This window comes from Mus caroli, unplaced genomic scaffold, assembly GCF_978045245.1.
Source record: "Mus caroli unplaced genomic scaffold, Mus_caroli_1 scaffold_6, whole genome shotgun sequence".
NCBI lineage: Eukaryota > Metazoa > Chordata > Mammalia > Rodentia > Muridae > Mus > Mus caroli.
This window is the reverse complement of record NW_028227261.1, coordinates 34,559,853-34,686,289: the sequence shown is the minus strand read 5'-3', so window position 1 is coordinate 34,686,289 and position 126,437 is coordinate 34,559,853. Positions and strand designations below refer to the sequence as shown.

At 46.7% G+C, this 126,437-nt stretch overlaps 3 protein-coding genes and 1 pseudogene across 4 annotated transcripts; 3 read left to right on the top strand and 1 right to left on the bottom strand.

The window, feature by feature from the left end:
- The first annotated feature begins 45,770 nt into the window (after nt 1-45,770).
- On the top strand, nt 45,771-64,673 carry LOC110292195 (bone morphogenetic protein 8B). Its single transcript, XM_021159343.2, has 7 exons — nt 45,771-46,095; nt 54,947-55,136; nt 55,542-55,690; nt 61,842-62,036; nt 62,475-62,554; nt 62,904-63,014; nt 64,346-64,673. The coding sequence occupies exons 1-7, from the start codon at nt 45,771-45,773 to the stop codon at nt 64,493-64,495; spliced, it is 1,200 nt and encodes a 399-aa protein (XP_021015002.2). The 3' UTR covers nt 64,496-64,673.
- LOC110292194 (succinyl-CoA:3-ketoacid coenzyme A transferase 2A, mitochondrial) lies at nt 56,646-58,439 on the top strand. Its single transcript, XM_021159342.2, has one exon. The coding sequence runs from the start codon at nt 56,686-56,688 to the stop codon at nt 58,246-58,248; it is 1,563 nt and encodes a 520-aa protein (XP_021015001.2). The 5' UTR covers nt 56,646-56,685; the 3' UTR covers nt 58,249-58,439.
- A 2,584-nt stretch (nt 64,674-67,257) lies between the features above and the next one.
- Ppie (peptidylprolyl isomerase E) lies at nt 67,258-81,686 on the bottom strand. Of its 2 annotated transcripts, XM_021159344.2 has the most exons (10): nt 81,635-81,686; nt 80,601-80,699; nt 79,395-79,438; nt 78,771-78,797; nt 77,478-77,559; nt 76,962-77,062; nt 73,222-73,345; nt 70,426-70,611; nt 67,772-67,914; nt 67,258-67,581 (listed from the first exon to the last, which is right to left on the bottom strand). In XM_021159344.2, the coding sequence occupies exons 1-10, from the start codon at nt 81,663-81,665 to the stop codon at nt 67,513-67,515; spliced, it is 906 nt and encodes a 301-aa protein (XP_021015003.1). In that variant the 5' UTR covers nt 81,666-81,686; the 3' UTR covers nt 67,258-67,512. The 2 variants fall into 2 exon arrangements, with proteins under 2 accessions (XP_021015003.1, XP_085695125.1); XM_085838999.1 differs by lacking the exons at nt 78,771-78,797; nt 79,395-79,438; nt 80,601-80,699; nt 81,635-81,686 and adding an exon at nt 78,412-78,680.
- On the top strand, nt 74,738-76,255 carry LOC110292196 (heterogeneous nuclear ribonucleoprotein A3 pseudogene; annotated as a pseudogene).
- Nucleotides 81,687-126,437: the final 44,751 nt, after the last annotated feature.

Here is a 126,437-nt window from a genome sequence, read left to right as displayed (position 1 = left end):
CTCCCCTCTCCCCTCTTCCCTCTTCCCTCTCCTCTTTCCTCTCTCCCTTCTCCTCCCTCCTCCCCTCCTTTCTTTCCTACTTGTCAAATTACAGGTTTCATGAGCTGATCTCTGAAATAACTCAAAAAGTTGAGCGTATAGCCGGGCGTGGTGGCGCATACCTTTAATCCCAGCACTCAGGAGGCAGAGGCAGGTGGATTTCTGAGTTCGAGGCCAGCCTGGTCTACAGAGTGAGTTCCAGGACAGCCAGGGCTATACAGAGAAACCCTGTCTTGAAAAACCAAAAAAAAAAAAAAAAAAAAAAGAATTGAGCGTGAGACATTTGTGGCTGGTAGAAGAATAAAGTCATTGCAGGGGTGTGAAGTTCTTCATCAACCGTCAAGGTGCTGAAGGGAGTGTGAGGTGGGGGTGGGGACATGGTCACTGAGCCATCGTTTGACCACCCTAGGAGCTCCACTGTCTGTCATTGTAACTGAGCACACTCATGAATGAAATCTATCTGCTCTATGGAGAAAACCTGCTAACATGTTGACATATGTAATGGTATCAGTTCTCAGTACCAATCAGGGCAGATTCTCTAGAACCCAACTGAACACTTTAAGGTCCAAAATGATACCATCTTACCTCCTGTGTTTGACTGTCAGGGTCTTCGGTTGCTTGCTCAAATAGGTCTGTTTTCTTCCCTGTCTCAGCTTATGGCTCTGGCTGAATTTCACTTGAAGCCATGTCCCCTACTCTTTGCCTAGTAAGCACCTACACACACTTCAAGGCTAAGATCTTGTCCTCAGAGAACTTTCTTTGGGATGTGGAGATGGCTCAGCAGTTAAGAGCTGTCTTGCAGACAGCCCAGGTTCAATTCCCAGCAGCCACACCAGGCAGCTCAGAATTGCCTATAAAATCCAATATATTCTATACAGAGGGATCCCACACCCCTGGTTTCTGAGAGCACATGTGCTCATGTGTATACACACACACACACACACACACACACACACAAAAATAAAAGTAAAATAGTTTCAGAGCAAAGCTCCCATGGCTCTTGGCATGATCTTCCCTCGCCGTGTGGTGGCTAGCAGCTTACGCATCACATGGAGACCAACATGGCACTGGCTGCCAGGCACCACCCTGAGTATCTTTACACAAACTAACTCATCTTCACAACTGCCCTAAGGAGCCAAGGAGGCGCTGCTAGTATTAGTATTAGCTCTGCTTGACAGTTGAGGGAAGCAGTCAAGGGCAGGCTGGGATCCGAAGTCAGGTGAGTGGCTCCAGTCTGTTCCGTGTCCCTGTTCTACTGTGACACATTCCACCTGTAGCTGTCTTGCTCCCACTGGACTGGAAATTCTGTCAGGATGTGAATCCTTATCTGGACCAGTAGTGGACAGTTAGCAGATAGCCAGGCTGGATCCTGCAAGGCATGCCTCACTAGTCATAGCTACCCTTCGTTGAGCACTCACTGTGCCTGGTGTTGTAGGCTAAACACATGTGCACTTCATAATGTTCCTTTGGACAGACCAGCCATTGTGTTGTCCCCACTATACAAAGGAATGAGCATGCAGAGAATGCTGGCAGAGCACTAGCTGGGTACTCGAAAGAGCTCTAGGGGTGAGGCACCTACAGAAGTGCTGCTGGAGGCTCTCTGCAATTGTGTGACTTCAGGCTGGACTCCACCAAGCATCTGAGCTCTGCCGTCAACTCATCATGTTCACCCTGCTTCATCTTCCCAAGGACTAGGATTGTCAGTGTCTGCCAACACAGCTAGGTTTTGTTGTTGTTGTTGTTGTTTTTTAATCCTTTTTGCTTTAAGCCAGTCTTTACATTTTTTCTAACTTCATTGAGTATTATTGGCCAAACTATATATTTAAGGTGTATAACAATGTTTGATATATATTATGAAATGCTTAATCCATTTAGTTAATATACTGGGTAGTTTTGTGTGTCAACTTGAAACAGACTGGAGTTATCACAGAGAAAGGAGCTTCAGTTGGGGAAATGCCTCCATGAGATCCAGCTGTAAGGCAATTTCTCAATTAGTGATCAAGTGGGGAGGGCCCCTTGTGGGTGGGTGGTGCCATCCCTGGGCTGGTGGTCTTGGGTTCTATAAGAAAGCAGCTGAGCAAGCCAGGGGAAGCAAGCCAGTAAAGAACATCCCTCCATGGCCCCTGCATCAGCTCCTGCTTCCTGACCTGCTTGAGTTCCAGTCCTGACTTCCTTTGGTGATGAACAGCAGTGTGGGAAGTGTAAGCTGAATAAACCCTTTCCTCCCCAACTTGCTTCTTGGTCATGATGTTTGTGCAGGAATAGAAACCTCGACTAAGACAGTTAACGTCCAGTAATATTTGTTGAACTAGGATTTGAAGCCAGAGTGGGCTGACTCCAAACTCAGGTCCTAACTACTTCACTGTACTTCTGTTCCTGTAGGTTTTGTTTTTGTTTTTTTTTTTTTAATGTAAAAATCATTTGCACTGTCTTTACTTCTAAGAAGGAACCAAGAGAAGAAAAGACAAAAATTCCTAGATCACTATGTTAAAGACTCATGATTACAAATTAATTACGCCCCAATTCAAGTTCAGGTACAGAGGTGAGTTTATCACCGAGCCACTATAATGTCTTGTGTTGTACATTCTTTAATTCCAATGATCAAGGTCCTCAGGCAAGAGGAATGCCACAAGTTTGAGGCCAGCTTGGGTCCCAGGGAATGAGACTCATGTCAAGACTCTCCCTGCTACAATAAATTCAAGGCCAGGAAAGCACAACTTTCCTCAGACACAACTATGCTCAGATACAAGTTGTGCTCCTCAGCTCCTGGCTATGGAGACGCCCTCATCCGACCGCCCAGCCCTTTTCTGCAAACAGGCTTCTTCTACTGGGTGGAAGCAGGTTTGCTAGCAACAAACCTATGCCTCACCGCTGAACAGTTCTGGGCACTGAGAGTCCTCACACCTGTTTGTTAGGGTTCCTGGTGTCCCGACAATAAGGAGTGTTGGCATGGATGTGGAGAAATGGAAGCTTGTACGCTGTTGGTGGGGGTGTGAAATGGTACAGCTGCTGTGCAAGAAATCAAAACCAGAGGGGCTAGAGAGATGGTTCAGTGGTCAAAGCCCTCGCTGTACTCACAAAGGTCCCCAGTCCCTTTCCCAGCGCCCACATCTCATAACTGTCCGTAATTTCAACTCCAGAAGCCCACTCTTTTCTGGCCTCCATAGTCACCAGGCATGCATGTGTATAAGTAGACATTTATCCACATGAACACAAATAAATCTCTTTTTAGAAATTAAAAACAATTGTGGACTGGGGAGATGTCCCATTGGGTAAAGGCATGTATGTACAAGCATAAGGACCAGAGTTCAAATCCCCCAGTACCCATGTAAAACTGGCATCGCTCCATGTGCCTGTGACTCAGTGTTGGGGGGCAGAGATAAATGGGTTTTAGGAGCTAGCTTAACCAAAACAACAATCTGTCAGTTGAGTGAGAGAGCTTAATTCAATAAGGTGGAGAGCAATAGAGGAAGACACCCTCCCCCAGCTCTGGTAGATGGGTAGGTGTACACTTAGGCATATACACCACCCAAGAGTCCCTTGGGTTGGGAGATGGATAAAAAAGCATGGAGTATATGTATGGTGGAATATTTAGCCTACAGAGGAAGTATTGACATGTGCTGCATAATAAGTGAAGTTTGATCACATGCTGCTACTGGAAATAAGACAAATGGAGACAGTTCTGCTTTAGGTATCTGGACGTAGAAACAGGAAGTACCCTGATGGCTGCCAGGGCCCAAGGGGAGGGGCAAATAGGAATTGTTGAATTGCATAGGATTCGGGCTTTGCAGGACCAAAAAGTGCTAGATGTCGGTTGCACAAAAACCAACCTGCTTAGTGGCTTGAATCATCCTTACAAATAGTTGAGATTGATAACTGTCAAGATCCTCCCCCATCCCAGACTTTTAGAGATTTTTATTTTATGTATATAAATGTTTTGTCTGAATGCACGCACATGAGCCACATTTGTGCAGTGGTTAAGAAAGCTAGGAGAAAGCTGGGCGTGGTGGCGCATGCCTTTAATCCCAGCACTTGGGAGGCAGAGGCAGGCCGAGGCCAGCCTGGTCTACAGAGTGAGTTCCAGGACAGCCAGGGCTACAGAGAAACCCTGTCTCCAAAAACAAAAAGCAAACAAACAAAAAAAGAAAGCCAGGAGAAGGCACAGGATTCCCTGGGACTGCAGTTACAGACTGTTGTGAGCCACCATGGGGCTGCTGAGAATCAAACCCGGGTCCTCTGGAAGAATAGTCAGTGCTCTTAACCTCTGGGCCATCTCTCCAGCCCCCAGTACAAATAAATCTTAGAAAGGAGCCAGGTGTGATGGTATGTATTTATAATCCTATCACTCGGAAACCTGAGGTTCCAGGAAAGCCTGGGCTACTTAAAATATATCGGGGGTGGGGGTGGGGTGGGGGGAGAGGGCTTTGAGGGAAGAGGGCCCAGGCTGGGATGGATTTGTAAAAAGATGAGGCAGTTCCGTTCCTGTGGAGACAAGATGAATATAATGGATTTTCAGATGCTCCTAGAAAGTGTGTGGGCTTGGAAGAGCGAGGAGGGTGCTAGATACAATGGTGTACCTCCGTTGAGTTCCTGCCTGCAGTGAGCATGTTATCTGGGAGTACGGGACCCGGGAGCATGTGACGTCTTGTCTAGCATCAGTACTGGACCTAAGCTGATTCAAACTCCATGTAGGCGGCTCTGCCATGTCTCCATCAGATATCTGTAATAATCACTCCCTATACATGTATGGTTTAGCCGTGTTTCCACAGAGCAACCTACCTCACAAGCCCTTCCCCCAAAAACCCTTTGTATGAATGAAGAATCGGAGTCAGCATTTAAATGACTTAACAGGCCCAGCGTTATTTCACTTGTGAAGAACTAAAGGCCACTTTGAACAAATTTATGTATAAAGGAGGATTTATTGACTCGTGGAATCCAAGGACGAGTCAGGCATCTAAGTCCCCCCACCTCCCCAAGGGCAGCCGATGCAGCTGGGCTTTAGAACAACTGCCACCAAGGACTCAGACACTGCCAGTTCTGTCTCTGCTCTGCACCCGTTTGCCTGCTGCACTTTCCTCCATGCAAACCAGTGTTGCCCAAATGGCCACGAAGCTCCCACGCTTCGCACCCACTGCAGAGACATGGTTCTGAGTCCCAAGACCATCCCTGGTTAAAACTGAGAGGTGTGCGTTGTTATTCCCACTGGGATCAAATGGGATAGCCTGTCAGTGGAGAATGAATTGCCTCCCTCTCAAGGTATTTGATGAGAATGGGGCTGGGGAAAGTTTTCTGAATGTGGTAGAGATGGGATGTGTTGCCACAGCAGTGACACAGAATGAGGCCCAGGTATTCCGGATGCTGGATTTGGTAACATATGTTAGCTCAGGCTTGTCTGCTGTGGCTTGCTCCATCTCTGCAAGGCCCCCAGGGATGGGTACGTCGTCGCGAATGAAGCTGGGGTCAGACTTTGTGTCACCAAAGATGGGATAATGAAGACTTTTGAAGCCCATGTCTTCTGCCTGTGCATCAGTGTTTAATCCAAGGGAGCTGAGGGACATAAACTTCCATATGAATGTTATTTGTAGATTCAGAAATGTCTGTTCTAGTTTGGCTTGGTGGTAACAAGGCCATGATCTCATCTACTTGGGAGATTGTGGCAGGAGAAGATCAGGTCAACCATGACTACAGAATGAATTCAAGGCCAGCTTGGGCAACTTAGTGAGAACCTATTTCAAAGTTTAAAAACAAACAAATGAAAAGACACTGAGTGTTTAGCTCAGTGGTAGAGAACTTGCCTAAAGAGGTCCTGGGTTGGTTCGGTCATCCGTCCCAGTGAAAACTAAAATGTCTGTTCTACTTGACTGTATGAGGTGAAGTTGGGTGAAGTAGATTACCTTTGGCACACAAGCACCAGCCCACTCTCTTAAGTTTTTACAACCAGAATTATTCTCTTCTCTCCCTTCTCCTCCCACCTCTCCCTTTTCCTCTCCCTTCTGTCTTTTCCTTTCTTACTTGTTGGTGCCTCCCCCTGCACCCCCATTGTCCTAGCAGCTGATTTCCTGGTCTCAGGCATTCTCCTGCCTCAGGGTCTCCCATGTAGCCAGGATCAACCGTTCCTGGTTGCAAGCAAAAGTGTACTTCAGAACTGCATTCTCTGAGGTGGGGCAGTCAGGCTGCTGTGTGGCGTTAATCCCAGCACAGAATAGGCCGCATAGCAAGAGAAAGAAGAGAAAACCCCACACAAAACCAGAAACTGTTCTCCTTCAAGGCATTCATGGCTTGCAGTATTTCCATGTCAGTGTGTCAAAGGAGCCTGAGAATATAGTTCAGTTCTTTTCAGACATGTCGTCGTTGTTGTTTTAACACATTTTAAAATTTAAAACGTTTTACACTTACTTTTTGGGTTTGGTTGTTGTTGTTGTCTTTTTCTTGAAACAGTCTTACTGTGTGGTCCTGGCTGTCTTATAACTCACTGTGTAAACCAGGCTGCTCCTGAACTCACAGAGATCCCCCTGCCTCTGCCTCCCAAGTGTTGGGATTGAAGTCATACACACTCATGCCCAGCACATTTGTTTGTTTGTTTGGGCAGGGAGAGTATGTGCTGACACGCATGTGAAGGTCAGAGGATAGCTTTCTGGAGTAGGCTCTCTCCTACCACACAGGTTCTGGGAATCGAACTTGGGTCATCAGGGTTGGTGGCAAGCTCCTCTACCCACTGAACCATCTTGCTGGCCCCAAATGTAGACTTCTTTTGTCTGTAGATCCCCCTATTTCTCTTCCTTTAATAAAACTACAGATGAATTCCATTGTTCTATGTAGAACTTAGGTCTTGGTCCCTGGCTCCCTCTGCCTCAGTCACCTCCCCTGTGGGACACATTTTGAGATTGATTCCCTGGGTCCCTCTGCCTCAGTCACCTCCCCTGTGGGACACATTTTGAGATTCCCTGGTTGATGAGATGGTTCACCCACAGCAGAATCATATGAGTGCAGAGTGAAGTCTGGGGCCCTGGCCTGCTGGCTCAGGGTGTGTGTGTGTTCACGTACTGTATGGTGTCACTTCTCTGGATCTTTTGAATAAACCTCCAACAAAGGTGGTTGTATTTTTCTTCTATAGCATCTTAATTTGTACTGAACTAGCATGAAAATGAGTAGAGGATTCTGGGAGTCTGACCTAAAAAACAGATAAAAAGCTTTTTAATTAGGAATGTGTTATGTATTCAGCCGACTTAATGAGTGCTTGCTGTTCACCATTCTAGGTGCTAGACATCCAAAAACAAGACCATTCCTGTCTTCAAAGAGTTCCAGCCGTCTGTGCTATTTGGGGGCTGGGGGGAGTATCAGTGATAAATGCTAAAGAGAGGCTATCAGGAAACACTTGTGGCTTAACCTGACCTGTGTAGAGGAGTCTGGGAAGAGTTTCCCTAAGAAATGGCATCTAAGACATACTGGAAGCAAGCCAGGTAGAAAAATACCTGCAAGAACCAGTCATAGAGTGTACTCTAGCCATCTGTCAGACGGTTACAACTGCCAGGTGGGTTTATGGGAGAAATCACTTGAAGCTCTGTGAACAATGAATTGGCAGAGGTTCACCAGAGGCAAAAGATAGGTAGGTAGTTCAGGTACTTAGCAGGTCATTAGCCGAGTGACTCACAGGGGCAAGGTCTTGAGTTCAATTCCCAGCACAAAAGAAAGAAAGGAAAAAGAAAAAGAATCTTTAAAAGCAAGGAAGGAACTGGAAATTCAGGTTGAGCCCAAGTCTCATTCTGATCTGCAGATATGTCTGTCTGTGAGTCAGCAGGATTGACTGTATCTGAAGCTGTAGAAGGTGAGATCACTAGAACAGGGGGCATAGAGAGGGGAGGGACCGTCCGAGAGAACAACATCTCAAAGAGCTCTGGGAGGGGGGTAGTCGGCAAGGAAGAGGCTGGAGAGAGACCAAGGGTAATAAGGATCTTAGTGACAAGGACAGCAGCAGCAGGAACCTTGGGTAGAGAAGGGCTAAGTTGAGAGGGCTAGAAAACAGGAGCCACATTTCGGTGACTTGAAGAGAGAAAGGAGATGAGGTGGCAGTCTTTGAAGTCCTGAGGGAAGAGGAAAGGCTTGGGGTCAGAGGAAGTTTTTCCTTTGTTTCTGAGACTTCCCCAAGATTAAGTGCAAGCTGGAAGGAGCTATTGGTGACAGCTCTCAGATGTGGTTTCCTCCTTTTGTGAGAGATGTAAAGGCCCGAGCTACTGTTTGAGACTGCTGTAGGTGAAAGCGAACCCATCAACTCATCCCCCTTTCTTCCTGGCACTGTCTGGTTTTAAGACTGAAATCTGGGAAAACCCTCAGAGAGGGCAAAGCAAGATGGCCGCTCACCCTCGCTGTGGACCAGATAGGAACTCTTTAGAGTTGCAAAATGAGTGACTTCCCTGAAGGTGTTAAGAAGCTACTCCCCTCAGAAAAACCCTGCCACAGAAGAAGAGGGTAGACGACACCTGACTGATTTCCAGTAGGGTTCAAAAGATGCTATGCTATTAACTTAGGAGCAACCACCAACAAATGGAGATATATCAGAGATAAAGAAGGATTAGAAGGCAATTAGGGAGGTGGTTACAAAAAAAAAAAAAAAAAAGGAAAGATTCGCATGAAAGCAGTGACCAGCCGGACAAACAGATGAATGCAAAGATCAGAGCAGACAGACTCGGTAAATAGCATGGACTCATGTGATCTTCTCCCACACATAAAACTGACGCAAGACCTACAAAGAGTTAGGAGGGGATAATGATGGGAAATGCAGTTTAAGAAACCATAAATGGGGCTGGAGAAATGGCTCAGTGGTTAAGAGCACTGACTGCTCTTCCAGAGGTCCTGAGTTCAACTCCCAGCACCTGCATGATGGCTCACAACCATCTCTAATGGGATCTGATGCCCTCTTCTGGTGTGTCTGAAGACAGCTACAGTGTACTCATACAAATAAAATGAATAATTCTTAAAAACAAAAATGAAAGAGAGAGAGAGAAAGCATTCAGGGATGGACTTTGACTAATAACGGAGATGATACACACATCTGGAGTGCCTGCTCACGGTGAGAACATGGTCAGCTGTGACAGCATCACCACAGGGTAAGGACTGTGTCCTCCCAGTCTTGCATATGGTGAGAAGGAAGCACAGAGAAGCTGTCCGTGCATGGATTTGCACGGGTAGGAGGTGGGAAGCCTTGCTCTGAGGTGCTGGGTTGTGTCGCTCACTTTAAGATCAAATTATTCAGGCAGGCATAGGAGTGTTTTGTGCTGTCTCCCAGCTGCCAGATTCAGTTCTGCTGCTGGGCAAACACCAAAGGGCAAGACATAGTAGGTCCCCACTTAGACAGTGCTTTCTTCTTATGGAGAGAAGGAGGGAGACTATACAGGTCTACAATCAGGAGAGTGTCAGTAAGTCCTGGGAGGCAAAACTGGAGAAGCCGGGAAGACAGTGGGCTGCCAGGGTGCGTTGCTGTTTTTACCTCAGAAGGCGCAGTCAGGGAAGACCCTGTGAGAAAGCGCCATTGCCTTAATCAGGGTGGACAAAGGATCAGCCACACAGTAGCACAGAGCAGAGGGAACTGTAGGCATGGCAGTGTCCCGGTGGGAACGATCTTGGTGCATGGTCAAGTAATAGAAAGATGAGAGTAAGGGCTGGAGAGCTGGCTCATCAGTTAAAATACTGGCTGCTCTTCTGGAGGAACGGGTTCAATTCCCAGCACTCACATGGCAGTTCACCACTGTCTGTAACTCCAGCTCCAAGGGATCTGAAACCTTCGCACAGACATGGGCAAAATGTCAATGTACATAAATGAAATAAAGTATAATATAAAGATTAACAAAGGAAGGAAGGAAGGAAGGAAGGAAGGAAGGAAGGAAGGAAGGAAGGAAGGAAAGAAGGAGAGTGCACAGTGACCAGTGTGGATGCTGGCATTTGTAAAAGGTAGACTCAGGGTCTCTGGGTAGATTCAGGAAAACCCTTGTAGGCTGCAGAAAACAGTTTGTATTTTAGTTCAGTCACAATAGAAGGAGCACAAGAATCTTTTTGTTTGTTTGTTTGCCTAGTGGAAGAATAGTATCTGACTCACAGGTTACGGATGAGTCTGAGCCAGGTCTAATGGCCTTTGTCTGGATTCCCTGCACTTGGGAGGCTAAGGAGGAGGGCAGAGAGTTTGAACAAGATGACACCCTACCTCAACAAACAAACCAATTTAATTGTGTGGTGGCATGTGTGTTTGGAGAGCAGAGGCAGGTGAGTCTCTATGAGTTGGAGGCTAGCTTAGTCTAGGTCTATATAGCAGGTTTCAGACCAGTCAGGGCTACATAGTGAGTCTCAAAAAGCAAGCAAGCAAGCAAAAAGGGAAACCGAGGAAGGAGAGGGGAGGAAAGAAGAGAGGAGGGGAGGAGAGAAGAAGGGAGGAGAGGAAAAGGGAGGAGAGGTAGAGAGAGAGGAGGGGGAAGGAAGGAAAGAGTAAAGGGGAGGGGAGGAGAGGGGAGGGAAAGGAGGAGAAGGCAGTTGAAAGGATACTTTAGCTGGGACCAAGGCCTGGAGCACAGAAGATTGGGTGGGTTAATATTAATTTGTCTCTCATAGTTCACACGTATAAGCTCAGAACTCGAGAGGCTGAGGCACCTGAGTCCCAGGTCAACTTGGGTCACAGAGTGAAAAACTGGTAGAAAGAAAGAACAAGAGAGAGAGAGAGACAGAGATAGAGACAGAGAGAGAGAGAGAGAGAGAGAGAGAGAGAGAGAGAGAGAGAGAGAGAGAGAGAGAGAGAGAGGAGAGAGAGAGAGAGAGAGAGAGAGAGAGAGAGAGAGAGAGAGAGAGGGGAGAGAGAGAGAGAGAGAGAGAGAGAGAGAACTATTTCTGTGCTATGGGGCTCCCTCTCCCCAGTTTATCGTGTCACACTGACACTGGGCAACCTACACAGAGATGACAGATTTTCCTGCAGAAAAAAGAGATTAGAGTTACTGAACTCCCTTGGAACAATAAGTGCTCCCCTTCTCCTCCTCCCCCTCAGCTCCTCAGACCAGTGGAGGACCAACAGGTTCAGCCACTTTCACAGCTCCCAGGAAGGCGATTGCAGCTTAGTCCAGGTCGGGTCACCTCAACACAGAAGAGAACAGCCGTGTTTGGGCATACACACAAAATAAATATTTGTTGTGTGAACGGGTGCCTTGCAAAACAGAGAAGAGTGGTCCACAGAGAAGGAGGAAGGAGCAGCTGTGCGAGCAGGGCCGGGCAAGGAGGAGAGATAAAGAGCTTCCTGTTGGCGGTCTTCTGGGTCCCTCAGCTCCCGAGGCCTAGCGCCACCCTCAGGTTCCCCAGATAGCTCTGTTCTCTAGAAAACACCCCATGTTCCTGTGAATATTTTTATATGCACCCCCCACTACTCTTGTGTGTGTGTGTGTGTGTGTGAGAGAGAGAGAGAGAGAGAGAGAGAGAGAGAGAGAGAGAGAGAGAAGCACCCTTGCTTTCCACAGCCATGCCAACTTGGCATATCTTTGTTTCTAGATTTGCAGGTCTTTAACAGTTTCTTAAAGGTAACTGAGTCTTCTGGCCTGCCTGCCTGCCTTCCCTCCCTCCCTCCTCTTCCTTCTCTTTCTCCTTCTCCTTCTCTCTCCTTCTCCTTCTTCTCTCTCTCTCTCTCTCTCTCTCTCTCTTCTTCCTTCCTTTCTTTGAGGTAGTATATCACTATGCAGTCCTGGCTGTCCAGGAACTCACTATATAGATCAGGCTGCCCTGGACTCACAGAAGTCCACCTGCCTCTACCTCCTGAGTTGCTGAGATTACAACATGCTAACATCACACCTGGCTACATTCATTTCGTCACTCCTTGAGACCATTGTTTTCCTGATGTGAATTTACATTCCTGTGTTGCTTTTATCTTAAGTCCTTTCTCCTCTTTTCTTCCTTCTTTCTTTCTTTTTCTTTTTTTGTTTTTGTTTTGTTTTGTTTTGTTTTTCGAAACAGTGTTTCTCTGTATAGCCCTGGCTGTCCTAGAACTCACTCTGTAGACCAGGCTGGCCTCGAACTCAGAAATCTGCCTGCCTCTGCCTCCCAAGTGCTGGGAATAAAGGCATGAGCCACCACTGCCCAACTCTTCCTTTTCTTTCTTTCTTTCTCTCTCTCTCTCTCTTCCTTCCTTCCTTTCTTTTTTTTTTGGCTTTATTTACACTGTTGGTTTTTGTGTATGAATTGAGTGTTTTATATGTATGTATGTATGTATGTATGTATAACGCATGTATACCCGGTGCCTGATGAGGTCAGAAGAGGGCATGGCTCCCCTGGGACTGGAGTTATAGTCAGTTGTGAGCCTCTATGTGGGTGTTGGGAATCAAACCCAGGTCCTCTGTAAGTGTTCTTAACTCTCCAGCCCCCCTTTCTCCCAACGCTGCTTACTTCTAAGATTGTTCATGGTCAAGTTGCTTTGGCCATAGACATCCAAACTCTTTCCAGGTGGAATCCAGTCTCACATTTGCATGCTTAATTCAGCTTTTTGGATTGTTAGCATATATCTGTTTTGTTGCTGTTTTACATAAACAATTGACACATTTTTTTTCCTAAGGTGATGTTTTGGTTTTGGCATTTTCTGGGATTAAAAAAAAATATTTGTTTTGGTTGTTTTGTTTCTTAGACAGTGTCCCAGGTAGCTCAGGCTCACCTTAACCTCGGTAGGTAGCTGAGGATGACTGGAAGTCCTGGTCCTCTGACTCCACTTCCCAAGTGCTGGGTTTCACATATATGTGTCACAGCACTGAGCTGACATGGATTCCCTATGTTCTCTTTCGTTCTTGTGTTTGACAGAAGACAAAGTACAAAAGAACTCCTTCGTCAAACGTCCTTTGACAGGCATGGTAGCTCCCACTAGTAGTCCCTCTGCTCTGGAGGCTGAGGCAGGAGTTCTGCAGTTGAGTTTTCAGCTGGTGTAGGTTACATTGTGAGTCCACACACCAAAGTAAGTAATTAAATAAACACCCATTCATTGAGTTATCCTGATGGTTAATAAAAATCTTAGAGATCCCCTTCCCTTTCCTTGTCCACCCAGTCAAAGTTGTCTCTGGGTTCCTCTCCTTTTAGTCAGGGGGTCCTTCCTGTGTGTGTGTGGGGGGGGGGGTGGACTGTGATAGGAAACCTGGTGTCTTAGTTAGGGTTTTACTGCTGTGAACAGACACCATGACCAAGGCAAGTCTTATAAAAAAAAACAAACAAACAACATTTAATTGGGGCTAGCTTACAGGTTCAGAGGTTCAGTCTATTATCATCAAGGTGGGAGCATGGCAGTATCCAGACAGGCATGGTGCAGGAGGAGCTGGGAGTTCTATGTCTTCATCCAAAGGCTGCTAGTGGAAGACTGACTTCCAGGCAACTAAAGTGAGGATCTTATACCCACACCCACAGTGACACACCTATTCCAACAAGGCCATATCTTCAGATGGTGCCACTCCCTGGTCCAAGGATATACAAACCATCACATTCCACTCCCTGGCCCCCATAAACTTGTTCAAAAACATGAGTCTATGGGGGCCATACTTAAACATAGCATAATGCAAAATGCATTTAGTCCAACTTTCAAAATCCTTATCCAAAGTTCAAGGTCTCTTCTGAAATTCATTCAACTTCATTAACTGTAATCCCCAAAGCAAGGCAGGAACCCAGCTGGGCAAACTCCAAACTCTGCATCTCCATGGCTGATGTCAAAGCGGTCTTCAGATCTCCACTCCTTTTTCATCTTTGTTGACTGCAACAAACTGCTTTCTCCTGGACTGGTTCCACTCCCTGTTAGCAGCTTTCCTCAGCATGTATCCCATGGCTCTGGCATCTTTAACATCTTTGAGTCTCCAAGGCAATTTCAATGTTACAGCTTCTTGTTTCAGTGTCTGGGATTCTACTTGATCTTTTGGACTCCTCCTAAGGGCTGGCATCACTTTTCCAGCTCTGCCCTCTGTAGCACTCTAAGCTCAGGTTGATCCACTCCACTACAGCTGCTGTTCTTGGTGATCATCCCATGGTACTGACATCTCCAATACACTGGGGTGTTCCACTCCAACTAGGCTTCACCAATAGCCTCTCATAGGCTCTCTTCAGGGTGCCAAGCCTCAAATCCCTTGCATGATCCCTTCAGTCCTGGGCCATCAACTACAGCTGAGGCTTCACCTTCTCCAATGGCCTTCCCTGGCCTCTCACAGTGCTAAGCCTCAGCTTCTCTCCATGATCCCTTCATTCCTTCACAAGCAGTACCACCTGAGTGACTCTTACACATTACCAAGTCCAGCCGCAGCATGAGGTACAACCTTGGGTATCTCTGGAACACAGCTTCTTTGTGCTCCCAAAAAACAATTTCCAGAATATTTCACCTCAGTGATGCTGGTCTTTTCTTAATCACTGCTAATTCCTTAGCTTCAGCTAACCAGCATCAATTTTCCCAGTAGTTCCTTCCATTCTTAACTCTAGAGCCAGAGCCAAATGGCTGAAGCTGCCAAGTTCTGCTGCTTACAGGAACTAGAACATGATCCCCTTGTACTATTACATTATCATTAGCTTTATGTTTTCTAAATCCTTCACTGCCTAAGCTTGGCTATCCTGGTTCTTGCTCTGTAGATTGACCTTGAATGCAGAGATCAGCATGCATGTCTCATCGGATTAAAGGTGTGTACCACCATGCCTGGTTCTAAATTCAGCTGGATAGGGTCTTGCTCCAAAGTCCCACTCCCTTAATCTGTTATTTCTTAGAACTCAGGATTTTGCTCCATTTCACTTCCTGGTATGCCTTTAATATTGGAACCATATATTTTATATTTTGCCTTTCTAAGCTTGCTATGCTTGTTCAAACTTCTCTTTGTGAGACTTAACCAGAGAACCAAGTCTCTGCTGGGCTTTTTTGAAACTTCCTTTGTCAATGCAATTAATGCAATTAATCCAACTCTCTTCACCTTAGCCTCAGGCACTTTTCAGACAAGGGTAAAAAGTAGCCACATTCTTCACCAAAATACCACAAAAACAGTCTTTATGCCACATACTGAAATTCTTCTCCTTTGAAATCTCTTGGGCCAGGTCAACACAGATCAAATTACTCCCAGCAACAAAGTCTTCCATATTCCTACTAGGATGACCCATTAAGCCCCATTTAAAACATTCCACTGAGTTCCACTTTCAAAGTCCAAAAACCCACATTCTTTCAAATAAAAGCATGGTCAGGCCTATCACAGCAATACCCCACTCCCAGTTCCAACTTCTGTCTTAGTTAGGGTTTTACTGCTGTGAACAGACACCATGACCAAGGCAAGTCTTATAAAACAACAACAACATTTAATTGGGGCTGGCTTACAGGTTCAGAGGTTCAGTCCATTATCATCAAAGTGGGAGCATGGCAGTATCCAGGCAGGCATGGCGCAGGAGGAGCTGAGAGTTCTATGTCTTCATCCAAAGGCTGCTAGTGGAAGACTGACTTCCAGGCAACTAGGGTGAGGATCTTATGCCCACACCCACAGTGACACACCTATTCCAACCAGGTCACACCTATTCCAACAAGGCCACATCTTCAGATGGTGCCACTCCCTGGTCCAAGGATATACAAACCATCACACCTGGTAAGGTTGCTAGGGAGTGAAACCCTGGGGACCTTGAAGGGATGGTAGGAGCTTCTCCTGCTTCTGGCACCAGGTCCCTGTCACATAGTCATAGTCCCCCATAGAGAGAATTGTGGCCATCAGTCACGTAGGGGCAGCACCCCCAGGCCTCTCCACATGTAGATGAGACATCCCTAATATCTCAGACCAAGCCAATAGGAAGCACCTGCTGTCAGATCCTACCCCACTCCAAAACTGTATATAAGATCCTATCCAGAAGGAATAAAGGTGTGTGAGAATTACTCCATCATTTGAGAGAGCACCTGTCACATAAGAACAGTAACACTGCCCAGGAAGAGAACGCTTTCCGGAAGCTTTCATCACTGGAAGCTCGCCCGCACTCTGCTGGCTTGCTCACCAGCTCTCCGCTTGACTCCGCTCAGCACAGCCAGGGCAGCAGCACCAGAGCACCAGTGGAGGCATCGGAGGCAATTCGCCATCCTTGTTCATGCCATTTCCCCTTCGCTTGAACTCTCCCACCCAGCTGAGCCAGACATCTCCACAGATAGCTTCCAGTACACAGACCAGCACCTTCCTAAGCTATGTTCTCTGCTTTCAGGCCTTACCCTCCATCCGTTTGCCTGACTGAGCAGGCTCTTCTTTATTATAAATGATAAATGACCTTTACCCCCATGCACTTGTGTCCAGGGTTGCAAAACCCCCACCCCCACCCCACCCCCACCCCACCTTGGAGCTGTTCACAGGAGTGTTTGGAGTGTAACAGCCTCAAACGCTGAACACCAGCAGTATCCCAAAGTGGACCAAGGGCCAGGTGATCCTCAGGAGCCAATAATGCTAACCCAGAACGGCTCATCAGAGCTTGTCTGCTTCGACCTCTGGCCTCTGGGTACCCTGAAGGCCCTTGAGGGTCAGAGACTACTGGAGACACAGGAGGTGACAGTCAGTGAGAGGGCAGGTGTAAGGGGGTGGAACAGGGACTTAGGCGCTCTGCTGCCAGGTTTAGGAGAGACTGGTTCCTGTGGCACAGACCTGGAACTAAAAAGAAAACCTTGTCTAGGTTCTGGGCTCTCCTGGATGGTCCATGGGTTTCCAACGTTGCTAAGCCTAAGACTGACCACACGGTGGTCCTCTCTGCCCATGGATTCTCTCCAACTCATTCTTCCTAGTCCTTGTTTGTTTGTTTGTTTGTTTGTTTGTTTGTTTTTAAAGATTTATTTATTATTATACATAAGTACACTGTAGCTGACTTCAGACACACCAGAAGAGGGCGTCAAATCTCATTATGGGTGGTTGTGAGTTGCTGGGATTTGAACTCAGGACCTTCTGAAGAGCAGTTAGTGCTCTTACCCGCTGAGCCATCTCGCCAGCCCCCAGTCCTTATTTGTTACAATGTATTGTTTATGTACTTATTAATGTGTGTGTGTTTTGCCTGTGTGTACATCTATAGAAATGCTACTGTAGAGGTCAGAGATCAACCTGCGGTAATCGTTCTCTCTTATCACCATGTGGATCCCAGGGATCAAACTCAGTGTCAGACTTAGCATCAAGCACCTTTGCATACTGAGCCATATCACAGGCCCCTCTGTCCTGATTCTAATGGTCTCATTCCCTGTCCCATCAGCCAAACCAAGAGCTTGGCCATCATTCTTAACTCCTCCAGTGACTCCAGCCTTTTATAACTAACTACAAGGCCACGAGAAGCCTGTTGGTATGTTGGCATCTTGAAATCCAGCCCAGGCAGAGCTCTGTGAGTTTAAGGCCAGCCCTGTCTACATAGAGAGTCCCAGGAGTACATAAGTGAGATACCCTGTGCCACAAGAGCTTCACCATCTCTATCACTTTCCTGTTGCTGAGGTTACTACTGCCTGCCAGCTTGATACACATAGATTTTTACTGTATATTCACAGCGACTATAAACCCAAAAATGAGTTAGGAGACTAAGACTTCAGGAGCTTGTTCTTTTTAGAGGCCTCAGGGTAGAATCTGTCCTTTGTCCTTTCTGACCCCTGGAGCCACCTACTCTGTATCTGCACTGCTTCTGCCCTGGAGCCACCTACTCTGTATCTGCACTGCTGCTCCTGCTTCTGGAGCCACCTACTCTGTATCTGCACTGCTGCTCCTGCTCCTGGAGCCACCTACTCTGTATCTGCACTGCTCCTGCTTCTGGAGCCACCTACTCTGTATCTGCACTGCTTCTGCTCCTGGAGCCACCTACTCTGTATCTGCACTGCTTCTGCTACTGGAGCCACCTACTCTGTATCTGCACTGCTCCTGCTCCTGGAGCCACCTACTCTGCATCTGCACTGCTTCTGCTTCTGGAGCCACCTACTCTGTATCTGCACTGCTTCTGCTACTGGAGCCACCTACTCTGTATCTGCACTGCTTCTGCTCCTGGAGCCACCTACTCTGTATCTGCACTGCTTCTGCTCCTGGAGCCACCTACTCTGTATCTGCACTGCTCCTGCTACTGGAGCCACCTACTCTGTATCTGCACTGCTTCTGCTCCTGGAGCCACCTACTCTGCATCTGCACTGCTTCTGCTTCTGGAGCCACCTACTCTGTATCTGCACTGCTTCTGCTACTGGAGCCACCTACTCTGTATCTGCACTGCTTCTGCTCCTGGAGCCACCTACTCTGTATCTGCACTGCTTCTGCTCCTGGAGCCACCTACTCTGTATCTGCACTGCTTCTGCTCCTGGAGCCACCTACTCTGTATCTGCACTGCTCCTGCTACTGGAGCCACCTACTCTGTATCTGCACTGCTTCTGCTCCTGGAGCCACCTACTCTGTATCTGCACTGCTTCTGCTTCTGGAGCCACCTACTCTGTATCTGCACCGCTCCTGCTCCTGGAGCCACCTACTCTGTATCTGCACTGCTGCTCCTGCTCCTGGAGCCACCTACTCTGTATCTGCACTGCTTCTGCTCCTGGAGCCACCTACTCTGTATCTGCACTGCTTCTGCTTCTGGAGCCACCTACTCTGTATCTGCACCGCTCCTGCTACTGGAGCCACCTACTCTGTATCTGCACTGCTCCTGCTCCTGGAGCCACCTACTCTGCATCTGCACTGCTTCTGCTTCTGGAGCCACCTACTCTGTATCTGCACTGCTTCTGCTACTGGAGCCACCTACTCTGTATCTGCACTGCTTCTGCTCCTGGAGCCACATACTCTGTATCTGCACTGCTTCTGCTTCTGGAGCCACCTACTCTGTATCTGCACCACTCCTGCTCCTGGAGCCACCTACTCTGTATCTGCACTGCTGCTCCTGCTCCTGGAGCCACCTACTCTGTATCTGCACTGCTTCTGCTCCTGGAGCCACCTACTCTGTATCTGCACTGCTGCTCCTGCTCCTGGAGCCACCTACTCTGTATCTGCACTGTTCCTGCTTCTGGAGCCACCTACTCTGTATCTGCACTGCTTCTGCTTCTGGAGCCACCTACTCTGTATCTGCACTGCTGCTCCTGCTCCTGGAGCCACCTACTCTGTATCTGCACTGCTTCTGCTTCTGGAGCCACCTACTCTGTATCTGCACTGCTGCTTCTGCTTCTGGAGCCACCTACTCTGTATCTGCACTGCTGCTCCTGCTCCTGGAGCCACCTACTCTGTATCTGCACTGCTTCTGCTTCTGGAGCCACCTACTCTGTATCTGCACTGCTTCTGCTCCTGGAGCCACCTACTCTGTATCTGCACTGCTGCTCCTGCTCCTGGAGCCACCTACTCTGTATCTGCACTGCTTCTGCTTCTGGAGCCACTTACTCTGTATCTGCACTGCTGCTCCTGCTTCTTCTGGCACACAGCTTCCTCCTCCCTGGCCCTCGCCACCCTGGAACCTCATGATTGTCTCTGGCCCACTCAGAAAACCCAAAAGTCATTCCATCTCAGGGTCCTTAATGTAGTCACACTTGTAGATCTCTTCTGCTGCAGAAAAGACACTCACAGGTTCTGAGGATTAGGATGTGAGAGCATCTTTGGAGGCTCCTTTCACACCATCCTACCCAAGTAACCTCCTGGACCCCTTCTGGTCCACTGTCCCTGAGCTTCAGGCTGGGGCACCTGCTAGTCTATTCTGATTGGTCTCTGCCTCTTGTCTTGCCCCTCCTACCCATTTCCATTCTGCATCTTCTTTGTGTGGGGGGAGGTGGGGATGTGGGGTGTGGTGAGTGGAGGGAGGTGGGGGTGTGGGGGGAAGTAGGGGTGGGTTTATGCAGTATGGGATGGGGGGAGGTAGGTGGAGGTGGGGGTATGGGGAAAGTTAGAGGGGTGGGATGGGGTATGGTGTGGTGACAGGTGTTGTGGGGATGGGATAGGGTTGGTGTGGGGTGGAGTATGGGAGAGGTGGGGTGAGATGGGGGTGAGAGGGTTGGAGGTTGGGGTGGGGTGGGAGAGGTGGGGATGGGGGTGTAGAGGGGGCAGGAGAGTGCTAGGCATGGAAGCCAAAGTTTCACATGTGTTAGGTAAGCATCCTGCCAGAAGCCTCAGCCTTAGTTACATCTTTTGTCTTCCTATTGATGGTGAGTTTTTTCCAACCCTCCTTCTGCTGACAGTCCTCTCTCTGAGCTCAATCTTCTGCTCACTCCCTTAGTTGAAGCTCTCACTAGCTGACAGTCAGGCACACATGAATCACAGGCCTTCTGGAACCACACTCCTCGGGCTGGGGTCTCAGCACTACCCCTTGCCAGACCAGTAACTGAACCTCTTAGGTTCAGTTACTGGTTCTTAGTTCTTAGGCCAGTAACTGAACCTCTCTGTGCCTTTACTTTCTCATCCTGTTAGAGATGTAGCCCCCAAAGGTTGTGACAGTTAAATTGCTCTTGGGAGAGCACTTAAGCAGTGCTTCCTGCTTTGTTCCATGCTCCTTCGCCCTCCTGATGCCTCCTGGGATGCTTTCTCCAAACCCGTGTTTCCCTGGAAATGTTTGCCCATGTCTTCCAGGACTCATGCACGCACGGCTGCCTCTGCACAGACCTCCCTTTGACCCTCCCATCGCAGGCAGGTGAACTGGCTGGCTGTTTCCTGTTCTACAGCATTTGAACTCTGGGAAGTCTGTCACCCCTAACCAGAGGCCCTTGGACATTGCATTTGCAAGCATTTGACTATGCGTGTAGGAGGAAAACATCTTGAAATACTAATATTTGTGCCTTTTCTTTTCCACACTTCCTCATATGTAACCCTCCATCTCCTAGTCAGCCACAGGCATTCACATTGCCTTTGCAAGTCCATACTGGGGAACTGGGAATTTAGTTCAGCGAGAAAGGGCTTGTATGGCATGCCCAAGGCTCTATGTCTAATCTGCAACACAGAAATAAAATGGAGTGTGTGTGTGGTGGTTTTCTTTTTAGATTTATGTGTATGAGTGTCTTGTATGCATGTATGTCACCATGCACATGCCGGATTCCCACAGGGTTCAGAAGAGGGCATTGGATCCCCTGGAACTGAAGTTACAGATGGTTGTGAGCCATAATGTGGGTGCTGGGAACCAAACTCCAGTCCTCACAAAATCCACAGCTGCTCTTAACTGCTGAGCCATCTCTCCAGATCCTACCTCAAGGGAGTTCTACAGCAAAAAAGCAAAAAGAAATATATAAAAAAAGCAGCTTGCTGGTGGTGGTGCACGCCTTTAATCCCAGCACTCAGGAGGCAGAGATAGGTGGTTCTCTGTGAGTTTCAAGGCCAAGCCTGGTCTACAGAGCAAGTTCCAGGACAGGCAGAGCTACCCAGAGAAACCCTGTTTTGAAACAACAGCAACTGTGTGTGTGTGTGTGTGTGTGTGTGTGTGTGTGTGTATGAAAGAAATTATGTTTTCAACTTCCAAACTAGGCTTCAATACAGACATCCGGACAATCAGTTGTAACAGCCAAGGGCAAGGTTGTATGAAAAAGAGAGGTTTTCAGTACCCAAAGTGATAGCCTGGAAGGAAGTCGAGTTCATGAGCTGGTGGACTAAAGAGACCATTGGGAGGTGTCGGGTTTATCCTACTCTCAGGGAGGCTAGGACAGGGTAGCTCAGGCTGGGAACAGGAAGAGGAGTTGGCTCTGGAAGAGATTGGCTGAGCTGAGATGGAAACAGATGTGAACAGGTGTAACATCAACATTCAGAGGATGTTCCTGGGAGATGGCTCAGTAGTTAAAAGCACTGGCTCCTCTTCCAGAGGACCGAAGTTCAATTCTAAACACCCGCATGGCCATTCTTATAGGGTTTGCCTTAGACCTGAGATAATTTCTCCTCCTCCTCCTCTGTTAACTCCAGTTCCAAGAACTCTGATATTTTCACACAGACACACACGCAGGCAGAACTTCAAAGCACATAAAATAAAAATAAACAAATCATTGAAGAAAAAAAAAAGGATGTCCCCAGGGGCTAGGGAAATGGCTCAGTTAGTAAACTCTTTGCCAGTGCCAACATGAGGATCTGTGTTCAATTCCCAGCACCTACAGGCATGGTGGAACACACCCAAACCATGGTGGAACTCAGGACCTTTGGAAGAGCAGTCAGTGCTGCAGAGTAAAAACGGGCAAAACCTTCAAGCTTGTTCACCTGCCAGCCTAGCCTAATGGGGGAATTCTAGGTTGACAAGAGAGGTTGTCTCAGCAACAAGGTAGATAGCCCTGAGGGACTCAACACTAAGGTTGACCCCTGGCCGCCACATACACATGCACATGCATCTGTACACACACACATGCACACACACACATGCACATGCACAGCACACGCACACGACACAGGAGTCATCAGCTGTATCCTCCTAGCAGTCCTGTTGTCCCTTTTGCAGGAACCCCAGCGCTGCTGTTCTCTCTTTGCTGCCAACGTCTTTCTCCAGCCTGCTGCCCTGTTTTGTCCCCACATCAGCCAGCAAAGTTGTGTCATCACACACAGCCTGGAGATGCCCACTTTTCCCAACAGTGCTGGAACTTTGAAGGTCTGGTTAGACCAAGGGCAGGTTCTTAACACTGTCAGTCTTAAGAACAAAGACCCAAACTTGGAAGGAACTGAGCAGTGAGGCCAATCCAAGAGAAGAAAGAGTTGGGTTTCTGAGAGGATGAGAAGCCTGCAGTCGGGGTCCTCTCTGTCCTCCTCATACCAGATAGATAGTAGGAATGAAGGAATGAATAAAAGGAGCTGCGTTGGGCTATGCATTCTCAGCCTTTGGAGGGAGACGGTGACATCAACCATCCAAGCCAAATGCTGGAATTACCATGATGGTGCCAGGGCATGGCACGGGTCTCTTGACAACCACCCCAGATTGCCACAGCAGTAAATCCCTTCAGGATGCCTGCCCATCCAGTGCTGCTTCCCAGGGTTCTTGGCCATAGTTGGTGGGTTCTTGATACATAACTCAAACTGTTCAACAGTTTTCCCTCCCATTGTTAGGTATTCAGAGGGGCCAGTTTGTATTAGCTCCATTTCTGTGTTACTGTAACACAATACCTGAGGTTGAATAACTTCTAAAGAAAAGAGGCTTGCTTAATTAAATTCCTGGAGCCTCGGGAATATGGTGGCAGCTTCTGCTTAGTTCTGGTGGAGGCTCTCTTCCTCTTCCTCTTCTTCCTCTTCTTCCTCCTCTTCTTCCTCTTCTTCTTCCTCCTCTTCTTCTTCTGCTTATTCCTCCTCTTCTTCCTCCTCTTCTTCCTCTTCTTCTTCCTCCTCTTCTTCTTCTGCTTAGTTCTGATGGAGGCTCTCTTCCTCTTCTTCTTCTTCTTCTTCTTCTTCTTCTTCTTCTTCTTCTTCTTCTTCTTCTTCCTCTTCCTCTTCCTCTTCCTCTTCCTCTTCCTCTTCCTCTTCCTCTTCCTCTTCTTCTTCTTCTTCTTCTTCTTCTTCTTCAGACACACCAGAAGACAGCATCAGAAGCCCATTACAGATGGCTGTGAGCCACCATGTGGTTGCTGGGATTTGAACTCAGGACCTTTGGAAGAGCAGTCAGTGCTCTTAACCACTGAGCCATCTCACCAGCCTCTTTTTTTTTTTTTTTTTTTTTTTAAGATTTAGCTCCCACCTCTTGAAGGTTCTGTTTCTGCAGCAAACCTGACCTGAGTACCCAGAGCTGTGTTGGGCTATGTGTTCAGAGACACAGAGGATCTGCCAAGAGCCACGAGAACACGGTGGCAGTTCAGGGAAATGCCATCAGGAGATATCGAGAGACAGAGAGACAGAAGAGTGTCCCAACTAGGCTCAATGACTGAAAAGACCCTGGCTCTTCAGCTATTGATTTCGTTCAGAAGGGAAAGGTACTTGCCACCAAGCTTGATGGCCTGTTTGATGCCAGAACCTCTAATGGTGGAGAGGACTGACTCCCTCAAGTTGTCCACAGACTTCCACATCTACAACACTAGAGTCACAGCCAGAGCCTCCACAGCTCTTCATGTCCCAAGACTTGGTTCTGAGAGAGGTCTGGGCAAACCCATCCAATCCTCCTGATAACCTAAGTTACAAACAAGACACAAATGAAGCACAAGAGGTTAAGTCATTTGTCCCTGTCTGGCAGGTAATACATGGTGGGGCTGAGGTTCCATTTTATTGAACAAGAGTACACACAACAGACACACACTCTTAAAAAATTATATATATACATATTCCCTTAGGAGAATTCTGTTTTAAATGCCAAAACCTTAGTCAGTCTTTTTGTTTAGACTTGGAGTCCCTGCCAGAGTTGTGGGCTGGGTGAGCTTGGAGCCAGCCTACTCTGTCTTCCTTACACACCCTGCCTCTCACTTTGCCGGGTCTGGCAGGGGAAGCGCGGGAAACTGCTACTGAGCCAGGTACAGGGCTTGGCGGCAAAACTGCCTGTGGGGCGGGAGGCCAGAGCCGCACCCTGGCACCTGGCAGGCAGCCGAGCTCCACCGTTGAGAAAAGACTTGCTACAAAGGAGGCCTCCCGCCAAGCTGGCCGCCTTCTTCTCCCTGCCCACCCTCAGCTGAGGAACCTGACCTCAGGGCAGGCTAGGTCAGGTCCTTACCCGGCCTAGGGAGGCTGTCAATCGTCCTTGAGGTCATACCCAGCCTGGGGTGCTTCCCTGACTGCCCAAGGTAGGTATCTGGGTACTTAAGAGGCAATGTTACCACAGATGCAGAGGACTCTGGGGGTTCTGAGCTTCCCATTTCTGTCCCCTCCTTCAGGATATCCAGGCTTCATAGTGTCACCAACCTTGTGACAAGTCGTTGTCCGAAGTGCAGACTAGACAGATCTGGGTCTATGATAAAAACACAAATTCAGGTTCAACAAAAAGCGGGTGTTTGGGAGAGGAAACCTGGACCAAGGGGGCGTGGTTGATTGTAAAGTCAGCATGGGTTCTGAGGCTGGGATAGCTAGCTTAGTTGTGGTCCAGCACCTGGAGGTCCACAAAGGGGAGCGAGAGCCACTTGTGTAGGACCAGATTCTGCCTCTCCTTTAGCAAGGGCTCAAGGCCTGTGTCTAGACAACAGACCATCTCAATGGGGCTCTTTCATTCAGATAGGGCTTGTCTCAGCCCAGGCTAGGCTGACATCAAGCCTCACTTCAGTCCAGTGCATAGGGGCTGCTGAGGCCATAGCTGCAGCTACCTACAGGAACTCAGGAGGAGCAAGTACATCCTCAGGTGGGTACAGCCCACTCCAGGACCCTCAGCTCTGCCAAGGAGGGCAAGGGGCGGAGCTGAACTTCAAGGCCCATTCAATCCTCATCTTTGGGACCTTGTTGCAGATCTATCTTGCACTACCTCGTACAGGGTCAGTGTCTATAAAGAATGCTAAAACATGAACGTAGGCTCCTGACCTCTGGTCAAACCCTGCCCTCTGACCCCGATATTCCCAAAGCAGGACAAAAGGAGGCCAATGCAGAAGTGACCTCTGACCTTACCAGCTCAGATCAACTTCCCTCAGAGAGATTTAAGAGTGCTAAGCTTCTCCCACCCCATGCTAATACCAATGGGCAGGAGCCTTTTCCCAGCAGACCCAGCTAAGCCTGCAGTAGGCTCTGACTGAGGGGTAATCCTAAGGCTCCCCCCAAGGCAGGATATGTTCTGGAGCATGCCTTGACCAGTATTGTGGGACTTTTGTATGGAAGATAAACCCTGATCAGGCAGGAGTGACACAAGCCATAATCCCAGGAATGCCCTTCGGGGTCACTGCTCTGGGCCCTATCTGGGGATTCTGGTAGCCTTTTCCCTGGCCTGCCTCAGTTTCTGCTTGTTCTACTCACCCGTCATTTACATCAGAAGTTCCAGCTGTGGCACTAATCAGGGCCATCATAGGGCCAGGCACAGAGGCCAGTCTGCACAGACGCCCAGCGAGGTGTGTAGCCCAGGGCTGCCCATTCCCAGCTTCAGCGATGCAGCTGTGAACGACGTGACAGACACCTGCCTGAGTGATGGCACTGTGTGGCGCTTCTGATGATAGCAGCAGCACTGTAGCAGCCACATCCTGTGAGGTCCATGCCTGGTGCTTCAGTCCTCGTCATTGTGACTCAGAACGGGCCCTGTCCCGGGTTCTCAGAGACTTGATTATAATGAGCCTCACTCAGGTAATGGCCGCCCTGCCCTTTCTGACTACTGGGCAGTATGGACTGTGGGGCGCCTCCATGTCTGTGGAGAGACAGAATGGGCTCAGAATCCTTGAGCCCTGTGACTTGAAGTCCTTCCTTGAAGTGCTGAGCCCAGGCAGGGGATGAAGCTGCTGCCCCTGTGAGGGCGCTGGCCCCATTTCTGCCTGTGATTGGTCCGGTAGCCTGGGCCAGTGACTGTTCCTCTCTGGGCCTCAGTTTATCCTGTGGCAAAATGAAAAAACAGTAGGTCAAACCATTTGATCGGCAAACCCTCTGGCCACAAAGAAAGGCTCGGGGAAGTTCAAGAACACCCAGGCCTGTCTGAATTTCTGGCCTCTTTCTGCCCCCTGGCGGCCACAAGTAGACTAGCACCCAGGGGAGAGGGCAGCCGAACACTTGACAGTGGGGCTTGGGGCTTAGAGATCACTCAGTGTGATCTCTAAGGCTGCCTCCCCTCTGTTAAACGATAATATTTGTTTTTTGTTTTTTTTTTTTTTTTGTTTTGTTTTTTTCCGAGATAGGGTTTCTCTGTGTAGCTCTACCTGTCCTGGAACTCACTCTGTAGACAGGCTGGCCTCGAACTCAGAAATCCACCTGCCTCTGCCTCCCAAGTGCTGGGATTAAAGGCGTGCGCCACCACCGCCCGGCTGATAATTTTGTTTTTGTTTTTAACTTTTTATTGGAAACGATAGTTCTAAGACTACCAACGTCATCAGAATGTGCTGAGGAGTAAATTTTAGAGAACCTGTGAAACATGCTGAATCATAACTTGGAAAGCACCCATGGTCCCCGTTATCAGCACCTCTGCTTCTCCTCGATCCCCAGACCTGAGAACTCCTCTTGATGGCTCTCCTCGCACAACCTTTCTGCTAAGGTCAGCATTTATGTTCTTTCCTCTGAGTTTCACCACCTTCTCCCCAGCCCCACCCCTACCCCTACGCCTCTAGCACCTACCTCCAGTTCCATCCACAACCTACTTCCCAACACATCCCCTATTTCAAGATATCTAAGGCCACTCCCCTCCATCCTGCCCTCCGGGCTCTGACTTCCACATCTGCCTTTCTGAACCTTGAATTCGTGTGTGTGTGTGTGTGTGTGTGTGTGTGTGTGTGTATGAATATGTGTAAGAGAGTGTATGTGTGTGTGTGTGTGAATATGTGTGAATGTGTATGTATGTGTGTGTGAGTGTATATGTGTGTGAATGTATGTGTGGGTATGTGTGTGTGAATATGTGTATGAATGTGTGTGTATGTGTGTGTGAGTGTGTGTGTATGCATGTGTGAATATATATGTGTGTGTTGGTAGGAATGCATGCTTATCTGGGAGAGGTTGGAAGCCAGAGGTCAAGGGCAATAGGGGCAATGGTGTTGCTGGTGTCAGATCTGTGTGTGTCTGGCTTTTCCCCAGGGCCACCAGCCTTAGTCTACTGTCCCAGCCCTGGGATTACAAGCACACACCACAACACATCTTGTTTGACCTTGTTTTAAGATTTTACATTTTATTTATATATTTATTTAGGTTTTTGAGACAGGGTTTCTCTAAATAGCCTTAGCTTGTAGAGGGTACAGGGTCTTACAGGGAGCATGAGAGAAAGCAGGCGAAACTGATGCCTGTTCCCCAGGAAGGTGAGAGCGTGTGCTTCGCAACCTGGTGATCTTCTGCTGTTCTGTGGTGCCAGCCTTCACTGAATCCCGACCTTACCTGAGCACTGTTTCTCAGTCAATAGAACCTATGCTTATGAGAAAGTTCCCCTGCACTTTGCTTATTACAAACCTTCCTCCCTAGACCCTTATCTTAAACACCGTTTCTCAGGCAATAGAACCCATGCTTGTGGAAGAGGTAATAGGTCCTTTACAAAAGAGATGTACTTTGCAAAGGAATTTCAATGTAGCCGTGTCTTAAGCTTTTGTTGTGAAAACACATGAGAAAAAATTGTCAGTTTTACTGTGTTTAAATATCTAAAAAATAAGTCCCTCCAGGTCAGACTCTAGAAGTTTCAACCAGCCTGGCTAGGTCATGCTGAACAGAGTTTCTTTGCAGGGGCCTGCACGTTGACTGTCCTGGAACTCACTATGTAGACCACGGTGGCCTTGAACTCATAGAGATCCTCCTGACTCTGCCTCCCAAGTTGATCGTCATGCCTGGTGATTATACAGTTCTTTCCTTTTGCTAATGTGACGTATTGTGGGTTTTTTAAAACTCAGTTTCTATGTATTGATTGTTGCATGCGAACATGTATGTGACAGAGCATGCATGTGGAGGTCAGAGGACAGCCTTGTGGAGTCTTATCTCTTTCTCCACTTTTTGCTTGTTTGTTCTGTTTTTCAAGACAGGGTTTCTCTGTGTAGCCCTGGCTGTCCTGGAACTTGTTCTGTAGACCAGGCTGGCCTCGAACTCAGAGACCCACCTGCCTCTGCTTCCTAGGATGAAAGGTGAACCACAGCCCAGCACCTCCTCTTCCACCTTTAAGCGGGCTCTGGAGATTAAGCTCCAGTCCTGTAAGGCAGATGTACTGCCTGAGTCATCTTTCCAGCCAAGCTTAGTTGTGTGTTGGCTTTGGCTTTGGCTTTGGCTTTGGCTTTGGTTTTGGCTTTGGCTTTGGTTTTGGTTTTGGTTTTGGTTTTGGTTTTGGTTTTGGTTTTGGTTTTGAGATGTGGGGGAGAACATGTCTTACTCTGTTGTTTCAGTTTCTTGAGTGCTGGGTTCACAGGGGTGAGCCATTACTCACAGATAATTTACTGTGTTTGTTGATTTGCTTTTGTTGAATCCCTGTGTATGTGGTATTGGATTTTATTTGAGAAAATGTGTTAATCAGAGATATTGTTTTATAGTTGATGTTGTCATCATTGGTTTTTTTTTTTTTTTGGTTTTCTGTTTTGTTTTGTTTTGTTTTTAAAATTTATTTGACAAGCAGTGATGGCACATGCCTTTAATTCTAGCACAGGCAAAGGCAGGGGCAGGGGGAAGGGGGGCGGGGGGCAGAGGGCAGAGGGCAGAGGCAGGTGGATCTCTGTGAGTTTAAGGCCAACCTGGTCTACAGAGCAAGTTCCCAGACAGTCAAAGCTATACAGAGAAACCCTGTTTTGAAAAACCAAAATCAACCAACCAAACAAAAAACCATCTATTTTCGTGTATGTGTGTGTCACACATGTAGAGTTCAGAGGTCAACCTGCTGCTGTGTGTCCTCTCCACTGTGTAGCTCCAGGGATTGAACTCAGCTTGTCAGCTTTGGCAGTAACACCATTACTATCTGAGCCATCTCCCTGGGCTCCTTCTCTGGTCTTGATATCAAGATAATGCAGGACACGCAGTATGAGACTGGAGGCTGGGTGGCATGGCCCAGCTTTCGGGAGGCAGAGGCAGAGTGACCTCTTTGAGTTCAAGGCCAGTCAGGACTATATGATAAGTCCTTGTCTGAACAACAGCAAGAAAGAATGAGTTTGAAGGGTCTCCTCTTTCTCAACTCTTTGGAGTCATTTGAGAAGAATTGGCATCTTTAAAGATTTGATAAAATTCAGCAGTGACTCTACAGATTTAGGTTTTCAGTTTTTATTCTCATTACTTGTTACTGATCTTTTTGTTTTTTTTTATAAAGATACCGAAGTGTACCTCTTCTTTTTTTTTTTAGATTTATTTATTTATTTATTTATTTATTTATTTATTTATTTATTTATTTATTTATTATATGTAAGTACACTATAGCTGTCTTCAGACACTCCAGAAGAGGGAGTCAGATCTCGTTGAAAGAGCAGTCGGGTGCTCTTATCCACTGAGCCATCTCACCAGCCCCCTTGTTCCTGATCTTTTTGGGTTGTCTGTTTCTTTGTGGTTTGATTGTATGTGCTCAGAAATCTGCGCATTTGTTCCCACACAGTCATTCATAATAACTCTCAATGGTCTTTGAATCTCCTGTTTTGTTTTTCAAGATTTATTATGTATACATGCTGCCACAATGTATGCCTGCAGGCCACAAGAGGGCACCAGATCTCATTGTAGAGGGTTGTAAGCTATCATGTGGTTGCTGGGAATTGAACTCAGGACCTCTGGAAAAGCAGTCAGTACTCTTAACCACTGAGACATCTCTTCAGCCCTTGGTTTTCTTTTCAAACCAATTACGCATTTCTTTTTTTAGTCTCTTTTCTGCTCTGCTCTTCCTTACAAGTTTTGGTGTTTTTGTTTGTTTGCTTGTTTGTTTTTCTCTTTCTGTTACATTCCTTGAATTGTAACATTGTTTCTATGTGATTGCTGTTGTTGCAGATACATCACTGTAAACTTCCTTGTCACTACTGCCTTTGCTGTATCCAGAAGGTCCTTATACACAGTGTCTTTATTGACTTCCCTTTCTTTACGTAAAACCTTTTTCTTTTTAAAGACAGAGTCTCTCTCTCTCTCTCTCTCTCTCTCTCTCTCCATATATATGTATATATATATACACACACACGTATATACATACACACATATATGTGTGCATGTGTGTGTGTGTGTGTGTGTGTATGTGTGTGTGTGTGTGTATTCATTCATGGCTGTCCTGGAACTGTAGACTATCCTGTTCTGTAAAGCAGGCTGACCTAAAACTCACAGAGATCTTCTTGCTCTGCCTCCTGAGTGCTGAGATTAAAGCCAGTTACCACCATGCCCAGCTTAAAACCATTATTTTAAAAAATATTTATTTTACACATATGTGTGCTCTATTTTGCATGTACATCTGCATACCAGAAACAGGGCATCAGATTCCATTACAGATGGTTGTGAGCCACCATGGGGTTACTGGGAATTGAACTCAGGACCTCTGGAAGAGTATACACTGCTCTTAATCACTGAGCCATCTTCCCAGCCTGCCCCTTTTATTTAAATTACCCTTGAAGACTTTCTTAAATATTCCCTTTGATTTTTTCATTGATTTGTTTTTACTTAATTGTGTAGTTTGTATGTTAAATTGCCTGGTTACTGAAGGGGAATGGCATTGTTGATTTCTAGTTTTGTTACTGTGGCTAGAAAAGATATCCGCTGCACTTTTTCTATTTTTGAGTTAGTGGACATTTAACTCTGAGGTCTCCCATGTGGAACATCCTGGAGGGAGTTCTCAGTGGGGATGAGGTGTGGGATGCAGCAGTGGGATGAGGCAAGTATCAGAGCACCACTTAGTTTCCCCCTAGCCAGTGGCAGTGGCATGATCCATCATGTCACCCACTTCCTGGTAAATCCTGAGCTCATCTTCCCATTCTCCCACAGGGTCTTCCTATCAAAAGTCAACCTTCCTAATGCTTGTGACCCTTTAATACTGTCCCTCATGTTGTGGTGATCCTCAAGCATAAAATTATTTTAATTGCTGCTTCATAACTGTCATGCATAGTTAAGCAAATATCTGTGTTTTCCAATGGTCTTAGGTGACCCCCGTGAAACAGTCATTTGACCTGTGAGTTGAGAGCCATTGCTCTAGATGAACCTAGCTAGCCATCTCCTTTATGATGACTCCCACTTGAAAAGCACTTTTAAAAAGATTTATTTAGGTATACATCATTCCACCTGCATGTATGCCTGCAGGCCAGAAGGCATTGAATCTCATTATAGATGGTTGTGAGCCACCATGTGGTTGCTGGAATTGAACTCAGGACCTCTGGAAGAGCAGCCAGTGCTCTTAACCACTGAGCCATCTCTCCAGCCCCTGAAAGATGTTTTTAAAAATTGCTGGATAGGCTTGACTATAGCTCAATAGTAGAGTGCTTGCCTAACACATGAGAGTCCTTGAGTTCAATTCCCAGTACCCACACAGTGGCTCATACTGTCTGCAACTCCAATTCCAGGAGATCTGTCACCTTCGTCTCGTCTCTGAGCACCAGGCATGCACATGGTACATATACATACATGCAGGCAAACACTAATACATAGCAAATAAATCTAAATAATAAAGTAGCTTTAAAAACAAATTGAAAGGGCTAAGCATGGTGGCAAATGCTTTTTGTCCCAGCACTCAGGAGGCAAAGGCAGGCAGATCTCTGAGTTCGAGGCCAACTAGAGCTACAAAGTGAGACCTTGTCTGAAAAGACAAAAACAAATGAGAAGCTTTGCAGTATAGATTGGGACAGGTTGTGGAGAACTAAGGTGAATTCCGAAGTCTCAGATGGGGATGTGGGTGTTTCAAAGCTCTGTTCCCTCCTGTCCTGACTGGCCCAGGAACAGGTCGACAGGTTGGCCAGGAGGCCAAGTCACAGCCACAGCTTCTAAAGACAGTTTCAGGACCCGAGGTGGTGACCCAGGGAACTCGAATCCCCTTCTTCAGCCCCACGCTGAAGTCTTGTGATTTGATCACAGGCACAAAAGAAAAGAATCCAAAAGCAAGGGACCAATTCCCAAGCTCCCAGGATGCTAAGAATCACTGTGGGGGATGCCTTCTGAGAGATCCATGAGTGGCTCACTGAGCTACCCAGTCCCTTTGAGACTATTAAACAGATCACTTCCAGCAGTTTTGAGTGGTGAGTGTCACTATTGCAGATGCTCAAGTCAGCTGTCTTAATGAATTGACTTATTCTGTTGTTTAAAAAAAAAATCCCAGAAAGAGTATAGAAATGGTACTGCCACTGTGGAGGCAATTACACAATGTCTGCCAACATTTCTAATGCACTCATTCTTTTTTTTTTGGATTTTCGTGGTGTTGAGCAGAGGCTACTCTGAGGGCAAGCCTCTTTATGGATGAAAAGCGTCCATGTTTTCGGCTGCATGAATGAGGTTTCCGAGAGACAGAAGGAAAGCCTGACCTGCCAGCTCTGTGCAGCCTCTGTGGGGTTATTCTTTTTTTCTGTGGTTTCCTCTCTCTCTCTCTCTCTCTCTCTCTCTCACACACACACACACACACACACACACACACACAAACACACACACACCTCCAGCTATGTGCTTTGCTTCCAGGTATACTACAGACTTGGGGGACCACTGTGTGTTATACAGCCTGTCATTGAGTATACAGCCATATTCCCCTTTTATTGTTTTACGGATGTGTGAGTTCCTAACAAGTGATACAGTTGTAGGTGTTAGTGCCTTTGCCCAATTTTCCTAATGACTCTCAAGTCACACCATGTTTCTGAACGTTGTCAAATTATTTGGACAATGCAGCTGTCGCTAGGTAAGTCAAACTGTTATCTGAGTCATTATTAGACATTAAACCCTTCTAATGCCTTCACCATTAAAGTAATCATTCCTGGGTGACATGTATTCTTAACACATAGATAACTGTTTCTTAAAAGCACACTGTAAGCCAGGCATGGTGGCGCACACCTTTAATCCCAGCACTTGGGAGGCAGAGGCAGGTGGATTTCTGAGTTCAAGGCTAGCCTGGTCTACAAAGTGAGTTCCAGGATTCCAGGACAGCCAGGGCTATACAGAGAAACCCTGTCTCGAAAAACAAAAAAAAGCACACTGTATATAATTTTGAAACTTTTTAAAGATATTGCTGAACTAATAACAATGACATTAAAGGTTTCTGTTTGTTTGTTTGTTTTAGGTTTGTTTTGAGACAAGAGAATATGGTGTAGCCAGGCTGGCCAAAGACGAGCTTGAATTCCAGATCCTTTTGCCTCTACTTCCTAAGCACTGAGATTTCAAGTACTCCTGGTTTGGGTTTTTATTTTATTTTTTTCCCCTGAGACAGGGTTTCTCTGTGTAGCCATGGGTATCCCAGAACTCACTCTGTAAACCACACTGGCCTAGAACTCAAAGATCTGCCTGTCTCTGCCTCCCGAGTGCTGGGATAAAGATGTGCATCACCACTGCTCAGCATCTTTTACATTTTTTGACTCTATGCTATTGGCAAATGTAAGTTTGGAATTATTTTATCTCTCTTGCAGATTGAACTTTGACATAAAATATTTCTCTTGGTCTCCAATATTGATTGGTTTTGTCTTGAAATTTTCTAGGGCTGCAGAGACAGCTTAGTGGTTAAGAACACTGATTGCTCTTGCAAAGGACCCAAGTTCAAGTCCCAGCACCTGTAATAGTGGTTCACAACCAACTGTAATTTCCATTCCAGAGGATACAACACTTTCTGACCTCTGAGGGGATCAGGCACCCGGAGCACATACATACATGCAGATGAAGCATTTGTACATAAAGTAAATACATCTAAAAAGATAGTTATAGCAGCTTTCTTCAGTTTGTATATTCTTCATCCATTTATTGCAGAAAGCTATGAAGTAGCGCAAAGACTACACATCTTCTCTCAGATCAATCATTTGCCGTATTATTCCATCTGATTTATCTATATTATAGACATTCCATTCCATTAATACCTATGTAGAATAAAGCCAACATTCAGCCCAACCCTCCAAAAGTAGATAGAACCAGGAAGGCCGCGTTGGTACCGTTGGTACTACTAATTAACCAGGAAGCTCGCCAGTTTTCATCACCATAGTCAGCTGATCTCATCACTGTGGGCCTGTGGCAAGGGAAAACCTCAGAGCCGAGCAGGAGACAGGAGCATCAGGGGCAAGACACACCTTCTGGAGACTAGCCCCGTTGACCTATTAATAGTCCCTTTAACCTGGCCCCACCCCCATTCAGCAATGAACTGACCAATGGGTGGATCCATTGATGAGGCTAGCATGCTCATGATCCAATCACCTCTCAGTAGCGTTCATCCCGAGCGGAGGATCAAGCCTTTAACACAAGAGCCGTTTCCCTTGTTGTTTTGGACATTTTTAGTTTTCAGCCATTTTGTCTGGATTGCACAGTTGTCTTTGTGACTTCTACCTTCTCACAGAGTCTCATCTCTGGTGGGAAAGTCTATCTAAGCGTTGGGTGGTCTTGCGCTTCCTTGCTGATCATGATAAACATCAAGGCTTACCACTCTCCTCCGCCCCCCACCCCTGACCCCCGTGCCAAATTAATCATATGGGCAAATGAGGAGATTGGGTTACCCAGTGTGTGACTGCTGCACAATGACACATCCCCAGGGAAGAAGTGGCTTGTTTGCTACACGCTGAAGGGATGATGGGCCTTTGCCTGTGAGTTCAGCAAAGGTGCGCCCCCCTGCCTGTACAGCCTGCATATGGGTCGACCATGTCTCCCACAGGTCTTGAAGGTGGGGAAAAGTGATGGAATGTCTTTCCACTAGGAATGAGGGCTCCCATCGGGGTCACTTACAGTTCTCTGGAATAGTTGATAATTACACTGCCCTCTGGATCATGTGTCCCTTGCTCCCTTTATCCTGGATAAAAATCGATGCTCTGCTGAGTGTGGTGGTAGGTACATGCCCGTAATCCTAGCACTCTGGAGGATGAAGGAGGGGGAGTACCATGAGTATGACGTCAGTCCTGGTTGCATAGTAAGAGCCTGTTTCAAAAAAAATCAGCAAGCAAGCAAAGACATAAAACAGGCAGGCAGTCCTACCGGAAGTGTACCTAAACCTGCGCTCCATACAGCAGTAACTACTGTTCACACCGTGCTCCAGTCCAGAGGGAGTACTGAGAAATCCGCCCTTTCCTTTAGTAATCAGCAGGTTAGTCCGCATTCCTGCAAGGTGGTGACAGATAAGAGCCTGGCTTTTCAGACCTGAAATCCCAGCCCCCTCCCCCCGTCTCCATCCAACCTCCCCACCCCCTACCCCCACCTCTCCACCCCCACCCACATACCCACATACCCCCACATTCCCACAGCCTCCCACCCATCCACCCCACCCGACACTGAGGCAGGGGGATTTCAAGTTCGAAGCTAATAAGACCCTGTCTTAAAGAACAGCACCAGGCAAAACAACAAGACACCAGACAAAACAAGCAAGAACACCAGGAACTTTCTCTCTGCATTCCTGGTCAAGGGGATGAACATAGACGGCTCCTGTTACGTTAGATTGACTGGAGAGTAGGCGCTGAGGTAGACGGCTGATAGACGGCTGATGGTAGACGGTAGGAACCTAAGTGATCACCGCATCATCCTACTCCGGTGTGACCTTGTAAAATAGTTTCTGGCTTTAATTTTCGTAGGTCTTGTGCAGTGAAAAATCCATCACTTTCTTCTAGGATTCCAGCTTTTGGGGACTCTAAGTTTTTAAAGTTTTTCTCTACTTTGGGTGCTCTGGATTTAATTAGAGTCTGTGGTAACAATATCCCTTCATCTCTAATTCTGTTAGCTTGGGTCCTCTCCTGCTCTCTTTTTGTGAGATTGTCGATCTTACAAACTTTTTCAAAGAACCAACTCTTTGAGCTTGTGTATTGTTCTCTTATTACAATAGATAATTTCTTCCTAATCTTTATGGTTCCTGCAGTCTACTTGGGTTGGGATGGGTCCCTTCTTGTTTTCTCAAGGCACTGAAGTACATTATTAGGTTGTGTATTGGAGACCTCTGAAGGTTTTTTGGTTTGTTTTTGTTTGCTTTGGTTTTGGCTTGTTCTGTTTTTTAAGAGAGGGAGGGGGGAGGGGGAGGAGGAGAGAGAGGGAGAGGGAGAGGGAGTCAGTTTCTTTACATAGCCCCAACTGTTCTTTTTTGTTTGTTTTGTTTTTGTTTTTGTTTTTGTTTTGAGACAGGGTTTCTCTGTGTAGCCCTGGCTGTCCTGGAACTCATTTTGTAGACCAGGCTGGCCTCGAACTCAGATATCCGCCTGCCTCTGCCTCCCGAGTGCTGGGATTAAGGGCGTATGCCACCATGCCCAGCTAACCCCGACTGTTCTAGAACCCAAAAATGTAGACCAGGCTGGTCTTGAACTCACAGAGATGTGCCTACCTCTGCCTCTCAAGTGCTGGTTTAAAAGTGTGCACCACCACAGATGCCTTTTAAAAAGTGTTTAAAGTGTAAACACTTATCTATAAACTTTCCTCCTCGAAATACAAATGCCCAGCAACTATTCTAAAAAATGATCAACATCCTTAGTCATTAGAAAAATGCAAAGTAAAACTGCTTTGAGAGACTACCTCATGCCAGTCAAAATGACTATTACTGAGAAATCTGACAACTGCTGTAAAGGATTGTGGGAAGAGAAATGCTTATTCACTGCTGGTGGGCATGCCAATTAATACAGAGAAGTCAGTTTAGAGGCTCTTCGAAAAACTAGAACTAGTACGTGACCCAGAAATCCATCAACAGGTGAATGATAATGAAAGTGTGGTGTATATACACAATGGAGTATTATTCTGCTGTAACGGAAAATGAAATCTGAGGGGAAATAGACGGACCTGACAGTGCAATAGGAAGGGAGGTGACCCATCCTCAGAAAGGAAACACAACCACACATGCTCTGCTTATGTGGGGATCCCAGCCTATAATGTGTGCATACATGTAAGCAGGTGTAAGTGTGGCTATGGTCTAAAACTCAGACAGGAGGCGGCAGCGGGGAGGGGCTGGAGGGATAGCTTGGTGCTTAAGAGCACTGACAGCTCTTCTAGGGGTCCTGAATTCAATTCCCAGCAACCACATGGTGGCTCACAATCATCTGTAATGGGGATTCAATGTCTTCTTCTGGTGTGTCTGAAGACAGCTATAGTGTACTCATATCTATAAAATAAATAAATCTAAAAAACAAAAGGAATAAAGGAGACAGGGAAGGGGTGATAATCAGAGCTGGGGAAGGATGGAATGTAAGCAACAGGGCACATGAGTCATGAAAGATAATACTAAGTTAATTTTTTTTAATATCAACTTCCATCATAGTTTTTTCTTTTTTCCGCGGTAGATATGCAGGTTCACTTGTCTGGATACTGAAGTGTCCAGACTCATTTTTGCATCCAAAAGAATCCCCTGTGTGTTATCCTTCTGCAGCAATGACTGTGAAGGTTGAGCCCTTTTCCTAATTCATGCACCATTAGTGCAATGGGAATTAGACACACTAGTCACTGAATTCATTTGTCACACTAATCCACTTAGAAAAAAAATTTTTTTAAATTGTTTTGAGGGGAGGAGTTTTGTACCCTGAAATATTTCCTATTTTTCTTCTGTTTAAAATTATATCAAATCTCTGGATAGTGCTGGCACACACCTTTGGCAGGCAGATCTCTGTGAGTTTGTGGCCAGCATATTCTACACAGAATGTTCCAGGATAGCCAGGGCTACACAGAGAACCCCTGTCTCAAAAACAAAACAAAAATTATATTAAAGCATTCTATTGTAGTGAGATTTGATAGGTAAACTGTATTATTGTACATAAAATAAAGTGTTTTTTTAAAAAGCAAATACAAAACCAAAAGAGAGGCCTGCAGATTGCTCAGTGGGCAAAGGGGCTTGCTATACAAGCCCAGTGATCAGGTTTGAGCCTCAGTACCTGTGTGGTGAAGGAGAGAATCAATTACTAGTAGTTTCCTGTGTAGAGAACATCTTGAGTATTGTATAAATGCATCACCTGTCAATTTAAAAATCTATGGCCTAGGGAGCTAGAGAGATGGCTTAGCAGTTAACCGCACTGACTGGTTTTCCAGAGGTCCCGAGTTCAATTTCCAGCAACCACATGATGACTCATAACCTAGAGTGTATAAAATAAATAAATAATTATTTTTTAAAAACCTATAGGAAAGGGTAGAATAGAAGGTGGGACATCCAGGAGGCAGAAAGAATTCTGGGATAGAGCCAGGTGTGAGATTCAGCTGGGAAGATATAATAAGACAGACACATGGTACCTACACACAGGTCACTAGCCACGTGGCAGAATGTTAAAACAAATGGGCTGTTTCAGTTATGATCTTGTCAGAGAAGAGGCTAGCTATATGGCCAAGGTATTTGAGTCTGACTCTTATTTCTGGGAACATGGGACTGGGAGGAGAAACTGGAACACAACTTCAACAGTTCCCCTCCTACTACCACATGTGCATTGTACACACACACACACACACACACACACACACACACCACAAATGCAATAAAAATAATAAATCTACACTTTCCCAAAATAAATAACCAAGTTTCCCCCACTCTGTTTGTTGAGACAGTCTCACTCTGTAGCCCAGGCTGGCCTAGACTGGATGCAGAGATTATAGAACTCACCGCTTCTGCTTCTTGAGTGTGGGATTGCAGGTGTGAGCCATCATTCTCAGTTTGTGTGCCTTTTATTCTCTTGATATTGTCCCTTGGCACACAAAAGTAGTGTTTTATTTATTTTTGAGACAAGGTCTAGCTTTATAGCTCAAGCTAGACTCAAGCTTGCTATATATCCCACAGTGACCTGGAGCTCACACTCTTAAAGATGCACCCCATCACATCTGGTGATATTTTTAAATTTTGGTAAGGTCTAAAAATCCAATTAATGTATTAGTTTTTCTTTATTGTCTTTGCTTTGGGATCATCTTGGCTATTCTGATTATATTCCTATTTCAACATGGCTATCCTTTTCTGTTTTTTTGTTGTTTGTTTTGTAGCCCTAACTGTCCTAGAAGTCACGATGTAGACTACGCTGGTCTCAAACTCACAGACATCTGCTTACCTCTGTCTTCCAAGTCCTGGTATTAAAGTGGTGTGCCACCTTGTCCAGCAAGGCCCTTTTCTGTATAGAGTTCAAATAATTTTACCCTTCAGACATCCACTATAATGAATTCCTCAACTTGGTGGGGTTTACACACTTTCTCAGACAGCACAAGTTAGGGGAATCCCTGCCATTTTCAGGCCAGTTCTTGAATGTGAAGTAGAGCCCCAAGCCAGCCTGTTCATGGAAACTTCTACCTAGGTACGGAGTTCATGCATACTCATGAGGCAAAGGGTAAGAGTTGGCGGGAAGACTGTTTGGTTCCTTCCACTCCAGGTTAACCATCTAGAAGGAGTCCAGCCTGGTGGTGCGCACCTCTGTTGCCAGAGAGGTGGTTCTCTGCTCTAGCTGTTTATACGAACTATTACTGGCATCCTATATCAGCCACAAAGAATTTGCCAAAACTGATTTGGTTTGGATTCAACAGTATGTAACGTTCATGATGAGACAGGTCCCACCACCAGCCTCGGTTCTGTCTGTCTGTCTGTCTGTCTGAGCAAAACTGGTCTGTTCGTCCACTGCTCTCTCTCACTGTGGTCACAACATGAGTTTAATTTCTGGTAGGAACTTTCAAGGACACTTACTCCCACTGATTCTCAAAAGCAACACAAGAGTTTAAACCACTTCTGAATCAGACAAAGCAGTATTTACAATGGCTGTGCATGTTCTGTGGAACTACAGTTGACCAATATGGATTCTTGTGCTGGGGACTGAATCTCTGTGTGCCAAGCAAGGGCTCTACTGTTGAGCTACACCTCAGCTCCTAGGGATACGGACTGTGATCTCCACTGTTCACTGTTGACGTTGGGCTGTTATTTGTTAGTGACAGCTTGTACTCTGTAGCCCAGGCTGGTCTCAGACTCAAAGTGGAACCTCTTGAGCTTTCTGAGCACTGGACTGCAGGTGCAAGCCACTGGGCCTGACTTCTGCCGATGTTCTCTAAACTGCCATCTACTTCGTGTGAAAGTGGAAGAGGCTGCCTCCTGACTCTTTCATTTACACGATGCATCTTTTTTCTATCCACTCAGTTATAATCTGTCTTATTTATTTATTATTAATTAATTTAATGTATATGAGTACACTGTTGCTCTCTTCAGACACACCAGAAGAGGGCATTGGATCCCATTACAGATGGTTGTGAGCCACCATCTGGTTGCTGGGAATTGAACTCAGGACCTCCAGAAGAGCAGTCAGTGTTCTTGACCACTGAGCCATCTCTCCAACCCTATAGTGGTCTTTTATACACAAGTTGAACTTGCTACATAGTTGAGAATAACTTTAAACTCCCAAATATTCTCCTGCTTCCACTTCCAAAGAACTGAGGTTACAGCTGTGCCCTGTGCCCACCATCCGCTGCTTTCTCCTTGCTGTGGCCACATCTTCTTTCATTACGGCATCTAGGAATGTCTAGCTTTTATGTGGAATTCATCAACAGAAGACCAACTGGTCCAAAGGCTGGCGACAGGCAGACAAAGTGCTTATGGATTTTTATTTAACTATTTTGTTATTATCAGGGGTTGAAGCATGGGCCTTGTTGGGCCATTGTGCTCATTTGCCTCTTTAGGATGGGTAAGCATATGGGTTATCATATCCTGGGAATAAGATAAACTGGATTTTCTCAGCATTTTGTAGGCACCAGTCATGGAGGCACATGAGGTACCCTTTGAGCCCTCAGTGGTCAGTCAAAGAGTCACTGCAGAGTCTCCACTCCAGGGCAGTCTCTAATCCTGTGGTAGGACTGATTACATTGATTAGATCATAAAATGCTGCCCCCATTCTCACCCACTGCAGCTCAAGGAGCAAGGTCTAAGTGCTCTTTGGCTGACACAGCAAATACATAAATAGAGACAGGCGGGGAAGATGGGTGTGCTCATCATGCAGGAAGAAAGGAAATCAGGAAGGTAGTGTTTTGATGTGTCCTAGATAGATGAGGCCAGACAGCCACTCTCGGCCCATGAAGCCACACATTCACAGGAACAGGAATTCCATGCCTGGGGTGTTTAGGGACCCACAAGAAGTCCCATGTGACAGTAGCAATGAGTATGAGGTAGGTGGTCAGGTGGAACAGTGGAGAAGGTTGTCACTGGGACTAGGTGACAGATGTCAGGTCAATGAGTGCTGGCTACCTGATCCCACAGTGCCTGCCAGGCCCCCAGGGTGTGGTCCTCAGATAAACAAAATTATGATCCAACCTATTTGGAAAATGCTCATTCAAGAAAGATGTGTGTGAGCACAATGGCACATGGAGGTAGAGATTAGTGGTTCTCTGCTAGTTCTAGGCCAGTCAAGGCTACATATGGAGATTCTGTCTCAAAACAAATAAACCAACCCACCAATTATGTAAAGTTAATATATACTAATAAGAAACACTTAACAAAACATCTCAATAACAAAATTAAAAAAAATAAAGAGCATCCCTACACAAACCAAACATGTTCCTTTGCCTGAGGGGCTTAGAGTCAGGTGCCAGGTACATTTGGACTCCTCCAAGGGGTGTGTGCAGAAAACAGTGTTCACCAGATTTATCTCATAGGAAAACTTAGAACAGAATTTCTACATGTAATCTTCTGTTCTAAGAAGTGAAATCCACTGCACACTCTGTGTGTGTGTTTGTGTGTGTGTGTGTGTGTGTGTGTGTGTGGTGTGTGCTTGGGTGCAAGTACAGGGACGTGGAGATCAGAGACCAACCTCTGATGTTTGTCCTCATCTACCACCTAATTTGAGGAAGGAATATTCTGTTGTTCACCACTGCATATGCCAGGCTAGCTGGCCATCAAGTAACTGGAGGTTCTAGTGTCTCTGCCTCCATCTCGCAATGGGGACACGGAGATTACAGATGGATGCAATCACATCCATTTTTACGTGGGTTCTGGGAATCCAAACTCAGGTCCTCGTGCTTAGCTTATACAGCAACCGCTTTACCTACTGAGCCTTCTCGTTAGCCCAAAGGAATGTTTGTCTAGACATTCATGCAGAGAGAACCGGGATAGGTGGGTCACGAGAGACTGTGGATGAGGAGATCAGGCAGAAGTCGTAGTTACCCTGGATAGGAGAGGATCTTCATGAGCCTGCTTGGTCGACTCCCAGGGTTTCATCAGGCAGCTGGGATATTTGTGAGCTCTCTGGTTTCTGGCTTAAGTCATGTCAAATCTGTCTCCGACTAAACTCAGTATGCAGCTCTGTGCTGTGACTGTACTTGGCATTAGAAGCGATCTGATCCTGTGGATGGTCTGAAGTCTCAGCAGGATAGGCTTGTCCCCAGGGCACAAGTGCAATAGAGAATAGTACTGTAGAGTCCAGGGCGAGCAGAGAGGAAGGCAAAGCAGTTAGCAGTGTTCTCTTGAAGCCTGGGTCGGGTGTTTAGAGAGGAAGACAGTGTTGCTGGCTTCCCTTGGGCAGCTACAGCAATAGAGAGATATAGAGAGATGCTCTGGCCTAGCACCGTGCCGGCCTCATATACATTTGATAATAACACCCACTGCTGGCAAGGTGAAGCAAACCCTCATCCTATTTGAGTAAGAGACAAAAATGTGTCAGAAATGTTAATAGGTGTATATTTATCCTGACCCAAATATCCACCTTTGATATGTATCCTGGAAAGGTCAAAATACCTGTGGATAGGCATGGAGTATTTTAGGAGCCTATTCATAACATTATATGCAATATAAAAATACAACTGTATTATTTAATATCATGGACTAAATTCATGATGGCAGTTATATGGTGAAAAGGAACCATAAAGCCAGTGTAACTTTAATTTTTTTCAAAACCTATTTTTAATGATGGTTCTTAAATGCTTTAACCTCCCTTCTAACCGCACCCCCCCCCCCCCCCGCCCCCGAGGTAGTGGTAAAGAAAGGATATGGGGGAAGTGGACCTGTTTAGAAATGGTTCTTTGGAGCAATTCCTGTCTGCATTGTCAGGAAATGAGCGGTTCAGTTCACAGGTCAGCAGCAGCAGCTTGATCCACTTGCAAACACTTCATGGACATACCAGCAGTCCAGTTCAGTAGTGTCGGGATAGCAGCAGTGGTGGCTCGACTTAGCAGGAACAGCCAGGCCTCAGGCAAACTGGCACGAGTCAGCAGGAGGAACCAGGATCACCAGGAATGCTGGGAAAAGTTTTTGGCTGTGCCTCTTAACCAGATGAAGATCAGCAAAGAACAGAGACCAAGAAGTGTTTAGCTACGCAAGCAAGCCATGCCTCTGTCACTGTCTGTTGAGTCCTATTTCTATGCCCTCAGAACATCAGGTGTTCTCCAAGAGTCTTGAGTCTTAGCAAATTTCCCCATGCGTCTGTCTCAGCTGACATCACTCTGCCAATCAGCCCGAGTCCGCAGAAGTGGCAAGAAGCCGCACACACCACCAGAAGTTTTTGGTGCTTTTCTCTCTATGGAGTCCTGACAAATGGAGCTCAACTACACAGTGTAAGGTGGACCAATACACTTGTGTTGTTAGCAAGAGATCCTTTGTCACGTGTCCTTTCACATGCTTGCTTTAGCAGAACATCCTTTCTCCTGTGTCTGCTTCAGCAAAACATCCTTTTTCACCTGTGTCCACTTCAGGAAAAACACTCCTTCATGTGTTTAACCCAGCGAAAACACCATCCAACACTTTCCAGAGAACCCTTAAGGTTCCACTGCAAGCCAGAGAGAGAGAGAGAGAGAGAGAGAGAGAGAGAGAGAGAGAGAGAGAGAGAGAGAGAGAGAGAGAGAGAGAGAGAGAGAGAGAGCTCTACCCGCCTCCAGCATCAGCACCTAAGTCCATCCTCATTTCAACCCATCCTTGCCTTCAGTATCTTTGTTCTGTCTCACCTAGCCATTTTCAATGGTTAGTTGGTGGCATATCCATTGTCTTTATGGGACTTTGAAATAGTATGGAAATAGACCTGTTGATTCGGTTATAAGACTAGTGTGTGCTTGGGGCACAACTGAAAGATTGCATTAAGGATTTAATTGACATTTAAATCTTTGAGGGGCTGGAGAGATGGCTCAGTGGTTAAGAGCACTGACTGCTCTTTCAGAGGTCCTGAGTTCAAATCCCAGCAACCACACGATGGCTCACAACCATCCGTAATGGATTCTGATGCCCTCTTCTGGTGTGTCTGAAGACAGCCACAGTGTATTCACAAACATCAAATAACTAAATAAATCTTAAAAAAAACCCGTTTAGAGGATCACATCAAGATGATTTTGGTGGTGTGATTTATTTGGAATATTATTTTGAATCCATGCTAAAGAATTCATAATTGGTCAAAACCCTTATGTAGCGAACTGTCTGTTAAGCCCTTTAACGTATATCCCTCTTAGTAGCCTCTCCAGCAGCCAACCACCCATTGCCTGAAGCTCTCTAGTTCCATTGTTGTGCGGCCTGAGGTAAGGTGTTTAAGCTCTGTGTGCCTGGGTTTCCCTCCCGGATACTCCAGAGTCAGTCTGAGGTTGGATCAGCCAGCAGTGTGGTCTGTCTGGGCCTGGCAGAGAATAGCTTGGCGCACAGAACCAGCGCTCATCGGTGAAGGAGGCACCTAGCAGACCAGGAGCGGCGGAGTCCGGGCCCTGGCAGCTTCTGGCGACAGAATGTGCCCCACCCTCGAGGCACAGTTGGCATCCGCCCCGCCCCGACGGCCAGTCCAATGGGCGCTTCCGGAGGCGTGTGGGGCCTACCCCAGCTCCCGGACTTAGGCGCTCTCCCAACTCTGAGCAATCCGCTCCAAGGTGCAGGTGCCTGCTTCAGAGACACCGACGTCTCCGCGCGGAGCCCGGAGTGTGCCCAGGCAGCTGGATGGGGGCCCAGGACACCCATGATGGTTTCTCCCCGACCGGTGATACCTACCTCCGGGTCCCACTCGTTCCCTCCACCCCCACCCTTAGTATTTGCGGTACAGACACCCTGTAGGCGTGTGTCCGCGCTCGGGCCCGCCTCAGAGCCCCCATTGGTTGAGTTCACTAAGGGGAGGAGCCGAGGAAGCGCTCCGGGTTCTAGTCCCCGAAAGTCGGTCCTGCTCCGGACACTCGCTATTCCCCACCGCGAGGGCCCACGTTGCTCTGCGGGACCTACAGGCGGGGCGGCTGCCTGCGGAGCGCGAGGAGCGCAGTCGTCTTAGAGCTGCCCACGACAGGTGCGAACTCGGGATCCGCGGCGCTGTCCCATCCTTGTCGTCGAGGCGTCGCTGGATGCGAGTCCGCTAAACGTCCGAGATGGCTGTGCGTCCCGGGCTCCTCTGGCTGCTGGGCCTGGCTCTGTGCGTGTTGGGCGGCGGTCACCTCTCGCATCCCCCGCACGTCTTTCCCCAACGTCGACTAGGAGTACGCGAGCCCCGCGACATGCAGCGCGAGATCCGGGAGGTGCTGGGGCTGTCGGGGCGGCCCCGATCCCGAGCACCGGTCGGAGCTGCCCAGCAGCCAGCGTCTGCGCCCCTCTTTATGTTGGACCTGTACCGTGCCATGACGGATGACAGTGGCGGTGGGACCCCGCAGCCTCACTTGGACCGTGCTGACCTGATTATGAGCTTTGTCAACATAGGTGAGTGTGCAGAGGGACCCAGGGCAGTCTCCACGTGGAGAGCGCATGGCTTCCTGTCTTGGAGGGACTATTCTAGCCATCTGACTGGGGATAGGCCTCTAGGAGCGTGAGGACCCTGCTTAGGGAATCACCGTGTGGCAGACTCATCACTGAGGAAGCAAGGACTACAGAGGTCAGGACTGGAAGGTCTGAGTGCTAGCGCGGGTTCCCCAGGCCTTGTCTCACCATGACGCCTAGGAGTGGTTATCTGGTGATGCCCAGGTCCCCTAGGTGGCACCGGAAGACAGTCCTGGGGAAATTGATGAGTAAATGACACTGTCACGGTGATAAACGCAGCCCTGAAGAGAGGGACAAAGTTCAGTGTGGAAACCTGTGGTCATATCAAAGTGACCAGAGCTGATCCTCACGCCCGGATAGCAGGCTCTTTCTGTGTAGTAGGAACTGGGTGGGTGGGGTGCAGTGTCAGGAGGTGGAGTGGACAAACTCAGACATGACTGTAGTCTTGTGAGCCTGGGCCCCAGTGGCTGGACCTTGGCCTGGCATGGAGAGTGTTCAGGCCAGTGAGTGACCCAAGGGGCAGCTGTGAGTCCATTCTCCCAAAGCGTGGCTCCTCCTTTCTCCAGGGATCTGTAGACATCAGGACCACTTTCTCCTACTAGTCTTAAAGGTCTTTTCCCCAAAACTTTTATCTGCAGTCATAAGTATTTACTGTTGGTCCAGTCCCCACCTGCTTTGCTCCTGTCTGTAACAGACAGCCTGGGGTTAGGACTGGGTACCAGGACTTGAGCTGAGAGCAGGGCAAGGAAGGGCCTTGGCATGGCCACCAGCCTCTGTACCCGAGGAGCTGCTTGCCCTCCCAGCAGCATAGGGAACAGGCACAGTCTCTTATTTCCCGGGCAAGGTGAGGAAGGCAGTGGCCCTGATAAGGCCCGGGCTGCGTGGGTCTGCATCCAGTGCTCAGTTTTGTGACATTCCCTCCAGGGGAAGGAGAACTTTCCAGACTGTAAGCAGAGTGTGGGGGTGGGTAGCGGCAGGCCACCTTAAGGTAGGAAAAGGACAACCAGACCTCTGCTCTCTGCTCTACTGGTGGCTAAGGTGAGGTGGGGGTGGGAGTGGGGGAGGGGTAGGGGGTAGAGGGTGGGGGTGGAGCACAGTGAAGGACAAGAAGGTTCTCTGGCAGCACTGAGAGCCCATGGCTAAGAGGGGCTGCAGCCAATGGGATCTCGATACAACCAACATTCCTGCTTAAAGACCAGGCTTGCGTCCTTAGGACACACTACATGTGGGACTTGAAACTGGCTCTCCATCCTCAGGACAGGCTGACCTATAGTGCAGGAATAGAAAAACTGAGCATAGAATTGCCCAAGAATGTCCCCAGGGGAATCTCTGATCAAAATGAGTCACCACCCAGCCCAGGCCTTACTCCCCTCCCCCAACTTTCTCTCTGGGTCAAGACATGAACAGCCCTGGTGGGAACAGCTGCTGTGAACAGAGCAGGGCCCAATACCAAAATGGGCCTTTGGGGATGTCATTTGCTCTCTCCAGGCTGGACATTACTCCCTCCTGGGATTCCTAGTAGATCACTAGACGTGACAAATGGACAAGCAGAAAGCAGGTGGAGAGTGATCCTGTTCCCAGCCCTGATGATCCCTATCAATGCTACCAGCAGCTCCGCTCTACACAGGACAACATAGTTCTCAAGGTCATGGTGACTCATGCTTGTAATCCCAGCACTCAGGAGGCTGAGACAGGAGAATTGCTACAGCTTCAAGGCCAATCTGTGCATCAGAGTGAGACCCTGTGTCGTACAAGCACAGAAAGAGGGCATGAGGTCAATGTTCCGTGTGTCTGTCTTGTAGACATTTAAACCTAGATGCTAAAACCCAACAGAAAGCTGCGTCTCCTGTGCTTAAAATTTTCTTCCAGTCCAGAAGATTTTTGACCTTTCACCTTCTTCCATTTGTTGTTGGCTCCTAGCAACAGCATGTGAATTATTTGGGAAGCCCTGCTTTATGGACTCAGGTTAAATGGCTAGCCCAGGCACACATATCATGTCCAAAGCCACATCCATAGTTATGAATTCCAAACCATGGATTGTATTTCCTACCATTTTAACTGAGTGTCCAGTAGGATCCATGGAATTAAAAAGCAAGTCTTAGCCAGGCAGTGGTGGTGCACACCTTTAGTCCCAGCACTTGCGAGGCAGAGGCAGGTGGATGTCTGAGTTCAAGGCCAGCCAGGGCTATACAGAGAACCCCTGTCTCGAAAATCAAACAACAACAACAACAACAAACCAGGTCTTTGTTCAGTGAAGACTCAGCATGGGGAACTCAATCAAAGTGCCTCCTTTATTTTGGCACATTGGCCACATTAGTAAACACGCCCAACCACAATGATGTTTACCTGGTGGTTACCAAGCCCTGTGTGTCACACATGCACCCAGATGCTGTTCTGTTGGCAAGCCAGGTAGAGTCCAGTTGGGACCACAACAGAGCCATCAGCACATGCATTGACCCCTTTCCCAGCCCAGGAGCTTTTATTCCCAAGGCCTACGATGGCCAAGGGCAGGGGCAGCAATGAACTGTGGTGACCGGGTATGAAAGAGAGAGACTGTGTGAGACTGTGTGAGAGACCCGGCCGTGGTCTCCCTCTGTCCCTGCCAGCTCTGCGGCCACAGATCCTTTCTCATCACTGACCTCAGGGTCTCTTCCTTTGGCTCTTACCCAGGGAATTCCTTAATTTCTTCACTCATTCATTCACTTATTCATTCAATCATTCATTCATTCATCCATTCCTCCCACAAGTAGTCATACAGCACCTACTATGTTCCAGAAAGCCTGGCTCCTGGTTCCAGTTGCAGGGACAGTCACACTGCCTGTGTTCTTTCAGAGATGAGCTTCTAGTGGGAGAGACAGAGAATGCATACATGTGCCATGAAGATGGTTGTCAGGGACCACACACACACACATACACATACACACATTCAGAGTTTGGAGACAAGAGGACCTGAGCCAAGGGACTTCTGACCTGGGACTCACACAGACTGACGCTGTGCCTACTCTATGATCTGGCCTTTCCTAGTCACCCCCCGCCCCCAAGCCTCAGTTTCCTTCCTTCTGTGAGATCGAAGTGCTCATCTTAAGGGGTTGCCAGGGCTGAGTAAGATGACAGCTGTACTGGCCACAGGCCCAGACCTCCACATCTGTCCCTGCATTTGCATTCACAAGTACTGCCACAGGAGAGTGAGGCTCAGAGAGGGTTGTGATAGTCCCAAGGCCACACAGCAGTTCGTCTGCATCTGATGTTATGCCCGCCATGCAGCTGCCTTTATCCTCAGCCTGGGGCCTGTCCTGCCCCTAGATGCAGTAAGAGCTACTGTACCACACTAAATGTGGATACACACTGTAAGCTGAGAATCCTGTTCATAAACTGGATTCACATAGTCAATATATGAAATTCAAGGCATCCTATGGAAATCCCGGTTTTAGTAGCTAATCCTTCGAGGCTTTTTGATTTTTACTGGCAAAAATTCACTTGGCCTGTTTTATCTCAAAATGCATTTTTTAATTTTAATTATGCGAACACGTATGTGTACATATGTGCATGCACGTTCATATGTGTGTGGGCATTTGTGTCCATGAGTGCTTGCCAGGGAGGGACGAAGCTGATGTTTGGTGCCTTCCTTGATTGCCATCCCTTGACTTACTGCCGAGTGCACTACTTCCACCAAGTCTAGCCAGCCAGCTTGCCCTGCTCCCCAAGTACTGGGTTACAAGCAGCCACCTTGCCTGTCCAGCTTTTCCCATTGGTTCTGAATTTCCAACCTCATGCCTCCACGGCAAGCCCTTTGCTACCAGTAGCTCCCTGGTCCTTGTTTCTGGTCTTGTTTTTGGACTTGAATTTGATTGAATGAAGAGCCCACAATTTATTCATATTAATTTGTTATTAGTGGCTACTTGGTTCTTTGCAGTTTGGGTTTACTTGAATGAAGTTGCTTTGACCTGGGCCTAATGATGTTGCTTTATAGACCTAGTCACTTGGAAGCCAAGGCAGAGGCTAGAGAGTTTAAGGCTTGCCTGGGAACTTTACTGAGACCCTGAATGCAAACTCTAGTAACAAAGCAAGAAAGCAGGGAGGGAAGGAGGGAGGGAGGGAGGGAGGGAGGGAGGGAGGGAGGGAGGGAGGGAGGGAAGGGAAGGGAAGGGAAGGAAGGAAGGAAGGAAGGAAGGAAGAGAAAGAAAAAAAAGTCAGCTCAAACCACCTCATCTCGTCTCTCCTAGGGCCTTGCCTTTCCTGGGCAAGTACTTCTTCTTCTTCTTCTTCTTCTTCTTCTTCTTCTTCTTATTATTATTATTATTATTATTATTATTATATTTTCTTTATATACATTTCAAATTTCAAATGCTATCCCGAAAGTTCCCTATACCCTCCCCCACCCTGCTCCCCTACCCACCCACTCCCGCTTCTTGGCCCTGGCATTCCCCTATACTGGGGCATATAAAGTTTGCAATACCAAGGGGCTTCTCTTCCCGGTGATGGCAGACTAGGTCATCTTATGTACTTATGTACTGCATATGTACTAGCTACATATGCAGCTAGAGACACGAGCTCTGGGGGTACTGGTTAGTTCATATTGTTGTTCCACCTATAGGGTTGCAGACCCCTTCAGCTCCTTGGGTGCTTTCTCTAGCTTCTCCATTGGGGGCCCTGTGTTCCATCCAATAGATGACTGTGAGCATCCACTTCTGTATTTGCCAGGCACTGGCATAGTAGCCTCATACGAGACAGCTATACCAGGGTCTGGGCAAGTACTTCTACCACTGAACTACACTCAAGATCACCTCCATTTTTGGAAAGCCTTTTTCTTTTTCTTTTCTTTTTTTTTTGGGGGGGGGGGTTCGAGACAGGGTATCTCTGTATAGGTCTGGCTGTCCTGGAACTCACTCTGTAGACCAGGCTGACTTTGAACTCAGAAATCTGCCTGCCTCTGCCTCCCACGTGCTGGGATTAATGGAAAGTCTTGGTAGATCACCACCTTCTCCAGCAGCTTTCCTCAGTTTGAATGGTGCTACCTATCTTAGGAGGTTTGGCTTTTTCTGCTAGTCAGATCTGGGCTCACAGCTAGCCCACATCTTTCCTGGTTCTAGAGAAACTGAACAATATGGAAACAGGCCAGATTCTCCACATTCTCCACAGCCCTCATCCCACCTCGTGCTACAGCACATCTGTGTGTTGGTGGTGCTCAGGGAGGATTGGCAAGAGGGAAAGGAGATGGCCCAGCTAGAGCCAGGGAGCACGGAGAGCTGCATCCGGTGGGATGAATGCCAGACATCCCCATCCCTGTAGTGCTAGCACTGAGCACATCTCTGATAGCCCCAGTTCCAGCAGACCCAGCAGGGGGAAGGTGGCTTCCTTGTGGACAGAACATGTTGAGAGTCACCTCCACCCCAATATGTTACTATTGAACTCCAGGTCCACTCATTTCCATGGCTGAGTCTGAAAGGCCATGTTAACAGACTTTGAGTGTGTGTGTGACCTTGACAAAGAACCTTTTCTGGGCCTCAGTCTCCTCTCTCTGAACCCCAGCCCTGAATACCCCAGTTCTTACCCAAACTGTGCCCACCCTTTCCTACTGCTGGGGATTCCTCTTGGGCTGAGTCGTGGAGTAGAGAAACACTCAGGCCACCACCTCACGGAATCCACCTCCTCTCCCCTCAGGCAAGAGGGGATGTGTCATCATGGACCACATTCTTGAGTTTCTTCTGGAGGAATTGGTGCTCGGTCACATCCCCTAGGAATTGTTTTGTACCTTGGCAGACTTGATGTGGTCGCCTGTGCGGGTGTTCCTTTTTAATTTGGGGTCTGGAGCCAGCTGAGGACTGGCCCGGTAATTATGTGTGCAGAGCCGTTTATGGAAATGGCCTGTGAAGAAAGCCAGTGTGGAGGGAGACTCAGCTGAAAATACCTCAGGAGGGAGGCTGGGCCTCGCTCACCACAGCGCTGAGGCTCCTAGTGGGAGAAATTCCTTCAGGTGCAGAATGCACAGGTCACCAACCCCAGGGCCCCGCCCTCCTCTGAGGTCCTTCAGGAGCCTAGGGTGGACCCCTCAGCCTTGGTACCAGCAGCACAGGGCAGTTAGACCCAGCCCCATTTCCTCGGGTCCTGGGGAACCTGTCCCCACCCTCAAGGGTCCCATCAGGAAAGGAAGCGAATTTCACAGCAAGCGCAGGCATCCCAGCATCTACTGGAGACTCCCTGTGATATGGTCGCACAGACCAGCAGCAGCAGCCCAGCCCTGGGAGCTGAGAGTGATGGACGCTGAGCCAGAGTCCTGGGAAGAGCAGAAGCTCACCCTCTGTCCACGGAACACAGCGGCTTGAGGAACAGGCTGCTGCAGGCCCTCTATCCACCGGACATGTTCAGCCACTGCCCTAAAGAGCTACCGTCTAGACGGGCACCTCAGTCGGGGACAGAACCCATTGACGACACAAGGGAAGGGGACAGACCCACAGCCTGGTCACATTCTACTACTGACAGAAGTCAGAGCAGGAAATCAAGCAGGGCAGGAACCTGGTGCCAGGAACTGAGGTAGAAACCTCAGAGAAACACAGCTTACTGGCTTGGTCACCGTGGCTTGCTTAGCCTACTTACACAGCTCAGGACTACTTGCCTAGGGGTGGTGCCAGCATACACAGTGGGCTGGGTCCTCACATGTCAATCATAAGACAATACCATACAGGCTTGCCTACAGGCCAGTCTTATGGAGGCATTCTCTCAATTGTGGTTTCCTCTTCTCAGATAACTCTAGCTTTTGTCAAAGTGACATACATAAGCTAACCAGCACAGATACCTGGAGAAGCCAAGTATGGCTTTCTCTGTGGCCAGGACATTGCTTTTACCATGACTTTTCGTGGTTTTGCCCAGCACGTCTGGGATACTTACGCAAGAACTGTCAATTCTCACGATTTTGCAAAATGCCTCTGCACAGCATTTCTGTCACTATTGCATGCCTTATCTGTTGACAGTTACCTGTCTGATCTTACTTGTGACTTTCTCAAAGGCTGACCCAGAAGCACCCTATGAGAAGCATTCAACCCGTCGCCATCATTCTGGAACCTGAGGCTCCTTAATACTTACCTACAAAAAATGACATCGCCTAGTTGGGGGTAGGGGAAGGCAATGATGCTATGATCAAACCCCACTCCTCACACATTTACAAGATTTCTTTTTTTAATCATCACATTCTATTTTTTTCTTTTTGAGCCAGGGTCTTACTGTGTGACCCCAGCCTGTGTACCTGTGTAGACCAGGGTGGCTCGAATTCATAGAGTTCTGTCTGTCTCTGCCTGCGTGCTGGCCTTAAAGGCACGCACTACCACGCCAGGGTTCCTCTCTTGTTTTTTAAACCTCCTTAGTGCTGAGCTTAACTGTCTTGCTCACTGTGGTTTCTCTCCCCTCCCCCCCCTCCACACCCCCAGCCCAGCCATTACTGCCTTAAAGTCCTCACAGCAAGACAGAAAGCTGTCTCCATGTTTACTTGGGCAGTTTAACCTAGTGCTTTCAAGAACCTGGCTTGTGATCAGCAAGCCTAGTAGCCACAGAGGAAATTGTTAAAGACTTGGGAAGATGTAATTAAAATCTCTATTAGGTTTGGGGAAGACACAGCTGATTTAACCCCTGCTTTCTGGAAACATAGGTATTCCAGCCTTTGAAAGAGAAAGGAGGATCTGGCACATGCCTTTAATCCCAGCACTTGGGAGGCAGAGGCAGGTGGATTTCTGAGTTTGAGGCCAGCCTGGTCTACAGAGTGAGTTCCAGGACAGCCAGGGCTACACAGAGAAACCTTTTCTCAATCCCAACTCCCTCTAACCCCTGCCAAAAAGACAAAAACAAAACCAAATACAAATCAAACAAAACAAAAAGCAAAAACAAAACAGTGCAGGGATGCTCCCTAAATATTCCTCCCTAGGCATGTGTGTGTGCAGTTGGATAAAAGTAGGATTTGTTCTTCAGATTTGGCCTCTGCCCTGACAGCTGCACCCACCCTGGGTTCCCCTAGCTGGACTCTCAGACTGTGTAGCTCTCCCGACACTGCGCTCATACTCAAGCAGGCATGGGTCATTTGGCTCACTGCTGTGGGTCTGTGGGTAGGCAACACTCCCCTCACCCACGCAGACCGGCTGTCCTATGAATAGAGCACCTCTGCTAACTGCTAAGAAACTCTGCCATGTCGGGCAGATGTCTCCAGGATGTTATGGCCTGTCCCAGGCTTGTCATCCTTCTTTAATGTTTCTTTCTACCTCTGTTCTTCCACTTTCCTACTGTCCCCTAGAGAAAATGTGGGTCCTTTGTCCTTTGGTTGCTGGCACTGTGTCCCTCCCTTCCCTGAGGCCCTTCTGCTGCTGACCTTGTGATGTGACCTGCAGTCTGCACAGCCTTACCCAGAACACTGAAGGACACTGAAGCACAGCCCTGCCAGCCAGGCTCAGCTGTCAGACAAAGGCAGGCTCTGGGAGTCCTCTGTCCCACTGAAGCTCAGCCAATTACGTCCCAGTCCACAGGGCTTCTCCCTGGAATGGAGCTGTTTCTCTACCTTGTACCAATGTCCATCTTGCCGCCAGCCTGGGGGCTATGAGAGGCAGCACTGTGACTGTCTGTGGGTCCAGGGGCCTGCTGAGCACATCCTCAGCTTCCCACTGCCCCAAGTCCTGCAACCTGGTGAGCACCCAGGGCAGACCACAAGCCTGTGTGTAGAGCAAGCATGGGCCCCACCCAGGCTGCCTGGGGTCCTACTCTGAGCACAAGCCATCCAGGCTCCTGGTGATGACCCCATTCCCACTTTGTCTTCCAGTGGAGCACGACCGTACCCTGGACTACCAGGAGCCACACTGGAAGGAATTCCACTTTGACCTAACCCAGATCCCTGCTGGGGAGGCTGTCACAGCTGCTGAGTTCCGGATCTACAAAGAGCCCAGCACCCACCCGCTCAACACAACCCTCCACATCAGCATGTTCGAAGTGGTCCAAGAGCACTCCAATAGGTACCGTCCCTCTGCCCAGTGCCCACCCCACCTCATAGCCTCATGGTCTCTGGCAGGGGTCCTGCCCAGAGGGTGCATTTCCAAGAAAGGAAAGGGAAGCCTCCTAGGAGAGGGGCCTCAGACATGAGAAAGGGGTTTGGCCTGGAACTCCTGCCCTGTCACTCTAGCTGTGGGGCCCTCACTAGGCCACAGCACTGAGCCACTGAGCCACTGAGCCAGTGTCCCCATCAGCACATGGACTCTAAAATGTCAAGGGTTGATTATCAGGGAAATGTGGTACCAAAGAGACCAGCCCAGAGCCAAGCAGGGAAAAGGCTCTGAGAGTGGTCCCCAGGCAGGCACAAGATACAAGCAGCTGTGCCAACCTCCCTCGGCCCTTGGTTAATTGTCCTTTCATGTCCACAGGGAGTCTGACTTGTTCTTTTTGGATCTTCAGACGCTTCGATCTGGGGACGAGGGCTGGCTGGTGCTGGACATCACAGCAGCCAGTGACCGCTGGCTGCTGAACCATCACAAGGACCTGGGACTCCGCCTCTATGTGGAAACCACAGATGGTGAGGCTCCAGGATTTAGCAGGGAGCTGCCCTGGGGTCTTGGGAGGTGGTTCCAGCAGAGGCCATTGGGCTAGTACACAGAGCCCTCTCACTGTGGGGGTGTTGGGAGGGAGATGTTTAGCCTTTATTGAGGACTTGGGCAGAATGGTGAGGTCCTGGACATGGGGAGGCCCCAGCCAGGAATGCCTTCTGGTCCACCTCATACATAGCAACTGACCTCCTGAGAGCCAGGATCCCCTCCGGGAAAGGGGTCCTTTTCTCTGGGCAGCAAGCCTCCACTCTGACAGGTTCTGTACTAGGAAGGAGGGGTGGGGGATCTGCTCCCCAGGTTTCCTGAGCTCAGAGCTATTGCAGCTCTGCAGAGTCATAACTCAGCAGGGAAGCCTATTTCCTCGAGTACAGACGTTTCTACTTCACTCACGGGGGTTTACTGGGACATTTCCTTTATGTCGGGGCAGGGAGGACAGAAAGGACAAGAGTGCAGGAATAGTCTCTCTGGAGTCCAGCAAAAGGCTGGAAGATAGCTTGGAAAGGGAGGACAGGGAGGTGGCAGGCAGGGGTCACTCTGAGTTAGGGAAATGTGGCACAGCTCTGGGAGAGTTTAGAGTTTAACATCAGGGGGTGACTGATGGGATTGTGGCTTTAAAAGATGCGCTAACTTCAGCCCCTCCCTCCAGGAGGGGAATCCTAACCTGGCTCTGCCCCACCCCCACCTCTGCCCTGGGGCGAGCTCTCTTGGGTACAGTGGAGCCCCGGTGCTCACTGCCATTTGTCAGCAGCATTAAACAGGGGTTTGAAGTGTCTGTCCAAGGCTCTTGAGAGACAGGCCGGGCAGCAGGGATGGCCAAGGGTGTCCTCGGCTGAGTGAGACCCACAACCATCCCTGGCAGTGTCCACCTCCCTGCTCTATGACGCAGCGCAGAGCGCTGCTCTGCCAAGGTGCACCTGGCCTTTCTCTCTCTGTCCCGGAGCTGGGAGCCCCCTGGCCGTGGACGATGGCGGCGCTGAGGCTTCTGGCCTGGGCGCTCCCACGTGGGGTCTCTGCTCTCCGCCCACGACCCGCGCTGCCCCACTGCCTTATCCGCCGCTATGTTTCGGACCGCAGCGGGAGTGTCCATTTCTACACGGACCCGGTGAAGGCGTTGGAGGGCGTCAAGGACGGGTCGACCGTCATGCTCGGGGGCTTCGGGCTCTGCGGCATCCCCGAGAACCTGATCGGTGCGCTGAAGACCAAGGGCGTGAAGGACCTGAAGATCGTCAGCAGCAACGTGGGCGTGGACGACTTCGGCCTGGGCATCTTGCTGGCCTCCAAGCAGGTCAGGCGCGTGGTGTGCTCCTACCTGGGGGAGAACGCGCTCTGTGAGAAGCTCTACCTGGCGGGCGAGCTGGAATTGGAGATGACACCGCAGGGAACTCTGGCGGAGCGCATCCGCGCGGGTGGCACTGGCGTGCCCGCCTTCTACACGCCCACAGGCTACGGAACGCTGGTGCAGGAAGGGGGCTCTCCAATCCGGTACGCGCCCGATGGCCACCTGATTACTCTAAGTGAGCCGCGGGAAGTACGCGAGTTCCAGGGCCGCTTCTACCTGCTAGAACACGCTATCCGCGCTGACTTCGCACTGATCAAGGGCTGGAAGGCCGACCGCTCGGGCAACGTGATCTTCAGGGGCAGCGCGCGCAACTTCAATGTGCCCATGTGCAAGGCCGCGGACATCTCGGTGGTGGAAGTGGAGGAGATCGTGGACGTGGGTACCTTCGCCCCAGAAGACATCCACGTCCCCAACATCTATGTGGATCGCGTGATCAAGGGGCCGAAGTTCGAGAAGCGCATCGAGCGCCTAACCACACGTGACAGCAAGCCCGCGCCCGGGAGCAAAGACAACGACCCTTCCAGGACGCGCATCATCAAGCGCGCGGCTCTGGAGTTCCAGGACGGCATGTATGCCAATCTGGGCATCGGGATCCCTGTCTTGGCGAGCAACTACATCAGCCCCAAGATGACCGTCTACCTGCACAGTGAAAACGGGATCTTGGGCTTGGGCCCGTTCCCTTTGAAAAATGAGGTAGATGCCGACATCATCAACGCAGGCAAGCAGACGGTGACGGTGGTTCCCGGAGGCTGTTTCTTCGCCAGCGATGACTCTTTTGCCATGATCCGTGGCGGACACCTCCAACTGACCATGCTTGGGGCCATGCAAGTTTCTCAGTACGGCGACCTGGCCAACTGGATGGTGCCAGGCAAGAAGGTGAAGGGCATGGGCGGGGCCATGGACTTGGTGTCTAGTAAACAGACCAGAGTGGTGGTCACCATGGAACACTGCACCAAGACAAAGCAGCCCAAAATCTTGAAGAAATGCACCATGCCGTTGACCGGCAAGCGCTGCGTGGACCTCATCATCACTGAGAAGGCGGTGTTTGAAGTGAACCACACAAAGGGGCTGACGCTGGTGGAGCTGTGGGAGGGCTCTTCCGTCGATGACATCAAGGCCACCACAGCCTGTTCATTTGTCGTGTCCCCCAACCTCAAGCCCATGCAGCAGATTAAACTTGATGCTTGAGGAGCCCTCCAGGGCTGATTTGCCAGTTAGTGACAACTGGCCATCCTTAGCAGCACCTGACCACTGTGCTGCACTGGCTCCTCCGGCTTCCTGCTGCTAGATGGTGTTTATCGAGAGCCATGTGACCTTAATTAAAAACCCTAACCTGAGCCTGTGTGTCCTGTCCCTAACCATTGAGAACACTGGTCCCCCTCTCCCATTTTCTGTGACATTCACATACCAGGCTGCAGAGGTCTCAACACCAGTGCTGCCCCCATAAACTGAGTCAGGAAACATGGAGGAAACTATGGGACAGGAAGGCATCCTACCCAGAGTGCACCTGGTACCACTTCACTGCAGCCATGAAACGCAGAACTCTGGGTCCCTGATCAGGAGGAGGAGTCCTCCATCTTGTCCTTCTGCATTGTCTTCTTGGGTCCTCGTTTCTGTTCTTAATTTCGTTTCCCTGAATCCTGCCTGCACCCAACTTCCTCCTGGGAGCTCTTGTGTTTCCTGTGGGAATCAGACTTCAGGAAGATGCTTGGTGCTGGTACACCACCTGGAAGACCCACTGTGCACTAACAGTCCCAGTGTGTGTAAAGGAAGAAGCTGGACTCAGCACAGGTGGAGTCGAATCTAACCAATGGCATGGATAGACTCTTCCCTGGTGAAGTGCAGTGTCACTGTTGCCTGCAGCTCAGTGACATTCTGTCCCGGAAGTCAGTCCCGTTGGCCTGACTGCCTGACCCCAGTGTGGCAGTTCTGGGATCTGTCATTCTGAATCTGTGAGCTCGAAACTAAAGTGAGAAGTGTGTGTGTGTGCTCTCGCCCTGGCAAAGTATTCACCACCCCCTCATATGTTTGTATCCAGAGCTGGGCAGCCTGGTGCCTACGTTAGCGTCCAATTTAATGATGGGAGACAAGGAGCAGAGCTGCTAGGGCCGGTGCACTCCTGCCTGGCCAAGGAGCAGCTTCTCCAGGACTCTCAGAATTGAAAGGAGCAGCCTCAGTCCCTCCCAGCTTCTGTCCCAGCCTCCCTAGAGCCTCTGCCTTGTGCTGGGCAGGGTAGGAGTCGCTGTCTGCAGCTGCTTGCTCTAGGCACTGAGGAGTGGATATTCAGTGGGTCTTAATCTATGAACCTGTAAAATGGGAACCTTGGCTTAGCTGCACCCATGGACAGCCCATGAGTGCAGCCCATGTCCAGCCCACCTTACTTTGAGAGCCTCCAAAGGTCCCTAGCCCTCCATCCCCCTACCCCACCCCCACCTCCCACACAGTGGCTCCCCACTCTGGCTTTGAGGAGTTCAGCCCGGGGTTGCTCTGAAGCTGCTCTGTGTATGTCCAGAAGAGCCGGGGAGACCAGTTACCCAAAAGACAAACATGCGACTGAGTCTGGAGCACTGATGGCTTCTGTGTCCCCCAGCAGCCATGGCTCTGGGACTTCTCAGTAAGTAACTGGGACACAAGGCCTGCCCTGGGCCCAAGGCTGCCCCTTGGGTCATTGGTAGGGTCTGATACTGTGGCTTTCAAGGCCCTGTTTTGAAGATTTCTCAGCTGCTCTGTCCTCCCAGTGTGTGGCCCTGTGACCTCCCCAGCGCTCCCTCTGTGCCTGAGACTCTGGCTCCTCACAGCCCCTGCTCCCCACCATCCTCACTCTGCACCCCATCCTTCCCATGCAGCTCCCCAACCCCTGCCCCACAGCTCTGGGCCACATTCCTGGGATCGAGTCTCACAGCTTCCACATTTGTTGGTGGCGGGTGATGTCATAGGTCAAAGGTTGAATTGATGAGTTTTTCCTTCATGTGGTTGGTGAGCATCTGGTATGGAGCCCAGCTTGGTGAAGGGCTCACCTCTGAGCGGACTGTCAGCAGCAGGCAGACAGTGGCCTTGACCTCGGTGTGTAAGGAAGAGCCTGGTAGAGCGCACTTCATGTAAACAGACTAGTGTGCATGCACGTACAAGTGTGTTTTGTTTCACTGTGGTTTTGTGTTGGGGATTGTACCCAATGCTTCGTGCTCACTAGGCAGGCGCTCTACCACTGAGCTGTGGCCTCAGCCCTTTGGTTTCTTGCACACTTCATCCAGTACTGACTGGAGTCCAGGGCCTTGAACACACTAAGCAAGAACTCTTCCTCTGAGTCACCTCAGTGTCTGAGAGTTTATCTGTGCACACATGTCCATGTGTGTGCGCATTGGTGCTTGTAACAGGTCAGCTGAACAACGGTGCTGTGTTAATGATCTATAACGTGAGCATAGGCAGGCTTTGGTGTGAGGAATCTCACACAGACAGAAGGGCAATGGTTCTGAGTCCTGTTATGACACCAGAAGGGAACTTGACTGCAGATGGGAGGTGAACATCGAAGTGAGCTGCTGCGTGCCGTGGGTATTCTGGAGACCGAGTCTGTGGTTGTTATACTGTTTGACTGTTCGGTTGGGTTTTCCATGATGCTTTATACTTATGCTTTGAAGATTCCATACATGTATACCATGTGTTTTGATCATATTTATCCACCACTATCTACTCCTCCTTCCTCTAATGTTTCCCTGTCTGCTTCCCTTTCTTCTTATTGGTTATTACCGAAGTCCAGTCTCTCCTGAACATCTACACATAGATATGGGGCCATCCTTTGGAGTGGAGATGACTTACTAGCAACCAGATCTGGTGTTTTGTGTTTTTTTTCCAAAAGCAGGATTTCAGGAGGTTATGCTGACTTCCAGCTCAGTTGTAACAGAAGGTGACTGAACTCTTTCCTGTCCCCCCATCTTCCTGCCTTTACCTTCTGAGTGTTTGTAGGCTGGACAACCACGCCAGCGTAATAGAGTGCTTCTGCGCTTAGTAAGGACAGGGGACACAGGCGGGGTCCACTAGCAAAGCCAGAGCTGGTGGTGTAGGTATGGAGGCATCTGCTGTCCTTAGTGGATCTGGGGTGAAATCCCCCTGTATAGGTTCCGTTCTTCCTGTGGACAGGTCTCTGGTCTGTCTCTCTGAAGCCCCTTCCTTTCTTTGAAGTCCTTGGCTGGCCTAGCGAGCACGTACTTGGCACTGGAATGAGCAGGATGTGAACTGAACCCTCGACTTTGTGACCGCTCTGACTTCTGTCCCGGTTCTGCCTGGGGCCTTGCTTGTAGGAATCTGAGAGGCAGTGAATGCCCTACCCTTGGATGAGCAAGCTTGCCATGCTGGGAGAATAAACCCAAGGTTTGTCCTTGTAGAAGCTGCCATGACCTGGTGTGTCATGGAAAGTGCAGGCTGATAAGACCAGGGTGCTGGGTCATCAGACCAAGAAAGTCCCCCCCCCCCCCAAACTTGAGCATCACTGGCAGAGGACTCTGGTAATCTCTGAGTAGTAGGCTATGACTTGGGGTACCATGAGAATGTACTGAGGAAATTAATGGGTAAACCCCTGGATACATGTCAAATGTTTCCCAAGTCTATGTCAGGTTATCACTAGCAAGAATTCCTGTGGCTACGGAGGTCACTGTTCCTGTCACCTCAGACATGCTGGCTGGAGTGCTTGGGTTGGTCTCCAGATGAGGAAACAGGTTCATAGATGACATGCTACCACCCACAAGTCAAGTTCCCCCACCTCCTTCTCTGTTGTCTCTGTCTCCCAGGGCACAGCATAGATCCTGGCCTAGCTGGTCTGCTTGGACGACAAGCACCACGCTCCAGACAGCCTTTCATGGTCGGTTTCTTCAGGGCCAACCAGAGTCCTGTGCGGGCCCCTCGAACAGCAAGACCACTGAAGAAGAAGCAGCTAAATCAAATCAACCCGCTGCCGCACTCCAACAAACACCTAGGAATCCTTGGTGAGAGCAAGGCTGGGATCTGGGGCCTTCTTTAGAGTGGAGTACCTTCCAGTCCCTCAGCTAGGTCTGACTGGAGCCCCTTGTCCCTCAGAGTATGCCTGGCAGGGAGGGTGGGCTGCAACCAACAGTCTGCAGAGGAAAGCAGAAGCTGTGTGTGCCCTGGGGTCCTGTTGGGGTGTTCTCTGGAGCGTCTGGAGGCCCCCCAGGCAGCAAGGTGAGAGATCTTGCTGAACACAGCCATAGCCTGTGGTGATGGAGCCACAGAAGGACTGTTGAGCTGGGTCACGGCACGAGCAGGGATCCAGAAGTGGACCTTGTGATTCCAGTGCTCTTGTCCTTCATTGTAAATGTGCCTCCTGTCACATCACCACTGGGAGTATCCATGGCAACTCTGTAGGGCAGGACCCCTGAATAGACTGTGCCTTCTCGTCCCTGCAGATGATGGCCACGGTTCCCACAGCAGAGAGGTTTGCCGCAGGCATGAGCTCTACGTCAGCTTCCGTGACCTTGGCTGGCTGGTAATTTCTGCCTTTCCTCTGCCTGCTACCTGCAGACCCTGGTGCCTCCAGGGTGGGGGTGGAGCTACTGTGCCTTTAATGTGTTTGAAAGATAAGAAAATGAGGGCAGTCTGTGGGCTCTGCCCAGTAAGCCGTCAGCACTCCAACAGGGAAACTGAGGCTGGGTGGGCAGGGCCTCTGGGCTCTTCCTGCTACAGCTGCTGCAGGAGGCCTAGGGGCAGCTGTGGAGGAGACAGGAGAGGGGGTGAGGGGATGAGGGTACACAGCCTCAGGTCATCCAGTGATAGGTGCTATGCTGATGATGGTCTATGGAAGGACATTCATGTCACCCCCCCTTTCCCACCCACAGGACTCTGTCATCGCCCCCCAGGGCTACTCTGCCTATTACTGTGCTGGGGAGTGCATCTACCCACTGAACTCCTGTATGAACTCCACGAACCACGCCACTATGCAGGCCCTGGTCAGTATCACAGTGCCTTTCTTGGGACCTGAGGGGCTGGACAGGCACGAGGGAGGAAAGAACAATGGTGAAAGGGAATGTTCTCTGCAGACTCAGCCATGACATTTGGTTTCTGCCCGTCAGTAAATGGTGTTGCTCACATGGGTGTCTGGACAGACATCAGAGCACACAACAGATAGGTGCCCACTGGGCCTGCAGGACCCAACATGTGTCCTGTGTATCCTGGGTGATCTGGCCTGAAGTTCACATGTGCTCACCCATTATGCCTGGCGGGGCAACTCAGAAAACCTCAGATCTTTGGGGAACTGGCTCCTCCCCTGGCCTGTTCCCCACTTCTTTCCTGGCTGCCTGCAATCCCAGACACTCAGGGATGACAGAAGTTACTAGCAGAAGGCAGCCACAACCGCCTTTTGACCATATGTTTGTGCTTGTAGAATCTGGTGTTGAGACTTCCTTCTAGAACATTCTATCTGGAATCCTAGCACCCCATGGCCCTTGGCCTTGAATTTACCTAATAGGTAATTTAGCCAAATGACACTCTAGAGCAGTAGTTCTCAACCTGTGAGTCATGACTTCTTTAGGGGTCTGGTCACATATCAGATAATCATATATATCAGGTATTTACATTTCGATGATTCATAATAGTAGCAAAATTAGTTATGAAGTAGCAACTAAGTAATTTAATGGCTGGGAGGATCAGCACAACATTAGGAGCACCAGGACAGGAGATGCTTTGAGTCATATGAAGGTGACCTCTCACAAAGGCCACTGGTGTTTGCTGGGTGCCTGGAGCTGCTGTCCTGACAGATGCTCAAGGCAGAAAGTGAATGCTTTAAAGATGGGTAGAAGGATTGGCACCCGTTTCAAGCTTAGTAACATCAGAAAGCCTCACCTTAGAAGCTGAGGCTGAGCCACATAAGCCTGGGGACATAGTCTTGAATTTATCCATTTGTTCCATGAACATTTCTAGTTCAATCTTTAAGAGACTGTCCCTTCCACAGATGACACTAACCTGGTGGGAATATAGTAAATCACAGAACAGTATGGGGCAGTGGGGTTCCAGAGGGTGCCCCATTGTACCCAGTGCTGAGACCAGCAAGCTTATCGGAGTCTCCAAAGTGGATATGACCATGGACCAAAGGCTGAGAGTGCCTAGGGGCTGTGTATCAGCACCTCCAAGCCAGGTGCCAGGACTGTGTCTTTGAGAGCTGTGGGCAGGGCAAATGTGCAGGGAGGGACCTGTCCTAGCTAGTCAAAGGCACCGGAAGGGTAGTGGGTGGGAACTGGGACCATCAGGCTCATCATGTGCTACCTGCATCCCTCCCTACTAGGTACATCTGATGAAGCCAGATATCATCCCCAAGGTGTGCTGTGTGCCTACTGAGCTCAGTGCCATTTCTCTGCTCTACTATGATAGAAACAATAATGTCATCCTGCGCAGGGAGCGCAACATGGTAGTCCAGGCCTGTGGCTGCCACTGAGTCCCTGCCCAACAGCCTGCTGACATCCCATCTATCTAGTTAGGCCTCTCTTCCAAGGCAGGAAACCAACAAAGAGGGAAGGCAGTGCTTTCAACTCCATGTCCACATTCAGCCCTCTTTCACAGGCTTGGCCCTCTCTGTTCTTTTTGCCAAGGCTGGGAAGATGGCCCTAGTTATAACCCTGGTGACCTCAGTAACCCATCTCTCATCTACCCAAACTCCCCAATGCAGCCAGGGGCATCTATGTCCTTTGGGATTGGCACAGAAGTCCAATTTACCAACTTATTCACGATCATTACTGGCCCAGCTTGACTTGAACCTGGAACACAGGGTAGAGCTCAGGCTCTTCAGTATCCATCAGAAGATTTAGGTGTGTGCAGACATGACCACACTCCCCCTAGCACTCCATAAGCCTGTCTCTTGGAGGTGCAAAATGGGATTTCTAGTTTTTTTTTTTTTTTTTTAATATTTATTACGTATTTTCCTCAATTACATTTCCAATGCTATCCCAAAAGTCCCCCATACCCCCCCCCCACTTCCCTACCCACCCATTCCCATTCTTTTGGCCCTGGCATTCCCCTGTATTGGGGCATATAAAGTTTGCAAGTCCAATGGACCTCTCTTTCCAGTGATGGCCGACTAGGCCATCTTTCGATACATATGCAGCTAGAGACAAGAGCTCCAGGGTACTGGTTAGTTCATCATGTTGTTCCCCCTATAGGGTTGCAGATCCCTTTAACTCCTTGGGTACTTTCTCTAGCTTCTCCATTAGGAGCCCTGTGATCCATCCAATAGCTGACTGTGAGCATCCACTTCTGTGTTTGCTAGGCCCCGGCATAGTCTCACAAGAGACAGCTATATCTGGGTCCTTTCAGCAAAATCTTGCTAGTGTATGCAAGAGAAGAGTTTTAAAAACATGGAAAAGCTAGGTATAGTAATGCACACTTGTAAGATATATATCAAGATCACACACACACACACATATATATATATCACACAGGCACACACCTTGACAACAGCCAGAAAAAGTTGTACCCTGTCTTGGTGCTGGAGCAAAGGTATCACAAACAAGGTGACCCCAGAACAGCAGCCAGGCAGTCCTCAGGTAAGAGGCACTGCCCCTCAGGTGTTCACGGTCTGTGCAGAGGTGGCAGAGCTGGTATGGCAGGCTGAGGAGAAACACAGCTATGCTACTGAGCATTCTTGCCCTGGCTCAAGAGCTATGCTGGACTCCTGCCCAGCAGAGGACCAGTGTCCCATGTCTTCCCTTAAGGGGACTATGACTGTCTCCTATCAAGAACTGCAGCCCTCCCTAGCTACCTTCTAGAGCTGTCTTCCCTGAAAACCCCCAGCAAATTGAGGCTAAACCCAGTAGGCTTCTCGGGACTCTATTGGCACTGGCAATAAGCAGGCCAAGCTCCAACCTACCTCCACTGCACCATTTGGATGATCTCTGGCAGAGGTTTGGTTCATCTGTGCAGGGTTTGTGACAGCTAATCTTGGTTATCAACTTGACACCTGGGACCCTCCAATAGGGAATTGCCTCCATCAGACCGGGGCATTTTTGTGATGGAGGAAAGTTCAATCCAATGTGGGCAGTACAATCTCTGAGCAGGTTGTATAAACAGCAGCACTCATCCATGGTTCCTGCCCTGACTTCCCTCAGTGATAAACTATATGTAGAAGTACAAGTCAAATAAGTAAAGCCCTTCTTCACGTTGTTTTTGGTCATGGTGTTCCACACACACAGGGTCCAGTATGTGTCTGTGGGTATCTAGGCAGAGCACAAGGAGAGGAAGGAATGGACACTCAGATCCTCCAAACCAGCTGAGCATCTACAGCTGCATCCTGATCTCCACTCTTCAGGCACCATCACAGGAATTCATAATTTCTTGACAGTCTCTAAGCTCTTTATACATGGTTTGGCCAGGTTCTGAAACAGGCCCAAGTACGGTGGTCCCTCACTTCAAATGCCTGTGCAAAGACTGGTTTCTGCTCACAGAGGCTGACTTCTGTGTGTAATAGCAGGGTCAATCTGCCTTGGCCGTGTCTAGATGTTCCTGTGCTGGTATGTTTTAGATAGATTAATATTTAATTTATGGAGTAAGGCAGAAGGTAGGTGGCCTCATCAAAGACAGACCCCACAAACACAAGCCAATCCACTAGTCAGTACATATGTGGACACACACACACACACACACACACAACACATAAATACAAAATCAGTCACCAACTTCTATCGCTGTAGAGAGAAAGAAGCCACAGGCAGCATCTGAACTTAAATGGATATGGCAGTGTCTCAATAAAAACCTAATTCAAAGAAACAAGCAGCAAGCTGCTGGATGCCCGGGTACTGTGCTAACCTTTGGTTTCCTGAAAAGAAGCCAGTAGAGCTGGCTGAGTCATAATACACCTACCATTTTAAAGACCTGAAGAATGTAACGTGAACGTTAGACATGGGAGCCACCAAGGCCACCACCAGACAGGCAGCGTTGGTTCAGGAGCACTGGCAACAGGGACAGGCAGCTCTGACTTCCACTGCCCTGAAATGATCTGATAAGGACATGTGGCATAAAGATGACCTGGCATATAAGGGATTTAGCCCCAGGAAGGAAGGAAACAAAGCCACAGGGAAGGTATTACAGCTTTCCAAACATGCCACCCTACTCAGGGGACAGCCTAGCCTTGGATGTGATCTCTAATAGACATCTCTCAGGAACTTGCAGGAGGCAACAGTAAAAAAAAAAAAAAAAAAACAAAAATCCAAAACAAGCAGTTTATTTTAGTAAAGAAGCCACCTAGCAGCTACCGACAGTTCAGGACAGGTGGTGGCAGCACACTGCCTATGCTGGCTTTCAGGCCCAGTCATGACTGCAGAAGGCCTGGGTACTGCAGATGAGCAGCTGCTAAGGCTGGTGACCCCAAGGAAAGGCTTGTGCTCTACACAGCTTGCTGCACAGGGCCCAGAGACCAGGCAGTTCCCCTCGTCTTACAGAGGTGAAGCAGAGAGCGCAGCCTCACATGTACTCTCCACAGTCGGCAATCATCACCTTCTGCTTTGGCTTCCCGTCCTTGCTGCCCTGAGCCTGTGCGGGCAGAACAGAGAAATCAGGAGAGAAGCAGGGTGGGAGAGCCGCTAGAGCATCATCCTCTCCCCAGACATTCAGGGACCTGCTCTAAATGCCCCCTTCCAGGCATCAAGAGCCCTCCCCAACTCTCCCACTGGGCCACCCACCCACGCAAGGTCCAGGCAGGAAGCAACTTCCAACCGCCCACCTCAATCTGCCGCAGGACATCCAGGCCTTCTGTGATCTCCCCAAATACCACATGCTTGCCGTCCAGCCAATCTGTCTTATCACAGGTCAGGAAGAACTGGGAGCCGTTGGTGTTCGGGCCAGAATTGGCCATGGAGAGGAGGCCTGGGAGAAAATAAACTTGTCAGCTCCCTCCACACTGCTCCTAGCCCATGGTGCCCGTGCTGACGGCTGACGGTGCTTCTGCATACTGGCTCAGGCCATGGAAGGGCCCTCACAGACACAGCACTACAGAAAAAGGATGAGTGGGCTGCTTCCGTTTTTATTTTTTCCTTCACATTTGTCTTTTCATTTATAACAATGACTTGCAGTCTATTTTGTAACCAGGCCCATTAAATCCTGAAACACTGATGAGCAAAATATTCATTTAAAGTGTAAGTGTATGAGCTGGGAAGATGGGTCCACAGAGAAAGGAGCTTGCTGTGGAAGCCAGACAATCTGCATTTCATTTCCAGAACCTATGGTAAAGGAAAGAGTTGTCTCCTCAAAGTGTCCTCTGATCTCCACACCAACTGTGCTGCATGGCCCCTCACTAAAAGTACTTGGTACAAGCAACCAACCCAAATGATAAATACATCTCTTGTAAAGGATACTGTGCTATGACAACTGAGATGCAGGGACATCTGTGCTGGGGAGAAGCTTAAGACAGTCACATAGAGGGAAGGAGGAAAGCTGGGCCAGGAGATGAACTAGAGACAGGGTGCAACTATGGGTGACAGGGGAAATGAATCCAAGATGAGTCCCAACCCCTGATCAGGCATAAGTGAACAGTTATCTACTGAAACTCAGACATAAAAGAGTTGAAGGAGAACCATTTTAACCTGTGATGTCTGAGGATCCTCTACAAGAGCAGCAAGTGTTCTTAACTACTGAGCCACCTCTCTAGTTCCTTAAGACCTAAGTCTATTATATTTCACAAACGGCAAGCTTTAAGTGTAGTGAAATCTTCTAGGGAGCCGTATGCAGCAGTACATGTCTGTAATGTCAGCACTCATGAGTATCCAGGTCAGTGCTAGCTTGAGCCACACTCTAAGACCCAGTGTAAAAAGCAAACCAGGTATGGTGGTGTACGCCTTTAATCCCAGTACTTGGGAGCCCCAGGCAGGTGGATCTCGGTGATTTCCAGGCCATCCTGGTCTTTATGGCAAGTTCCAGGTCAGCTATGGTTACAGAGTGTGAGACCCTGTCTCAAAAACAAGCCAAGAAAAATAACTCAAGAGTTAACACTATAATGTAAGGAATCCTATACATCACAAAATCGTGTCAGCATCAGCAATACCGTCTGTGGTAACCAAATTGCCAGCGACAGCCTGTCTTACTTCTAACTACTTCATTTGAGCGGCACACGTTGGAATAACTCTTGTGAAGTGTGTCAGGACGTACTTTCTTGTAAGATAGCGCAGGCAGGAAGAACTTCTTGGCCCTGTACTTCATTCAGTCTAGCACAAATCTGCAGGAAGAACTGAGGCGCAGTGAACAGGTTTCTAGGGAGAAATGAACTGATCTCTGACCACCATCGTGCTCAGTAATGGAGCAGGAGGAAGCAGCAGGACAGAAAGGTGGCAAAGCAGATGAAGCCGCTGAAGATGGAGAAGCCGCCTGCCAACGCACAGAGAGAGAGAGAGAGAGAGAGAGAGAGAGAGAGAGAGAGAGAGAGAGAGAGAGAAACCAGGAGTACGGCACTGACAGCACAGAATGCTGACACGTTGGAATAAGCTGAGGCAGAAAACTGGCTATTGGCAAAAAAGATGGCTAGTATCTTTAGCAAGAAAGGTTTGCGTGTAGCTGGGCATGGTGGCGCATGCCTTTAATCCCAGCAGGCAGAGGCAGGCGGATTTCTGAGTTCGAGGCCAGACTGGTCTACAAAGTGAGTTCCAGGACAGCCAGGGCTATACAGAGAAACCCTGTCTCGAAAAAACCAAAAAAAAAAAAAGAAAGGTTTGTGTGGCCAGCTGGGGCTCAAAATCTAGATAGAAGGACTTAGAAAGGATGAAGGCAGTGAGTTTATACATTTTTTCTAAAAAGTTTTGCTAAAAAGTAGATTAGAGAGTCAAGATGACGGCTGGTGGAAGGAACAAGAGTCCAAAGATGGTTATTGGGTTTTTTAAGATTGAGATTGCATGCCTGGTCACTGATGGACCAAACTAGCTGAACAGGGGAAACACAGTTTATAAGTCAAAGGGAGCCAGCAGGAGACATGAAGATCCTAAGTGGCAGAGGGACAGACTCCATCCAGTCCAGGAGGAATAGATGGCCTCTGTAATAGGAGGGAGTCAGAGCATGCATCTGTGGCAGGCACGAGGCAAGACCTCAGATCAATATGGAAACCTCAGAAGAACAGGCATGGACTATGATCTTTGTCTGGGACTGAGGGTATAGAGGGGACACAGAGAAGCTGAGGGCACAAGGGAGCTTGCAGGCATAACCACAACCTCTACCCTAGCAGGGAACACCAACCTGTGGAAGAAGTAGGGGGGAGAGTACAAGACTGGAGGGAGGCAGGCAGCCCAGCCCAGCATGTGTCTCTTCAGTGGCTGGCCAATCACACCCAGGCTTGGAAGTCACGGCTATTTGCCCTGGCCCTGCCTTACTCACCACACCAGAATCAGTGCTTACCTGGTCCTGTGTGTTTAAGGATGAAGTTTTCATCATCAAACTTCTTTCCATAGATGGACTTGCCCCCTGTGCCATTGTGGTTTGTGAAATCACCGCCCTGACACATGAACTGGGGGATGATGCGGTGGAAGCTGCTTCCCTTGAAGCCAAAGCCCTTTTCATGGGTGCATAGGCAGCGGAAGTTTTCTGGTGTTGAAAAGGAAAAGGGGCTGAGGTTAAAGGCAATCTAACTTCCAAACCAAAATTAAGGTAACTACCTAGATATACAAGGGGGGGAGGGGCAGGTATAAAAGGGAGAGAAATAAATCATGAAACATGTTTTACGTGTTTAGTTTTGCACAGCTGCTCTTGGGTATCCACACACATGGGGATGGTTCCCAGAACCCTCCTGGATCCTGTATCTTTTCTGCCATCTCTATATTATCTATGATACACGATACAATATAAATGCTCCATAAATGGTTGTTATATCTATCATCTAGGGTATATAATGACAAGGGAACAATACCTGCATACTTAGTAGAGACACAATGTTCTCCTCAGATATATTTAAAAGTCTTTATTACATATTTATTTATTGTGTATGTGCATGTATGTGTGCAGGTGTATATAGGTCAGAGGAAAACTTACAAGGCATGGTTCTCTCCTTCTATCGAATGGGCCCAAAGTCTCACCTCAGGTTTTCGTGCTTGGCAGCGTGGACTTTAACCTGCTGAGCCATCTGACTGGCCCATACATATTTCTGCTATGTGGTTGGTTAAATTCACAGATGTGGACCATGAATAGAGAGAGCTGATCATAGTCTATATTCTCACTGTATGCCCCTTATAAGCTGCCATGACACTGACTTACTAAATAACCATATGGCTCTCAGATTAAGTGAATATGTGCATTCTATCTCTGTTGCATCCCCAAACCACACTAACGTGTTGGTAAATTTTTTTTAAAAAAAGAAAAAAAAATCCGGAGCCACTGAGATAGCTCAGCAAGTAAAGGCGCTTACTGCGCAAGCCTGGAGTCTGCATCTGAACCACAGAGTCAAAGGACAGAGCTGACAGCTGAGGGCTACTTTCTTCCTAGATGAAGTTTCACCTCGGAGGGAAGCTTAATACGATTCAGGATGTTCTAAAAAGAGGCGAACCTTTCTATCCTACAGGAAAGAGCCTTATCAACTCAGGAAGTAAATAAGTCAAAGCATCAAGAAGTCCCTGAAACTGAGCAGATTCAATAGGCTCTTCTTTTCCCTGAGCAGGAAGGACTGCTGAGAGACACTTTCAGATACATGGAGCTGCCTGGAAAACCTTTCTAACTTATCAAGCGCCTGAAGGTTTCTACCTTTCATGAGCCATTATGGGCCTTTGCCGGTGCATCTGATTGAGTCAATTTGGGCTTCTGTAAGTAACTACCACAATAAACTCATTGGCTCATCAACTTGAACCTGGTTGTTTCTTTGCTGTGTCCATCAATTTTCTAACTAGTGTGAGTGAACATTTCATGTCTTCGCTGGAAAAGTTGTCCTCTAACCTCCATGTGTGTCATGACATGCACACCACATGCACACATGTGCACACACATGTACAAAAACCAATCTGTTGGGGCTGGTGAGATGGCTCAGTGGGTAAGAGTACCCAACTGCTCTTCCAAAGGTCCGGAGTTCAAATCCCAGCAACCACATGGTGGCTCACAACCATCCGCAACGAGATCTAACGCCCTCTTCTGGTGCATCTGGAGACAGCTACAGTGTACTTAAATATAATAACAAATAAATCTTAAAAAAACAAAAAAAACAAAAAACCAATCTGTTTGCTTTTGACACCGGGTCTTACTATATAGCACTGGCTGCTCTGGAACTCTATATAGATCAGGCTGGCCTAGGACTCAAGAGATTTGCCTGCCTCTGCCTTCCAAGCACACCACCACACCAGGCCATAATAATTGTTTTAAATAATGGTCATGTGGTGTGTCTGTCTATGAGTATCTACATGTGACATGTGGTGTGTCTGTCTATGAGTATACACATGTGAAAGTGGATGCCAGGAGAGAGTATCCAGTCCCTTGGAGCTAAAGTTACAGGTACTCATAAGCAGCCTAACCAAAGTGAGTACCAAGGAAGATGTGAGAGTGTTGAAGAGAGGAAAAGAGAATTCCTTTTCTGGAGCAGTAAATCAAAAGAGAATGCCTAAACTGAAGATAATTTTTATAAAATTAAAATGAGAGGGGTGAATATAAAGCTATTATCTTTCAATATGGAAGTTAAAACCAAAATAACCAGCTATGAGACGAAACTGGCCGCCTCTGAGGTGCAGCAAATGGTGCTGACAGTGGGGCAGGAAATGGGTTATTGGACTCTATTATTACAGGGGACTAATGATTTTTCAAAATGATTTTGTGATAACTACTTAAACTAAATGTATAAATAATAAAATTTACATTAAAGAATAAATCAATATTTTAATGAACTAGAAATTAGTACTAGTTACTTCTGGAACATTGAGCTAGGTATAATATTGTTGGGAGAATGTGTTTGATACATCCTTTTAAATGATTTTCACAATATTCATAATAATGCAATCTTACCATAGAAAAAGGAGCCTCTACTATTAAAAAATAATAAACCAGCAATTAGTGAGCTTCAGTGTCTGCTCTGACCTCTGTTACTATATCCTAGGATCTTAGATGCCACAAGTTAATTCAGGTCAGAAACAATGCCACAGGTCTAAGAGCTGGGGCAGCAAGAACCTTGGGAGACTGCTCAGCCGTCAGCTTGACGCCACCTGAGCACAGGGGTCTGCTCACCTGCGGTCATGGGCACCACATCAGACCGTAGGAGCATCTGAATGCGGCCTGCTGGCTTGTTCCCAATCTTGATGTCCATGTAAACCTGAGGATTTGACCGGGCTTTTTTTGCAGTGGGCTCTCCCTAGGTGCAGAAACAAAATGCTGGTTAGAGGACTCCTAACTCCCTAAGGAAGTACATAAGACATCCTTTGAACATATCTTCAGAACACAGCGCCATCAAACAGCCTGAACACAGATGTTGACAATGAAGGCCTTGGGCCCTGATAGGGCTGTAGGAGGCAGGAACTATGGCCACAATACTCAGCTGGACACCCAGTGACAGGAAACCTCACTCAGCCCTATAAAACAGGACCCCCTAACCATAGGCATATGTCTCCATGCTCACCCTCAGACATGCCTGCTCACCTTCCTTGTCAGAATACTCAACCCAGCTCATCTTCAGTGCCTAGGTCAAGTCATATAGCTTACTACATCTAGTGGACACACTCACACAATTGTCACTGTCATAGGCTTACTCTGGAAGCATGGGGGAGCCCTTCTGATGCAGTCCAAATGCTCAAAGGGCAAGAGGCTGAGGCTTGCTATGTACTTAAGTAGGGGAGACTAAAGCAGAGGAAAGCAGATACGGAACACAAACATCCCATTTGTTTTGGCTCAGCTGATCAAGCACGTGGAATAATGTGGATGCTCTAACTACTGCGGTTTACATTGGTACTAGCAATACCACAGCAGCAACAATACAGTTCTTGCTGTATTGCCCGGGGTCTTGGGAGTAGAGATGAGTAAGACCTGAAGCTACTTTCTCCCTTCAAGTCTATGCAGTTATATATTACATATACTATATATTGTATACATATACACACAGTATGCATACATCTAATGAGCCTCAGCTCACTAAATATATTACCTAGAAAAAGGTCAGTGCAGGAGTATCCTGTGCAAAAACAAACATATGCATGGAAACAGAGTATTTCACTAAGCATGGAGTACGGAGTACACTACAGGGAGTACACTACAGAGAAGCAAAAATGACATCTGCAAGATGGACCAGATGGACTTGGAAGCCCTGCCGGGCTCTCACACCCTGAGATGACAGGGGAGTGAGGTGGAATGATTGGATCTGTGCTCCAGAAAGATTACTCTACCTTCCTTGGGAAAGGATCAGAAGATCCAAGACTGTAGCCACAAACAACTGAAAAGTTCCAAACAAAAGGCACGGCGAGACACAGATTCCAACAGGACAGGAAGGCTGTCAGGAAAAGCACCAGCGTGTGAGACTGCACTGGTTCTACTGTAAAGAAGGATTAGGGACTCCACTGGGAGTGCTACTTTAGGTCTGCATACAAACTTCTGGCTTAGGTAATTGTGTGGCTAGAGATCAAGAGCACAGCAGGACTAAACAAGGGAGAGCATCCACTCCAAGCCAAATAAGCCACAATGAGACTTGCAGCCGGAAACAACTCAAGTCCAGTGTCAGAAACAGAGACCATCAAAGCTGACAGTGGCTCTCGGTCCCATATTGAACTCGAGTTGGAAGAGGCGAGTCCGGTCTCAAAATGGAGGGCCATGATCCAAAAGAACCAGAGCAGCTGAGGAAGCTGTTTATTGGTGGTCTGAGCTTTGAAACCACAGATGATAGCTTAAGAGAACATTGTGAGAAATGGGGCACACTTACAGGCTGTGTGGTAATGAGATCCCCAAACAAAACGTTCCAGAGGCTTTGGTTTTGTGACCTACTCTTGTGTTGAAGAGGGGATGCTGCAATGTGTGCACACATTGCACAAGGTTGATGGGCGAGTGGTGGAACCAAAGAGAGCTCTTTCTGTAAAGCCTGGTGCCCATTTAACGGTGAAGACAATTTTTGTTGGTGGTATTAAAGAGGATACGGAAGAATATAACCTGAGAGAGTACTTACTTTGAAAAGTATGGCAAGATTGAAGCCATAGAGGTTATGGAAGCCAGGCAGAGTGGGAAAAAGAGAGGATTTGCTTTTGTAACTTTTAATGATCATGACACAGTTGATAAGATTGTTGTTCAGAAGTACCACACTATTAATGGGCATAATTGTGAAGTGAAAAAGGCCCTTTCTAAACAAGAGATGCAGTCTGCTGGATCACAGAGAGGTCGTGGAGGTGGATCTGGCAACTTTATGGGTCGTGGAGGAAACTTTGGAGGTGGTGGAGGAAACTTTGGTTGTGGAGGAAACTTTGGTGGAAGAGGTGGCTATTGTGGTAGAGGTGGTGGCAGCAGAGGTAGTTATGGAGGTGGTGATGGTGGATATAATGGATTTGGAGGTGATGGTGGCAACTATGGCGGTGGTCCTGGTTACAGTAGTAGAGGAGGTTATGGAGGTGGTGGACCGGGCTATGGAAACCAGGGTGGTGGATGTAGTGGTGGAGGAGGAGGCTATGATGGTTACAGTGAAGGAGGAAATTTTGGTGGAGGTAACTATGGTGGTGGTGGAAACTATAATGACTTTGGAAATTATAGTGGACAGCAACAATCAAATTATGGACCCATGCAGGGGGGCAGTTTTGGTGGAAGAAGCTCAGGCAGTCCCTATGGTGGTGGCTATGGATCTGGAGGTGGAAGTGGTGGATATGGTAGCAGAAGGTTTTAAAATAAAACAGAAACGGCTACAGTTCTTAGCAGGAGAGAGAGCGAGGAGTTGTCAGGAAAGCTGCAGGTTACTTTGAGACAGTCGTCCCAAGTGCGTTAGAGGAACTGTAAAAATCTGCCACAGAAGGAACGATGATCCATAGTCAGAAAAGTTACTGCAGCTTAAACAGGAAACCCTTCTTGTTCAGGACTGTCATAGCCACAGTTTGCAAAAAGTGCAGCTATTGATTAATGCAATGTAGTGTCAATTAGATGTACATTCCTGAGGTCTTTTATCTGTTGTAGCTTTGTCTTTTTCTTTTTCTTTTCATTACATCAGGTATATTGCCCTGTAAATTGTGGTAGTGGTACCAGGAATAAAAAATTAAGGAATTTTTAACTTTTCAATATTTGTGTAGTTCAGTTTTTCTACATTTTAATACAGAAACCTTAACAAAATGCAGCTTCGAAGGTGTTTCCTTGTGAGTTAACACATGAAGAAGATCGTTGTTAATTACTATTTTGTATGAATTTTGCTAAAGTTAACTGTAAAGAAACACCTACTGACGTGCAGTTTAAGGGGAATCTATTCTCCCCATTTCCAAAACAATGATGAATGGGCGCTGACATGTGGAAAGAATAGATATTTGTATGTTTGCAATGTGTGTTTTAGATAATTAGAATTGGGAAATAAAAAATAGCATATTTGTGAATTTAATAGCATTAAGATTACCTTCAAATGAAAAAGATCTCAAAAGTTTAAAAAAAAAAAAAAAAAAAAGCTGACAGTGCAGCACAGGAGGGCTGCAGACGGCCAAGAATGGTGGCTGCTGTGTCAGCTGAGAAAGGACAGAAATGCCACATGCCACCATCAACCTCACAGGGTACACAGAGAAAGTCCTGCCTGCAGCAGTGGCCAGGGAGGCGAGCCGAGAACCAGGAAATGTGCCAGGCAAACCCAGAACACACACAGCTAAAGGGAAGTGACGCTACCTGCCCTCTTACCTCTGCACAGGAGGGCTGCCTGGCGGGTGTGGAGGCTTACAACACAGCTCCCAAGCTGTGCCCCTTCACCCCCAGCACTGCCCTTACCAATGCTCGGATCTACAAGCCCCTCAGGACGCCCCTTTCACCCTCACCTCCTGGGCTTCAGCTTTGGGAGGCTCAGGTCCTTCTTCTTCCTTATTTTCCTCAAGAGTCTTCCCAGAGAACTTCTTCAACCAGTCATCATCTGACCAGACTAGAAGGAAAAGACACAGAAAAGTTAAGAAATTCAGACTATTCCTCCACTGCTGGCAGCTGCCTCGATCATCTCTGTGGTCCTCTTGGCCAGAGAAGTTCCCTTGTTGAATCCCTCTGAGACTCCCTAGAGGGCCTGCTCTTAGCAGGACTAAGGGAAAAGGCTATATCGAAGACAAAGATAGGGTTTTGCTGGCTTCAGCTCTTTTATAGAAATGGAGTACCAAGAAAACGAGGAGGAGACCACACAGGGTTCTCTCATGAGAGGAACAATTACTTTGCGACTGTTCACTGATAAAGGTACTGTATACCCTTCACTAGTGTGAGCCACCCTCTTGTCCCCCAGAAGCAGCCCTTAACACACACATAAAGAAGGGACCAGACGACCTGACAAGCACTCTGAGGTACCCACTCACCTGGCCTGGAAGAGCCCTCTTTAATTCTCATTGGCTTGGCCAAATTGACACGAATCGTCCGTCCAAAGAGCTCAGATTCATTCTGAAAAGATTGTAAATCCAGCTGCTTAAACTGTCAGGTTACAAAACTCTGGCAGCACTAGGTGGTGGTGGCATGCATCTGTAATCCTTGTACTCAGGAGGCTGAGGCAGGTCATCTCTGAGTTCAAGGATGGTTTAGAGTCTGAGGACAGCCAGTGTTATACAGAGAAACCCTGTCTCAAACAAACAACTCTGCAGCTTTTCATTTACTTCTGAAACCTGATTGGTGTTTCCTTTTAATCCTAGATCCCTTAGGAATGAAAGCTATGCTCTCACCACAAACAGTATCAAGGAAGAAAATTACAAGGTACTTTTTCCCCAGAGCTGCTGCAAACCTGTAATACCACCAAAGACCTGCACTACTAAGAGTAATTCTGAGCTCAAGGGATGCAAGTGACAGGGAAAAATGTACATAGATCTGAGTTCACCTTTGAAAGCAAGATCGGCTTTGAAATAGCATACATGGAAAATAGGTGGTAGAGAATAATGAATAAACAACTTCAGCAAGATATCAGCACCAGGAAAGGCCACTTAATGTAAATCTTAAGTCAGCAGTGAAAACTTTGTGGCAAAAAAAAAAAAAAAGTCTTTTATTAGAACTTTATGATGAAACCAGAAAAACATAAAAGTGTAAATTTCTTAGTATGAGAACCAATTATGCATTGATTTATAATGGAAATATGTAACCAGAGATGATTAGTTTTATAGATTTTTTTTCCAGCAAAGTTCTAGCCACAGGATATGACACCTTTGCACTTCACCTCTGACATGACAACACATAAGCGTCTTAGGCAGGCCACAGATCTTAAAGAGTGCCATTGTTTCCAAGGACTCTTCCAGCTGTTCTAATCACCTGTGTCAGTAGCATGGCCTTTGGTTACCTCTTCCTGAATTTCTCTTCTCTGTTATTAACTGGTCTACTATTTCATGAAACCCTTCCCGTTTGCCATCACGTAGGGTGGGCGGCCAGTGAGAGACAAGACAAGCAGATCAGTGAGCAGGACGAGCTCTAGTAATGGGGAGGCATCTGGGCAGGAACCAATTTTACTATTGACCACCAGCCCACAATGGATGGTTTTACTTGAAGGTAACCTTTATTTACCTCCCCACCCAATCCTGATACTTCAGAAATTCAGAATACCAGTATCTGAACAAGGGCCCTCTGTACCAGCAAAAGGCACCTTCAGTTAGAATGAGGATCCCCAGCCATACCATGTTGTCGATAGCTGCTGCAGCATCCTGCCAAGGAAATGCAAAGTGTAAGTTTAGGCTTGTAGTGGAATACTTCTTGTGTGTCTAAATGCACACTTGGTAGCAAAATAAACAGGAAAAAGTCACCTATGGACTTCCTGCCTAGGTGGGGTGTGTGACCAACAACACTTCTTGGGCAGTTTTTCAGCTCACAGTACCATAATCTCTTTTTTTCTAGCTGAAGGCTTAAGAGAGAATCACCAGCACTGCCAGGCAAGAATGTTCAGTGAACAGAGCTGGAAGAGCCCTGCAGAGTAAGACAGGCAGGGTCTGACTAGGTCTGAGCTGTTATTGACAGATCAGTCTACTAGGAAGCATTTCCGGACCTCTGAAAGCATTACCCTAGGACCCAGAACCTAAGTAAAGGGGAAATAGCTTCCTCATTAGCTGTAGGTTCTCAACCCTTTAATACAGTTCCTCACGCTGTGGGGACCTCTCACTATACAATTATTTAGTTGCTATTTTACAACTGTAATTCTGCCATTGCTATGAATCATAATTTAAATATATGATATACAACCCCCACAGGTTGAGAACTGTTTCTCTGTAGGAACAAAAGACTTAAACAAAGCACAAAAGTCTCACCTCTGCCAACTCAAACTCAACAAAAGCAAATCCTCGGTGTTTTTCTGCAAAAAAAAGGAAATAAACACAAAGATATAGGTAATTGCTATATGAGGCAAGAGAAGAAAAGAGAACAATCACAAAGAAGTCGGCCCATACCATGTCCAGACACCAGAAAACCTACCCAGTCATGATTTACAAAGGACCCTCATCCTTTGATTCCTCTTAATACCTGAAGCAATAATAAACATCTTCTAGGGATAAAGCTACATATTGAGGAGCTGGAGAGATGGGTCAGCGGTTAAGAGCACTGACTGCTCTTCCAAAGGTCCTGAGTTCAAATCCCAGCAACCACAAGGTGGCTCACAATCATCCCTAATGAGATCTGATGCCCTCTTCTGGTGCATCTGAAGACAGCTACAGATATAATAGATATAATAATAAATGAATCCTTTAAAAAAAAAAAAGCTACATATTGAACTTCAACTTCTCATGCAGTGTAAACTGGCAAGGTAAGTTATTTAGCAAATCAACTGTTTATCCAAATCTACAATTTGATTCCAGGTGCCACAGCACACACCTGTAATGCTAACTACTTAGGAAGCTAAGACAGAAGGATCATCAGTTTGGAGGCCAGCCCGGACAACACACTTAAATCATTTTGAAATAGAAACAAAACAAATACAGGCAAAAAAAAAAAAAAAAGCCATTAACCAAATATATAATCTGATCAACTACAGATAAATTCTAAAATCTGTAAGGAGATTCAGTTTTATCCTGAGACAAATTCTGAGCTAAGAAAAAGCCCCCACACAACAGTGCCAACTAGAAAGTCAGTAGAACATTTCTCGCATATGTTTCTGCTGTAGCCCAGACTGACCTTAAACTCTACCCTCCTGCTTCAGCCTCTGAATTGCTAGGTTTCTAGGCATGTGCCACCATGGCCATCAACTACTCTACTGGTTTTTTAGGGAGTGGGTAGATTCCCTAGACTCAGAGAGTTTAAAGATCTTGCTATTCCCACCCTGTCTCTCTCCTCTCTGCCCCTCTGCCTCTCTGTCTCTCTGTGTGTGTCTCTGTGTGATTAGTCCTGGGAACTGAAACCAAAGCCTCATATGGTGGGCAAGAATTCTACTAGACTAAGAATGTAAATTTAGAACTGGAATGTGACTTTAATTCTTTCACTATTGGAGGGTAATGAGCGTTAAAGACACTCAAATGACCCACCTGTTTCATAGTCCAGAGGAATTTGAATATCTGTGATGTCTCCAAAGGGGATAAACGCAGCATGAAGAACCTTGTCGTCCACCTCTTCTGCCAGCCCACCTGCAAATGAGCCAAGGACCTTCTGAGCCGCTGTCCTCCACACTCAGAGGTCCCTGCACACCAGGGACTTTGCCTGTCACTGGTATGACAGGCAAAGGGCGGGATCTTTCCATCCAGTCCTTTGTCTACACAAACATCTCTCTCTACAGCCTACCCACACTATGTTCCTTTCTTCAATCTCCTTTCAAACAGTTCCGATTCGATCTCCAACTCTTGTGAAAGCTTTGTAACTGACCTCTCTGCCTCAATTCCCTTCCTCCAACCGCCCCCCCCAAATATAAGTGGAAATGAATCCATCTGTTCCCTTAGACTTCAAAGTCTTAAATGTCACTGTCCTCAAGATAAAGTGAGAGCTCCTTGGTAGTGTACACAGGGTTCTCATCCGACTCTCGCCGATCTCTCTTGTATCTTCCATTTTGTTTTCCCCAATTTCCCTGAGTTTCTCGAAAAATGACCCAGCTGCCCCTAGGCGCCAGGCTCTTTTACGCCTTTGAGCTTCGGCTCCGGTGCAGCGAACAGCTTTGCCTCTACTCTTGACTCTTTGCCCAACTCCTGCTCAACTTTTGCGTCCCGGCAACAGAAAGTTTGCCCTCACCCAAGTTCCTGTCATCATTGTTAGTCCCTATTACAACGCCAGGGTGTGTAAGTTATTTCCCACTTTCTCCTAGATAGTCTGGTAACTCCTTCCTTTAGGGCAGAGACCCAGCCATTCCGCACTGAATGTTTGTAAAACGAATGGGCGGGAGGGATTTGGAAGCCCGTAATTCTTGTCACTCGTCGGGGCTCCTGTGCGCTTAGTGGACTAGGAAGGTCGCCGGAATTGTCCTTCCATCTCGGGCTCACACCCTCAGGCTCAGCAAGCCCTCCATAGACCCCGGCTGCTTTCCCCCTTTCCCACATTGCTCAGACTAAATCTAGCTCCCGCGCCTGCTCACCCACGTACAGCACACGCTTGGTAGTGGCCATCTTGTTCGCGCCCGTTTCCGCCGGAAGTCGGCACTCGGCCGGCCCCCTCGCCGTCGCCCCTCCCGTTAGGTCGGGGCGGGTCTTTATGTTGCTGCAGGCTCCGCCCCTTCTTGGCTGTGGCTCCCAGAGCTGGAAGGAAACAAACCTAGATATTGAACCACTACCAACACACTAAGGTCCGGGCTGTCCAGGCAGCTGTTTTTGGCCAATTCGGGAGCCAAGAACGGTTTTTACACTTTGAACCGGGGTGAGGCGAAGGATCAAGACAATATTTCTTGAGAGATGAAAATTATATGAAATTAAAATTTCAATATCACGAAGTTTAATTGTTAGAGTATAGCCACATCCGTTCCTTTTCTACTGTCTGGCTGCTTTCATGTTACAAAGGGAAGAGACCTGTTCCTCCCACGGCCATTGATATTTTACCATCTGGCCCTTTGGGCAAAGTGTTTGCTATACTCTTTTTCTAACGTAATATTTAAATTTATAGGTTCTCATTAGCAGTACAAAACAGTAGGATCACATTTGTTTGCTTGTTAGAGTATCCCACTATGCCCTCCAGATCTCAGCCTCCCCAGTGCTGAAATCTCAATTGTATACCACCAACCTACCTCAAATAGAAATTTAACAAGTTTTATTTTATGTATTTATTTTGAGACCGGATCTTCCTATGTAGTCCTGGCTAGCCTGGAATTCACTATGTAAACCAGACTGGCCTTGAACTTACAGAGATCTCTTCCTGAGGGCTAGGACTAAAGGCATATACCACCATAGGAAGCTTTGCTGTATTGTTAAAGGGCTCTAGCAGGCCCAAGCTTGGTAAGCACAGGTGTGGCAGGCCTTGCCCTTCTCCCCATTCCCTCTGCCTTGCTAATAAACAAACAAACAAACAAACAGGGTTATATTCCTAAAGCTAGCCACCAAGGTCTATTCCCTTATTTGGCCTCCTCCTGAGGATGATCACCAAGGTCCAGGTATCAAAGTATTGAAGTTCAACAGTTGTATTAGGGTTCTCTAGAGTCACAGAACTTATGGGTAGTCTCTATATAGTCAAGGAATTTAATCTTAATCTTTGATCTCCCTGTCTTAATCTTCTGGAATCCATAGCCACTATGCCTCAAGATCTCCATACTAAGATCCAGGTCAGAAACTTCTATCTCCCAGCCTCCAGATTAGGATCACTGGTGAGCCTTCCAATTCTGGATTGTAGTTCATTCCAGATATAGTCAAGTTGACAACCAGGAATAGCCACTACAACAGTCAAATCCCCCCCTTGGCCTACCCTAATTAATATGGTCAACCAAAACATGACCACCACATCCTAGCCATTCTAACACAGATTTTTTCCTCTTAAAAAACATCACACCCACAAGGTCATTTGCTGCTGCTGTCTGCCTGAGCGGAGAACAGTCACTTTCCCCTGCTCAATAAAGGATCTCTCTATGGAAATAGGTGTTTGAGTGTGGTTTGTGCCTAACCGAAGGTTCAAGAGGGAACACTGTGTGCGGGTCCCTTCAGTTACGGTGCTGGAGATCAGACGTAGAGCTGAAGACCATTCCTCCGCAAATATTCTACCACTGATCCATATCCTCAGCTACTGTAGGCAGAGCATTTAGATTTTCCTGAGGTAAACTTTATAAACTTTGTTATTCAAATGTGTGTGTATTCGCATACTTGTGGAAGCCAGAGGACAATTTGATGGAGTAGATTCTCTCCTCTTACCAGCTCAGGTCCCAGGGTTGCAAGGCGAGCCCTGTTACCAGCTGAGCCACCTCACAGCCCCTTGAGGAGACTTTTTTTTTTTTTTAAGATTTATTTATTATTACATCTAAGTACATTGTAGCTGTCTTCAGATGCACCAGAAGAGGACTTCAAATCTCATTATGGATGGTTGTGAGCCACCATGTGGTTGCTGGGATTTGAACTCAGGACCTTCAGAAGAGCAGTGGGCGCTCTTAACCACTGAGCCATCTCTCCAGCCTGAGGAGACTTTTAAGATGAAAGCTGAACTGAGAGGCAGGAGCATAATGAGGTGGAAATGGAGGACACAAATTCAGGCAGGAGAGATGGGTAGAGGCCACCTCATGTCAGGGCCTGCAAGCTTTGTGAAAAACTTGGGGACTTTGAGAAGCTATCATGGGGTGATAGCAAGGAAGTTACATGGTCACATTTACATTGATATTAATTTTTGATATTATATTTTAAATATAACATTTTTCTCCTTTCCTCCCCAAAAGCCCTCCCGTAATCCTCTTCCCACTATCCTTCAAATTTATGGCCTCTTTTTTTTTTTTTAAGTCAATTGTTACTACATGCCAACTATATATTTATATATACATATATGTATTCCTAAATATAACCAGTTGAATTCATATAATGTTACTTGTTTTTTGTTTTTTGTTTTGGATTTTGTTTTGTTTTGTTTTTTTGGTTTTTCGAGACAGGGTTTCTCTGCGCAGCCCTGGCTGTCCTGGAACTCACTCTGTAGACCAGGCTGCCCTCGAACAGGGGCTGGTGTATTAAGAATACATTTGTGTAATTGATCTTTGACCAAAGTTCCAAGCGCTTAAAACCCCTTGGAATTGCCTGGATGATGTGATCAAGTCTTCTGCGATTCATAGTTAGCCCATTTTGATCATTTCTGAGTTATTGCTCAGCAGTTGAATCATTGTGGGGCCCTTTCACCGTCGAAGTTGGGAACTGGTTACGAGAGGAATCAGCATCTTCATCAGAGGCTGAATGTTTTAGTTCCACCTCCAGATCCCTCAGAAAAGGTAGGAGACAGGAAATTGAATTCTACCATCAGTGATTCAGCTGAGCCCATGTAAGGAAACCCCATACCTGGGGGCTTTGGTTAGCTGAATATGTTGATGTATTTTGAGGATGGCAGGCCAGGCCATGCTTGAAGAGTATGAGTATGTCCCCTACAGCATCTTCTTGGTCCATGAATCTTCCATTAGGCTCTTCCTTAGTTGCGTACCTTTTATAATAAATTGCTATCATAATGTATTCTCTTTTTTGAGCATTGTGAGTGTTTTAGAGAATTACTGAATTTGAGGAGGATGGGGCCAGGGGAGCCCCCAAATTTGTAGTCATCTGGGCAGAGTACAGATAGCATAAGGACTGCATTTTGGTTAGTGTCTAAAGGTGGGAGCAGTCTGATGGGGCTGAATCCTTAACCTGTGTGGTCTGTGTTAGATCTGAATTGAGTTGAATTGAATTCTGAGACATTGAGTTGGTGTCAGAGGATTGTAGAATTGAGCATTAGAAAAAAAATCCACATAGTTAGCCATGCTGAAGAAGTTGAGGCAGGAGGGTTTCAGCCTGGGATACACCTTGTCAGGGTATCGTAGCACACATCAGTAATCCCAGCATTAGGAGATAGAGGCAGGAAGGTCACGAGCTCAAGGCCAGCCTATGTTTAAGATAAGCCTTGTGCTAGAGGAGACTCTGTCTTAGAAACAAAACCACACAGTGGGAAACTTTACCCCCCTTTTAATTCACAATACATCTCCGTTCTCACTACTAACTTCACGTGGCAATAACAGCTGAGTCCAAGGACAACTCTTCTCTTTGCTGCCGGCTGATGTACAAGGACACATCCCGTATCCTTCTGAACAGAGAGCTGAAGTCCAGAAGTCTATGAAGCAGCTCGGAAAGGAGTGTTGGGAGACTGGTGCTGAAACTCCAGGACTGTACCTCTGTGCCCAGTGCCATATAAACTTAAGACATTTGTATTCAGTGTGTGTGTGGCGGCTGGGGGTGGGAGGTAATGTAGCATCCTTTATGTGTGGTGTGAGTGTGCATGCATGCCGCAGTGTATCTGGAGAGATCCTCACCTTTCCAGCCCTGAAGCTACAAGTTCCGGATGCATCACCATCCTTGGCTGCTGCCTCCTCCTCCTCCTCCTCCACTTCTTCTTCTTCTTCTCCTCTTCCTCCTCCTCCTTCTCCTTCTTTCTTCTCCTTCTTCTTACCTCCTCCTCCTCCTCCTTCTCTTAACTAGATTTTTGGAGTTGAATTCATGTCCTCATGCTTGTTCAACAAGTAGTATGTGCACTGAGCTATCTTCCCAATAACATGGAGGTTTCTATTTTTAGACAGTCTCACTATTTAGCCTTTACTGGCCTGTAACAAGCTATATAAACCAGGCTGATCTCAAACTCATACATCCTTCTGCTTCTGCTTCCTAAGTGTTGGGATTAAAGGAAGTGGGCCACTATACCAGAACCCCGTCCCCTCCCCATCCACATTTCGAAGTAGAGATTATCATCTCCTTTTACCTAGGCATCCCAACAGTTTGCTCACATTGGCAAAATGACCATTTAGTTTGTTTATAGAACATGCAGTGCCACGGTAACCATCTTTAACAGCACATTTTTTTTTTTCCCTAAGCCCCATGTGCTAGCTAGTTTATGTCAGCTTGACACAAACTAGAGCCATCAGAGAGGGGGAAGCCTTGTTGAAAAAGTACATCCCTAAGGTCTGGCTGAAAGGCATTTTCTTACTTAGTGATTAACAGGAAGGGCCCAGCCCATTGTGGTGGGGCCACCCCTGGGCTGGTGGTTCTGGGTTCTATAAGAAAGCAGGCTGAGTAAGCCATGTGAAGCAAGTTAGTAAGCAGTACCCCTCCATGACCTCTGCATCAGCTTCTCCCTCCAGGTTCTTGTCCTGCTTGAATTCCTGTCCTGGCTTCCTTTGATGATGAACTGTGCTGTGGATGTATAAACCAAATAACCCCTTTCCTCCCCAACTTGCTTTTTGGTCATGGTGTTTCATTGCAGCAATAGAAACCCTTACTAAGACAGACCATGTTACCCCCTTTAGGTGTCCCAAAAGTGACTGGGTCAGACAACATAACCATCAGAACAATAAAAGTTGTGACAAACCAGACCTGTCTATCTCATTAAATGCTCTGGAAATCAGCCTACGACTGATCAGTGATGAACTCAAGCTCTGGCAGTAGATAGGACTCATCTTTTCACATGATAATGGATTTTAGAATTACCGGTCTTTACGGTGCTCTGGGTCTCGCAGTGAGTAAGAAAGTAGGAAGCATTCTTTTCTATATTACACAGAGGGAGGTTACATATCACAGCCACGCTTGACACAAGCTGTATTGTGCTCTTGTGCAAGAACCTTGTCAGGTTATTTAGCACAGTATCCTCAGCCCACTGCACAACTCTTTGACATTTAGTAGAGTTTTAATATCTGATGAATGAAGCAGAGAAAAAGCGTCTTTTCAATAAAGTTGGAATGGAAAATTCTATTCTTAGCACACTGGGTGTCTGGGCCTCTCTCACTGAGGCTGAATCACAGGCTGTGGGTTGCTGTCATAGGAGGTGTATTTATGTGAAGCAACAGCCCTATCGGGAACAGCAAACATGAATGTGGGGGGGCAGGTGCTAAGAGCTATACTGCAGCAGGCTCCTAAAGAAAAGAACGAGCTTGAGGCTAGAGATGTAGCTTAGTTAGAGCATTCTCATAGCATGTGCAAGGCTGTGGGTTCCATCTTCAGCACCAGAGGGAAGAAAAAAAAAAAAGTAAGAAAGAACAAACCAAATGGAAGCCTGCAGCTCTTGGCAGCCACAGTCACCAGGGGTCCTTTGAGTTCTAACTGAATCAGTGTTTGTGGCTTGGAGATTATTTGAGGGACCAGAAGCTAAAACAGCCTATCTGTGAGCCAGGAACACATTACTGTGTGGGCAGGAGGAAGTCATGTTCAAGTCTGTCACAGTCTAGAGCTGGTGGCCACTTTCCTGCCTTACATAGACATCTCACAGCACTGGATTCACCAATACCCCGGGCTTCTATGGAAGGTTCCATATCCCAGACAGCAGTACTAAAACCTATGCATGCATGGGAACCATAACACGGGGTTTGTTGAGATTGCTGAACTCCACTCCCAGAGTAGATCTTTGGATAAAACCAAGAAAGTTCATTTCTAACAAGGTCCCAGGTGATGTGCAAGCTGTTGACTTGGGGATCACTCTTAAGAGACATAGTTTCCCGCAAGGAAAGTTGTAACATATGGAGAGAGTGACATAAAAAGTAAAACAAAACAAAACAACAATGAAACAGTAAGCAACAAAATAAAAAAAAAATAAACAAGGGATGGAGGCTGGAAAGATGGATCAGCTCTTAACAGCTCTTCTTGGCCAGGCATGGTGGCACACAGCTTTGATTCCAGCACTTGAGAGGAGAGGAAGGGTGATCTCTGTAAGATCGAGGCTAGCCTGGTCTACATTAGCAAGTCCAGAACAGCCAGGGCTCTGTTACACAGAGAAACCCTGTCTAAAAAAAACCAAATCAAACAAAAAGACTTAGGTTCAATTCCCAGCACCAATATGGCAGGTCACAACCACCTGTAACTCCAGGTTCAGGGGATTTAAGCTCTTTTATGTCTTCATTGGCACCGGCCACATACATGGCCCACACATTCAGGCAAAACACTCATAAACATAATAAAAATAAAGAAATATTTTTATACAAGAGAATGTTTATAGACAATCTTATTACATTTATAAATTTATTTTAACCAGAATTATATATTGTTGTAAGCTGTGGTGTGGATGCTGGGAATTAAGCCCAGGTCCCCTGGAAGAGCAGCAAGTGTTCTTACCCAAGGAGACATCTCTTCAGTCCCCTTAACATTTCTTTTATTTCTTTTTATTTTTATCGATGCTAAGGACTGAGTCCTGGGAATCTGACTTATATACTTTCTTTTGCTGTGATAAAACATTATAACCAAGGCAACTTGTACAAGGAAGCTTTTAATTTTTGGTTGTGAGCCTAGCCTTTAATGGCTGAGCCATCTCTCCAGCCCAACAATCAGGCACATACACATACATAAAGATAAATTAATGACTTCTTAAATTGCCTGTGGAGGGCTCAGCAGGTAAAAGGCCTCCTGCCTGAGTCCAATCCTGGTGGAAGGAGAGAGCCAATTCCCTCCCAAAAGTTGTCTCTGATCTCCATATTTGTGCTGTAGCATAATGTTCTCTCTCTCTCTCTCTCTCTCTCTCTCTCTCTTTCTCTCTCTCTCTCTGAATAATCATTTAATTAATAATTTTTTTTGAGACAGGGTTTCTCTGTATAGCCCTGGCTGTCCTGGAACTCACTCTATAGACCAGGCTGGCCTCGAACTCAGAAATCCGCCTGCCTCTGCCTCCCGAGTGCTGGGATTAAAGGCGTGTACCACCACGCCCAGCTTAATCAATAATTTAATCAATAAAATGCAATTTAAAAATTTTGGGATTTGGCAATAATTTTCTTGATAAAATATCAAAAGTACAAGAAATAACAGCATCAACAAAAATAGATAAATTAGACTTAAAAACCATTATACACCAATGAGACCCTATAGAGAAACAGCCTACTGAAAGGCAGAGGACATTTGTAAGTAATATCCAGTGAAAATCTACTATCCAGAATATATAAAGAATTTTTATTAGTTATTTTATTTATTTACATTTCAAATGTTGTCCTCCTTCCTGGTTTCCCCTCCACAAACCCTCTATCCTATCCCCCTCCCTGCTTCTATGAGGGGGCTCTCCCACACGCCCACCCACTCCTGCCTCACCACCCTAGCATCCCCGCCTGGGCACTGAGCTTCCACAGGACCAAAGGCCTCTCCTCCCATTGGTGTTAGATAAAGCCATCCTCTGCTACATATGTATCTAGAGCCATGGATCCCTCCATGTATACTCTTTGGTTGGTGGTTTAGTCCCTGGGAGCTGGGGGAGGGCAGGGGGGCAGCGGGGAGCAGTTAGTTAGTTGATACTGTTACTGTTGTTCTTCCTATGAGGTTGCAATCCCCTTCAGCTCCTTCAGTCCTTCCCCTAACAATTTCACTGGGGTCCCTGTGTTCAGACCATTAGTTGGTTTCGAGCATCCACATCTGTATTGGTCAAGCTCTGGCAGAGCCTTTTAGGAGACAGGTATACTAAGAATTCTTAAAACTCAATGACAAAAAGATAGACCACTGAATTTAAAACCAGGCAAAATGCTTGAGTAGACATTTCTCTGAAGAAGATGAACGTATCTATCTTCTTCACACTCCACAAGTGCATGACAAGATCAGCATTGGTCATTAAGGAAATATAAATGAAACCACAGTCAGATGTGGTGGTGTACCCCTTTAATCCCAGCACGTGGGAGGTTAGAGGGATGCAGATCTCTGAGTTCAAAGCTAACCTGGTATACACAGTGAGCCCTAGGCCAACCAAGTCTACAGAGACCCTGTCTCAAAAATCCTAATACTGCTACTACTAATAAATATATAAATAAAATCCACCTCATTTCCTCTATAATGGCTATATCTTAAAAATAGACAATAGTAATTATTGGTCTTTGGTAGGTGTACTGGCTGGTTTTGTGTGTCAACTTGACACAAGCTGGAGTTATCACAGAAAAAAGAGCTTCAGCAGAGGAAATGCCTCCATGAGATCCAGCTGTAAGGCATTTTCTCAATTAGTGGGGAGGGCCCAGCCCATCCCAGCCCATCCCAGCCCATTGTGGGTGGTGCCATCCCTGAGCTGGTAGTTTTGGATTCTATAGGAAAGCAAGCTGAACAAGCCAGGGGAAGCAAGCCAGTATGAAACATTCCTCCATGGCCTCTGCATCAGCTCCTGCTTCCTAATCTGCTTGAGTTCCAGTCCTGACTACCTTTAGTGATGAACAGCAATGTGGAAATGTAAGCTAAATAAACCCTTTCCTCCCCAACTTGTTTCTTGGTCATGATGTTTGTGCAGGCATAGAAACCCTGACTAAGACAATAGGGATGTGGAGAAGTGGAAACACTTGGACATTGCTAGTGGGAATTTGCAATGGTGAGTCTCAATAATTTGACTCTTCAAAAAAAAAAATTAAGCATAGAATGACCACATCCTCAAGAATATTCACTCTGGGTTCCTCTCCTCTATTCATTCACAAATGTTCATGAATGGTGTCTTTTCTACTCGTGATAGCTAAAGGTAGAGACAAACAAATGCATTTTTTAATGTGGTGTGTCCAATAACAGAATATCAATGTGTCCCAATTCTTGAGAGTTGTCTGTCCTCTGATCTCCACATGTGCCCTGCAGAGTGCATGTGTGTACACTCAAATAAGAAGAAAGAAAGAAAGAAAGAAAGAAAGAAAGAAAGAAAGAAAGAAAGAAAGAAAGAAAGAAAAAGAAAAAGCAAAAGCTGTCAGGCCTGGGGGCAGCTCTCTCAGTGAAGTGCTTGTCACACAAGCATGAGGACTGAGTCTGGCGCTGGTACTCCTGTGAAGATGCCAGGCATGTGGCATTCTGAGCACTAGGAAGAAGATAGAGCAAAGTGGATCCCTGAGCCAGCCTTGTCTGGTTGTCTGGTTGGTGAGCTCTGGGCCAGAATCCTTTCACTCATCACACTTTCTGGTTTCTTATTCTTCTAAATACGAATATACTGGATTTGGCTGTTGTTATCGATCGCATTCTTAGCCATTCTGCAGAACTCTCCTAGTTCAATCAGTTTTTCTCTGGATTTTTCTGAATTGGCAGGAATATCGTCTACATGGAGAGACAGTGCTGCCTCATTCTCTCTAGTTGGTTTGTTTGTTTTGTTTTGTTTTTTGAGACAGCGTCTCACTATGTAGCCCTGACTGTCCTGGAATTAACTTTGTAGGCCAAGCTAGCCTTCAAATCACAGAGATCTACCAAATTCTGCCTCCCCAATGCTAGAATTAGAGGTCATGCCACTATGACTGGTCCCTGCCTTCCATTTTTAATTTGCTGTGAAGTTTAAACATTTATTTGTTTATTTATTTATATTTTTATGAGTATAAGTGTGTACTTACACTTTTCCTAAGTGTATGTAAGTTCACCATGTGCCTGCAGTGCCCCTGGAAGCCAGAAGTGGGCACCAAACCTGGAGTACAGGTAGTTGTTGTAAACTACCATACCCATGTTGGGAACCAAACCCAGGTCCTCTGCAAGAGTAGCAAATGCTTTTAAGAACTGAGCCATCTCTCCTGCCCTTGTTAACAACTAAAATAACACTATAATGACGACGACGACATCGATGACTAAGATGGTGTTTAACTTTCTTAGTCCTACTTGTGTATCTTTGAAAAACTTGCTGGGCAGTGGTGGCACACTCCTTTAATCCCAGCACTTGAGAGGCAGAGGCAGGCGGATTTCTGAGTTCGAAGCCAGCCTGGTCTACAGAGTGAGTTCCAGGACAGCCAGGGCTACACAGAGAAACCCTGTCTTGAAAAACAAAAAACAAAAAACAAAAACAAAAGAAAGAAAGAAAGAAAGAAAGAAAGGAAGAAAGAAAGAAAGAAAGAAAGAAAGAAAGAAAGAAAGAAAGAAAGAAAGAAAGAAAGAAAGAAAGAAAGAAAGACTCATTGGGCTGGAGAGATGGCTCAGTGGTTAAGAGCACTGACTACTCTTCCAAAGGTCCTGAGTTCAAATCCCAGCAACCCCATGGTGGCTCACAACCATCCATAATGAGATCTGACACCCTCTTCTGGTGTGTCTGAAGACAGCTACAGTTTACTTACATATAACAATAAATAAATCTAAAAAGAAAAGAAAAACATGTCATTTTCCCCCCTTTACCATCTAACTGGCACCCAGAGTGACAGATTTCCAATTTCCTAACTTTAAATTGTCCATTTGTGAATAAAGAGAAAATGCATATCAGTCTGCAAGCTCAAACAGCACTGACCTTGGTCTTCAACTCTCCTGTTTCCTAGGAGACTGCAAAGGGAAGATAAATGGGGGCATTGGGTAAGCAGCCCTTGCTATGTGGGCTTGGAGGTGTTGCCGGTGGGCGTCAGGCCATCTGCTCACACAATTAGAACTGTAGGAAGCAGTGAGAGATGCAGGGCAGCATGCTGAGCCAGAGTGAGTCCCTCAGGCCTTGCTGTGCATAGCAGCTGCATGCTCCCCGAGGATTTAACGACAGCAGGGCTTGGGTGGTGGACAACTGTTGGGCCTCTCAGTGAGATATAAGTGGATCTCCTGTGTCTCTTGGGCTCTGCAGTGAGCTTGATTCTTACAGTGACGCTGCACATCCATCCCAATGACCAGAAGGCGTGTGTGCATGTGTAGGAGTATTTGTATATTTGTCCGTGTATACATGATTTGAGTGTACATGTGTGTTCACATGTACATGCATGTGGAAGCCAGAGGTTGAGAGCAGGTCTCTTACTGAACATGGAGCTGGGTGACTCTGCTGGGCTAGCTGGCTAGTGAACTCCAGGAATCCTGTTTCCACCTCCATCAGCATGATGGGTGCTCAAAACCACTGAACCAGGGGTTTTTTGTTTTTGTTTTTTTTTAACATGGGCTCTGGGAACCCAGACTTGGGTCCTCACACTTGTATGGTAAGCACTTTGCCAACTGAGCCAGGTCCCCTGACCCAGGGCGTACTGATTTTATACAATACCAGATTCTATTTTTTAGTGTTTACTGTAGTATTTCTGTCAATATATTCACGGCTAAATTTGGATTGAATTTTCGTTTTTCATACCATCCTGGCTTAGTTGGGCATTGGTTGTGTAGGTCTAAAATCCTTATCGGTAATTCCAAAATTAATTGTTTTTTGAAAACTAGAATCAGATACTTTTGTTTGTTTGTTGGTGGTAGAGAAAGATTTTGAGTAAACCTGAGGGGCATTAAAACCTATTCTGAGCTTCTGGGACACGCTTAAACTTCTATGTATCTGCTTAATACATTTTGTCACGGGGACACTTGACTGTGTGAAGTTAGTCCAGCTGTACTATATTACTATGGAGTCAGATATACATACCTTTGAACTCCCAAACTTATATAAATGTAAAGATATATACTGTGTACACCTGTGTGCATGCGTGTGTGTGTGTGTGTGCTTACACAAGTGTGTGTGCATATGTGCACACAGGTATTCTTGAAGGTCAGAGGATGCTGGGGTTGCAGGTAGTTGTGAGCCACCAAACAGATACTGAGAACTGAACTTGGGGCCTCTGCAAGAGTAGCATGTGCTCTTAGACACTGACCTATCTCTCTGGTCTCCCAACCTTATATAAATTTAGGATGAACAATTGTAGACCTTTTTTAGCCTAATAAGATGCACTGGGTCATATTCCTTTGGGTTTCTGTCTGTTTGCTGTGTTTGTTTAGTTGGCTGTTTGCTGTAGTTTGCATAACCCAGGGGTAGTCTGTTTCTTTAAGGCATGGTTGTTGTTATTGGTGGTGGGTAAATTTTCATAGGACTTGGTTGGTTCTTTGGGGCTCTTCTGTCTGCCTGTACCCACACTAGCCAACCCAATAGGCTAGGCTGGCTGTCCTGTGAATTCCAGGGATCGCCTGTCTCTGCCCACCCCCATGCTGGACTACCATCACACCTGTTTGTTTCTTTGTTTGTCTGGTTTAGTTTTGTTTGGTTTTTCAGGACAGAGTTTGTCTATGTAGCCCCAGCTCTCATGGAACTAATTCTGTAGAACAAGTTGGCCTCTGACTCAGATATCCGACTGCCTCTGCCTCCCAAGTGCTGGGATTAAAGGTGTGCGCCACCGCATCCTGAAACACACCCTCTTTTTTTGTTTTTTTGTTTTTTAAAACTTGGCTTCTAGGGAGTGAACTCAGGACCTGTGCTTTCAGGACAGGATTTTACTACCTGACCAATATTCCTAGGCCTCTAACTCTTATTTATCCCCACAAAGAAGCACGGACTTTCCATTCAAAGAATGCAGAGCGCCGGGCGTGGTGGCGCATGCCTTTAATCCCAGCACTCGGGAGGCAGAGGCAGGTGGATTTCTGAGTTCGAGGCCAGCTTGGTCTACAAAGTGAGTTCCAGGACAGCCAGGGCTATACAGAGAAACCCTGTCTCGAAAAACCAAAAAAAAAAAAAAACCAAAAAAAAAGAATGCAGAGACCCCGGTGACTAATTATCAACGAAGGGGCTGTTTAACTTGCAGAAACTGCTGGCTTTTGGGCTGGACAGTTCTGAGACTATAGTTAACACAGTTATGGAGCAGTATTTTAATGTTGCCTCTAGGGGGCAGTCATAGGCCACAAATTGATGTCCCATCCTTTTTAAAAAAAATCTTGTGCAGCTATTTGGAGAATAAATGGAGTCTAACAAAAACAGAGTGATCTATTTGATTTGTGCAAGTTGTACATAGTATAAGGTAATTCTGAGATATTACTCAAGATCTATTTGCCACCAAAGTCCAGTCTTAACAACATGCAAATGTCTCTCTTCCTCCCCCCCCCCCACTTCTTTTCTCCATCCACTTTTCCTTCCCCATAAAAGCAGAATCCCACAATGCTGAACAAACTGCTGAAACAACCTGATAGACCAAAGGCTTGGTCCATTCAGGTACCTGCAGAGTACGACTACAACAGGAAACTGAATCATATGAAAAATAGATTACCTATTATATCTATCAAAGTATGACTGTCACCAGCTCTGTGACCAACAGAAGGTGACTTAATTGCTCTGTGGGCCAGGTTCCTTATCTATATCAATAAAACGATAGAAATACTGGCTAAGCCTGGAGCATGTGCAGACAGTCATACCCACTGCACGGCTTTGAGGCAAGAAAAGGATGTCTTGGAAACAATGATTCCAGGAGCTTGAGATGGGCGAACCAAGGGAAGGTGTTTAAATGATCAAAACTCAAGCTTAACTAAGGAGCCCTGCGTAGTGAAGCTCAATCTCTAAGAAGGGGCGTTTCTCAGCCCCTGTTACTGTAACTTTTAACTGAAGCAGGATGGAGTTGGTCTGCAAGAATGGGAAAGCTGTCAACTGTCTTCAGAGAGCCCACAGGAAGCATCTACGGTGGCCAGGCTGAAGGAGGATGGCTGGGTGATGCTCATAAACTCAGATAACTCAAAGGAAGGAGCCAGCCCCCTCTTCCTCTCCAGTCTCCTCCTATCTGCTCACTAATGGGGAGCCTGCTTGGGCAAGGCAGGGACTTGCAGAGTCCCTGCCCCAATAGAGTAGACATGGGTGGTTTGGAGCTAATAGATGACATCTAAATAATAATTAGCTCAGCACATTGCTTGGTGTGTTCAGTCATTTGCTCTTCCCTTCACATATTTAACTTCCAAAACTCAACAACAGCAACAACAACAACAAAAACAAAACAAAACAAAACAATGCTGACGGGTGTCATTTGTCTGCCTAAATAAACCTTCAAATTCAGCTCTTCTTGTTGTTTTGTTTTGTTTTGTTGAGAGAGGGTCTTTCTACATAGCCCTGGCTGTTCTGAAACTCATTACATAGACTAGGCTGACCTCAAACTCACAGAGATCTGCCTATCTTCACAACCATCTCTAACTCCAGTTATGAAGAATCTGATAACCTTCGTCTGTGACCGAGCCAGCTCAGACAGTCAACAGGTTCTCCAGAGCAGGAGTGAGGATTAAAAAGAAAAAAAAAAAAGACAATTACACAACCCTGTAGCATGACCCCAGCCAGTTCTGAGGCTGAAGCAGTTTATTTTTTCCCCAGTCTGCTTTTATACTACTTTAAGTACATGTAAAATGATAAGATCAGTTCTGGGTCATGGGCCAAGCAAGGCAATAAACAAAATCCCGTAAACACCTTTCTAGGGGCTAGTCAGGATGACCAAGACGAAAGGAACGCCACTCAAGCTTCCCAGACGGCCGCTCTGAGTTTTGCATTAACTCTTAATCTGGGCCACTTTCCTGGGTCCAGGCCCAAAGTCAGACTCCTACCTTGAGTTTACACCAGCCAAATGTCTGCCCAAGGGTCTAGGAGTGGCCCCCAAAAGCTTTCCACACTTCTGGCACCTGCAGGCACTCCGTGCATATGTTGCACATACATGCCTGCAGAACACCTCACACATAAAATAAAAGTAAAGGCTAATTAAAAAAAAAAAACAAAACAAACGTGTATTAGTCAGGGTTCTCTAGAGTCACAGAACTTATGGATAGTCTCTATATAGTAAAAGAATTTATTGATGACTTACAGTCGGCAGCCCAATTCCCAACAATGGTTCAGTCACAGCTGTGAATGGAAGTCCAAGGATCTAGCAGTTACTCAGTCTCACACGGCAAGCAGGCGAAGGAGCAAGAGCTAGACTCCCTTCTTCCAATGTCCTTATATTGTCTCCAGCAGAAGGTGTAGCCCAGATTAAAGGTGTGTTCCACCACACCTTTAATCCCAGATGAAAGGTGTAGCCCAGATTAAATCTCCTTAAACTCGGAGATTTAATCTTCTGGAATCCATAGCCACTATGGCTCAAGATCTCCATACCAAGATCCAGATAAGGATCTCCAAGCCTCCAGATAAGGGTCACTGGTGAGCCAATTCTGGATTGTAGTTCATTCCAAATATAGTCAAGTTGACAACCAGGAATAGCCACTACAATCCACCCCTTGTCAACTTGAGACAAATAATATCTCATGTTCACATGAAACAATAACAAGGTTGTGAATACGCCTAACATGATATAACGCATTTGTAAATTTACAATGGGGCATTCATATTACTTTATAATCCTCGTTTCTGCAACTGGTTACGTGGCCTTAATTGGTATTTATAACTACCTTCCTCTACTACCCATTCTGTATTTCCTTCACCTTCGGCCAGCACCTCAGCAGGTCTTGGCTCTTTTCCTGGAGGATTGACCCATACCTTCATTCCTGATGGGTCTGCGTCCTTTGTCATCCTGCTTGGATTAGGCTGTTGTAGTTTCCCATTGACTTTAATCACAGGACATGGTAGTACTAGGAGACGCCCTAAGGGATCTCCTACACTCCAGACATAATCTTGCTTACCTCCATTGTGAAGAGGTAATCCAATTTCCCCATGGTAATCTGGATCTATCACTCCTCCTAACACGGTTATTCCTTTTTTAGCCTGTTGGTTTAAGGGCATTAGAAGCCCAAAATGACCAGGGGGAAGTCTGAGCTTCCAGTTCAATGGAATGTTTGTTGTAGCTCCTGGTAGGAGCACTCCCCTCTCTGGAGCCAAAACTTCTAGGCCAGCAGAACCTAGAGTTATGGGGACAGGAAGCAAAAATTTTCCTAGAGGGTCACTAGGAGTGATAGTAAGTGGAACTATTCCCTTTTCCACCCCTTGATTCCTGGACCCATGAATCCTGGCTATGGGTGAAACTGTACCATATATCGAGCGCTGATTCAAAGCATATACTGCCTTCTGAAGAACTCTACCCCAGCCTTCCAAGCTGTTACCACCTAATTCAGGTCGCATAGTAACTTGGTGTCCTATTGTCAAACGTTCAGTTTCCACTAAGGCCCAATAGCAGGCCAAGAGCTGTTTTTCAAAGGGAGAATAGTTGTCTGCAGATGATGGTAGAGCTTTGCTCCAAAATCCCAAAGGTCTTTTCTGTGATTCACCTACAGGGGCCTGCCAGAGGCTCCAAACAGCATCTCTATCAGCCACAGACACCTCAAGTACCATCGGGTCTGCTGGGTCATATGGTCCAAGTGGTAGAGCAGCCTGCACAGCAGCCTGGACCTGTTGAAGGGCCTTCTCCTGTTCCAGGCCCCACACAAAGCTAGCGGCTTTCCGAGTCACTTGATAAATAGGCCTAAGTAACACACCCAAGTGAGGGATGTGTTGTCTCCAGAATCCAAATAGCCCCACTAAACGTTGTGCTTCTTTCTTGGTTGTAGGAGGGGCCAGGTGCAATAACTTATCTTTCACCTTAGAAGGAATATCTCTGCATGCCCCACACCACTGGACTCCTAAGAATTTCACTGAGGTAGATGGTCCTTGAATTTTGGTTGGATTTATTTCCCATCCTCTGATACGCATATGTGTTACCAATGAGTTCAAAGTGGTTGCTACTTCCCGCTCACTTGGTCCAATCAGCATAATGTCATCAATATAGTGCACCAATGTGATATTTTGTGGAATATCCAAACGATCAAGATCCCTTCTAACTAAATTATGACACAGGGCAGGAGAGTTAATATATCCTTGAGGCAAAACTGTGAAGGTATACTGTTGGCCTTGCCAACTGAAAGCAAATTGCTTCTGGTGGTCCTTATGGACAAGAAGGCATTTGCCAGATCAATAGCCGCATACCAGGTGCCAGGAGATGTGTTAATTTGCTCAAGTAACGAAACTACATCTGGTACAGCAGCTGCAATTGGAGTTACTACCTGATTTAGTTTTCGATAATCAACTGTCATTCTCCATGATCCATCTGTTTTCTGCACTGGCCAGATAGGAGAGTTAAATGGAGATGTGGTGGGAACCACCACCCCTGCATCTTTCAAGTCCTTGATAGTGGCAGTAATTTCTGCAATGCCTCCAGGAATATGATACTGTTTTTGATTCACTATTTTCTTTGGCAGAGGCAACTCTAGAGGCTTCCATTTTGCCTTTCCAACCATAATAGCCCTCGCTCTACAGTTCAGGGAACCAATATGAGAATTCTGCCAGTTTCTGAGTATATCTATCCCAATTATACATTCTGGAACTGGGGAAATCACCACAGGATGTGTCCGGGGACCTACTGGACCTACTGTAAGTCGGACATCAGTCAAAACTCCATTAATCACCTGCCCTCCATAGGCCCCTACTTTAACTGGAGGGCCACAATGTTTCTTGGGATCTCCTGGGATCAGTGTCAACTCAGAACCAGTATCCAGCAGACCCCGAAAAGTCTGATTATTTCCTTTTCCCCAGTGTACAGTTACCCTTGTAAAAGGCCGTAGGTCCCTCTGGGGAAGAACTGGAGAAAGGGTAACAGCAAAACCTTTGGGTGTCTTATCAGGATCCTTCCTCAGGGGAACCTGGCCACCCCTTCATTCAAGGGGTTCCGGATCTGCAAACTGGCTCAAGTCTGGAAATTGATTCACTGGCCGAGATTGCTGTTTACCACGATCTAATGTAGCCTTTCTTTCATTTGTTTGAGAATTTTTTTGCTTATACAAATCAAACAAATATGCAGTAGGCTTCTTATGTATTTCATTCCTGGAAACACCATGATTGACTAGCCAGTACCAAAGGTCCAAGCGAGTCATGCCATTATAAATTTCACCTTTCCTGTGCTGACCGTTACTGGGTCTGTCATTATAAACATTCTTTTGCCTACGCTGTCCATTATAATAACTAGGATCACCTTGTCTCCGGCGATTCAATGCTGCCACCTGGCCCTTGTTACCTCGGAATCCAACTAAACCCAGTGAATTTAATTCATCTAATTGAGCAGAAGCATCTCCAATGCTAAGATCTGGCACAAGGAAAAGGGAAAGAACAAAACCCTTCAAATGTGCTGGTGCCCCTCTCACCAATTTGCGTCTTATAGAGCTGGTGAAGGGCATATCTTCTGGACCTTCCCATTGTGGACAATTAGGCTTTACACAATATATCCACTCTAGCATTGCAATTTCCCTAAGTCTTAAAATCCCTTCATCAACACTAAGCCATGGAATATCAGGCATCTCCAAGTCATTTCCAGTAGGCCATCTTTGGATAAACACCTCAGCCAACCATTCAAACAAACTTTTGACACCTTTTTTAACCATGCGAGCTTCCGTATTAAACCTAGAATCTCTACTCAGAGGGCCCATGTCAATAAACTCAGCCTGCTCTAGTTTTATGTTCCTTCCACCCTTATCCCACACCCTTAAAATCCATTCCCACACATATTCACCAGGTTGCTGTTTGAATGAATTAGCAAACTCATTAAGCTCCTTAGTAGTGTAGCGAATTTCCTCATGGACTACACTTTCTACCTCCCCTCTAGGAGCCTGTTTTGCTTTGAGTCTGGTTACAGGTCTAGAAGAAACTATTGGTGGGCCTTGAGAAACATCAGTAGTGAAAGTCATTGCTGGTTTATCAGACTCTGCAAAATTAATCTCCTCATGTGGGGAAGGCATTATTTCAAGGGGTGGGGCTGAGGGTACTACTTCCTCAGGTGGGGCAAACCCTTGAGAATCTGAAGATTCAAAATTCTCAGCTTCAACATGGTCTTCCCACACATCCCCGTCCCAAGTTATAGGATCCCATTCTTTGCCAATTAGTGCCCTTACTTTAACTGTCGACACATTCTGAGGCTGAGACTTAAATTTTCGCTGTAGTTCAGCCAACCTTACAATGAGGGTTTCAGTTTGATTTTCTGCAACTTGAGCTCTATTGCTGCAAGAGAGAAGATTCTCTTCAAGGACACACTTAGCAACTTTTAGATCGTTTACTTGTGTCTGGAGCCTTTCGATTTTATCACACAACTCCTTCCTTTCATTCATCATTTTTTCCCCAGATACTAAGAGCAGCCAGCCAGTAAAATCATTTTCTGATTTTTTCCCCATCTTGTAGAAAGCTTTGTGCACTGAATCACCTAATTCATTAAGAAAATCAAGGGCATTAGCTTCTTTAAGTTTGAAATATAGTTTCAACCATGGGTCTTCAAAATTCTCTGAGCTCCCAGGAGGGAGAGAATCTAGAGAGGTTTCAGTAGTTGAAAGTGCTGGTGGCTCAACAAGCCAATTCCAGTATTTTAAAAGATTCATCCTTGTACTTCTGTTACTCTAGAACCACTCCTGGTACCAAATTCTGTATTAGTCAGGGTTCTCTAGAGTCACAGAACTTATGGATAGTCTCTATATAGTAAAAGAATTTATTGATGACTTACAGTCGGCAGCCCAATTCCCAACAATGGTTCAGTCACAGCTGTGAATGGAAGTCCAAGGATCTAGCAGTTACTCAGTCTCACACGGCAAGCAGGCGAAGGAGCAAGAGCTAGACTCCCTTCTTCCAATGTCCTTATATTGTCTCCAGCAGAAGGTGTAGCCCAGATTAAAGGTGTGTTCCACCACACCTTTAATCCCAGATGAAAGGTGTAGCCCAGATTAAATCTCCTTAAACTCGGAGATTTAATCTTCTGGAATCCATAGCCACTATGGCTCAAGATCTCCATACCAAGATCCAGATAAGGATCTCCAAGCCTCCAGATAAGGGTCACTGGTGAGCCAATTCTGGATTGTAGTTCATTCCAAATATAGTCAAGTTGACAACCAGGAATAGCCACTACAATACGTAACAAAGATTTAATGTGTAACTCACAGAACCCAAAATTCATAAGAAAGATTAAAGACAAGTCTAGGAATATCCAAGATAATTCTGAGGAAAAACAGAGAATAAAATACAAGATTCCAAGGTATGCACAATGGGAATTGGCAGCCTCCTCCCCTGGGGCTGCTTTTTGTTGCTGTTTCAAATACCAGAGAAAATCAACTTAAAGAAAAAACATTTTGACTCACAGCATTAGAGGTTTCAACCCATAGTCACTTGGCCCTTCCAACCCAGATCTCTGGTGAGGCAGAACAGTGTGGCAGGAAACACGTGGAAGAATGAAACTGCTCACATTATGCTGGCCAGGAAGTAGAAAAAAATTAGCCTTTATTTTTACTTTATGTGTGCAGGTGTTCTTCATGCTCGTATGTCTGTGTAGCATATGCATGTATTGCCCACAGAGGCCAGAAGAAGGTATCAGATCTTTCAAACCCATCAAAGCATGAATCTGTAAACAACGTTACTCTAGTCACGAGATGAAGCCATTCAAGACCCAGCCACCTCCCAGAGGCCTCATCTTTGAACACTGCTACATTAGGGACCAAACCTTCAACACACCAGCCTTCTCCCAAACCACGATGATCTGGAAGCTTGCTCTTGTTTTCAGGCTTTTCTCTGGTGTTCTTGCTGTCTTTCTGGCTAACAAAATAGAACAGACATTTGCTCCTTCAGACAAAAGCATTGAATTCTCACCTCAAAGGGGAAATTAATACTTATCTGGAAGACATTCATGTCATCCTCTTCTCTGGTGTGTTAATCCTGCTGGCTAGTCTGATGTCAACTTGACACAGAACTAGAATTATCTGAAGGGAGGGAAGCTTAAAATATATGCATAAGATCCAACTGTAAAACATTTTCTTAGTTACTGATGGAGAAGGGCCCAACCCATTGTGGGGCCATCCCTAGACTTGTGGTTCTGGGTTCTATAAGAAAGCGGGCTGACCGGGTGGTGGTGGTACACGCCTTTACTCCCAGCACTTGGGAGGCAGAGGCAGGCAGATTTCTGAGTTCGAGGCCAGCCTGGTCTACAAAGTGAGTTCCAGAACAGCCAGGGCTATACAGAGAAACCCTGTCTCAAAAAACCAAAAAAAAAAAGAAAAAAAAAAAAAGAAGGAAGGAAGGAAGGAAGGAAGGAAGCAGGCTGAGCAAGCCATGTGGAGCAACCCTGTAAGCAGCCCCCATCCATAGCCTCTGCATCAGCTCCTTCCTCCAGGTTTCTGTCCAGTTTGAGTTCCCGCCCTGACTTCCTTCAGTGATGGACTACAATATGAAAGTATAAGCCCAATAAACCTTTCCTCCCCAACTTGCTTTTTGATCATGGTGTTTGGTTACAGCAGAAGAAACCCTAGCTAACACATTAATTATCTGTCAAATTTGGTCATAATTCCACGTAGTCAGCCCTTCCCCTCTGACAAGACTCATGTATACTAGGCAAATTCAATATGTAGCAGAAGATAACCTTGAACTTCTGATCCTCCGGCTTCTACCTCCAAATCCCAAAGAAGGTTTGGGTTACAGCCATGGGCCACTGTGACCAGTTAGTTTATTGATGTTGGGATTGAATGCAAATCTTCATAATAGGCAACCACTTTACCACGGAAGGGTCTTTGTCTTCCTATACGCAATCCAGCCCATTCAAAAGAGTATGTTCCACACCACAGGGATCACTACTATCATAATGATTAGGGGGGACACCACTTTGTCCCTCGGGGAACTTTGAGTAGGCACATTGTCCATTCAACCTACAGATGATCATTTGATTGGGATGTCACAGATTGCCAGCATCCGCATTTCTATGATCATGGAGTTCAGCCTTGATTTTCAGCCAAGAATCAATTCAGTATCACCTCTTTCAAATTTCCACTTTAAGGCTCTGTTTATTGTGTCCACTTCTGGCACTGATTCAAGCCATCAGGACACAATGGACAGAAAGAATCTTACCAGTGATTTGAACAGGCAGAATTCAATATAAATAATTGCTAGCTATATCTCTAAGCCCATAAAAGGTTTGGGGTCCACAGGGTTGAGATTGCTGGGGATCAAGAATGGTAGCTGGTGGCGCTGTTATCTCTGAGAAGACTGAAGGACAAACTGGCTTCCGTGGCTGCTGCAGGAGATGCTGCTATTGCCAGAAATTAGATTAGAAGCTTGTGTGTGTGTGTGTGTATGTGTGTGTGTGTGTGTGTGTTGGTTTTTTTGAGACAGGGTTTCTCTGTGCAGTCCTGGCTATCCTGGAACTCACTCTGTAGACCAGGCTGGCCTCGAACTCAGAAATCCACCTGCCTCTGCCTCCCAAGTGGTGGGATTAAAGGCGTGTGCCACCACGCCCAGCTGATTAGAAGCATTTTTAAAGGTGGTCATAGGAACTGTGAGCACAGCTGGGCCTGCTGGATTATGCCTATAATTCCAGGATTCAGTAGGCTGAGGCAGCAGCATCCCACAAGTTTTCTAGTCATCCTGGGCTACACAGTGACTTCAAGGCTGAACTGGGCTACAGAGCTAGATGGTCTCAAATAGAAAGAGAAAGATGACTCCAGCAGTTTTTTATTGCTGCCATAAAATGCCATGGCCAAGGCAAGGAAGGGTTTCTTTAGGTTCACAGCTCCTCTTCACCCTGGGAAGCTTGGGAGTGGGCATGGCCGCAGCAACAACTGAGAGCTCATATCCTGACCCTCAAACGGGAAGCTAACTGGGAATGGAGTACTTTCTCCTAAAGGACCACACCTCCTAAGCCTCCTAAACAGCGCCACCAGCTGGGGACCGAGTAGTCAAATGCCAGAGCCTATGGGGACATTTAAACCAGGAGGAGCTGAGAGGAGAGAGGGATGCTGTTGTGAGCTGTTAGGGAGCCATGGAAAGTTCATAGAGAAACAACAGAGGAAGTCGTTCTACCTGGGAGAAGAATCCCAGAGCCCTATCTGTCTTCAGGCAAAGGACTTATTTGAACAGCTGCCAGAGCCACAGAGGGGAAGGCTTCCATCCTCTCAGTAGAGCTGTCAATTATGAGAGGTGGGGAGGGGGGAAACGTTGAGCCCTAAGGTGGGTTGGCCTCCCCTGACTTACAGACATGGTATTTTCTTATTTATCTGGATAAAACAGGTATTTCCAAGGTCCCAAGGCCACTCCTGGTTCGGGGACATCTTGAAGAACAAGGGGACGAGTTCATATGTAATGAGACAGTTCTGCCTGTTACCCTTTCTGTTTGAATCCCAGGAGGAATGAGGATGAGATTGGTTCTTGTGAGACCTTCCAAAGGGGAAAGAAAGACTGCGGCTTCTTGTGTCCAGATCTGTGAGGCTCTTCATAGCAGCTAGAGGGCCTGTGATCTAACAGACATGAGTCACCACCCCCATCCTTGTATACTCTCACACTGTAAATTTATGTCTTCTGATTGTCCTCATTTGATGCTCTTGGGGCCTTCCTGTCTGTGATAAGTTATCTCCACTGTCAGCTTGGTTGGGATGAGAGCCGCCTTGGAGATTAGTAAAGTACACTCCTGTTAGAGGAAGGAGGAAGGAGGCCAGTAGAGCCAAGATGTGTTCTCCCTGCTCGTGCCAAAGCTGGCAGACAGCAGATTCCAGCTTCTCCAACCATTCAATGTGGGCTCACACCAGTAACTCTCCAGGTGTCCAGGCTGTCTGCCCCAAACTGGAGCTGTGTCTCCAGCGTTCACGCTCTGGCACTTCCAGCTATGTGCAGTGACAACTTCTCACTCTAATCTTCATTAATTGGACACTCCAGCCTCCAGTGATGTAAGCCAATCTGAAACACCTGCAATAGTCCATGCCTGTTTTTATGTTCATTATCATTTATTAATTACATATAGTAATAAGTTCCATTATACTTTCGTACATGTAGATATTGTATTTTGATTTTATTCACTCCCTGTGACCCTCTCTAGATGCCCCCCCCCCAGAGCTTCTTCCTCTTAACAACGGGCCTCTTTCTAATTTAATGTATCTAAGTATTTATTAAGTGACCCAGTGAGTTTCACTAGGGGTGGTGCCTACAATTTCCTAGTAACCATTAAATGCCAATAAACCTCCAGGGAGAGGAAGTGAAAAGGTCAGCTCAGGAACTTTGGGAAGGTCATGAAACACTCGCCCCCCCTCCGGAAGGGAGAGGCTGATTAACATTTCTCAGAGCACAGGGCGGAACAGAACTGCAGGTGGGGACACATTCCGCAGGACTGACCATTGCTCACCTTCAGACAGGGAAGTCCTTGTCACTTCATTCCCTAAAGACCAATCAGTTTAAAGGGTGCACTGTTCCACCAATCATATTGTGCCTAGTTGCTGATGCTGTGTTCTGCCCCTGGAAACCATATAAAACCTCGCCAACCGGATACTGGTGGTCACTGCCTCTCCATCAGGTCTGAGCCAACCCCAGTGCACCGGAACAATAAATTCCTCTTGCTTTTTGAATTGATCCCAGCTCCATGTGGTTCACTCGGGGGATCCCCTGTAAGCTAAGGCTCCCCGGGGTCTTACAGCCTCCTGAGACTGCCCTCTCCATGCAAGGTATTGGCAGGCCCAACCTTGTGCAGCCATGTGATGCTGGGCAGGAGTCAGTGTTTCACGACACTCCACCCCCACTTTGGACGTGTAAATTCTTTCTTCTCTCTCTCCCATGATGTTTCTTGAGCCTTCCAGGAAACGATACAGTTATGGCTGCCCAACGAACTGTCTCAGCCCTTTGATCAGATATGAGTCTCTGAGTTAACACTGCCTGCTGTGAGGCGAGGCTTCTCCAACTAAAGCCAGTTCTGTTTCCTTAGAAAACCCTAATAAACTCACCTAGATGACAACCCTCCCTAGAACTTACCTTTCCCTAACTCTGGCTCTATTAGGCTCCAGGGGTGGTGTGTGTGTGTGTGTGTGTGTGTGTGTGTGTGTGTGTGTGTGTGTGGTGGTGGTGGTGGGGCTTTCTGACTGCACTAACCACAAAGGCCAAGTTCCAGACAGACACCTAAGGAGAGGCCCTGTACCCCCCAAAGCCTGCTGAAATTATTCAAACCAGTCAACCTTAAGACTGATATAGCCCTGCCTTCCTCGGTTCTCCTAGGGAAAAACACAACACCGTTTTCTGCCTGGGTGCTCCTGGGCTCCCAGCTGATCTTGGCGCTTCCCCGCATGATCTCTGCGCTTCTCCGTGGGCTCCCAACCCAGCTTTGCAGTGCTAAGCCTCACATTTCCAGGAACCTGGGAGACACTTCTCTTTTCCTCACAGTTTATTTGGTGTTTTCCCACTGCCTCTGATTTAAACAGTCCCACTCAGCTTCCTTCATTGACAGAGCCTAACAGGAAGCCAGTTTGCAGAGCACAAATGTGGTTCCCAGAGCCCAACCCCAGCCTCACAAAGCAGATTATGGGGGCAGTGGGGAGGGGGGCGGTGCGGAGCAGAAGGATAACAGCTTAATCACTGGCACAGTGCTCAAGTTAGATAAGGCCCAAACTATTAAGGCGCTTATAGTGCGGGGCAAACTGTTCATGACTCAAACGTAGCAAAGCAGAAAATGCATCTCAAAGGCATGCCACAGTCGGGAACACCATGCATAGAGGAGGCTAGCAGAGACAGGCGGAGTCGGGGGTGGGGTGGGGTGGGGTGTAGAGGATGTCGACAGTGGGGCTATTAGAGAGAACTGCCATACAGACACCTCCCAAAGGAGATGAGGAAAGCCGTTGTGTGGGTATCTTACAGGTATGTAGATGTTAGGGAGCAGAGCCTAGGGGTAGAGGAGGGTAAGTAGGAAGACCCTGAGATGAGGCATGTATCAACCCTCAAGCATGGCAAAGAGGCCACGCAATGTTGATTTTATTGTTAACATAGCCTGAGTATGGTATCAGCTGTTTGGTTAAATGGTGGTCTAGCTGCTGCTACTATATTACTAAGGGGTCTGATCAATATTTCTATCAGTAAACCTTGAGTAAAGCAGACTGTCCTCGACAGTGTGGGTTGGTCTCATCCAGTCCGCAGATTGCAATTCCCTGAGGAAGAAAGATGTCTGTCTTCAGATTTCAGTGTAGAATTCCTGCTTATCTCCCCAGTCTTTCTATTCCACAAGAGCGCAGCGCCAACTCCTCCTGCCACCCTGTCTTGGACTCTCCCGACTCCCGATCACATGAACCAGTTCCCACCAAGGTGGTGTCACCCATGCATGCCCCAACACATCCCATTGGTTCTGTCTCTCTGAAGTACATTAAGCTAAGCCTACGAGATCCATGAAATGGGCCCTAAGTGCAGTAGGAGACTGCAAGGACAGGTTTTGCTTTTGAAAGATCAATGTCTGTTTAGACTATTGTGGAGGAAGGCAACCCACTTCCAAGGCTGTTCCCAATTTCCAGGCAAGTGACAGCAACTGTCACAAGAGATGTGAAAGCTGACCCCTCCACCCCCCCCCCAAAAAAAAAACCCACCCTTCCCCGTTATCAACCCTTGCCTTCAAGACAGACTCTGTGTAGCCTTAGCTGACCTGGAACTTACTATGTAGGTCAGGCTGGCTTTGAACACACAGAGATCTACCTGCCTCTGCCTCCTGTTTTTAAATGTTATTTTATGTATACAGTGTTTTGCCTGCATGTATGTGTTTGTGAACCATATGCATGCCTGGTACCAGTAGAGGACAGAACCTGTTCCAACCTCTGCTAACAGTGTTGAATCATCACGTGGATACTGACAATGGAACCCAGGCCCTTTGGAAGAGCAGGCAGTGCTCTTAACAACTGAGCCATCTCTCTAGCCCTGACTGTTGTCTCTTTATCCTAGGCATCTGACTTTAGATTCTGGGTCTTTTAAGAAAAGCATCCCTACACATACTACAAATATTATAATGCACAAGCAATGAAGCTAACTGGGATAGGTGGGACTCTAGTTACTGGCCAGAGCGCTGCCCTGTTTCCGTGTATTCCATAAACGATTCTTCCTAAGTAAGATAAAATAGAAAGCTGAAGTGAAGGTTGGCTTGTTACGGCACTGACAAGTGAGTAATTCCGGATAAAGATAAACCGATGACTTCTTACAGCAATGAGCAATGCAGTGCGTGCCGACAGCCGCAACGTGGGCGAAGCAGCAGAGGCTGCTGTTGTTTCTCAGGGGTGGCTATTTTGGGAGGCTCATTTATCAATGGTCACGATGGTGCTCTAATGAATTTATAACTTGTAAAGAGTTCCTTTTGTTCTTCCTCGCAGTTACTATGTGCAATGGCCGGGGATCAGGACAGTATTTTCATATCTTGTCACTCCTACCTGCCTCCAGTCCTGCTTCCCACAGTGACAGGCACTGTGGGGGTTATGGGGGAGGTTGTCAGAACTAGGGAATATTTTTTGCATTAAAAATTGTATTACATTTATTTATTCCTTGGTGTGTATGTGTGCCGTGGAACACATGTAGAAGTGAGAGGACAACCTGAAGGACTTGTTTCTCTCCTTCTGCAGTGAGGACTGGAACTCGGGTCATCAGGCTTGGTAGTAGCAGGCATTACTACTGAGCCATCTCACTAATCCGGCCCTGAGAGGTCTCTCCTCACATGCAAAGGCTCCTCTCAGAATGCAAGTTTGACTGGTTCCAACTTTTGTTTTATTTATTTATTATTACTAGTAGCAGTAGTACATTTCAGTTTGGTATAGTGTTTGTTTGAGACAAGTTCATACTTGTAGCTGTATTTGTCCTGGAAGCTGCTATGCATACGAAGCTGTCCTCAAATTCAGAGATTGCTCTGCCTCTGCCTCCTAAGTGCAGGGGTCCTGCATTTTTAGTGAAGCTTTTGCCGGTTTGTTTTTGTCTTAGAATTAGGTTTTACTTTGTGTGTATGCCTGCATGTGTGTATGTATACCACATGTCTGCCGGGTGCCCCTGGAGACTGAAAGAGGCTATTGGATTGCCTGGAGCTGGAGTGACAGATGGCTGTGAGCCACCTGCTGTAGGTTCTGTTCTTGGTTGTCTTTCCATTGCTGTGACGAAATACTAGGATGAAAGCAATTTATGAAAGAAGGCGTTTCATTGGGCCTATGGTTTCAGAGGTTTAGAGCCCACGAGGTCAGAGCAAAGGCATAGTGACAGGGATATCTGAGAGCCCACATCTTGACCTGAATATAGTAATGCAGTCTAGAGGATTTTTTTGTTTTGTTTTGTTTTTTGTTTTGTTTTTTTGAGACAGAGTTTCTCTGTGTATCCCTGACTGTCCTGGAACTCACTCTGTAGACCAGGCTGGCTTTGAACTCAGAAATCCACCTGCCTCTGCCTCCCAAGTGCTGGGATTAAAGGCGTGTGTCACCACTGCCCCGCTAGAGGTCTTGATCGTGTTTGTTTTCCATGCCAGTAAAAGAATTAAAAGGCAAGGAAAGAAAAAAAAAAAAAAAAAAAAAAAACAAAACAACCCAAGGGCAGCAGGTAGCAGGGGAGAAACCACAAACAGGAGCAGTCAGAACCAGAAGTTGAAAGGAATTTACTGGGTGCCAGGAAACACACACATGCAGCAGACACAGAGATAAAAAACTCTGCAGAGCAGAAGGGGCTCAGGACCCCCCCCCCAAAAATCCAGGCTCTACTCAAGGGCTCAGTTTTTAAAAAAGTGTCTAAAGAGTTTCCCTCCCCTAATTTACGGTTGGTCAGTTTGGAAGGGAGGGTGAAGAAGAAGTTGGCCATCTTGGAAATTTGCCACCTTTATTACCCAGCCGCAGCCCCTCTTCCTATTTGTCTATCAGGCAGTCTATCTAACTGATAGCCTCTCAGGAGGAGGCAGGCAGAGAGAGAGGCACACTGGGGATATCATCAACCTTTTGAAACCTCAAAATTTGCCCCCGGTAACACACCTCCAACAACACTACACATTCTGATCCTTCCCAAACAGTTCCACCACATGGCAAGACACAGGAAACACACCTGGATATGCATGTATTTCTTCTGGTCTCTCCCATTCTTCTTAGGAAGCCACTGGGATCCAATCATTGGGGCATCCTCACCAGAGGTCTTATATAACTTTAATCACCTCCCAAAGCCCTACTTCTAAACATCAGTCAGATTCAATCTCTACCCTCCTAATGGCTCACAATGAGGATTAATTTCAACACATGGACCCTTAGGGACACTCTCAAGCTAAAGCAATATCTGTTAATGGGAGAGTGATTAAATGAATTATGAGCAAGTTAGTTCAGAATGTGTGTTGTGGTGAGAGTGGTATGTATGTGTGTATGGAATGTGTTTGTGGTCTGTGGTCTCTATGTGTGGTATGTATAGTATTGTGTGGTGTGTATATGTTATATTGTGTAATATGTGGTATGTGTAGTGTGTGTGTAATATGTGGGGTGTGTGTAATATGTGTGGTATGGAGTGTGTGGTGTGTGTGTGGTGGTATATATGTATGTGGAATATGTGCTTGTGGTCTGTGTGGTCTGTGGTCTTTATGCGTTGTATGTATAGTATTGTATGGTGTGATGTGTGTAATTTGTATGTGGTATATGTGTGTAATATGTGGTGTGTGTGGTGTGTAATATGTGGTGTGTGAGTAGTATGTGTGGTGTGCGGTATATGGGATGTGTGTGTGTGTCTATGGTATGCGGAGGGGGGGAGGGCTTGCAAATGAAAAAAGAAATAAAGATGTCAAGTTTACCTGAGGCTGGCCGGGCGTGGTGGCGCACGCCTTTAATCCCAGCACTCGGGAGGCAGAGGCAGGCGGATTTCTGAGTTCGAGGCCACCCTGGTCTACAAAGTGAGTGCCAGGACAGCCAGGGCTACACAGAGAAACCCTGTCTCGAAAAACCAAAAAAAAAAAAAAAAGTTTACCTGAGGCTGATAGAGTAGAAAGTGAAACCCTTTGCTCCGTGTCCTCTTTTACTGTTTGAACTTATTACAATGAACCTGATCTCTCTCTCTCTCTCATGGGTGAAGATCTCATTATGAAATATAAACTGGTTTCAGACTTGTTATCCTCCTGCCTTAACCTTACAGGGTGTACCACCACACTTCAGTCATGAATTATTCTTGTAACCAAGGAACAAAGAAAGAAATCTGGGCATGGTACCTCATGCTTGCAATCCTAGAACTCAGAAGGCTGGGGCAGAAGGATTTCAGTGAGTTTGGGGTCAGCTTGGACTATCTGGTGTGCTCTGGGCTAGAGACTCTGACTCAATAACAAAACGAAGGGTTGGAGAGCCGTAAGAGCACATGCTGTTTTTGCAGAGCTCTGGGCATCAGTTTCCAGCACCCAGCTGGTGTTCACAACCACCTCTATTTCCAGCTCCAGAGATTTTCATGTTCTTCGCTGGCTTCCCCTGGCATTGCATGTATGCAGTATATACATTTGAGCAAGAAATAAGATAAAACAAACAAACAAACAAAACCCCTCAAACACATACAAAGAAATAAATCTTTTTCAAAGAGAAAAGAGAGAGGGACTGACTTTAAATTTTAAATAAACATATTTAAATGTAAAAAAAAATTACTAAACTGGGGATAGGGAATGGCTTAATAGTAGCTAAAGCAAACATGAGGGCCTGAGTTGGTTCCCCAGCCTAGATAAAATGCTCGGTCTGTGGTTGTGTGCCTGAAATCTCAGCACTGAGAGGCAGTGACAAGAGGAACTATGGGTGGTGGTGGTGTCCCTGGCTAGACAGTCTAGCCAATCCCTGGTCTCCAGGTCCAGGGAGACACCCTGGAGAGGGATCAGGGAAGACATTTGATTTGATTTCCTGCCTCCGATATCCATGTACAGGCAGGCATACATACACACACTCACACCCCAACACCAAACTGTATTTTGGCACCACAAAGTGGTGAGACCTGCAGTCTCAGAGGCTCTGGAGAGCAAGTTGATGTCTTCTGTTTCTAGGAACTGATTACCCTTGGGCAGAGAAAGTGGACCAATGGCTAGGACTTACACAGGGAAGTGGATGGCTGGGATTTATACAGGGAAGCAAAGACATGTCGTTGTTTGAATATTGACTTTTAACTGTAAGGATATAGCTCATATAGTTCATAGAAATATTTTATATTTCTAGACTTCGTACTGAGGACAAATCACAGACATTAGCTAATGTCTAGTCACTAGAATGTTTTTTGCACCATGATTTATAATAGCAGAAAGCTGTAAGCAATACCTCAAAATCTAGCAAGAGCAAACCTCCAAATGCGCTATAGTGCATGAAGAATGGGGATGGGAGAGGATGTCTCAGTCAGTGAAGCGCCTGTGGTGCAAGCCTGAGGTCCTAAGTCAGCACCCTCAGACATCATAGTGATGCGGGATGCAACCACAGCACTGGGGGATTGAAGAGAGAAGATCCCTGGTGCTCACAAACCAGCCAGCCTAGTGAAATCAGTGAGTTCCAGGTGGAGTAAGAAGTCTCAACTCAAAATCTAAGGTGTATGCCTTTAATCCCGGCATTTAAGAGGCAGAGTCAGTCGGATCTTTGAGTTCAAGACCATCCTGGCCTACAGGGTGAGTTTTAGGACAGCCAGGACTACACAGAGAAACTCTGTCTTGAATAAAGCAAAACCAAAACCAAAACCAAAAAACTAAGATGCAGGGAGACAAAGGCAGGCAGACCTCTTTGAGTTTGAGGGCAACCTGGTTTGCATAGTGATTTCCAAGACAGCCAAGGCTATAAACTGTGAGACCCTGTCTCAAAATCAAAAGAAACTGGACTGGAGAGACGGCTGAATGGTTAAGAGCACTGGCTGCTTGCTCTTCCAGAAGTCCTGAGTTCAAGTCCCAGCAACTACATGGTGGCTCACAACTAACTGTAATGGGATCTGATGCCCTCTTCTGGTGTGTCTGAAGACAGCCACAGTATACTCATATATACAAAATAAATAAATCTTAAAAATAAAATCAAAATAAACAAACAAGCAAAGGTGGAGATTGACTGATTGTAGAGGAATTTTAATCCAGCAACATGGGTACACATCCAAAAACCTGGGTCTGTGTGATTCATCTGGAATACAAACATGCCTTTAGTATACACGTTTAATACCAAACAATGTAGGTAAGGTTAGTTTATAGAAGTTGTTTAAAAGTGATGTCTAGTTGAAAGGCAAAGTGACAAATCAGAGAAAGATTTGACAGAATGAGTCAGAGATAGGATCTGCCCATCTCTCATGAGAACGGACAGGAAAGAGAGTCTACTTGAGAGTAGTGCAGAGTGAGTCCAGAGTGGAGGGCAGTTCAGTTGAGTTCAGGCAATGCAGTGGAGTTCAGTTTAGTTCGGAGCAGTTCAGTTCGTGGAGTTCAGAGGCAGTCTTTCCAAGGAGAGCAATTCTGTCAGGAGCCAAGAGAAGCCAATTTGAATCAGTCAGTTTGGAGAGGACTTTGAGCCAGAATAGCTGAGTTGAACCTGCCAGCCAAAGTTCAGAAAGAGCTGGAAAAGAGTGAGTTTATTCAGCAGTAAACCTCGGAGATGACAATTACATCTGGTGAATAAAAGTTATTTTTACAGACTGAGAAGTATACCAAATCACCCAATGTCAACCTCTGGCCTCTGCACACATGTGCACATGTCTGAACACCTGCACCCCATTTACAACTCCCACACAAGAACACACACAGAATAGAAAACATGGACCTTAAAATGACTTTGTAGAAAAATGTGCTGTTAATAGTAATACATCTTTTTTTGGAAAGATGACCAAGATGCATAAGAAGATCAAATTTAAAAAATATATAACAGGGCCAGTGTGATGGCCCCACGGGTGAAGGCACTTGCCTCCAAGACTGGGTGGCCTGAGACTCGCCTAGTAGGAGGAATGGAATGACCCCCACACCTTGTCCTCTGACCTCCACACAAGTATTGTGGCATTCGTGGCATACATAATAAACAAACAAATAAATGAAATAACTTAAAAGTGTACACATAAGCCCAGATGGTGGCACAGACTTGTAATCTCAACACTAGGGGGGCAAAGACTGGAGGATCATGGGTTCGAGGTTAGCCTGGACTGCTGAGTGGTGGATAATGTAGTAAGGTTCTGCCTCAAAAAAAAAAAATCTATCAATTCTCTGTCTATCTGTCTATCCGTGTCTAACATTATTAGCATCACATTGCTCTCCAAAGCATGACATTGATTGATAGCTTCACAATAACTTTGCTACACATTGATTTTATTGTTTTGTTTTTACATTTAAATTTTGATTAAAAATTTAAAAGCTATTACCACTTTTTCTTTCTTCCTTTCCTTTGTTCATTTTTCTCTGTCTTTGTAATTACACAAGTAATTCATGAGCTAAGTGTTTCTATTTACAGTTTCACTACATTTTATGCAGTTTGTGCATTAGTGTCATGGTGCCTAAGTGGGGATCAGGGGGTGACCCATGACAGTCAGTCCTCCCCTTCCATTGTGTATGACCCAAGCATTGACCTCAGGTCCTCAAGATTGACAGCAGGCACCTTTACCTGGAGTAGTTTTGGGTGAACAGACAGTCAGATAAATAGACAGAAACACAATCCAAGTCAACAGATACCAAAAGGTTAATGCGTTTTAACATCTTAGTAGTAATAACATCATCAGGCTGAGATACTGTGTATGTGTATGTGTGTGTGTGCACACACATGTGTGAGCACATATATACATAGTTAAAGTAACCACACACTGAACGGAGATTAGGAAAAGTTTTCCAACACCAAGAACCCCGTGAAAACAAAACTTTTTTTTTTTTAAAGAGGGCTGGAGAGATGGCTCAGTGGTTAAGAGCACTGATTGCTCTTCTGAAAGTCCTGAGTTCAAATCCCAGCAACCACATGATGGCTCACAGCCATCCGTAATGAGATCTGATGCCCTCTTCTGGGGTGTCTGAAGACAGCTACATATAATACTTATATATAATAAAAAAAATCAAAAATTTCAAAATGGCAACAGCCCAACACAGAATCAACTGTGGGGTGGGGCTCTTGTGTGGCTGCAGTTTGTATACCCTGGCAGGGGTCTGTCTGAGCTGTGAACAGCTGTGAGAACTCTCAGCTCTGGTCCAGTCTAGACAGGAGGAGAGAAACTGACATCTGAAATGAGCCCCACCAGGTGCCCCATCTTGAAAATTGAAGGAATCCTACCTGCAGTTATATAGAACTACAGTGCTGAGCAGTGTGACAACCAATGTTGGTTGAATGTTGTTGACTATGTACCAGGTTTTAACTGTTTTATGTGGTTAATGCTTTAAACATCCTTACAGTAGCCTGATAGTGACGACACTATATTGGAGCTATTTCTAATGTTGAAGAAGTGGGATCAGAGGGGCCCAATGTAGAGCATGCTGTCTCATCAGTTGGACCCTTGATTTCAGCCACTGTTCTAATCTCCCAGGCCCACAATCCCTAGTGTATATATTATGACATCTACACAGCCAGTACAAAGACCAATTCTCCTACTTGGGTACAACCTTTTAGCTTTCCCCTGGCCACCAACACATGTATCTAAGTACCCTTTCCCTCTGGCCCTGACTCCTGTTTGTCAATCAGATCACCCCTGGTCTCTACAGCAAGGAGCCCTTCTCTGGAGGCCATAAACACCTAGAGGTGGATGCCTCACATGGGGTCTGCACTGTATCAGACCACCCTAAGTTTTAGGAGTGGGCTATCCTCATGCTCTGGTTTTAGGACTTTCAATTTCCAAATCTACCACAAACTCTTCCAGGAGGGTGATAAGCTATCCCACCTGCCCAGCTTAGGAACTGCCCATTTAGTCTGAAAGAGCCCTGTGGTCTGGAATATGTCTCCATCTGGAAAATTTTGATTCTATGCTCAGGTGACATGAGAGTAATAACAATAACAGTGTCCCTCTGTGCCTTCCCTGCCCTTGCTGAGCTAAAATACTGCGAGGTTGAACCCTTTTGTCACAGCCTGGCTCTTCCACCCACCTTTAAAAATTCTTTAGGGCCACTCAAAACCCCTTCAAAGTGACCCCACAGTCCCCTCTGCTGGCAACTGTTTTTCACTGCAGGCTCTCTCTGACCTTGAATGGCCTCTCTGTGAGATGCCTTTGGCTGCAAGCCACAACAACCAGCTCTAGATATCTTAAGGGAAAAGGAGCAGGGTGGAGGGGTGGGGTGGTGGAGGATGAAGACAGGACAGAAGAGGTGGGGACAGCCAGGGATGATGAGTTAGAAGGGTTATGGGGTATCTCAGGGACTGAAGAAAGGATTAAGCAGCCAAGAAATTGTCTCAGGGAGAAAGGGCAGGTCCCAGCCCCACCCCATAGCTAGAAGTCATCTGACATGTGACTAGTGTACAACATCCTTATGCAAGTGACTCAACTCTAACAAAAGATCCCTGTCGTCTCTCCATTCAAAGTTCTAGACAATCAGGATGTAGCTTGGGCTAGCTTGAGCCAGGCTGGAGACCCTGTATATATCTGATCATGAGCTCTCAAAGGCCCATGGAAGTATCTACGACCAAGGATGCTGTTCCCGACATTGAGCAGCCAGAATGGTACTGGCAAAGACCCGTCAGAAGACACTGACCAATCTCTAAGCAGTGTCCTAAAAGTTCTGCACTCTGCCAGGCTAGAGGGAAGAAAAAATAGAAACTCCACTAGGTAGCTCATGTGACAGCCAGTGGGAAGTGGCTCCATAGCATGCCCAGTGATACTGAAGTGCGTTAACTGAAGTGTGTTAACTGCCAGTGTGGCTGTTCTGATGTGGACTCAGCCCTCCATCCTATACTAACCCAATTCACCATCCCTACTCTCATCGTCAGTGAAGCCCCAGGTGAGAGATACTATCCCAAGCCATTCTCTCAGGTACTTATGTCCGAGAGACACAGCTACATTTTTCTGCAGAAGACCAACTAACATCATGACATGGTCCTTAACAAGGGTCCCAGTAAGCTCACAGCTCTGTACCTCTAGAAGAGCCTCACTGCCTGGGTAAGACACTAATGACTTCTGACCCACTCAGTTAGCAACTACTTCCCCAGGCACATCTGCAAGGGCAGGGGTGGGATGAGGTGTGAAGAAAAGTTGGGGACAATGGGTGGTGGGAGTGTGAGAATGGAGGCTATGTCCTTGAAAGGCCAGTGTGATGGTTAGTCTTGAATGTCAACATGTCTGGATTTGGAGTCATCATGGCAGATCCACACACCTATGGGTCAGCTGGGATACAACTGGGAAGTGAATTGCCCTGTTCTTTTTGAGTATATGCCAAAACATCACGAGCTTGTCCTTTGATGTCTCTCATTTTAGACTTTTCATTGTGACAAATATCCAAGAGAAGCAATTAAAGGAGAAATGTATTTTCATGATCTCAAAAGTCCAAAAGTGACTGAATCTATTGCTTTGACCCCAAGTCCAGGCAGAACATTATGACAGTCAAAGCATGTGACAGAGGCTGCTCACTTTGTGGTGGCCAAGAAGCAGAGAACATGCCTGCCTTAGCTAGTTTCTTCCTTTCTCCCCTTTACTTTTATTCCATCCAGATCCTTAACCTATTACATGATATCTCCGCATTCAACACAGCTTCTGCCCCAAAATGACTGGAAGTCTCCTTTATCAGCTGAGTCACTGTTAGGTTATAGCAACGAGTGACGCTGGCAGGGTCTGGATGGCAGGGGAGGGACACCTTTATTTCTTTTCCCAGCAATGGAAGGAGAAAGAGCTGACACAGCAGCAAAACCACAAAGGTAGACACAGGTTCCCTGAGCTCTCACAGCAGTGACAGTGACTGCAGGCTGCAGTAGCCCCTGCAGCATGGCGTTCTTGGACTCTAGTTCTGGAGTCAGCAGCAGCAGCAGCAGACTCCAGACATCTATACTGCATACTCAACAAGAGTGTGAACTTCTGGGTACCTGTAGGGCAGTAGCCAGAGCTGCACTTACAAAGGTAATGTGTGGGTTCTGGAGAGCATCATTTGTTTGCTTGTTTGTTTGTTTATTTGTTTGTCTGTCTATTTGTTTGTTTTGCCCCTCCAGAGCCCTACTGGTGAGTCTCCAGGTAACCTCAGATCTTTTAACACTTACATCCAGCTCCTAGTTATAACATTCCTTCTCCAAAATTCTAGAATAAATTTTGGGTTTCGGGGGAGGTATGTTTTGTTATGTTTTGTTTTGTTGCTTGTTTATTTATTTGTTTTTGGAATGCAAGAGGAAATGAGGATGCTGCTTCCCCAGCAAAGCCTTTAGTGGCAGGTCTGCCTCTTCCTTCCTTTCCCATTTTTGTCGCTAGAGACCCTTGGGGATGGTACAAGTACAAGAGGGCAGGAGCCAAGGTCTGTAAATCCCCAACTGGATGGAGAACCATTTGTCAACCTGACATTTACCATAAACTGCACACAAATAAGAATTAAATGAAGCTACTGCCTTTGGATCATGGTAACAGTGGGTCTATTTGTTATAGTGGCTGAGCCTCTGCTAGGATGACAACCAAGATTAATACATTCCCGGGAATGTAGTGCTTCCTAATGGCAGGCTCTGCTAAGCACTTTATCCTCATTGAATCTTCACAAGGCAAGTGGTTCCCATTCATTAGGGATGAGGACACAAAATAGCAGAGATTAAGTACCTTGTCAAAGGTTCATCTGACTTGGAAGCACACGTGCTTAGAGGTCTTTCTGCCTGTCTTCACTCTGCTTCACTCTGCTCTGCAGGAGGCTGTTTGAATTGCATCCCTTGGCTTTGCACTCCTGACTGTCCCTTAGGTTTGGCCAGTAGGCAACAAGGAGGAGCCAGGCACATGGGACCGAACCGGGAGGGAGGTTTACTCCACCCACTCCAAGCTCCCTATCAGACACCTGAGAGAACTGGCTGTGTTCCCTTGCCAAAGGCCGCAGCTACTGTTGGAAAGCCATCTGGGATGGTAGCAGCTCACTGGAAATGGCTCTCCACTGTCTTGCCTCTAGGGATAATTGGCAATATTTTGTTAATTTCTCCCAACCAAATGCACCTGCGTAAAGAGTTTCGCCCACTGTCTTATCTTCACTGGTCTGTGCCATAGATGGTGTTGACAGGCTCTAGGTCAGCAGTTCTCAACCTGTGGGTCTTGAACCCTTCTGGGGGTTGAATGAACCTTTCAAAGGGGTGGCCTAAGACCATCAGAAAACACAGATATTTACATTACAATCCATAATAGTAGCAAAATTACACTTATGAAGTAGCAATGAAAATAAGTTTATGGTTGGGGGTCACCACACATGAGGAACTATATTAAATGAAGGGTCTCAGCGTTAGGAATTCACCAGGAGACAAGCTTCCAGGCACACCTGGGCATGGACTATTTAGATTAGGTTAGCTTTTGGGCATGTCTGAGAAGGTTTTTCTTGACAAAGTTAATTGAGGTGGGGAAGCACCATTCCATGGGCTGGGGTCCTGGAATTCATAAAGAGGAAGAAGCTAGCAGAATAAAGCACTCAATGCTGTCTGCTTTCTGACTGTATATGCAATGTGACCAGATTCCTCAAGCTCCAGCCATTCCCTACCCTGTACTGTGAACCACATTAAGCCTTTTATCTTTTCATTTCTTTTTATAATTTTTATTTCATTATTTTTTATGTGCATTGATGTTTTGCCTGTCTGCATGTCTGTGTGAAGGTGTCGGGTTCCCTGGACCTAGAGTTACAGAGAGTTGTGAGCTCCCATTTGGGTGCTGGGAATGGAACCCTGATCCTCTGGAAGAGCAGCCAGTGCTCTTAACCACTGAGCCATCTCTGCAGCCCCACCTTTTCTCTACTAAGTTGCTTTCCTTAGAGTGTTTTATCACAGCAGTGTGAGAAGCAATTGGCAGATCCCTTCTGAGTGCTGTTTGCAGTTAGTACCCTGATAGTACAGCATATCTGTGTTTTTACAAACATCGGGGACCCCTGTTGTTCTGTTACTCTCTTCTTCCTTGGAAGGAGCACCCTCCTTTCGGACTAGGGACACTTGCTAAGGGAAGAATTGACTCTGCTCTGGGTTGTAGGGGTAGGCAAGTGCTTCAGCCTGGCCAATCAGAGCAATGCATCCCCAGGGTCTTCAGTGATGGCCTCTAAGGTTAGCACGGGTCCCAGTCAGAATGCTGAGTGACAACACTTAGAAAGAGATGCAAGATACTGGTAGATATTGTATCTATATGTTGATTCCAAGGAAAAAGGCAATCCTCAGGAGACAAAGCCAAGTCTCAGTTAAGTATTATTTATGTTGAGTAAGCCCTTGGGTCCAGCGACCCCTAAAGTCCAATCTACTCCTGTTTTTTGTTTTTTGTTTTCCCCTCACCCTGAGCTATCTCAGTCCCCTTTTGCCTAACCCATGGCAATCTGGGTTTTCTGTCACTTGCAACCAAGCATGGTAACTGTTAGAGAAATATGTCAAACTCATATATGTTCTTTGCAAGAAAACAGAAACCACTTCTATCTAATCAATGGTGTATTTGGGGGAAAGGGAGGGCTACAAGAAATTAAAGGCAGAAAGCACAGGTTTGGGAAAGGACACGTGCTACAGTGGTTCTGGGAGATTCAGATACCAGGAATGAATGAATAGACAGTGGCTTTAGAGCACTGACTGCTCTCATTAGAATAAGCCAATACTGACCAACTGCCATCCAAAGACTTTGCTGGAGATTCACGTTAGTTTGGAAGTTTGGAGGGATGCTATGGGCAGATAATGGTAGGGACATAGACACAGCATGACTGATTTACTTGAGAAATTAAGAACAAAGTCATGCTTAGCAAATGTGGGGAAGGGAAGGAACTCAGCTCTGCTGACCTCATTCTCTCCCAGACACAAAAGAGACAGCGAAATATCTAGGACCCAGGGGAATTCCAGCTGTCACCAGGTTGCACTAGGCACTGTGGAGAAAACACAGAGAACCAGAGAGGCATTATCCATCACATGGGCACCGTTCAGGACCAAAAGGGAGAGGAATAACAGCTCTGTAGTGAAGCCAATTGAAGAGGCCAGTGTTCTCCTCCCTGGACCCTTACAGGCTCCACAGCCCATTTGAGAGCTTCCTATACAGCCATGCTGTCCTTCCACACAGCTTGTTCTGCCCCCTCCTCCTTCCTCACAGAACAGGTGTCTGCCAAAGTGCAAGGCTGAGAACGGCAGAGCCATGACAAAGCCCTAGAATTTTTGACTCTCTCTCTCTGTCTCTCTGTCTCTGTCTCTTTTTCTCTCTCTCTCTGTGTATACTTGTTTGTGTATGTGTGCAGGTATGTGTACACGTGTATGCTTTTTCATGCAGAGGTCTGAAGTCAATGGTGAATGCCTTCTTCAGATAATCTCAATCTTATTTTCAAAAAGATTCATATATTATTGTTGCTGTTGTCACCATTGACAGGATCTTCTTATGTAGCTCTGGCTAGCTCAGAACATGCTGTGTAGACTAAGCCGGCAACAAACGCAGACATCCACCTGTCTCTGTTTCCTGAGTGCTGGAAGTACCTCTGTGAGCCACCATGCTCGGAGATTTTTATTATTATATTTTATTATGGGTGGGTGTGCAAGTATGTGCACATGAGTACAGGTGCCTACAGAGGAAGATGAAGTTACAGGCCGTTGAAATCCACCTGAAATAGACTCTGGGAACCAAGCTCAGGTCTTTTAGATGAGAATGAGCAAGTTCTAAATCACTGAGCTATCTCTTTGGCCCCTTCTATGTATGTATGTATGTATGTATGTATATATGTATGTATGTTGTATTATCTATCTATCTATCTATCTATCTATCTATCTATCTATCTATCTACCTACCTACCTACTTACCTACCAACAGTGTCTCTTGCTCACCCAGGGCTAACTGAAGAGGCTTGACCAGCCAGTCAGTGAATCTATCTATCTATCTATCTATCTATCTATCTATCTATCTATCTATCTATCTATCCATACATACATCTATCTATCTATCTATCTATCTATCTATCTATCTATCTATCTATCTATCTATCTATCTATCTATCTATCATCTCTCACTGATGCAGAGATAGCAGAAGAGGCTTGGCCAGTCAGTTAGTGACCCTCAGGGACCCACTTGTCTTTGCCTCCCCAGCACTGAGATCACAGACACATGCCACCCACCTGGGTTTTTGCACTTTACTAACTGATCCATCTTCGAAGTTCTAAGCTCGGGAATTTAAATCTGGTTGGCCTGCAGCTGCTGAACAGTAGACTCCAACCCAGCAGGGGACCGTACTCCTTCTAGGTACACAGGCTAGCCAGAGGTGGCAAGTGGGGAATCTGAACGGAAACAAAGGCTGGAATCCTAATTTTGTTGCTAATGAGCTATGTGATAATGGACAAGCTGTCTACTTGCCCCATACCTTTGAGTCTCCATTCACTACCTGGAAGAAATGATAACTTGGGATGAAAGCCTGTTGCCTAGGCACCAGCATAGCTCAAGTGGTTGTGAAAAACATCAAAATACTTCCAAGCCAATTAGTAAACAGATAGGCAAACCCTTGGGCATCCCAGCACACTTGCTTCTCCCTTGCCTGTCCTTGCTTGATCCAATAAGTCCTGTTAACTCTTGGCAGAACACGATTGAGACCTTAATCTAACCCGAAAGCCGGCATTGTCTTAGTTAGGGTTTCTATTGCTGTGACAGAAAACTATGACCAAAACAAAACAAAACAAAAACAAAAACAGCCTTGGAGAGGAGAAAGTTTATTTCAGTTTGCAGCTCTTAGTCACACTCTGTCACTAAGGAACCATCTTGTTCCCCAAGGCTTACTCAGTGCACTTTCTTATACCACGCAGGACCTCCTACCTTGACACAGCCTCACCAACAGTAAGTTGGACCTTCCCACATCAATCAAGGAAGTGCTCCTTAAAGCTTCCCAAGAGGCCAATATGGTAGGCACATTTTCCTCTTCCCAAATGACTCCAGTTTGTGTCGTTAATAAAACACTAGCCAGCACACTGGTAATATAAGAACTTAAGTGAGTTGTGTTTTTCAATATCAGTCCTGAGTGGTCATGTTTGGAATTGAGATGCCTTGGGAAAAGAATAGCAGTCTGGCACATAGTGAAGCAACTAAGTACATGTTCGCTGTTACTATTTTAGACATCAAAACTCAGGGGACATGAGTTCAGGGTTGAGCACCATGAGCAAGTGGGTTGGGCCTGGCAGTTTAGAAACAGTATGGGTCCTGAGATGGCTTCAGGGCAAGGCTGCGTAGGCAGTCTGATCCAGGACACGTATATAATCAGGACAACCACACACTGGCCCCTTCACGGTTGAAAAGGACTCACTATTGCCAGCTCTGCTGGGATGCTGGGATGTCTCATTTCTTTAAGACTTGGGAGGTTTTCCCTGTAGACATTGCCTTTCAGAAAGCAAAATTCTAATCTGAGTTTATATTATACTTGGATATGACATATCTCCCAAAAAGGTATAAACTGAAGGTTTGCTCCCTAATGGCATGTTTAGAGGTTGTCTTAGTCAGGGTTTCTATCCCTGCACAAACATCATGACCAAGAAGCAAGTTGGGGAGGAAAGGGTTTATTCGGCTTACACTTCCATGCTGCTGTTCATCACCAAAGGAAGCCAGGACTGGAACTCAAGCAGGTCAGGAAGCAGGAGCTGATGCAGAGGCCATGGAGGCATGTTCTTTATTGGCTTGCCTTCCCTGGCTTGCTCAGCCTACTCTCTTATAGAACCCAAGACTACCAGCCCAGGGATGGTCCCACCCACAAGGGGTCTTTCCCCCTTGATCACTAATTGAGAAAATGCCTTACAGTTGGATCTCATGGAGGCATTTCCTCAACCGAAGCTCCTTTCTCTGTGATAACTCCAGCTGTGTCAAGTTGACACAAAATTAGCCAGTACAGAGGTAGACTTTGAGAAAGTAACTGTAGCTTGAAGGCTTTAACCTAATTGGTGGATCCATCAATGGATTATTGTCTGAGGTTTGTTTTGTTTTGTTTGAAAGATTTATTCTCTCTTTCTCTCGTGTGTGTGTGTGTGTGTGTATGTGTGTGTGTGTGTGTGCCTGTGTGCATGTATGTGCACCATGTATGTACAGTGCCTGAGGAGACCATAAGAGGGGTCAGTTCCCTTGGAACTGGAGTTACAGGTAGTTGTGAGCTGTTATGTGGGTGCTGGGAACTGAACCTAGGTCAATTGGAAGAACAGCCAGTGATCTCAATTACTGAGCCATCTCTCCTGCCCAGGGATAGATTCTTAACTGAATGGACTCTTGAGAGAAGATGGGAATTGCAGAAGAAGGCCCCTGGGAAAGTGCCTTTGACGTGACCTCCTGCCTCTGCTTCTTGGCTGCTGTGATATGATCAGCTTTGTCCCGTCATGCACTGTATGTCATTATGTTCAAACTTATCTCAGGTGCAGAACAATGGGGCAAGTGGCTGTGGGCTGGAACATTGAGCCAAACTAAACCCCACCCTTTCTTTGAAGTTGTTTATGTCAGATGTTTTGTTTTGGCAATAAATTAAAAACAAAACAAGACAAACCTAAGTTGTGCTGGTGATGCTCACCTCCAATCTCGGCACTTGGGAGGCAGAGGCAGGAGGATCTCTGTGAGTTTGAGGCCACCCTGGTCTACAGAGGAAGTTCTAGGATAGCCAGGGCTACACAGAGAAACTCTCTCTCAAAAACAAAACAAAACAAAACAAAACAAAACAAGCAGCCAAAACTAGGTTGCGTCCCTTAGGGACTTGAAGGACTTGAAGGGGGAGCAGAGCTGTGTACCAGCATTACCGGTTATGCTTGGATTTTAAATGTCCCACAGAAGCTTGTGTGCTGCAGATGTGGTCTCCATGCAGCCATATGCACAGGTGGAAGATGAGCATCTCTGACCTCACGGGTGGATCCATCCATTCATGGATTCACAACTTGGTTTCTGAGGCAAGGCTTTGTTAAAGAGTGAGCATCCTCTCTGATGCTTCCTGGCTCCCATGCGCTAAGCATCTTTGCTTTACCATGATCCACACCATAGTGTTTTGCCTTGGACAGGCCCCAAACAATAATTATGGTCTGTGACATCTGAAACTATGAGACAAAGTAGATCTTTCCTCCAACTAAATGGTTTGTCTTAGGCATTTTGTCACAGCAATGGAAAGCTAATCCAACTGGCAAGGAGTGGAGCCCAAGCCAAGACTGCTCAGGAGATGGTAGCGGGATAAGATAGGTGATACAAATATAATACTTTCCCTTTGTCCATGGAATATGTGTCAAGACACACAGTGGATACCTTGACTTCAGACAATTTGTTGTTGGTGATTGGTTTTTGTTTTGTGCCAGGTAACTCTGAGAACTCATTATAAAAACCAGGCCAACTTCACAGTTACCTTCCTGCTTCTCTGACTCCTGAATCCCGTGATTACAGGCATATGCCATCACACCTGGCTCAACCCCTGTAATTTAACGCCTCTTTTCCTTCTAACCGAAGCATGACATTTCCAGGGTGGTGTACAAAGGCAACTCTAGCACATGGTTCTTTTTCCTTCGTCATAATTTCGTGGATTTGTTCTTCCTGTAGTGCTTCACTATCAACATATACTTGCCTCACTAAATCAAGAACTCCCAGTTTTCACTTACAGGAAGACTTTTACAGCTTCTCTTTGAGACATCCAAATTGTCAGCATTCCTGTTCTGGTTGAGCTATTAAGTAAAACATACTCACTTACAAATACTCACTAGCATAGCTGATCTCAGTAACTAAGGGACAGATGGTATATACAGAGTGGATACGCTGGACAAGAGGACAGAGGCTTGAAAGGAATGGCAGATTTCATTATGGCAATTAGGACAGTCCACCGCTTAAACCTTGTGGATTCTGTGTTTCTGAAATTTCCCATTTGGTGTTTTGGACTGTGACTGATTGCAGATAGTGGAAATTGTAGA

Coding starts and splice junctions, on each gene's coding strand:
- LOC110292195 (XM_021159343.2), top strand. CDS start 45,771: ATGGCTGTGCGTCCCGGGCTCCTCTGGCTGCTGGGCCTGGCTCTGTGC. Junction 55,137..55,541: donor GTCCAAGAGCACTCCAATAG/GTACCGTCCCTC, acceptor TCATGTCCACAG/GGAGTCTGACTTGTTCTTTT. Junction 62,037..62,474: donor CAAACACCTAGGAATCCTTG/GTGAGAGCAAGG, acceptor TCGTCCCTGCAG/ATGATGGCCACGGTTCCCAC.
- LOC110292194 (XM_021159342.2), top strand. CDS start 56,686: ATGGCGGCGCTGAGGCTTCTGGCCTGGGCGCTCCCACGTGGGGTCTCT.
- Ppie (XM_021159344.2), bottom strand. CDS start 81,665: ATGGCCACTACCAAGCGTGTGCTGTACGTGG. Junction 77,063..77,477: donor AGAGGGCTCTTCCAGGCCAG/GTGAGTGGGTAC, acceptor TTTTCCTTCTAG/TCTGGTCAGATGATGACTGG. Junction 70,612..73,221: donor TGTGGTGCCCATGACCGCAG/GTGAGCAGACCC, acceptor TTTCAACACCAG/AAAACTTCCGCTGCCTATGC.